General features: G+C 42.3%; 2 protein-coding genes across 3 annotated transcripts; both read right to left on the bottom strand.

Annotated features, from left to right (window-relative positions):
• Positions 1-51,228: 51,228 nt before the first annotated feature.
• Positions 51,229-52,440, bottom strand: ZCCHC12 (zinc finger CCHC-type containing 12; the record flags this gene model as incomplete). Its single annotated transcript, XM_079728200.1, has 1 exon — positions 51,229-52,440. The coding sequence occupies one exon, from the start codon at positions 52,438-52,440 to the stop codon at positions 51,229-51,231; it is 1,212 nt and encodes a 403-aa protein (XP_079584326.1).
• A 24,823-nt stretch (positions 52,441-77,263) lies between these two features.
• IL13RA1 (interleukin 13 receptor subunit alpha 1) lies at positions 77,264-139,292 on the bottom strand (the record flags this gene model as incomplete). Of its 2 annotated transcripts, XM_079728282.1 has the most annotated exons (11): positions 77,264-77,534; positions 88,871-88,955; positions 92,255-92,351; positions 95,889-96,021; positions 96,308-96,355; positions 102,550-102,701; positions 105,214-105,401; positions 126,925-127,045; positions 128,867-129,005; positions 134,760-134,899; positions 139,214-139,292. In XM_079728282.1, the coding sequence occupies 11 exons, from the start codon at positions 139,290-139,292 to the stop codon at positions 77,442-77,444; spliced, it is 1,275 nt and encodes a 424-aa protein (XP_079584408.1). In that variant the 3' UTR covers positions 77,264-77,441. The 2 variants fall into 2 exon arrangements, with proteins under 2 accessions (XP_079584408.1, XP_079584407.1); XM_079728281.1 differs by lacking the exon at positions 96,308-96,355 and having other exon boundaries at positions 95,889-96,087.
• Between the last annotated feature and the right edge of the window lie 4,887 nt (positions 139,293-144,179).

Genomic DNA, 144,179 nt, shown 5'->3' with positions numbered 1-144,179 from the left:
GTCTTTGTTGCTGCGTGCAGGTTTTCTCTAATTGCGTTGAGCAGGGGGCTACGCTTTGCTGCAGTGCACGGGCTTCTCACTGCGATAGCTTCTCTTGTTGCGGAACATGGGCTCCATGTGTGCAGGCTTCAGTAGCTGTGGCTCGCGGGCTCTAGAGTGCAGGCTCAGTAGTTGTGGTGCATGGGCTTAGTTGCTCTGTGGCATGTGGGATCTTCCTGGACCAGGGCTCGAACCTGTGTCCCCTGCATTGGCAGGCAGATTCTTAACCACTGTGCCACCAGGGAAGTCCCAAAATGGCTTATTTTAAACTTCTAATCTCCACAACTGTAAGATAATAAATTTGTGTTGTATTAAGCCATGAAGTTTGTGGTAATTTGTTATAGCAGCAACAGGAACTAATACACTGACAGAGGGCAAGTGACATGATCAGGGTAGGAGGTCAGGGGGTATCGCAGAGTAGTAGGAACATGGCTGCTGCACAAGGACATGCTGAAAACATGAGACTTCAATCTGGAAAGGGGAAACCTGAGAGGAGACTGATTCGAAGTCTAGACCACTGCTGAAAAATAGAACTTTCTGTGATGATGGGAATGTTGTGTATCTGCATTCTCCAGTATGGTAGCCACTAGCCACATGTGACTACTGAGAACTTGAAATGTGGCTAGTACTACTGATTTACTCAATTAATTTATATTTAAATTGTAAAAGCTTCATGTACCTAGTGGCTACTTGTATTGGACAGAGCAGATCTCTACCATTAAAAAGAGTGTGGGTAAGGTAAATACAAACTTATTCATTTAATCCTTCAATGCTAGAAAACTAGCCCAAAATAGCTATATCATATTAAAGAAGCACCAACACTTCTCTGGAGATCAGATTTCTCATAACCTCTGCCATAATATAACCACAAACCTAGAAAAGAAAAAAACATCTAAACAGCATGTCAAACTGCCACCATAAAATCCATGAACTTCACAGGAGGTGTATGGGGTCAGTCCTTGTTCAAACACCTGTACATTAGAAGAACCTAGAATATGCTGATCTCAGCCTCTGACACCAAAAAGAGTAAAGCTGGAAACTAAACGAGATAGAATTTCAAAAGCACAGAAATCCGGGACCCATTTAATAGGGAAAGACACATTCCTACATGCCTCAAAGGTCCAGGGCAAAAGCAGATGGTCATAATGGCCATTCTGAGTCACAAAGGAAGGTTATACTATGTTCTGAATTATCTGTTTAAGAAGACAAACAGTGAATGATGTAATCTTTTTTTTAACATCTTTATGGGAGTATAATTGCTTTACAATGGTGTGTTAGTTGCTGCTGTATAACAAAGTGAATCAGCTATATGTATACATATATCCCCATATCCCCTCCCTCTTGCATCTCCCTCCCACCCTCCCTATCCCACCCCTCTAGGTGGACACAAAGCACCGAGCTGATCTCCCTGTGCTAGGCAGCTGCTTCCCACTAGCTATCTATTTTACATTTGGTAGTGTATATATGTCCATGCCACTCTCTCACTTCTTCCCAGCTTACCCTTCCCTCTCTGCGTGTCCTCAAGTCCATTCCCTACGTCTGCGTCTTTACTCCTGTCCTGCCCCTAGGTTCGTCAGAACTATTTTTTTTTAGATTCCATATATATGTGTTAGCATACAGTATTTGTTTTCCTCTTTCTGACTTACTTCATTCTGTATGACAGACTCTAGGTCCATCCACCTCACTACAAATAACTCAATTTCATTTCTTTTTATGGCTGAGTAATATTCCATTGTATATATGTGCCACATCTTCTTTATCCATTCATCTGTCGATGGGCATTTAGGCTGCTTCCATGTCCTGGCTATTGTAAATAGAGCTGCAATGAACATTGTGGTACATGACTCTTTTTAAATTATGGTTTTCTCAGGGTATATGCCCAGTAGTGGGATTGCTGGGTCATGTGGTAGTTCTATTTGTAGTTTTTTAAGGAACCTCCATACTGTTATTCATAGTGGCTGTATCAATTTACATTCCCACCAACAGTGCAAAAGGGTTCCCTTTTTTCTCCACACCTTCTCCAGCATTTATTGTTTGTAGATTTTTTTAACATCTTTATTGGAGTATAATTGCTTTACAATGTTGTGTTAGTTTCTCTGTACAACAAAGTGAATCAGCTATATGTAGACATATATCCCCATATCCCCTCCTTCTTGCATCTCCCTCCCACCCTCCCTATCCCACCCCTCTAGGTGGTCACAAAGCACCGAGCTGATCTCCCTGTGCTATGTGGCTGCTTCCCCCTAGCTAGCTATTTTACATTTGGTAGTGTATATATGTCCATGCCACTCTCTCACTTCGTCCCAGCTTACCTTAGAAGAGAGAAAGAAAAACTCAACAAAGGAAATGGGTAAATGCAAAACAAAACAAAACAAAACTATCTTTCCAGTGTCATGCAAAACCCCTATTTTTAAGGTTCCAGCCACTATGCTATACCATCCACTCCAGCTCCTCGTCACTGTCACTTACATAGGAATGCTATGCACCAGGGTTGATAACTCACTTCAAGAACTCTCTCACCATTACCATCAACACCATTCTCACCTCATCCTCCTGCCTTACCTGCCACACAACTTCCAAATTTGGATCAATGCAATCATCAACCACTGCTGTTTCTATGTCCATTCTGCTGAGCCCTGGGGGGAGGAAATAACATAACAGTACAGACAGGATCATCTTGAAAAGCATGGTCTCTGTGGAATATTACATAGCAGTTATATACACAATAAACCTATATGTGCTGATGTGGAACAATATTCAAGGCACCTTAAATTAAAAAGCAAGTGATATCACACCCCTGAGTATGGCAATCACCAAAAAGATAGATTGTAACAAGTGTTGGTGAAGATGTGGAGAAACTGGAACACTTATAGGCTGCTGGTGGGAATGTAAAATGGTGCAGCCACCTTGGAAAACAGTGTGGCAGTTCCTCAAAATGTCAAACATAGAGCTACCATATGACCCAGCAATTCCACTCCTTGGTACATACTCAAGAGACATGAAACTTGTATTTGAATGTTCAGAAGAGTATTACTCATAATAGCTAAAAAGAGGAAACAGCCCAGTGTCCACTAACTGATGAACAGATAAACCAAATGTGGTCTATATGTACAATGGAATATTATTCAGCAATAAAAAGAATGAAGTTCTGATTCATGCTATAACATAGATGAACCTCAAAAACGTGTGCTAAGTGAAACAAGCCAGTCACAAAAGACCACCTATTATATACTTCCATTTATATGAAAGTCCAGAATAGGCAAATCTGTACAGACTGAAAGGAGATTAGTGGCTGCTTAGGGTTATGGGTGGGGATTGTGGATAAGGGGGTGATAGCTAAAGGGTACAGAGTTTCTTTTTGAGGTGATGAAAATGTTCCAAAAACTGACGATGGTGGTGGTTGCACATATCTGTGAATGTAACTAAAAACCACTGAACTGTACACTTTTAATGTGTGAATTGTATAGTACATGAATTATAGCTCAACAAAACTGTTTCTTTTTAAAAAAAAAACCCAAGTGCTAGAATAATGCATGTACTATGAGTTCATTTACATAAAACCCCAAACTACATATGCATGTAATATAAACATTTATGAATGTATGTAAATATATAGAAGATGATTTGGAAGGCTACCCACCCATCTGTTAGCATTGGTTACTTCTGGAGAGGGAAACAGGATTGCCTTCTGTACTATCACACTTTCCTGTTTCTCCTCCTACCACCCTAGTTGTTCCTTCAAGTTGCTTTTGTAAGCGTTCCTTCCCCTGCCCATCTCTTTTGAATCTCATTCTACTCTTCAGGCTCTTCTTGAAGTAATCCTAAGATCATACATTTCCCATGGCTTCAACAACCTCCATCCATATCCTGACTCATTCATTCAGCAAATATTCATTGAGCACCTACTAGGTACTGTGCTAGTACCTTTGATTCCTTCCTCTCCCTCATCTCTCATCCCTTATCCAGCAAATTCCACCAGTCCTCTCTCCTATAAACATACTCTGTCTCTCTACTTCTCTCCATGTCCGTGGCCTCCACTGTAATGCAAGCTACTGTCATCTCTCCCAGATCACTGCAACAGTCTCCTCCCCGGTCTCCCTGCTTGCATAGGCCATTCTGCACACAACAGCCAGAGCCCACTTTTAAATATATAAATCAGCTCATATCAGTCTCCCTGCTTCGAAGCCCTCCAAGGACTTCCGAATACACTTTGCATAACATCTAAGCTCTTTGCTTTGACCTAGTAAGATAGAGCCCTTGCCTAAATCTCTGATCTCATCCCGTCCTTGTTTGCTATGCTCCCAGCTATAATTTGCTCCCTCCTGAGGGTCTTTGAACTTGCCTAAAATGTTCTCTCATCATCCACGTCTCAGCTCCAGTGTCAGCTCCTCAGTGAGGCCTTCCCTGTTCATCCCAACTAAGTAGGGCCCGAGCCTGGTCAGTGTCTCATCGCATCTCCTGTTTTACTTTCTCCCAGCATTTACTGTCATCTGCAGTTGTTTCATTTATTGGTTTGCTTGTTCATTATGTTTCTTCCATGCCACTTGAATGTAAGCTCCATGAGAGTGGCAACTCTATTTGCCTTGTTCCTGCTGAATCTCTAGCACCTAGAAGGTACTCAATGAATATTTGCTGAATGAATGAGTTGGGAGATGGATGGAGGTTGGTGAAGCCATGGGAAATGTATGACCTTGGGATTACTTCAAGGAGAGCCTAAAGAATAGAATGAAATTCAAAAGAGATGGGCAGGGGAAGGAATTCTTACAAAGGCAACTTGAAGGAACAACCAGAGTGTCTGACCCTCAGGTTTTTGGCTGAAGCAACTAGACAGATGGTGGGTGCCATTCACTGAGACTGGAAGATAAGGGGAGGAGCAAGCGGGGTTGGGGATTGCTTCAAGAACTGAGTTCTGGACATGTTAAATTTGAGATGTGTATGAGTCACCCAACTGGAGATCCTAAGTAGATGGCTAGTTATAGAAGTCTAGACAGACTTCGGTGAGGTGGTCAGGGCTAGAGATGGAAGTTTAGAAATTGAATTCATCAATATAGATACAGTATTTAAAGCCCCGGGAATAAATAACCTAGGAAGAAAGCAGAGAATGAGAAAAAGGGGGCCTGATGCAGAGTTCTAATGTCTCCCACATTTGTATCTCCAGTCCTCACCTCCTTCTCCCAGGAGTTCCAGAACTACTATCAAATGCCTTACATAAACCCCGTGTGTCCCAAAATGACTCCATCGACTTCCTCTTCAAAACTGGTCCTCCTTCTGTATTCACCAGTCAGTTGGACCTCTTCGTAACATCTCCAGTACAGTTCCCCACCTTTCCATCCCCGTGACAGTTACCTTACTTAGGTCATCAATCTCATCATCTCATGCCTGGATGACTACAATAGTTTCTTAGCTGGTATCTCTGCCTCCAGTATTGACCCCCGACTGCTGCCAGTAGGGTCCTTCTAAAATCCCTTGATCATGGTACTTCCTTACTTAAAACCTTTCAGTGGTTTCCCATTGTTCAAGATAAAGTACAGGACTTCCCTGGTGGCGCAGTGGTTAAGAATCCGCCTGCCGATGCAGGGGACATGGGTTCGAGTCCTGGTCCGGGAAGATCCCACATGTGGCGCACAGAGTAACTAAGCCTGTGCGCCACAACTATTGAGCCCGTGTGCCACAACTACTGAAGCCCAGGCGCCTAGAGCCCATGTTCCGCAACGAGAAGCCACCGCAATGAGAAGCCCACACACCGCAATGAAGAGCAGCCCCCCTTCACCGCAACTAGAGAAAGCCCACGTGCAGCAACGAAGACCCAATGCAGCCAAAAATAAATAAATAAATTTATTTAAAAAAAAAGATAAAATACAAATTCTTAAACCTAATGTATAAGGTCTTTCAGGACCTGCTTCCTGCTGACCTTTTCAATCCTGTCTTCCGCTTACTCCCTCTCCCTTACATCCTAGGCATACCAATTTATCAATTGCCTTTAGTTCTCTGGATGCATCATCCTTGTTTATTTCTACAAACATGTACCTGCGATGCACCCCACCACTACCTGTTCTCCAGCTCTATGAAAAGTTTTGCCCTCCAACCAAGCCAACTTGCTCTCTTCTTTCTTGATGTCCCCTCAGCATCCTGAGCATCTTCCATCTTTATTTTCTGTAGTATCTTATTGTACTTCTATGTTCATGTAGCTCTCTCCCTCTACTAGCCTATAAGCTTAATGAGGGCAGGGATGGTACTTCCTTAGCTTTGTTTTACCAGCACCTAATATAGTGCCTAGCATATAGTAATCACATCAGCCAATATTTATCAAGTGCTTATCAGTGCCAAGTAATTCTATAAGTGCTTTACATGTATTGATTCATTTACAACAACCCTATGAGGCAGGTAGTATTATGCCCAACTGACAAATAGGAAATAAAGACAAATAGGAAATTAAGTAACTTTGCTCAAGTTACACAGCTAGTAATGGATACAAGCCCAGTCTAGCTCCAGAGTCTGTGCTTGTAATCACTAGTCTCTCAGCAAATGCCTGTTCAATGAATGTGAAATTGGAAATGTGGGACATGTGACTTTTTTTCATGTTATTATTCTGACCTTGACTATTTCATCTTTTCTTTCATTAAAAAATCTCATTTCATTCCGAGCTCAGACACAATACAGTTACAAAATCAAATAACAGATCCTGTGCTATGGAGCTCACGGGAGTCAATAAGGGCAAATGTCATTATCCTCACACCTCCAGGCACTTAGCAAGTCAGGTTGATTTACTGATGTTCAGCGACTAGGGCCAAAGCACAGAAAAGTAAGATAGGACAAAACATCATAACATCTTAACATCAAAACATCCTGACAGCAACCACTCACTGAGAGCCCCATAGATGCCAGGCACTTTGTTGAGAGTTTTACATGGATTACCTCATTCAGTCTTTCCAACAGCCCTCTGTGATACCTGTACTGTTAGGCTCCCCATCTTACAGATGAGAAAATAGGCTCAAAGAGGTTGGATAACTTGTGCAAGGTTGCAGAGTTAGTAAATGGCAAACCAGGATTTATGCCAGGGCTGCCGGCTGCAGTCCGTGCTTTATTTTTTTTTTAACATCTTTATTAGAGTATAATTGCTTTACAATGGTGTGTTAGTTTCTGCTTTGTAACAAAGTGAATCAGCTACACATATACATATATCCCCATATCTCCTCCCTCCTGCGTTTCCCTCTCACCCTCCCTATCCCACCCCTCTAGGTGGTCACAAAGCACCGAGCTTAGCTGATCTCCCTGTGCTATGTGGACCGCCCCACTCACCCTTGTCAACCGTGACTCTAGGGCTGCACTGCCCCCATTGGACAAACACTAGCCATACACGGCTAGGTCAATTTATTTATTTACTTTTTAAATTTTATTGAAGTATAGCTGATTTACAATGTTGTGCTAATTTCTGCTGTATAGCAAAAGTGACCCAGTTATAGATATATATATTCTTTTTCATATTCTCTTCCATTATGGTTTATCACAGGATACTGAATATAGTTCCCTGTGCTATATAGGACCTTGTTTATCCATCCTATATATACTAGTTTGCATCTGCTAATCCCAAACTCCCCATCCATCCCTCCTCCACCCCCTCTCCCCTCTGGTAACCACAAGTCTGTTCTCTATGTCTGTGAGTCTGTTTCTGTTTTGTAAATAAGCTCATTCATGTCATATTTTAGGTTCCACATATAAGTGATATCATACATATGGTATTTGTCTTTCTCATTCTGAGTTAGTTCACTTAGAATGATAATCTCTAGGTCCATCCATGTTGCTGTAAATGCCATTATTTTATTCTTTTTTATGGCTGAGTAATATTCCACTGTATACATGTACCATACCTTCTTTATCGACTCCTCTGTTGATGGACACCTAGGTTGTTTCCATGTCTTGGCTATTGTAAATAGTGCTGCTGTGAACATTGGGGTGCTCGTATCTTTTCGAATTACGGTTTTCTACAGATGTATGCCCAGGAGTGGGACTGCTGGATCATATGGTAGCTCTATTTTTAGTTTTTTGAGGAACCACCATACTGTTTTCCATAATGGCTACACCAATTTACATTCCCACCAACAGTGTAGGAGGGTTCCCTTTTCTCCAGACCCTCTCCAGCATTCATTGTTTGTAGATTTTTTTGATCATGGCCATTATGACCAGTGTGGGGTGATATCTCATTGTAGTATTGATTTGCATTTCTCTAATAATTAGCAATGATGAGCATCTTTTCATGTAGGTCAATTTAAATTAATTAAAATTAACTACAACTAAAAATTCAGTTCCTCAGTCACATCAGCCACATTTTAAGTGCTCAAAAGCCACATGTGGCTAATGACTGCCATATTGGAGAGTGCACACAAAGCACATTGCCCTCATCACAGAAGGCTGCATAGGTCAGCGTGGCACCAGAGGGTAGGTTCGGTGAGCTTCTTGTAACTGCTGCCCCCCTTCTCTCCACCCTGCCAGTCTGGCTCTTCTCACTTCAACGTCTTGGGGAAACTTTGAGGCATACGTTAAGGTAATAACTTTCATTATCGTCCCCTCCATCATTCACCTCCTCAGTAATATCACCCTTTCTATCCACTGCTTGCAGCTCACCCTCGTGCCCCATCCCAGTCGCACCCTCCCCTCTCCAGTTCTGGGGAGACAGAGGTCCTGTTGTTATTCATTCTCATTGTGCCTCCAACCAACCCAGATGATCCAGTGCAGGACAGGCACTTTACAGCCACAAGAAGCAGAGATCCCTGACTGTCATCCGCAGCCACACCCTGTCTCCCCACCTGCTGCTGGCTCAGCTCTCCAGAGGGAGGGCTCACCCTAACCCTGGCCCAGCCGGCTGCTGAGATGCAGCCTCCTGTGGCCACCACGACTCCAATATGATTTTGGAGCTGGTGAAAAGGACCTGGAACCTTTCTAAAATCACATGTTACCTGATGTCAATGGCATCTAATAGGATGCTAGAAGGCAGGCTGGTTATATATGATCTGCTCTGCACACAGGGATGAGTTGGGAAGAAAGGAGACAAAGCAGCCAGGGATAGGGGAGCTAAATAAGATACACTCAATTACCCATGGTCATGGAGAACAGACATGGCAGCTTATTAAAGCCAGTCAACAATCCCAAAGGCACTCTGGAATTCATCATACGAGGCAGCCATAACCTACCTCTGAACCCCAGCGGATTTATCCATCTAATTAATTTTTCTCAGACTGATATTAAAATGAGTGTATATTTTCCAAGCTGATTCTAACTGATGTCTAGAGAAGTGGGCAATGGCATGCATACTGGGAAGGGTAAAGACAGCCTAAAATGATTAATTTGCCACCGAAAATCTCAATGTATGTATTTGAGAGTCACCTGTACACACTGTCCAAAGAAGAATTCTGCCTGTCAAAGCAACTAAAGAGTTGAGCCACCTAAGACTCTTCTCGGAGGCCCACATCGAAGATGTAGGAAACGGTCAAGTCAAGCTGGATGTCTCTCAGTCCATAATGCCCCCAGTCACAAAATCAGAGACACCCTGCTGATTCCCAAAAGGTTCTCATGCAGAAGCAACTTCACTCCAGCGCATGTCACTTAACAGCAGGGGCTATAGTAGGGAAAGGAGGGGTGGGCAGGCTCTGTCCCCATCCCCGTGACGTGTGGGCCACACCACCTCTGAAAACACAGCTGTAAAACAGGGACCGTAAGTAACACTCAGGGTTCTGCTTCAGTCATGCTTCAAGTGAGTAGAGCAGAGGGATAATGGAGCATGGAAAGGACAAGGGGCCAGAAGAAAGAATCAACATTGCTGAAAGCAAGAGTACTCACGAGACATGTATTGGTTTCTGCTTTCCCTCTGAAGGGGAGAAAGTAGGTCAACACACTCAAAGAACTGTGACCAGGAACAGTGGGTCTGAGAGGGAGGCACTGGCTGAGCCCTGCCAAGGTGAAGCAGTGAGACACATGCCTTTCACTTTCAGGCATTTGTCTGAGGTCACTTGGCCTTGGGAAAAACTCGGGCTGTGAATCCCTCGGTGTGTATTCTCTGCAGGCCCTCGGAGTTGGGTGCAAGGGGAGCCTCGCATTTTAAGACAGACATCTAAATGATTGGCTGGCGTGAGCTGGCAGGCACAGGAATGTTTATGAGCAAACTGCCTGCTTTGGCTTTCAGACAAGGTGGACAAGGCTCGGGGCAGCGTGGCTAAATATAGACAGCACAGGGGGCCCAGAACAGGAGAGCTCAGTTTCATTCCCAGGTCTCTCGGTTAACCTGAGGCAAACTCCCTGAGTGTCTTTCTTTCATGGACTGATTTGTTCTTGGTAAGGCAGGAGCACTGAGGAAGATTTCCCAGGCCTAGAGCAGGGGGTCACACTGAGTCTGCTGCATTTCCTTGCCTCATCTTCCCTCAGCGACCCAAGTCTGGGGAAAACACCGGTTGTGATCAGGTGGGAGGTGGAGTCACCGATTCACGTATGGAAACAGGACAAGCTGTGATGACCCACTGGCGGCCACACGAGGTCCCCTCAACAAGGTTGCTGCCCAGTCAGAGCCAGAAGGAGGCTGACTGACCCCTGGTCTAAAGGTAGAGGTGTTAGAGAAGCATACCAGAGGTGCCAAATCAGAACTCTTGCTGCATAGCACACAGCTACGAGGCAAGCAGTGTGAAACCCAGGAATTTAGGTGGGCAATTTTAGGAGGAAGTTCAAAACCCAGGCAGTTCCTGCCCTCTGTCACTGCTCATGTGCCATTCCTTTCCTCAGCAAGATGCTACTTGTACAGAAGCAAAGAACCCAGACCAAGGCGGCTGCTTGTCCAGTCCAGTTAGGGGGCAGTGTTCTTAGGAAAAACCGGGACTAGCCATGGAGCAGGGGAGGCCGAGCCCAAGGAAACTCTTCAGTATTTCCCGCCCCAAGGCCCTCGGCCCTACCCTCATTCCTGGACACTTCCGCCAGAAGTCACTATATATCCCTGGGTGGCAGGAATACCTGGGAGGAGCTACTATTTTTTTTTCCTATTATAAAACTGATAAGTGATTATTGTATGAAATTGAGAGCATAAAGGAAAATAGAAACTAGAAAATTTTAAAAATCACTATAATCCCATCACCTAAAGATTACTACTGTTAACAGCCTTTATGTAAATTTGGAGTAGTCAGGCCTGGATTCAAGCCCTGGCTCTATTGCTCACTTACAGTGTGACTTTGGGCAAGTTACATAAGCTCTCTGAACCTCAGTTTTCTTATCTGCAAAATGGGAATAATCATAGCACTCACCTTAAAGTGTTGTTTCAAGGATCCGAGAATTCCCGTGAAGAGGTGTAGTTGTCCCTGGCAAATAGTAAGTGATCAATAAGTGCTGGCCATCATCACCACCATCATCATCATTCTACGTGCCTGTATTCAAAACCCTCCATAATGATGGCTGCATAATATTTCACCTTGTGATGGTACTATTTCCTGAGTGTTAAACACCTATGCTGCTTCCAAGATTTCGGTATTACAAAACTGCTGCAAGGAACATTCTTGCACGTAATCTCTGATCATTTCCTTAACATAAATCTCCTAGAATTGAGTTTACTGGGAAAAAGAATATGAACATTTTTTAGGCCCTTGTTCCAGACTGTAAAATGGCTTTCTAGAAAGGTTGTACTCACTTACATGTCTACCAGCAGGGCATATAAGTACCTATCTCTTCATACTTTCACCAACACTGAGTAATAACATTTTTAAAAAGTCTTTGCCGATTTGATAAAGGAAATGGTGCTTTGTTTTCACCTGTAGGACTTTGACCATAAGGGTGGATACACATTTTTTTTTTTTTTGCGGTACGCAGGCCTCTCACTGTTGTGGCCTCTCCCGTTGCGGAGCACGGGCTCTGGACGCGCAGGCCCAGCGGCCACGGCTCACGGGCCCAGCCGCTCCGCGGCATGTGGGATCTTCCCGGACCGGGGCATGAACCCGCATCCCCTGCATCGGCAGGCGGACTCTCAACCACTGCGCCACCAGGGAAGCCCGAGGATACACATTTTAAGCTAACTCTCTGGGAACACGTGAGTTCCTGTATGCGAGGAGTCCCTATACTTTAGTTTTGCTTTCTTAAAATATTTTAAGTCTCTTTCCCTTAGTAACTGACATACTTGTAACAAAAGCTATGCTGGTTTATAATAGCATATAACTGAAAGAAGCAAATGTTTGTTTTTTTTTAATGGACCTGTACATACACATAAAAACATACACAGGGCTTCTCTGGTGGCGCAGTGGTTGAGAATCTGCCTGTTAATGCAGGGGACACGGGTTCGAGCCCTGGTCTGGGAGGATCCCACATGCCGCAGAGCAGCTAGGCCCGTGAGCCACAACTACTGAGCCTGCGAGTCTGGAGCCTGTGCTCCGCAACAAGAGAGGCCACAACAGTGAGAGGCCCGTGCACCGCGATGAAGAGTGGCCCCCGCTTGCCACAACTAGAGAAAGCCCTCTCACAGAAACAAAGACCCAACACAGCAAAAATAAATAAATTAATTAATAAACTCCTACCCCCAACATCTAAAAAAAAATACACAATTTTCCCCAGGCATGTGAGTAAATAAAGTACTCTGCCTCAAACTTAGCATATCACTTGGATATAGCTACATGTGTTAGTTCAATTTCGAAGTCATGCCCCCAACGTCAGTATAATTTTAACATTTTCCATTCAAGCTTAAGTGTCAGTTATAAGTCAGGATTCTGATTTTCCATCTTTTTTTCCCCCCTCAACCTGTTAGATAGGTCAGAGTTCTTAGTTACAAACTACAGAATCCACTCTGACTAGTTTAAGCAGAAAGGAAATTTATTGAAGAATATTAGACAGTTCCAGGATCTATTGAGACCCATAAAGCCAGGCTCTGAAGAAGCCAGAAGCATGGTGCAAGTACACTGGGAGCACTGCTCTGGCAAAAACACCACTGCCCCTACCCTGCAGAAGACAGCAATGCCCCCTGATCCTTGTCTTCCATTTGGAATTTCCAGGCTGCTGGTATCTCCCTTCCAACAGCCCCTAGAAGCCCATCAAAGAGAACAATGGGCTGGAGGGACTCGAGCCGCTCGATGGGGCCCCTCTGCAGTCTGCTGGTTTCTGCTGTCCAGGACAGCAGGACTGACATGCCCTATGTTGGATACCAGAAAGCACAGCGAAGTTTTCTGCATGTTTTGCTGGTTCTCACTCAACTTTCCAGTAGAATGTAAACTTTTAAGGGCAGAGACTGGCTCATCACTTTTAAGTAGTCACATACTGATTATTTATTAATTATCTGCTACATGCACCAACAGATATTTCTGAATGCCTACTCTGAATTTGCCATAGTGCTGGGTGCTGAGGATATAAACTGTGGACTAGATAGAAAAGCGTCTTCTCTCACAAGCTTACATTCCAGCCAGCGCTGAGTGACAGCAAATATATAAACAATCATGATTTCAGGTGAGGCAAGGGGCAAGGCTACCTTCAATAGGGTGGTCAGAGAAGGTCTCCATGAGGGGCTGATGGTGGGAATAAAATGCTAAGGATGAGAAGGATCCAAGCATTTGAAGAGTTAGGGGAAGAACAGTCCTGGAAGAAGGAATATCACACAAGGAGGAAACAGACTGACTCACTGGCTCTGGGGCTGGAGCATGATGAGCGAGCAGGGGAGTGAAATGCTTGCATTTTAATCCGAGCACATTGAGAAGCCACTGGAGGCTGTGAATGGCAGGGAGTGACAACATCTGGTACACATTTTGAAGGATCACTCTGGGTGGTGAGGGGAGAACACACCATAAGGGAGACAAACAAAAACATTAAGAAGGTGAGTAACCCAGATGAAAGATGATGGTGGATTGGAGCAGGGTGGCCGAAAGAATGGGAGGTGGTCACATTTGGGATACGCCTCAGAGTTAGAATCAACAGGAATTACAGATTGGCTGTGGGAGGTGAGAGGAAGAGGAGGATCAAGGATGATGCCCAGATTTGGGGGCTTGAGCAATAGAGCAAATGATGCTGACAGTTACTGAGATGGGGAAGAGTGGTTGGGGGCGGGGTGGTTCGAGTTCACATTTTGACAGGTTCACGTGTCAGTGTCTACGGGACTGGATGTGGTGAGTAGATAGTGACGTGCATCTGAGTGGAGCTCAGAGGAGAGGCCAGGTCTTGTGTTGCCCCACACTGAGCACTCTGAGAGGGGACATGAACTGTACCAGACACAGCTTGGAAGAAGGAGTTAACACAGAAGGTCTTATCGATCAGTCCTTGCGTGTCTCCAGGGGAGCCTGGCATCATAATTGACCCTTGACCTACCCTGGGGACTATGGCCCTCAGAAGGCTTTTTTATGTCTCTGATTGACCTTGTTGTTTTACGTATCTGTCCAGAGAAATGGGGCATGTTTGTACCAGTTCAGGGAGACCTCTCAGGAGTGTTTGAGAAGAGTCATGATGTACTGCTTTCAATGCTGGAGTCCTGAGTTTTGTTTCATAAACACCTCAGACCCTGAGATTTGGTGGACTTTCCTGGGCACAGACATGTCACAGGTGTCCCTGTAGCTTGCTGTGAGCTGCTCCTGTGTGGTCCTGGGTAGGGAAGAACTTGGAAGCCTGTGCCTGAGTGACGCGTATATTTTTCCCACTGCCTTTTTCTGTATCCTTTGCTGTAAGAAACCTTAGCTGTGACTAAAACCCACTGTTGAATCTTATGAGCCCTTCTAGTGAATCACCCAAGTTGAAGTGGTTGTGAGCCCCCCGAAACACAGCCTTTGCCCTCAAGGGGCTTAATCTTTAGCTGAAGAGGAGAAAGGAAGAAACAAGAAGCAACAGTGACCCAAGCAGGACAATATATTTATATAGCATGGTCCGCCCGAGGACAGGGACTAAGTCTTTATTCATCTTTATATCCCCCAAAGAGGGCTGGGGAACTGCAAGGGCCTCAGTAAAAGTTTGCTGAACTTCACGCAAGAGGTGGAACTTCCTGGATGGTGAGGATTTTCAATAAGCTAAGAAGAGAGGGAAGGCCTGCCAATTGGAGAAAACAACTTGATGGAGGCCCAAAAGCAAGAACAGGCAGGGTTTGTTTGTAGAAAGCTGTCCTCTCAGTCTCCCTGCTCCACAATGTCTGGCTCAGTCACCAAACAGTGGGCATTTAATAAAGTCGGCCACTTGTTAGGTATCCGGGCCCAAGTTTGCTGCCACACCTTCTCCAGCCTCCACCCCTGCTTTTCTGGGCAGCGCTAAGGATGAGAGGTGAGGGCACAGCTTATTCCTCCTGCACCCGCTCAAGTCACTTGCAAGAGAGTAAACTGCGGCTGAGATGTCTAGTTCCAAATCTTATTGCAGCACAGTTAGCTGGGCTGATCTCCCTGTGATTCTGAGATAAAATTCCAGATGGGACTACAATACCTCTATTAATCCTGAATTCCATGTCAGTTTCAAAATCAAAACTCCCAGAACTTAGGCATCTCTAATACAATCTTGCCCAATTCCCTGGGCAGCTTTCAAAAGAAATAGATTCATAACTTCTTCACTACAAGAGAGGCTCAGGTGAAGGGAGATATGGAGACCAAGGAAAAGAGAAGGCACTCTCAAAAATGGACCAAAACATTTCTGTCTGCATGAACAGGAAAGAGAATGGAAGGATGAGCACTTGGACTTTATAGAGATCATCGAATGCAACCGTTGCCCCTCCCCTCTAACAGATGAAGAAGAGATTTGTCTAGCATGGAAGCAACCTAAGTGTCCACCGACAGATGAATGGATAAAGAAGATGTGGTACATATATACAATGGAATATTACTCAGCCATAAAAAGAAACGAAATTGAGTTATTTGTAGTGAGTTGGATGGACCTAGAGCCTTTCATACAGAGTGAAGTAAGTCAGAAAGAGAAAAACAAACCCCATATGCTAACACATATATATGGAATCTAAAAAAAAAAAAGGTTCTGAAGAACTTAGGGGCAGGACAGGAATAAAGATGCAGACATGGAGAATGGACTTGAGGACACGGGGAGGGGGAAGGGTAAGCTGGGACGAAGTGAGAGAGTGGCATGGACATATATACACTACCAAACGTAAAATAGATAGCTAGTGGGAAGCAGCCACATAGCACAGGGAGATCAACTCGGTGGTTTGTGACCACCTAGAGGGGTGGGATAGGGAGGGTGGGAGGGAGGGAGACGCAAGAGGGAGGAGATATGGGAACATATGTATATGTATAACTGATTCACTTTGTTATAAAGCAGAAACTAACACACCATTGTAAAGCAATTATACTCCAATAAAGATGTTTAAAAAAGAGAGAGAGAGAGAGAGAGAGAGAGAGAGATTTGTCTAGGACCACACAGCTGATCCAGGACCAGAACCCAGTTTTCCTATTTCCAGTCCAGTGCTTTACCACATTTTAGTGGTATTCAGCCCTATTTGGTAGTTCTACTGCCATAAGAATCATCCCCAAAGAAGGTGGATGCATTAAATTTCCAAATTAGCAACCATCCCTTGGTGAAGCACGTTAAGGGCCAGCACAGGGGAGGGAGGCAAGAGGCTCAGCCAAGGCAGCACAATTGCAAGGGCTAAGTGAGACATGTTTCTGACTGCTTTACAGGCTCTGCAGCCTCACTGCTTCTTTGCTTTGAGCCAAGTCAATCACGCTCTGTGTCATGGGGTGGGGGGTCAGGCAGGGAGAGGAGTGAACAAAACAGACTTTCCTGCCGGCAGAGGTGCGTGGCCAGACTATTAATCGACCAGCAAAGGGAAGGAGGTAATTGCAGATGCATATGATGGCAGCAGAAAGCCCTGACCCGACCAGCATCCCTCCCACCCAAGGCCTGCCAGTTCACAGCAGCCGGTCATAAAGCTCATGGCCATGAGAACAGGATAGGTTGCCAGAGTGGAATCTGCACATCAGCCTCTGCGCCCTGACCAGACTTCTGACTCAGAGGTGGTGACGAAGAGGCTGGGTTGGTCCAGCAGCACAGTGAACCCAGACGACAGGCTGGCAGTGACTTCTTTGAGGACCGAAGTCACTTCCTGTTTGGGACCCCCAAACCCTGAGCTGCACTCCAACACAGCTCGGGCCTCCACGGAGGATCACAGGTGGCTTCTAGGCCAATCGCAAAAATGTCAGAAAAAGCCTAGAGGTAGTTAAGGGAGCCTTAGATAAAGTCTGAAATGTGACGCCTCTACTGAGTACCAAATCTGAGAATGAATGAATTCAGGATTCAAATCACATGCTTACTCAATGCCTGAATCACTCTCACAAAACAAGACTTAGATTCAGCTCCTCTCAGGGCTTCAAATCCTCACTATAAAAAAGCATTATATTGTCATCACAGGAAATATCCCATAATTCTAGCTTAGGTGAGGTATGGCAGAGTTAGAAATAACTGGATTTGTACAGATAAGGGAATTGTATCCTTTAAACACTAAAACATTTAAACAGTATCTTTGATGACATGAAATATACGTGTATATATTACACGCTTCCCAGATTTCTTAATTCACTTGATGTTTTTCCAGCTAACTCAGAGTAATCAGAATCAACATGCTTTATTATGTTATGCCATTTTGTTTTTCTGTCTCTTTTCAGGATATCAGGCCTTCAGCCAGCACTTGCTCTGTCAGTATCTCTGAGCTTCTTCCCCCCATCCCCCACTCCAACATCTCTTCCTGTTGCTTCTAACCTGTACAGCTAGGAACCAGATTACAAAACTCTTTATAGCTATGTTACAAGCAAGGCACTAGAAAATAAAGTGCCTTGGGGAATAAAGTTTGTGGCTTTAGTGCTATCTCTGTGTCTTTGAGGGAGTTTGTGGCTATTTCTTCTTTCCAGGTTTGGGGAAAATTTCCAGAGAGCAGAAGTTGCCAGAAACCTGGCCTGGGGTTAAGTGCTGTGCTACTGAATATTTGCCTGGGATCAGGCCAGGCCTCAAAATCCCCTGCGCCCACACCAACTCCCTGGCTCAGACAGCTCTGAGTGACAGAAAATTGGGAAGAATAACCAAGAATAAACATGAGGCCGTGCCAGATTCTTCTTTCAGAAAGTGAAGTGCTGACAAAGTAAGGGCAACATGGGCTTGGGGAATCTGCTCTAACCTCCAACAGAGGAGCATCCCTGCACTATCCCCAAAACTGTGAAGCACTGAGGAAATTAAAAAGGTGAATTCTCAGAACTAGAACAAAAAAATCTTAAAATTTGTATGGAGACAAAAAAGACCCCAAATAGCCAAAGCAATCTTGAGAAAGAAAAACGGAGCTGGAGGAATCAGGCTCCTGGACTTCAGACTATACTACAAAGCTACAGTAATCAAGACAGTATGGTACTGGCACAAAAACAGAAATATAGATCAATGGAACAGGATAGAAAGCCCAGAGGTAAACCCACGCACCTATGGTCAAGTAATCTATGACAAAGGAGGCAAGGATATACAATGGAGAAAAGACAGTCTCTTCAATATGTGGTGCTGGGAAAACTGGACAGCTACATGTAAAAGAATGAAATTAGAACACTCCCTAACACCATACACAAAAATAAACTCAAAATGGATTAAAGACCTAAATGTAAGACCGGACACTGTAAAACTCTTAGAGGAAAACATAGGAAGAACACTCTTTGACATAAATCACAGCAAGATCTTTATTGACCCACCTCCTAGAGTTACGAAAATAAAAACAAAAATAAACAAATGGGACCTAATGAAACTTAAAAGCTTTTGCAGAGCAAAGGAAACCATAAACAAGACCAAAAGACAACCCTCAGAATGGGAGAAACTATTTGAAAATGAAGCAATGGACAAGGGATTAATCTCCAAAATATACAGACAGCTCATGCAGCTCAATATCAAAAAAACAAACAACCCAATCCAAAAATGGGCAGAAGACCTAAATAGACATTTCTCCAAAGAAGATATATAGATTGTCAACAAACACATGAAAGAATGCTCAACATCACTAATCATTAGAGAAATGCAAATCAAAACCACAGTGAAGTATCACCTCACACTGGTCAGAATGGCCATCATCAAAAAGTCTACAAACAATAAGTGCTGGAGAGCGTGTGGAGAAAAGGGAACCCTCTTGCACTGTTGGTGGGAATGTAAATTGATACAGCCACTATGGAGAACAGTATGCAGTATGGAGGCTCCTTAATAAACTAAAAATAGAACTACCATACGACCCAGCAATATACCCTGAGAAAACCATAATTCAAAAAGACACATGGGGCTTCCCTGGTGGCGCAGTGGTTGAGAGTCTGCCTGCCGATGCAGGGGACACGGGTTCGTACCCCGGTCCGGGAAGATCCCACATGCCGCGGAGCGGCTGGGCCCGTGAGCCATGGCTGCTGGGCCTGCGCATCCAGAGTCTGTGCTCCGCAATGGGAGAGGCCACAACAATGAGAGGCCCACGTACCACCAAAAAAAAAAAAAAAGACACATGCACCCCAGTGTTCATTGCAGCACTCTTTACCATAGCCAGGTCACAGAAGCAACCTAAATGTCCATCGACAGATAAATGGATAAAGAAGACATGGCACATATATACAATGGACTATTACTCAACCATAAAAAGGAATAAAATTGGGTCATTTGTAGAGACGTGGATGGATCTAGGGCCTGTCATACAGAGTGAAGTAAGTCAGAAAGAGAAAAGTAAATATCGTATATTAACGTATATACATGGAATCTAGAAAAATGGTACAGATGAACCTGTATGCAAGGCAGAAATAGAGGCACAGGCATGAAGAACAAACGTATGGACACCAAGCGGGGAGGGTGGGGTGGGATGAATTGGGAGATTGGGATTGACATATATGCACTATTATGTATAAAACAGATAACTAATGAGAACCTGCTGTATAGCACAGGCAACTCCACTTAATGCTCTGTGGTGACCTAAATGGAAAGGAAATCCAAAAAAGAGGGGATATATGTGTACATACAGCTGATTCACTTCTCTGTATGGCAGAAACTTGCAAAGCATTGTAAAGCAACTATACTCCAATAAATAAATAAGTAAATAAAACATGTGCGTACACAGATTTTACCAGAAAAATAGAAATAAAAATAAATAAACATAAAAAGGTGAATTTTCATGCTTAGGCAGATCCAGAGAGAAACCCAATGACATAAAAAAAATGCACTAATCAATTTTTAAGCACGTGATACCTTATTGTTAACTATAGGCACTACATTGTACTGCAGATCTCTGGAACTTTCTCATCTTGTACTATATATCTGTAACTTTATACCTATTGAACACCAACCCCCTCCCCATATCCCCATCCCCCCATCCCCTGGCAACCACCATCCTTACTTCTGACTATTTTAGATGCCTCATATAAGAGGAATCATGCAGTACCTGTCCTTCTGTGACTGACTTAGTTCACTTAGCATAATGTCTTCTAGGTCCATTCACGTATCCAAACTCACCAAATTATATATATTAATTATTTGCAGTTTTTTTTTCTTTTTTCATTACGCGGGCCTCTCACCACTGCGGCCTCTCCCATTGCAGAGCACAGGCTCCGGACGTGCAGGCTCAGCGGCCATGGCTCATGGGCCCAGCCGCTCCACGGCATGTGGGATCCTCCTGGACCGGGGCACGAACCCATGTCCCCTGCATCGGCAGGCAGACTCTCAACCACTGCGCCACCAGGGAAGCCCTATTTGCAGTTTTTTACATACCAATTACACCTCAGTGAAGCTGGAGAAAAAATAACTAAGCCATGGGCTCTACGTTCCAGCCAAACAAAAATGCACTAATCAGAAGTAAGGTAAATAAAGTGAATTTTGAAGTTTCTTAACTATGGTAATACTTGAGATCTTTGAGGTCTTTCTTTAAAATCCTGGGAGAAAAACAACACATGCAATTTATAATGTAGTACCAATAGCCGTCATGTGTTCCATGTTTTTACAATTTAGAAACCATTTTCATAGTCAATATTTCATTTGATAAACTGCAGAGAAGGCCATTCTCTCTCGCATCCTCAGTCATCACTTGTTACTTTAAGAAGCAACATTTGAAATTTTCTACTGTCTATAATATTATTGACAGCTAAATCCCTACTGTGTCCACATACTCTGTAGACGAGGATTACCACAGGTTCCTGCTGGGAGAGCTGGGTCAGGCCCCAAAGGCCCAGCTACGCACAAGATATAAAAGGAGGATTGCCTAGATGCTGGGGTCCCTGCCTTCTGGGGACCTATAACCCCAGAGTCCTGCCTCTACCAGACCATTAACACCCACACAATGCAGAGCAGTCTCCTTCAGCCTGTCCCAGTGTCCTTTTTAGCCCAGGATGGAGGTAATAATGCAGAATCCACAGGTCAGCATTTGATTACTTTGGCCTGGACATCAAACAACCAGCAGGATGATGACAAGGTTCATCTCTGAAACTTGATTTGACCATTCTTAAGACAGAAGGGATAAAACTTGCCTCTATCTAGTTCCCAGATATTTGGAGATGATAAATGAAGTACTACAATGACATATTTTAGTTTTTAAGGTGAATTACTTTGAAGTCCTTGGAAAGGTCACAGAAGTCTGAGAGAGTCTAACTGGCTCAAAGTTAAATATCTTCGATCACTTAGCAGTTTTACTAGAAATCACACACAACATCTCAAACTAAAGATATGGAAAAGAGACAAAAGCTTAGGTTTTGATATTGGGAAGTAGGAGGAAACTTAGTGAGGAAAGTGTCAATCAACAGCAGGAGTATGAAACAGGAAGAGGAAGACATGAAGAAGTCAAAGTGAAGAATTAAAATTTTGTTTCTGGGAAAGAAAGGGGGGAATGTAAACAGCAACCATCGAATGATGTTTTCCCATAAAGAAAACACAAAGAAATTTTTAAAAGTGGTTCAATCTGGAATAACTGATAAACAATTTAAAACACATCATAAAGGACATAATGCTTATATGCGTGAAATAAATTTAAATGGAAAACTCCAACCAAAGTGAATGCTGTACCTGAGTCTTAGAAATCTTTTAACCATAATGAGTTTGGCAGTGATTCTAGAAGGTAAGGGGATGTGATTTGTATCTCAGAACTGTCTATTTGGGTGAGTCTCATCCAGATTCAAGCTAACAAGACCCACACAGAGTATCACAATGAAGCCAAAGGAGAGAAAGGAAAAACTAATCATCCTGCCCCTCTTTCAGATACAGCCCTGCCTAACCCCTAGCTCCTTATGTTGCTGCCCCTTCACACCCTTCTAAGCCAACCAGCTAACCAGCCAAGCAGTCACCCTGAGGCTAACTTACTTACTTTCTGCAGGGCCTACCCTGCAGAAAGGTACACATGCCAGAGGCAAGGAAGCTGAGCTGCAATTCTGGCAGATGTGCACTCCTTGGATTGGTCTACACTGATTCCAGCCACCCCCTTCCTCTGGAAGACACTAAAAGCAGTAAGAGTAAATTATTATTTCCTTAGTTTGCTCACACCTGTGATTCCAAGGGAAAATAACAACAACAGAAGAAAATTGTTGCAAGGGCTGGGCAACCAAAGTCACCAAGTACCACAGGATCGATTTTTATACACACACACACACACACACACACACACACACTCTAATATACTCTAGTGGTTATGGTTCAGCTAAACACGCTAAGTCAGGACAGGAGAAGGCAACCACCTTTTTACTCTCAGGTCCCTTCTGGGAATTTGGTCCTCACTTCTAGTGAGAGATCTGGAAATGGCTCCACTGGTCATCCTCCTCCTGGGAGAAGGACCACCTTAACTGTGGAAAACTTGGCTTTGGGAGGGGAGTGAGTTCCCTATCTCAGTGATACTCCTGGACACTTGGAGAATTCTGCTCCCTCAATCTTGTCAGAGGGCTTGCCGTAAATTAATTTATGGTGACTCAACCCTGGGGCAGTAGGACCACTAGAGACATGGACAGCCTGCCCCAACCTTGTGAGAACTTCATAAACACAACTCTTGCACTTTCTCATCAAACACTCCCACAGCTCCAGTCAGACCTGGAACCTGGGACTAGAGTGACAAAGGTGTCTGACCTGGGGGCAACTCTTCTGTTCATATGAGTGTGACTCTCAGGACAGAGCAGAAGTGAGAATGTGTGCTTCATGGTGAGCGACGAGGGAGGACAAGGAAAAGGACTGTACCTGTCAAACAGGTGAGCGCTGCCTGTCCTGTCCCCTTTCTTTAGATAAAACAAGCATTGTCTGTCAGGTTGGAGAGCTGGTTTGGTGTTCACAGTCCAGTCTGTTACAGAATTAGAAAATCAGCATCACTCATACATTCCCTGAGAGTGGGGTGGGAAGTTAAGGGTCAGTTGGTACCCAGGGGATGTAGCAGAGACTGTTAACAGCCACCAAATACACCAAGTATGCTTCTAAGTACCCCTTGCAATTAGACTGGGGCGAAGTGATTGGTTCCTGCCACTGAAATATGTGAAGTGATGTGTGTCAGGGCTGGGATGAGGCAACTAAGGCATATGGGCTTCCAGCTGTCTTTTCCTCTGCCATGATGCCCTTGGAGATCACGTGTGCCAGATGGCATTGCAACAAGATTAAAGAGAGCCAACCAGTCTGCATCAAACCTTATTTACGTGAGCAACAAATAATTCCGTGTTGTTTATTTGTTACCGTGTCAGAGTCTACCCTATCCTGACTAATACAGGAGCCAAAGTAGCGGCCCATCCCCAATGCCAGAGACTTTAGTGCACTAAGTTTAACCTAGTCACACTCACAAACACTGTGAGGATGATTGGATCTCACATGTTTTCCAAGACTTTCTTCAACAAAACATTGTCTCTGAGGGAGGATGGTTCAGCCTAAAACAGTAACTTCAAGTGTAAAGGCCACCTTTCCCAAGGCATGTATCTTCAAAATATCATAAAGCATCCAAAACTCATTCAGTGGCTCATGAAATCTCTTCCCAGGCACCTATAACCTCCTGCTGTTTCCCATTTTACTAACATCACTGGACACAAATGCTGGCTTATAGCCTCTATAAACAGAAGTTCCTCATAAATTCAGGTTCCCATAAAAATCAAACAAGAGAAAAGTGAAAAAAGAGCCACCAGTAAGTTTCTCTCTGTCGAGACCATCTCAGTTTCGTGAGGGCCCTGGCTCAATTCACTTTTAAAGTTTGGAATAGGAAAGAAGAGGAGCTTCCCTCACTCACTGTCTCTAAAATGTCTGGATCTCTCTTGGAGAGCCAGTAAGGCCAGCATGAGGTAGGAGGCACATCGCTTTAAAGCTTGAACTGAAAGGGCTGGGGATGCTTCTGGCTGGGCACTCTTCACAAGCTGCTGAAAGCCCTACCTTTCAGAGCACCTACCTACTCAGATGACAAGGACCCCGTATATGACTACTTGTTGTACATGACCAAAACGTGTCTTTAAAAACACGTCTTTCAGGTCTTCCCTGGTGGCGCAGTGGTTGAGAGTCCGCCTGCCGATGCAGGGGACACAGGTTCGTGCCCCGGTCCGGGAAGCTCCCACATGCCGCAGAGCGGTCCGTGAGCCATGGCCGCTGACCCTGTGCGTCTGGAGTCTGTGCTCCGCAACAGGAGAGGCCGCAGCAGTGAGAGGCCCGCGTACCGCAAAAAAAAAAAAAAAAACAAAACATGTCTTTCAAAGGCAGGTCACATTATCAGTGTAAGTTTGAGAAATTACACACATATATTTTTCTCAGGCTGGGACTGGATGGAAATGTTCATGCATTCAACCCCTAAGAGAAGGCCTGTCTGGTGGTTAAGGGCTGCACAAAAGCCATGGCCTGGGCCCGTGCTCCCCACCCGGAATCTTTTGGTGGGAGGGGATGGTCAGAGAAGTCCTTACTCTCTGACCCAGAAGGCCTCTTCTGAGCATTGCCCAATGCTCCTGTTATACAACATGCAAAATAAATAACCAGCCTTAAAAGTCAGGCAGCCAAAACTCTACTCAATAATAAGCCCTTTTACAAGCTGCTTATCACTTGCCAAAATCAGCTCCAGAGGAACACCAGGAACTCTGAATTCTATTGTTCTTATGAACTACTTGAGGAATATAGACAAGCTTCACTGGCTTTATTGGTTTTCTAAGAGACAAAAGACAAAGGTTTTCATCTACCCATACTCTGACCTTGACCTCAAGAATGTAAATATAGCCCCATCCCACCATCTCAGAGAGGTCCCTATTACAAGTGTGAGTTAGAAAGGGGTCCTGATCTTTTCTTAGAAAACACGCCGCTCTCTGCTTTCCCTCTCACCTGATTGTTGGGGTGAGGAAGGGAAGATAAATGCCAACCTTTTCAGAAAATTCACTGGGAGGGAGGGAGAGTGCAGGACAGAGGCATATGGAATGCAGTCTTCTGCCTGCGAGGGCTCTCTGGCTTAACTACAAAAGGAAAGAGGAGTTTTGCTCAAGGAAAACTGTTCAAAACCATTTTTGGTACACTTAGGTTGGCCTGATGATACGTTGTTATTGGCCCAGAATGGTTTCTCTGGGTTTCCAAATACACTGTGGAGCCTCTCGTTAAGGGGTCTTGTTAAAGAAATTGAAGGGAGAAATCTGTTAAAAAACTCATTTCTGATGAACCACAAAAGGGATTTTGATACCCATTTGGCATTTTTTTTTTTTTTTTTTTTTTTTTTTGCGGTACGTGGGCCTCTCACCGTTGTGACCTCTCCTGTTGTGGAGCACAGGCTCTGGATGCACAGGCTCAGCGGCCATGGCTCACGGGCCTAGCCACTCCACAGCATGTGGGATCTTCCCGGACTGGGGCTCGAACCCGCGTCCCCTGCATCGGCAGGAGGACTCTCAACCACTGCGCCACCAGGGAAGCCCCATTTGGCATTCTTATTCCAGGATCCTCAACCCACAGATGCAAAGCTCAGGATGTATCTGCTCTAGAAAACCTTACTGCCCTCCCATCTCCCCTCATTGCCCCCTTCCTCCGCCAGGCTCTATACATACTGACTTGTTGCCTTCACTAGCTGAGAGGTTTTCTTAGAGCAGGAACCAAGCCGTACTCCCCTCTGCATCTCTATTGTCTAGCACAGTCCACGGAACATGGTACGTGTTTATTAAATCATTTAATTAATGATAAGATTAATAATAAATATAGTTAATATCCGAATGTTCAGTAACCGTGTTTAACTTCCTATATTTTTTCTCATTTTCCAGATGAGGAAGCTGAGGCAATGAGGGCTTAAGAAGCTAATAAGTGGCTAAGCAATGACACAAACTAGGCCACCAGGCTCTAGAACCTTCATTCTTAACCGCTACGCGGAGCAGTACACAGCAACAAATAAGTGAGCTGATGAAGGGGCTATACACATATGAAACCGTTAAACATGAACCTGGTTTAGTCACACAAAAATGTATTAGGCACCTAGCACTCTGTGCCAAGCCCAGTGCTAACATAAGGGCATCATCTTATTCCTCAAGGAGAAGAGAGACTAATAACAAAAGCTTATTGAGCACTTACTACATGCTGGGCACTGTTCTAAGTACTTCACACATATTCTTTCCTCTTTATAAAATCCCTATGAGGGCACTACTACTACTATTATTTTACATTGAGATAAGACAGGTGAGAAACTGAGGCACAAGAAGATTAAGCAATTTGCAAGAAGCACTATTTAAACCCAAGCAGCCTAGCTCCAGAGCCCGTGCTCTTATCCACTACACTCTGCCACCTTTTCTGTTTACAACCACACACAACTCAGTGTAACATGTGTGAGAAGAGAGAAAGAGAAAACGTGGTATAGAAACTCAGGGAAGGAAATGGCTCATTTTGCCTGAGACGGGGCTCACAGAAGGCTCTGCAGAACAAGTGACACTTGAGCTGGGCCTTGAAGACATGAGAATCGGAAACAAGTTCAAATAAAAACAGGATATGGAGACCAGTAAAACTTGTATGTGTTTTCAAGGCCATCACTACTAAAACACAGAGCTAAGAAGCAAGCCTGGCCTGACAAAGGCTTCTGCTGCTGATGCGACTTCTTGCCAAGGAACAGGGATGTCATTCGTGGAACTGTGACCTGAATTTTTATGTCACTTTTCCCACTTGGTTCAAACTCTACCTAGGGTTTTGTCATGCTCACAGTATATAGAAATTTCTTTTCCTCTCCCTTCTCTAGATAATAAGAGATAATAATGTTTCTGGAAGCGGATCTACAGGCTGTCTTCAGTGTAACTGAGGCCAGATCCTTCGAGGTTGGCAAAGGAGGCTGGAATCACCCAGTGGACAAGGGGGATGGCTAGAGCTCATGGTCCCAACCATTTCCACACGTGGCGATACTCTCCCTTTCCCTAACTGCAGAGGGTCTGAGTCCAGTTTTATTAAAGGCTGCCCATGGGTTTCCTTAGAGTTTGTTCCAGTCAAACCTACTGGCAACTTCCCCTCCCTCAACATCTAGCTTCTCTGAGGATTACTGGCTACTATGCCCAGAAACGCATGTGACTACGGACTAGTGAACGCCAACGACCAGTGAGTACTCCTGGGGCAATTGTTCCATTATTTCTCCCATTCTGAGTTTATTTTTGCGGGTGGTGTGAGGGAGTGTTCTAACTTGACTGGTTTACATGTGGTTGTCCAGCTTTCCCAGAACCACTTGCTGAAGAGACTGTCTTTTCCCCATCGTATATTCTTGCCCCCTTTGTCGTAGATTAATTGACCGTAGGTGCGTGGGTTTACCTCTGGGCTCTATTTCTCCCATTCCGATACCTTCTTTTGACACCCTCTCCCACACACCATTCCAGTTACTGCCTCATCTCCCTCCTCTTCTTGACAGCAAAACTCTTCAAAAGATTTGTCTATGTTCCCCGTGTACAATTTTCCTCTTCCCCTTCTCCCTTGAACCCACTCCAATCAAGCTTTCGTCCACTGAAAAGGCTTTTATCCGGGCCACTACTGGCCTCTATGTTGCTAGAGTCCACTGAATATTCTCAGTCCTCATCTTGCTTGGCCAACCAGAAGCACTTCTCACAGCTGATCATCCCCCCCTTCCTGGAAGCACCTTCTTCACGTGGCTTCCGGGGCACCATTCTCTTCTGGTTTTCCTTCCATCTTCCTGGCCACTCCTTGTCAGTCTCCTTTTCGGGTCCCTCATTGTCTTCCAAACCTCTGGCTGTGGGAGTGCCCCAGGGTGGGGTCCATGGTCCCCTTCTCTTAACTATCCTTACTCCCAGTGATTTCATCCATCTCACAGCTTTAGATACTATCTAGATGCCTATGACTCAAGAATGTTTATCTCCAGCCCTAACCACGCCTGTGAGTGCCAGGCTCATACATCCCACAGCTCACTCCTCATCTCCACTTAGATGTCTTAACTGGCATCTGAAATTCAACATATCCCAAAGTCAACTTCCAATATACCCCCAACCTTGTCTACCCACAGTCTTTATCACTGCAGTTAGTGGCAACTCCATCGTTCCAGCTGCTCAGGATGAAAACCTTGGCATCATCTCGAACAGAAACACTGTGTTATACAACTCCAGAGGGCACGAGCCACATTTTATGCAATGCTATTGGTGTTATGTAACATGGTGACCCTGTTTTCCTTGATTCCTCATTCACATCCCACATCTGATCTGTTACCAAATCCAATTGGCTCTACCTTCAAGATATACCCCAAAATCCAACAACTTCTCCCAAATTCCACTGTTACCAGCCTGGCCCAAGCTTATCCCCTTAAACATAAGGTATTATCCAAAAAACAAGAGTGATCCTTTTAAAACATGTCAGATCACATCATTCTTACTCAAAAACCCCCACTGCTTCCCATCTCACTCATAGTAAAAATCAAAGTTCTTACAATGGCCTTCAAGACCTTGCATTATTTGTTCTCTTTAGCACTTATCCCTATCTAATATACTACATATTATTATCTATCTAACTTATTTATTATCTGTTGCCCACATATGAAATAAGCTCCATGAGGTCAGAGACTTGGTCGGTCTTGCTCACAGATGAAGCCTCAGCATCTATAACAATATCTGACACAAAGCATATGCTCAGTATATATCTGTAGAAGAAATAAAAGATTGGCAAGAGGGAGATCTTTACACATGGGCCAGAATCATACCAAAACCCAATATAACAAGTGAAATGGCATTTGGGCCAACTGGTGCTGAGACTAAGTCAAGTCCCAAGAGATGGTATGTGTAGTTCCTACTTCCTATTACTTGTTTTCCCATTGCTTTGATATTTTGCCTGGTGAAGTCTCCTTTCTTTTGCCTCTAAAGAAAAAAAAATTGACCTAGCTATAGTAAGGAGCTCCCCCTGGTGGAAGCAGCTCCATCAAAGCAATGGCAAAGAAAATCATAGAAAACAGGCTTTAAGTTACAAAGGAGATCGCTGGAGACAAAGGAGTGACTCCAGCATTTCACAGGAAAAGTCCTTACTAGAAACAAGAGAAACTAAAGATTAGATTCAAGGTACATGGGGGAACTTATCAACTTATTTTACTGTTGAACCTCTTTTGCAGCTGATGATGAGAAAGAAAATAATTCATTTAAAGTTGAACAACCTAAGTACCTTCCCTCAAGGAATTTAAAATCTGGTAGAGGAGGTAAGTCATGAATACAAATAAGTACAGGGGCTTCCCTGGTGGTCCAGTGGTTAAGACTCCACGATTCCACTACAGGAGGCACAGGTTCAATCCCTGGTCAGGGAACTAAGATCCCACATGCCACTCAGCCAAAATAAACAAATAAGTACAAAGCAATGAGTATAACTGTGAAAGAGTGAATGGGGGCTAAATAAAAGGAATAAACTAAGAGCTATGACTTACCTAGGAAAAAGAAGGATTACTTTAGGCTGAGTAAATCCAGGAAGACAACTTGGAGGAGGTGGTTCTTGAGCTGAGCCTTGAAAAACAGACAAATTTTTATTGAGCATAAATGTAGGGAAGGGCACATCAACCCAAGCTGACCAACGGGACCCTGTAAAGGTCACAATTTGAGTGACAACACAGAATTCAAACTCTCTTCAAAAGAGCAGAGAGGGATTCTCAAGAGAAAACTCCTTGGCAGAGGCAGACACAGGAGGGAACCAAAGAAAGCTCCTTTCCTTGTTTTCCCTTGGGTGAGAGGAACACTATTAAAAACTATAGAGGAAAAAAAAGATAAAATACAATCTCCACGATAAATGGTCCAGCTTCCATACTAGAGGATTTAGAATCCACAAAACTAATGAAAAAGCCCATATAGACATGCAGGGTCTATTCTGTTCTATATTTTATCTGAAGGTAATGTGCAGAGAACATCCTTTCAAATGAGGCTCGTCTCCCTTCTATTCCCTCCTGTGCAATGTCCTTCCTGTGGAGATGTCAAAATGCATGCTGAATCCATCCACCTCTCTCAATTTCCACTGCCATCCCCCTAGTCTGAGCCACCATCATCTCTCCCCTGGTCTAGTGCCACAGTCTCCTGACTGGTCCCCCCACTTATAGTCCGGCCCCTTTGTAAGCCACGCTGCACACGGCAGTCAGATCACCTAGGGATATTTGGGGGTGAGGTAAATAACTCATGTTTCATTTTCTTTTTTTAAATTTATTTTTATTTATTATTTATTTATTTATTTGGCTGTGCCAGGTCTTAGTTGTGGCACGTGGCATCTTCATTGCTGCGTGTGGGATCTGTAGTTGAGGCATGCGAACTCTTAGTTATGGCCTCTGGGATCTAGTTCCCTGACCAGGGATCAAACCCGGGCCCCCTGCATTGGGAGCGCGGAGTCTTAGCCACTGGACCACCAGGGAAGTCCCTCATGCTTCATTTTCAACTTTTCATTTTGGAAGTACAGACAATGAAAAAAGTGGCAAAATAGCACAAAGAATTCTCGTATACCTTTCACTCAGATTCTCCAAATGTTAACATCTTCCATAACCACAGTACAGTATTATAAATCAGGAAATTAATGTTCATACAACACTATAACCTAATCAACAGACTATCTGCTTTTCTCCAATTGCCCCAACAATGTCCTTTTTCTAGTCTAGGATCACACCTGTCTCCTTCAGCTCCTTTAATCTGGCATAGTTCACTAGTCTTTTTTTTTTTTTTTTTTTTTGGTCTTTCATTACCATGACACTTTTGAAAAATACTGACTGGTTTCAATTTTGGGTTTGTCTGATGGTTCCTCGTGACTCAATTTAGATTATTTGTTTTGGCAAGAATACTACAGATGTGATGCTGTGTCCTTCTCAGTGCATCCTACCAAGAGGCACATGGTATCAGTTTGTTCCACAACTATTGATCTTAACTCTGATCATTTCGTTAATGTGGTGTCTGCCAGGTTTCTCCCCAGTGAAGTTACTATCTTGCCCTTTGTAACGAATAAGCATTTTGTGGGGAGATACTTTGAGACTATAAACACGTATACTGTTTTTCATCATACTTTTGTCCATTTTGTGGAGAAAAGGGAACCCTCTTGTGCTGTTGAGTGGGATTGTAAACTGGTGCAGCCACTATGGAAACAGTATGGAGGTGCCTAAAAAATTAAAAATAGAACTGCCATATGATCCAGCAATTTCACTTCTGGGTATTTATGTGAAGAAAACAAAAACTATAATTTGAAAAGATATATGCACGCCCATGTTCATTGCAGCATTTACAATAGCCAAGATATGGAAGCAGGGCTTCCCTGGTGGCATAGTGGTTGAGAGTCCGCCTGCCAATGCAGGGGACACGGGTTCGTGCCCCGGTCCGGGAGGATCCCACATGCCGCGAAGCGGCTGGGCCCGTGAGCCATGGCCACTGAGCCTGTGCATCTGGAGCCTTTGCGTCTGGAGCCTGTGCTCCGCAATGGGAGAGGCCACAACAGTGAGAGGCCCGCATACTGCAAAAAAAAAAAAAAAAAAAGATATGGAAGCAATCTAAGTGTCCATCGACAGATGAATGGATAAAGAAGATGTGGTGTATACACACACACACACACACACACACACACACACACACACACACACACACACACTGGAGTATTACTCAGCCATAAAAAAGAGTGAAGTTCTGCCATTTGCAGCAACGTGGATGGACCTAGAGAATATTATGCTAAGTGAAATAAGTCTGACAGAGAAAGACAAATACTGTATGATCTCACTTACATGTAGAATCTAACAAACAAAATGAAAACAGACTCACAGATACAGAAAACAAACATGTAGTTACCAAAGGGGAGGAGGGTGGTGAGAGCAAAATAAGAGAAGGGAATAAAGAGGAAAAAGCCTCCGGTTATAAAATAAATAAGTCACAGGGATGTAATATACAGCATAAGGAATATGGCCCATAATATGTAATAACTTTGTATGGGGACAGATAGTTACTAGACTGATCATGGTGATCATTTCATAATGTATGCAAATGTCAAATCACTCTACGGTACAACTGAAACTAACATAATATTGCATGTCAACTATATTTCAATTAAAAAAAAGAATTCCAATCTTGTAAGTAACTTAGAGTCATCTGAAATTGGGAATACTGACACATGCTAATAAAGCTCAGAAGAGAATGAAGTTTATAAATTACAACATCAATTTATTAATTTAACTGTAAAGTGGGCATCCTCTCCCCACAGGCTTGCCTACTAAGACAGTTTTCTGGTGAGCCTAGAACAGGGATCCACAAAATTTTCCTTTTAAAGGGCCAGATAGTAAATTTTCTTGATTTTGTGTGTCATATACTCACATCTGTCACAATTACTCAACTCTGCCACTGTGGGGCAAAAGCAATGATAGACAATAAGTAAACAAAGAAGTATGGCTGTGTCCCAATAAGATTTTATTTACAACAATAGACGTCAGGGTTTATAGACCCCTGGCCTAAAATAAGAATAAGAGGAGTAGTAGTTACATGATTCAAATGCTTGATCACATCAGGCTTTTGTAGCCTGATGTGTCCATCAATGGAGGAGATAAACCTGTCTCCGCTATCAGATTAGACACGCTGCTTAGCTGGACACTGCCAACGTTTGCCTCTCTAGTCCTCCTTTTTTAATGCCAGCCACCCTACAAAAATCCCACCCCATCCTAAAGCCTTGAGTATAAGAAAGCTCTACTTACCAGTAAAACTCTAAGGGAAATGCCAGCAGCCTCAGTTTACATTCTGCAGCTATTTCACGGAGAAAACCTTGATCCTTTGTTACCTTCGGGGTGGGGCGGGGGAAAGAGCACCCTCCATTCTTACTTGTGTCCCCCTGGAAAAAAAGTGACAGATTTGGCAATATTAATACTTATAAGAGGCACTAGCGTGTAAGCTCCATGAAGAGATTACTTTTTAAATTAGAAAGAATCTCTTATTTTTACAAAAGCAGTGTATGTTTGTCCATTGTGGAAAATTAGAAAACAAAAATTAATAGAAACATTACATTTCTACCACCCAGAAACTATCACGGTTAACAGCTTAGTATACATCCTTCCAGATCTTTTTCTAAGTATATATAATATGTATATGTACTTTCTACCAAAATGAGGTAACGCATGTGCATAATGCTTTTTCTTAATTAACGGCCTCCACCATTCCACGTTAAGAAGTTTTCATCTCATCTAAGACCCATCCATATTCATATCTGCTTACTTTTCCCCAAAATGTCCTATAAAGCTAGTCTGTTCAAATTAAGGTCCAATCTCAGACCACACATTGCAAGCTAAGTCTCTTTTCATTTAGAACAGTGTCCTTTTTTCAGGACAGGAACTTTGTTTCCCAATGTATCCTCAATGCCTTTAACAGTTCTCGGTAGGCAGGAGTAGATCAAATATTTGCGTAATTAAGTAATTAATAAAAAACTTAGGAGATGGGGGGCTTTCGCCCTCCAGCTTATCTCATCCACCCATCACCCTTTATCTTCACTTTATAGATAATAAAAATCAAGGCCAGAGAAGTAAAATGACTTCCCAAGGTCACCCAGCAAGTACGTGGCAATTTCTCGGTTTCTTCTGTTAAACCAGGAGTTGGCAAACTTTTTCTGTGAAGGTCAGATAGTAAATATTTTAGGCTATATGGGCCAAGAAGCAAAATCGAGGATATTATGTAGGTACTTATATAATGACAGAAAAAAATTTTCCATAAATTCTTTACTGATGAAACCCAAAATATAATAATAATTGATTATACGGTTTTGTAATAGAGGTCTACTAATGAAAAAATGGAATTGAAGAATAATATTTTGTTTTATTGTGGTTGAAGCTTAGTGTTCCCTATAATCAAACTGATGGTAAATGTTCATCTGAAAAAACATTCTTAGCTGCCAGGTCATAGTGTGCCAACCTCTGTCCTACACTATGCTGCTTGTCTGTGATTTGGCTTTTTCTTTGAAAGTTTGAATGAGAATAACATTCTTCCTAATTGACAGTTGTAATTGGGTTCTGGCTTATTGAAGTTATACGGTACGAAAATACCAATGAGGAAAACAACTCCTTGGCTGCTCCTTTAAAATGTATATCTTGTCTTACTTCTGTTACTCTGGTACCTAACTGTTGGTAATGCCTGTCTTCTTTCATTTAAATGGTAAGGTAGGTTGCACTGTGACTGTGGCTTTCACGATTAACCGTGTTAATATTAAATGGGGCTGGGACTTCCCTGGTGGTGCAGTGGTTAAGAATCCGCCTGCCGGGCTTCCCCTGGTGGCGCAGTGGTTGAGAGTCCGCCTGCCGATGCAGCGGACACGGGTTCGTGCCCCGGTCCGGGAAGATCCCACATGCCACGGAGCAGCTAAGCCCCTGCGCCGCAACTACTGAGCCTGCGCTCTAGAGCCCACGAGCCACAACTGCTGAGCCTGCGTGCCACAACTATGGAAGCCTGCGCGCCTAGAGCCCATGCTCCGCAACAAGAGAAGCCACTGCAGTGAGAAGCCTGTGCACTGCAACGAAGAGCAGCCCCCGCTCGCTGCAACTGGAGAAAGCCCGCACGCAGCAACGAAGACCCAACGCACCCCAAAATAAATAAATAAATAAAAACATTAAATGGGGCTGACTAATTGAGAAATCACTGCAAGTGAGGATGGTGATTGTTTGGCCTATGTCAAGGCTGATAATTTTTCTTCTAAAATAAAAATATGCTATGCTATTTAAAGATATAGAGGTAAATATCCAAAGAGTTAAAAGAACAGAAACTATTGGTTTGGGGGAAGCAGGGAATGGGGAGGAAAGCTGGGGACTCCTCTTTTTAAAAACAGCCAACCTTGTAGAATCATTTGACTTTTTAAAACTATGTACATGTGTAATTTTGATAAAAATACACAAAAGAAAACCAAGGCACATTAAAGTGCCTTCTAGAAAAGGCTTTTTTAATACTTGCCTATACACAAAAACAAACTCAAAATGGCTTAAAGGCTTAAGATATGACACCATAAACTCCTAGAAGAGAACATAGGCAAAACATTTTCTGACATAAATCATAGCAATATTTTCATAATTCAGTCTCCCAAGGCAAAAGAAATAAAAGCAAAAATAAACAAATGGGATCTAATCAAACTTACAAGCTTTTGCACAGCAAAGGAAACCATAACAAAACAAAAAAGACAATCTACAGACTGGGAGAAAATATTTGCAAACAAAGGCTTAATTTCCAAAATACACAAACAGCTCATACAACTCAGTATCAAAAAAACAAACAACCCAATCAAAAAATGGGCAGAAGACCTAAATAGACTTTTCTCCAAAGAAGACATACAGATGGCCAACAGGCACATGAAAAGATGCTCCACATCGCTAATTATCAGAGAAACACAAATCAAAACTACGAAGAGCTATCACCTCACACTGGTCAGAATGGCCATCATCAAAAAATCTACAAATAATAAATGCTGGAGAGGGTGTGAAGAAAAGGGAACCCTCTTGCACTGTTGGTGGGAATGTAAATTGGTGCAGCCACTATGGAAAACAGTCTGGAGGTTCCTTTAACAACTAAAACTAGATTTACCATATGATCCAGCAATCCCACTCCTGGGCATATATCTGGAAAAAAACATAATTCGAAAAGATATATGCACGTCAATGTTTATAGTAGCACTATTTACAATAGACAATAGCCAAGAAATGGAAGCAACCTAAATGTCCACCGACAGATGAATGGATAAAGAAGATGTGGTACATATATACAATGGAATATTACTCAGCCATAAGAAAGAATGAAACATTGCCATTTGCAGCAACATGGATGGACCTAGAGAATACCATACTAAGTGAAGTAAGTCAAACAGAGAAAGACAAGTATTACATGATATCACATGTATGAAATCTAAAAAAAATGATACAAATGATACAAAACAGAAACAGACTCAGAGACATAGAAAACAAGCTTATGGTTACCAAAGGGGAAAGTGGGGGGAGGGATAAATTAGGAGTTTGGGATTAACAGATACATACTACTACCTATAAAATAGATAAACAACAGGACTTACTGTATAGAGCAGGGAACTATATTCAGTATCTTGTAATAACCTATATTGGAAAAGAATTTGAAAAATATATAACTGAATCACCTTGCTGTACACCTGAAACTAACATAATATTGTAAATCAACTATACTTCAATTTAGAAAAGAATACTTTCCTCCATCCTCCCCCCCAGACTAGGTTAGGTGTCCCTCTTCTCTGCTCCCCATAGCATCCCTTGCTCAGCTCCATCAGAACACTTAACACACTGTACTGTAATTATCTGTTTCTCTACCTGCCTCCCTGAAGGAACTATATATGAGCTCCTTGCAAGGAAGGACCATGTATTATTCATTTCAGCTCCTAGATTAAAATATTAAAATAGGTATTCATTAAAGTGAAGTAAAACTAGCTAAATACCACTCAGTCTAGGCAAATTAACATCACAATGAGATACCAAACAAAAAGACAAAACAAGTGTTGGTCAGTATGTGGAGAAATTGGAAACTTCATACATTTACCGACAGGAATATTAAATGGTGCAGCCACTTTAGAAAACAGTCTGGAAATTCCTAAAGAAGTTAAACATGCAGTCACCTTATGACCCAGAAATCCCACTCCTAGACCAGGGAACAAGTGAACATGGTCCTTGCCCTTTCCAGTGTAGAGACAGAGAACAAACCCAAGCTTATAGGGCAGTGTGTTAAGTGTTATGACAGAGGTCTGCTAAGGGCACTATGGCAGCACCTGTGCAGGGCAGTGAAATCAAGAGAATTGACAACATATGTCCTCACAAATGTTCACAATAGGATTACCCATGATAACCAAAAAGTGGAAATAAATGTCCATCAACCGATAGATGGATAAACAAATGCGGTATGCCCATTCCATGGAATGTTATTCTGCCATAAAAAACAATGAGGTACTGATACATGCTACAGCATGATGAAGCTGGAAAACATCACGCTAAGTGAAAGAAGCCATTCACAAAAGACCACATATTGTATGATTCCATGCACATGAACTGTTCAGAAAAAGCAACTATAGAGACAGACGGCGGTTACATGGTTGCTTAGGACTAGAGGTAGGAGGAGAGATTAACTACAAAGTCTTTTGGGAATTTGGGGAGGGGTGATAAAATGCTCTAAAACTGGATTCTGGTGATAGTTACACAACTCCATAAGTTTAGTAAAAACAAGTGTACATGTAAAATGATTGAATTTAATGGTATGCAAAGTATAAGGCTCTTTTTTTAAAAAAAAAAAATCCCTCAATCTATTACATTATTTAGTTTCTCTCTAAATTAACTTTCTCCTGTATGACAAGACCTGGTAAGAATTGTGGTAAATGAAGTTTCTGAAGCATTTTTGTCGGTTGGGGTTTGGGGTTGTGCTGACAGAAACATCAAAGTCAACCTCTCTGAATATTGCGTGAGGAGGTGTACAATGCGTTTCCGGTTGGGTGATCCCAGTGTGTAATCTGGACAATCCGTGGTCGGCCAGTTTAAGTGTGAGTGCGCCAGGCCCCTACTCCAAGCAATAAACTGTAGTCAGGTAACAAATTCACTTCTTGCAACTCTCAAGCCTTGTTCACAACCAGGTGAATTGTTCTATTACAGCATATCTGTGAAAATGTTTAGTGGTTTTTGTTTGTATGTTTGGGGTTTTTTTGGCAATTTGGTCAGTGCTTACTAGGCAAGGATGTCCTGCCAGAACAGCTGATAGATACTAACTCCACCCTTCCAGACCCGCCCCCTTGGATACTCCAGAGGAAAGCACACCTATCTAAGGGCGATGGGGGAGGTGCCAGGGGATGGAACAGCACCTCTCCGAGCTAGGGGAAAGGCTGGGACCGAGTCCCTCCTTCTCTGCGTTGCGGAATGGGCAAAAACTGCCACAAAGTCAGGGTGAGGTGTCTCCTCCCAGGGCCTCCTGGTGCCCGGGAAACTCACGCGTCTTCTTGTCAGGGTCGCCAGGAGGTTACAGGTAACTGCGCCCAGACCTCAGTCGCTTTCGCCGCTACAGTCCCACCGTGTGGTCCGCGCACAGCGAAAGAAGGCGATGGAGGAAGGCAAGCAGCCTGAGCAGGCCTGCAGCCGTGCCGAGTTCCAAGCCGCGGTCCCCTACGCCCCAGCGCTCGGCTCCCTGACCACGTGGCCGCCACCCCTCCCCGCACGCGCGATTATGTCGTGGCGCCCCCTGGTAGCCGGAAGCGGGCAAAACCGGCGCTGTTGTCACCGGCTGGTCGGAGCATGCGTGGACTGCCGAGTGGCTTCCGGTCCGCGGGGCAGCCCAAGCAGAGGCGGAGGCATCTGCGGCGGAAGTGGCCGCGCCGCTGGCCCTGGGCGAAGTGGCGATGCCGAGGGGAGCTGACCCAGATCCCAAGTGGAGTAGGTGGAGGCGGTCTCCACCCCTTCCTCCTTTCTCCCCAAAGGGAGAAGGACCCCAAAGAGGACAGAATGGTCAAATAATTATCTCGAACCTGGATGCCAGCTCTCTTCTGCAAAACCGGAACAGAATAAGGCAGCTTTGTTGAAGATGGTTTTTGTTGACGTTCCGCAAAAATGCATTTGTAGCCGCATCGATGTGAGCTAATTATTACCTCCCTGAGTCTCAGTTTCCTCCTCTTATAAAATAGGGATAATAATAGTACCAACTTCACAAGGTGTTTGTGAGGATTAAATAAAATAATCCACCCAAAGGGTTTACCAGACAGTTAAAGCTAGCTATTTAGTTGTTTCTCAGGATAAGAGTAGGTATTATCTTTCCTCAGGATTCAGAGAAACGAAAGGATTTTGACGCTACCAAATAAACGCATACCTAAGGTGAATTATTCATAAAAATGTTTTGTATATGAGGAAACAGTCCATCCGCACACTCAGCCTGGACACTGAGAAACAAAACCACGCCATACTATGTACATAAATGTGTCATGCTAGTCCGCTGTCTTCGTTGGCATTACTTTTCCAGGACTCCTCTGTCCAGGCAAATAGTTTCTTCACTACAGCAACGTCCCAAAAGATCCATCAACTCTTCATTGGAAAGCAGCAACAGTTTGCTCTCTGAAATTCTTTAAGTGCCTCTCCTCAAAATCCTCCCCTTGCAGCTTCCACCAGTCCCAGACTGTTGGTATCATGATCCTTACCCAATCCTAATCAAGCCCCAGAGTTGAAAGACCCTCTGCCTAAAACCATGCTTTCATTTCTCAATAAATTCTACCCTTTCCTTCCTCCCTGAAACACTAGCAAAGCTTTGTGAGGTGAGGGTTCTCCCTTACAGAGGTAAGCGATAAATTCAGCATTGTCATATCAACAGGTGCATTGGTGATATTTGGGGAGCCAGCACTGGACGGTTTTGAAGTCCCCACTGACATCCAGTGCCCCTGAGACCTCAGCACCACAGCTCAAGACCTTCAGCTTGGAAACAGTGTGCTCCTCCCTCCTCTTGGACCTCCAGCTTGGGGCTCTCTGACCACAATGGTAAGGTACGTAGGTTTCACAATGGTTAGAGCTCTGATCCCTTTGAGCTCCCCGTTGCTGAGGATACTAGTCCTACAGCCTGCACATGACCCCCTGTGAGAAGCCTGACCCCGCGGACTATAGGGCCCTCCTCTGTGTTCTGACTGTCCCCTGGCTCACCCCTGCCGTGGCTCTCACCCCTCTTGTTTTATTCCGATGAGCTACTGCACTTAATAGTAAGCCAAGTGGGGCAGAGGACCCCTGCATTGTAATTGTGAGGTCAGCCTGTGATGTGGCTGGGGCCTGGGTGCTTTTATAATAATGTCTTCCTCTACATCCACCACGCTCACCCACCATCCTCTAGCTGAGCTTCAGTTCTCTCCTTTGATTCATACCTTCTAATGGTAAAAAGAGTTTTATCATTTTCTTTTCCTAAGGCTTTCAGATTTTACATTAACGTCCCTCATTTTATTTTCAGAAATGTTTCCACCAATTCTTTTGCTTTGTCTATGAAAATAATCATACTTACTACAATTAATGATCATTATTTGTCAGCCAGTAACAGCACAGTGTTTATTTCTTGTATTTTGGGGGGGTATGTTTTTATATTTGCTCAGGCTTTACCACCCCCTTACTTCTCTTTTTGCCAATCTTTATTTTCTACTTTTGAAATTATTGCACTTATTAACAGAAAAAGAACAAAATTTACTCAATAAATTGTACATATATCTACACTCACAAAGTTAGAAAAAGGATTTAAAAGAAATATGCCACAATGTTCAGTATTCACCTATGGTTTATTTTTTCTTCCTGTATACTTTTATGGCTATTTAAATATTAACCATGTAAAATATTTTGTATAGTTTTGTGACATTCTAAATACTCTACTTTTGTAACAACTCTAAAATTATTTAGTGAATAAAATAGTTTTACCAAGCATTCTGGCAGACAGAGAAGGAAAAGTTTATGTGTCATTTCTTGAGTTTCAGAGATCAGTGATACTAAAGACATTCTATTTTCAATTATGTTTCCCTGAGCTAAATTAGATCTTGGTCCATTCAGGATATTTAAAATCAACCTCCATCATGTTCCCTCTAGTAAAATTTAAGTTCTTTTACTTACAGATTTTCAAACAGCTTTAACCTGTGCTTGATGAACAGGAAATTGATCAGATGTTCATATCTGCCTGGTACCCCTGCCCCAATAACTGATCTTCCACTGTGATACAGTTTTTCTCATTAATATCAACACTTCTACTTCAGATATATGATGGAAAGTTCATAGGCTTTGGTGCCAGACTTACCATCTGTTTACTGGCATATAACACCTTAATCCTGTTGCTGTCTCTTACTGAGACCCATTTATTGCCTCTAAAATGGGGTTAATAATTCTTACTATATTATTGACATGTTCAACACATAGCAAATGAAAATAATATTCATTATTTTACTCTTTTTTTACATCTTAGGTTATTTATTTATTATGCATGCAAGTCTTACATATTTTTATTGAAGTATAGTTGATTTACAATATTGTGTTAGTTTCAAGTGTACAGCAAAGTGACTCAGTTATATATATATTTTTTCAGATTCTTTTCCATTATAGGTTATCACAAGATATTGAATATAGTTCCCTGTGTTACACAGTAAATCCTTGTTGCTTGTCTATTTTATGTATAGCAGTTTGTATCTGTTGATCCCAACCTCCTAATTTATTCCTCCCCCCTCCCTTTCCCCTTTGGTAACCATAAGTTTGTTTTTATGTCAGTGAGTCTGTTTCCATTTTGTAAATAAGTACTATTTGTACTGTTTTTTAGGTTCCACATATAAGTGATATCGTGTAGTATTTGTCTTTGTCTGACTTCACTTCGTATGATATTCTCTAGGTCCATCCATGTTGCTGCAAATGGCAATATTTCATCCGTTTTTATGGCTGAGTAATATCCCATTGTATGTGTATATATATATATACGACATCTTCTTAAATCAGTCATCTGTTGATGGGCACTTGGGTTGTTTCCATGTCTTGACTATTGTGCTACTATAAACATTGGGGTGCATGTATCTTTTTGAATTAGAGTTTTCCTCTTTTCTGGATACATGCCCAGGAGTGGGATTGCTGGATCATATGGTAGCTCTATTTTTAGTTTTTTAAGGAACCTCCATACTGTTTTCCATAGTGGCTGCACCACATAGTTATTATTCTTAATTATCCTTTAATAAAAGGGAAAGAGCAAACACTACCCAAAACATTCATATTTTACAGGGCAGTTATCTTTAATATTTACAAATGCACATGGAGTGATTGGGACTTTGAAACACCTAAACCTAAGGTCTGATGATGTGACATGTATGTAGCCACAAAGAAACCCACCTCTCACTTTCTGCCTTGCTAGGAGTGAATGGTCCAACTAATAAGTGATGACCTGGGAGAGTGAGAAGCAAGCAATTGATCTAGAAAGTCTCCCAGGTTTCTGATCTCAACTAGATGGATGGTGGTTCAGCAGTGTACACTGTTCTCTCCTTGACTGACTCCCCTCCAGTAAAATTTGTTCCAGGAAAAGAGCAATAATAAAGGCTGCCATTCGCTGAGTGCCTACTGTGTGACAGGCACTTCATTCATTCCAGCCACAAACATTTATTGAGATCCAGCTTATGTTCCAGGCAGTGTTCTAGGAGCTGAGGATACACCAGTGAACTAAGCAGACTAAAATGTTTATAGTCTAGTGGGGAGAGGCGGGAATAAACAATTAACATAATAAATCAGTAAATTATGTAGTATGCTAGAAGAGAGGCATGTGATGGGCAAACAGCAGGGAAAGGGAAATGAGAATGCTGGTCCAGGTGCGCAGTTCTATTTATTTTTTTATTTTTTTAAAATATATTTATTTATTTATTTATTTTTGCTGTGTTGGGTCTTCATTTCTGTGCAAGGGCTTTCTCTAGTTGAGGCAAGCAGGGGCCACTCTTCATCGCGGTGTGCGGGCCTCTCACTATCGCGGCCTCTCTTGTTGCGGAGCACAGGCTCCAGACGCACAAGCTCAGTAGTTGTGGCTCACGGGCCTAGTTGCTCCGCGGCATGTGGGATCTTCCCAGACCAGGGCTCGAACCCGTGTCCCCCGCATTGGCAGGCAGACTCTCAACCACTGCGCCACCAGGGAAGCCCTATTTATTTTTTTTTTAATTGAAGTATAGTTGATTTACAGTGTTGTGTTAATTTCTGCTGCACAGCAAAGTGATTCAGTTATATACAATTCTTTTTTTTTTTTTTTTTTTTTTTTTTGCAGTACGCGGGCCTCTCACTGTTGCGGCCTCTCCTGTTGCGGAGCACAGGCTCCGGACGCTCAGGCTCAGCGGCCATGGCTCACGGGCCCAGCCGCTTCACGGCATGTGGGATCCTCCCGGACCGGGGCACGAACCCGTGTCCCCTGCATTGGCAGGCGGACTCTCAACCACTGCACCAACCAGGGAAGCCCCTACAATTCTTTTTTATATATTCTTTTCCATTATGGTTTATCATAGGATACTAAATATAGTTCCCTGGGCTATACAGTAGGACCTTGTTGTTGATCCATTCCATATATAATAGCTTACATCTGCTAACCCCAACCTCCCACTCCATCCCTCCCCAAACACCTCCCCCTTGGCAACCACCAGTCTGTTCTCTATGTCCATGCGTCTCTTTCTGTTTCGTAGATAGGTTCATTTGTGTCATACTTAGATTCCACATATAAGTGATATCATATGGTATTTGTCTTTCTCTTTCTGACTTACTTCACTTAGTATGATAATCTCTAGTTGCATCCATGTTGCTTCAAATGGCAATATTTAATTCTTTTTTATGACTGAGTAATATTTCACTGTATATATATACCACATCTTCTTTATCCATTCATCATCATGTCGATGGACATTTAGGTTGTTTCCATGTCTTGGCTATTGGATTAGAGTTTTGTCTGTATATATGCCCAGGAGTGGGATTGCTGGATCATATGATAATTCTATTTTTCGTTTTCTGAGGAAGCTTCATACTGTTTTCCATAGTGGTTGTACCAACTTACATTCCCACCAGCAATGTAGGAGGGCTCCCTTTTTGCCACACTCTCTCCAGCATTTGTTATTTGTAGAGTTTTTAATGATGACCATTCTGAGTGGTGTGAGGTGGTACCTCATTGTAGTTTTGATTTGCATTTCTCTAATGATTAGTGATGTTGAGCAGCTTTTCATGTGCCTATTGGCCATTTGTATTTTTTCTTTGGAGAAATGTCTATTTAGGTCTTCTGCCCATTTTTTGTTTGTTTTTTTGTTTTTGTTGAGTTGTATGAGCTGTTTGTATACTTTGGAAATTAAGCCCTTATCGGTCGCATCATTTGCAAATATTTTTTCCCATTCTGTAGGTTGTCTTTTTGTTTTGCTTATGGTTTCCTTTGCTGTGCAGAGCTTGTAAGTTTGATTAGGTCCCATTTGTTTATTTTTGTTTTTATTTCTATTGCCTTGGGAGACTGACCTGAGAAAACATTGGTACGATTTATGTCAGAGAATGTTTTGCCTATGATCTCTTCTAGGAGTTTTATTTTTATTTTTTATTTTTGATTTTTTTTAACATCTTTATTGAAGTATAATTGCTTTACAATGGTGTGTTAGTTTCTGCTTTATAACAGAGTGAATCAGTTATACATATACATATGTTCCCATATCTCTTCCCTCTTGCGTCTCCCTCCCTCCCACCCTCCCTATCCCACCCCTCTAGGTGGCCACAAAGCACAGAGCTGATCTCCCTGTGCTATGCGGCTGCTTCCCACTAGCTATCTATTTTACATTTGGTAGTGTATATATGTCCATGCCTCTCTCTCGCTTTGTCACAGCTTACCCTTCCCCCTCCCCATATCCTCAAGTCCATTCTCAAGTAGGTCTGTATCTTTATTCCTGTTTTACCCCTAGGTTCTTCATGACATTTTTTTTCTTAAATTCCATATATATGTGTTAGCATACGGTATTTGTCTTTCTCTTTCTGACTTACTAGAGTCTGTCATACAGAGTGAAGTAAGTTAGCTATTTGTTTTACGTTTGGTAGTGTATATATGTCCATGCCGCTCTTTCACTTTGTCACAGCTTACCCTTCCCCCTCCCCATATCCTCAAGTCCATTCTCTAGTAGATCTGTGTCTTTATTCCCGTCTTACCCCTAGGTTCTTCATGACCTTTTTTTTTTTCTTAGATTCCATATATATGTGTTAGCATACGGTATTTGTTTTTCCCTTTCTGACTTACTTCACTCTGTATGACAGACTCTAGGTCCATCCACCTCACTACAAATAACTCAATTTCGTTTCTTTTTATGGCTGAGTAATAGTCCATTGTATATATGTGCCACATCTTCTTTATCCATTCATCTGTTGATGGACACTTAGGTCATACCTTATGTTGTCTTTAAGCCATTTTGAGTGTATTTTTGTGTATGATGAGAGGGTGTGTTCTAACTTCATTGATTTACATGTGGCTGTCCAACTTTCCCAACACCACTTGCTGAAGAGACTGTCTTTTTCCCATTGTATATTCTTGCCTCCTTTGTCAGAAGGTTAATTGACTGTAGGTGTGTGGGTTTATTTCTGAGCTTTCTATTCTGTTCCATTGATCCATATGTCTGTTTTTGTGCCAATACCACAGTGTTTTGATTACTGTAACTTTGTAGTATTGTCTGAAGTCTGGGAGGGTTATGCCTCCTGCTTTGTTCTTTTCCTTCAGGATTGCTTTGGCAATTCTGGGTCTTTTGTGGTTCCATATAAATTTTAGGATTATTTGTCCTACTTCTGTGAAGAATGTCATGGGTAATTTTATAGGGATTGCATTAAATCTGTAGATTGCTTTGGGTAGTATGGCCATTTTAACAATATTCATTCTTCCAGTCCAAGAGCATGGGATATCTTTCCATTTCTTTGAATCATCTTCAGTTTCCTTTATTAATGTTTTATAGTTCTCAACGTATGTCTTTCACCTCCTTGGTCAGGTTTATTCCTAAGTATTTTATTTTGGGGGGGGTGCAGGTGCACAGTTTTAAATGGGCTGTTTAGGAGGAGGTGCCATTTGAGCAAATACTTGAACATGGTGGGGAGTCAAGGCACAGGGATATCTAGAGGAAGAGTTACAATAGCCAGGGCAAACACGTGAGGTGAGAGTGTGCCTGGATTCTGTACCAAGGTATTGAAAACTCCCTGTGCTCTGCCCAGGGGTTATAAGCCTCCTGGGGAGGACAGATAATTAGACAAGCAGTTACAATGAAAAGTACTACCTAAGCTGTAAGGAATGACCTTTAGTGGAGTCAGAGAAAGCTGTCCCGAGGGAGTGCCAGGGGAGATGATACTAGAAATTTGACAAGAGTTTTGCCAGATGAAGGGGAGGACCAGGCTGATAGACACAGAACATTGGGAGTCACAGATAACTCAGAAGCCCTGGTGGACTGGTGGTCTTCTAAGCCCTTTTCTAGAGGGGCCACTCTTCATTTGTCTGGTTAGGCCCAATGATCTGAAAGCACTCCCAGAGTTTTAAAAGCATAGCATTCCATTCCAAGTGTGGAGCCTAATTTATTCAGCCAAACTTTACTCGTGGTCTTTCAAGTTGTTTCCAGTTTTCCACTATTACAAATAGATTAAAAAGCTAGAATAAACATCTTTGTCCATAAGAATTTTTACACTTGTTCAGTTACTTTCTTAGCCTCAATTTCGGAAGTTAAACTGCTGGATTCAAGGTTTTCACATTCAACCTTTGATACATTTTCCCTTTGGCCTTGTAGAAAGAATGTGTCAATTCTCAGTCCTGCCAGCAGTGTGGGAGAGAGACTCTTGCCCATGTCCTTACCAACAATTTGTTATTTTTAGTATCTTATCCCAGAAATTGGATATAAAAATAAATATGAGGAGAAGATGGTTTCAGGCTCTGAGATGGAAGTTTCCTAAAATGATAATTTTTTCTGCCTTGTTCATAAAAGAAATGAGACTAAGGCCATCCTACTATGCTTAGGTTGTGAGTATGACAATTCAGAAATCCATACCCAGGATGCAGCCAATAGAATGATCAGATGTCTTGTACCTGTTACCTTAGGAATGACTTTACCACACAATGGTAAAGACTACAGTCTCTGGGGAGGGACAAATCTGATGTTCAGTTCCAGCTCCAACTTTTACTAGCTGTCTGATCTTAGGCAAGGTCCTATAACCATGTGTGCGTCAACGTCCTGGTCTGTGAAGTGGGGATGGTGAGTGTGGTACATATCTGAGGGAGCAGTTGTGAGAGGCCATGATAAACTGTGACCTCTGATCTGAGATGAGATGCTGCAGCTGGAGATCCATACACCCTGTCAGGATGTGGTGAGAAACCCAGCCCCATTCCCTCTGCCCCCTTTTTTCCTGTCCCTGAGATCCCTTGTAGTGACAGGATTGGGGGGTTACCCGGATCATAAAGAACTCCTCAGACCTCAGTCATGTCTCCTTCCAGCCACGCACTGGGGAGCCTGTGTGACCCTCTGGGATCAGCTCCCCTGACCCCTAGCTCCCATCTGCTGCTCAGGGGAGTTGTTTGAGTGGGGGAAGACTTGGCTGGCCTTGACCTATCTGAAAGGATAGGAGTGCCTCTGACGTGGGGGAAGGAGACCTCCTCTGGGGACACACAAAACTAGGACAAATCCACCTCGGCATTCAGTAAGTGTTCCCTTATCATCCCATCATCAATCATCATCATCATCATCATCATCACCACCATCATCACCATCACTAAACACTCAGGGATTTCTGAATCCACTCTTGTGCCTGTCAGGGGCCAGGTTCGTCGTAGCTCCTGGAGCCCAACTGTCATGGTGTCAGATTAACACTGAATAAGCACTGCCTGCGTAGCATGGACTGCATTTAATTTTCCCCGTCATTCCTTCTGTAGCAGAATAATGCATTCTAGCCGAGTAATAATAGCTACCATTTCTTGAGAGCCTACAGTGGCCCAGCCCTATGCCAATCACTCATACACTGGGCACCTGGGGAAGACAGGTCTTATTATCCTGAATTTACAAACCTCAGTTTCCTCATACTTCATATGCAGATAATAACACCTACATTGTAGGGTGCTTTGAGCACAGGAGAGCTAAGACGTGTAAGAAGCGTAGCCTTCTCACCTGGGAGAGTGACCTCTGGCTCCACCACTAACTAGCTGCATGCCCCTAGGCAAGTTTCTTAACTTTGCAGTGTTTCCTCATCTGAAACATGTGCTAATGGTAATACCTATTTTATGGAGTTGATATGAGGCTTAAAGGAGCTAATGCGTTTAAAGGACTTGGCACAGGGTGCCTGGCACTCAATAAGCTCTTAATAAATCACATTTTGATTTTGATTACTATTATGGAAGGATCAGGAAGAAGAAGAAGATTCAGCAAAGGAGACTGAGAACTGGCCACCAAGAAGGTCAGGGAGGGGGGAACCATGAGAGAGGGGTATCATGGAAACCAAGGGAAAAGAGTGCCAGGAAGGAGAGAGACATAATGCAGAAGGGTACTCGGAGGCCAGTTTCTTATGACAAGACAAAAGGGTGATTTTCATCTCTTAGCGACCAATGAGAAATGAGGGCAGAAAGGAAGAAAAGAAGCCTATAGTTTGAAATGAAGCCTTTTTTAGGCTAACCCCATTAGTCTGATCTGAATGCCCAGGTCTTGGTTCCATGTCTCCTAATTAGTGAGAATACATATTTCTTGAGTAAAGGAAAAGCCAGTGTCACACAAAGTGAAAAAAGAAATGTCAGATTACATCAGGTTGGCGAAATAAAAATTTAGACAATCTCAAATTCATACAATAGAGAGGAGGATGGAGGAGGGAAGAAAAGGGGGGTGAATCACAGAACAAACTTTCAAAGCAGTGGTCTATACTGACCTCCCAAGCTAACTGCAGTGAAAAGCAATGGTCTATACTGAACTCCCAAGCTAACTCCAGTGAAAAGGAGGGTAGTGAAATGGGCAGAATTTATTTATCTATCATTTCACGTTTCTCTTCTACCTGGTGCCAGAAAGAAATTATGGCAACATAAAGTGGGTCTTTGGGCGAATATTCAACAAGTGTTTATAAAGTAAAATTAAGACGAGCAGAAAGGGAGAGGTATGAGGAATTAAGGGTTAAAAATCTATGTGAGCTGGGAAATGGTGGTGGTCCCTGTGGCTTTGGGGGCCTGAGTGGAGCTGCCTCTTGCCTGAAGGTGATGGGGGGTTCCTCTTTGGCTCTGGAGAGATGGAGGTGGCTACCAAGGTCCCAGAGGTGCCATGCATGGATGCAAGGAGAGGGCCTCTGGAGTCTGCACTCCTGGCCGGTTCTCAGCTAAAGGGTCTGAGGCAGAGAGGCCCTCCCAGTCTCCCTCTGGCCAGGAGGGTTAAGGAGGCTGAGGATTAAGGCAAACCTGGGATGCTAGGGATGGGGGAGGAGTAATGGCAGAGCTAGGGAAGGTGAGCCTCCACCCCCCTGCACCGAGAGAGAGTGTGTGGTGGTGTGGGGGGGGCGGGGGCTGTCTTTCAAGGCAGGTTCAAGGCGTGGCAGCCCAGGGAAGGCTGCACTGGCTTCTTACAGCGCCTGGCATCTCCCCCTCCCTCCCCCCTCAACTACTACCATAATTAGAAGCCCACTGTCTCTCCCTGGGTGCCTCAACCTGTGCCATTCCTGGTACACACAGCCCAGAGTTCTGTATGAAACCCTGGAGTCTGTGATTCCCACCGGACTTCCTGTCCCTGTCAGGCTCCATGTGAGTGTCCCTGGTCATCGGGCCCTCAGCCGCTCTCCTCTCACTCTGTGTTTAGCCCCTGACGCAGCATCTCCCGCTGCTGCGTGCACTGTCCTCTCGGCTCTGTGGAGCACCGATTTCCTGCAGGACAGCTGCTTCAGGTCCCGAGGTGTGCGCATTCGTTTCGCTCCACCCCCTGGCTTAAATGCAGTCGTCCCCCTCCACCACCCACCCCCAGCCCCGTCCTGCTCACAGAGGTAGGAACTTATACACCTACAAGAAACAAGGGGATCCTCAGGGTCTGAGGTCAGATACGTCCTCTTGTACCACCCTCCGATATGAGATCAGGAGAGGGGACAGGGCAGGTTCCTGGGAAGGTTCTCCGCCGCCCCAACCCCGTCCCGCCTCTCCAGGCCATGAATGTCCACCACTCCACTAAAATAACGTGGAGGGCTTCCAGGCTTTCTGATCCCCGTGTTCCTTCATGCGTCTTGGCAACTATATTGCTTTTCGCTCCTCCCCAGCTATTCTCAGTTCCTGGGTTGAGTGGGGTTGGGCTTGGAGTCCTCGGGCTGTGCGTGTCCTCTAACATGCAGCTTCAGGGCTTCCAGGCTGAGGCTCAGGGCGCTGTGAGGAGCTGAGCCTCCTGGTGCTGGGCTCCCTTTCCTTAACTGGGGAGTGGGAAGAGGGCCATGTCAGCCCCCAGGAGAGATTCCCGGTTGTGACCAGGATGCGGTGAAGCAGCGGCAGCAGCGATCTCAGAAGTCCACCCCGAGGAGGGAGAGCTGCCCCTCCCCAAAGTGGTCAGGAACGGAGCCACTGGGATCCTCATTTTGGGCTATTCAGCACCAGACTCTCCTGCTGTCAGAATCTTCTGGATACATTAGAGAAGAAAGCATTAGCGTGTCGTCAGCTAGTGGGTGCCATAGTTTGGCTCTGTGACCTAAGGAACAGGTCAGTTGTGGTAAAGGGGCTCTGTCCATTTACCTTTGGGGACTATGTCAGCCCATTTCTTCTTCCTTTTTCCTCATCTGCAAAGGGAAGTTAATAAAAACCCCACCTCAGGGTATAACCCCACCGTTTACAGCTTTTTACTGTATTTTCCTTATTCCTTTCTCCTTTACTTCTTCCTAAAATAATATCAGAGACATTAAGATAGATGCTGATATATATTTATTGACATAGAAAGAAGCCCACAACATATATTATTTGGTGAAAAAATACACTTTAGAACAGCACTTATATTTGATCACTTTTTTCTATACATATATCTATCTGGGTACATAGGTATAGGGAACTATCTAGAAGGACATTCATCACAGGGTTGACAATGGTTATGTAAGGCTTGGAGGGTTTGGGGTTACTTGTACTTTTTGTACTTCCCTTTATTGTTTTAATATTTAACAATGAATTATACCAGTTTCACAAAGAGAATAAAGCCATCAAGGAAAGGGGCACACACAGAAGGTAGACCCTTGGGCAGCAGGGGATTGGACGCAAGGACGGAGGTCAGGCCATCTCCCTCCACTGTGCTAATATTCAAGACCCTTTGTCTTCCACCCCGAAAGAAAGCCACCTTGTGGATTCATTCATGGAATTAGAACCACCACCCGCCATTTTTCCCATTGCTAGACTCTGTATACAGGTTAGGGTTCATTTAAAGCTGGGGGCTAGCACCTCACTGTGGCTCAGAAGGGTCACTGGGTTGGCCAGGGGCCTCTCTTGACCCCTCCTCCTCGGTATGTGTCAGCTCCTGCAGGGTGATAATCAGGTTCTCAAACATCTGGGCCTTGTTGCTCTCATTGTCACAGGTTTCCTTTGAGTGGCCCTCCTCTCCACAGTACAAACAGCGGATTGTGTATTTTCGCTTCCTGGTTCTACGCATATCCCCAGGACCATCATTCTTATACCCAGAACCCCCGCTGGTACAAGGAGATTGAGCCCTGGAATTGTTGGGGGAATCAATGACTAGCACTTGATTCCGAGGTCTGGCCCTGCGTCTGGGGAGAGGAGAACTCGAGAATGAAAGTGGAGGGTCCTGAGACTCCACCAGGATCACATCCTCATCTGAGTCATCATCAGGGGTGTCATCTATCTCTATCACATTGCAGTCGGCATTACCAATCACTATGGGTCGGGAGCCCCCAAATGCCACTGGGCTAGTTGCCCTCTCCACCATTGACTCAGATCTCTTGGCCCGCTTCCGTTTAATAAAAGTGTCATCCCAATCCTCTTCCTCCCTTATCATTCTGATTAACTCCAGGAAACTGGGGAGACGCTCCTGCTCATTTGCATACATCCTGAGAAGATTCTTCAGCCTGAAGCGCAGGTCCCCATTCAGCTCAGCCCCTAAAAGGAGCTGGTGCAGGCGACTCTGGTTTGCATCTTTCTGAGCTATGATCCCTGCCTGAATAGCATTCTGGAGCTGCACCTCTAAACGGATCACGTAAAGGGAGGCTTTCTCCCCTTGTGCCTGCAGGGTGTTAAAAAATCTACCATGAGCGGTCACACTGCTTTCAGACTCCCCAAACACCAATTTCATGGCGTGCAAGAAATCTGCCACACTTAGATTGGGGTTGGCCGCCTGCAGCAAACGCATGACCTCCCGCGCGGGGCCCCTCAGGGTTTTCATCAAGCGCTTGAGCTTTTCCTCCTCAGACATATTCCAATCTGGTAGGACCCCACTGACTTGGGTCAGCCAGTTTTCAAAGGTTTCTTCCCCCTGGGCTGGCACCACCCTCCCCGAGAACAACTTCATGTTTCTCTCTGCCATGTTGGCCATTAAAGGACCAAGACTTCTCTCCAGGGACCTTAGCATAGAATGGGCCCAAGGCGGCAAGGGTGCGTTCTGTCGCCGGCTGTTACCCACGCGCGCAATGATGCTAGCCATGACGGACGATGGTGGGTTTCTGAATGTAACAAGATGCTCAGGCTTTTTAGAGCAGCCTAATATGCAGGCGTGCTGGGGGGGCTCTGCCTTCCTCTTACCTCAGTAGGAACTGTAAAAAAAAGAAAACAAAACAAAAAGCAGGAGGAGTTAATAAGGGACGTGCTGCAGCTGTATTCTCTCCCTTCCTGAATATCCTGCAGTACATTTTATATCTGCCCACTGCCCTAAAAATATCCTCCAGAAGACTGGCAATTACAACCTCACAGAGCCAGCCGGTGTCTCCGTGTTAGCAGGGTGCTTTTTACAGCCTCATCCATCCCCTCCCGCCAGTCCTTCAAGAGGGACGGCAACTGTTGCTTCTAATTCTAAGTGTAATAGTGTATGGAGCTGATATTGGGCTCTCAAAATAGAGCACAGCGGTCACAGATTTGTGGGAATAAATAAGATCTCATTAACCTCTTGGTCTCCGGTCTCAACCACACCCCTTTCTTAAAGTCCCCTCTCCCCCGCCCCATTATTTTTCAGATTCTTACAGGAGCTCAGGAGCAAGCGCGCGCCTTTATTTCACTTCCAGCTTCTGCAACCGGTGGCCTCCGTGAGAAAGCTCGCCTCTGGGGTACGGTCGATCGCTGTCCACCGGGGCTCGCCGATCCGGGACCTTAGGGCGTCGAGACTGCGCCGCCACAGAGGGCAGGGCAGGGAGGGAAGGGTCAGAAGCAGCCTCGTCCCTCATCCCGCTCCCACCCCGCGCCCGCCACCGCCCCCTCCCCTCCCCTCCCCTCCCCCCTCCTCCGGCGGCCTCCGTAGTACCCAGACGGAAAATTCCTTCTCCCACCTCTGAATACAAGCCAAAGCAAGCCCCCCCCCCATTACATTTCCCCCGGGAAATCGTCGCCCTACCAGCTCTGCAATCAGTCGCACAGAATTCAAGTTCGGATTCGGCTTTGGTCGCCTGCCAAGGAGAAAGGGAATAGGAGTTGGACGCTCACAACCACGTATTCCTCCCGCAGGAAGGGATGAGGAGATGCAAAGGGGTTCAAGGCAGACACTTTGCGATTCTACCCCTAACACCAACGCGCCCCTTGCCACTTCCCCCCGAAAACGCCCGCCCTCTCAATCCAGGCAAATCCTATACCCTTTTGGCAGCAGCCAGTGGAACCCCACCTCCTCCCTCAGCGCAGCCGGGCCGCGGGAGTGCTCCTCCCCCCTGCCGCACAGTCCTCGATTTCCCAAACGGGGAGCCGCCCAGTCCTGGTAGGGCTTCCCCCTCCTCTCTCCTCGCGGGGCAATCGCGCCCCCTTTCTTTACCTGTGTTCGGCTGGTGGGCAGCGGACGCTCCGGCGTTGACAGCTGTGATTCCACCTTCAGTCTCCGTGGCCCTGCAGGGGGAAAGGACGGGCGCCTCCTCGGCCGCTGAGTGACCCGGGACCGCCCGACGGAGCTGCTTCGCACGGCCACCCAGCGAGTAGTAGCCGAGTCGAGGCAGCACGGTTCCCACGGCATCCGCGGCTGCTTTTATCCTCTGCACCGCCCGCCCCCCACCAGACAAAAGAGCATGACGAGCTGGCAGGCGGGGCCAATCAACGGAGCGCGGAGGTGGATTCCCCGCGCCGCCTCGGGCAGGATGCAAATGTGCGCCGGCGGCCGAGGGGCTGGGGCGGTGACCCGCAGGTCCCTGGGACGTCAAGTGCAGCTTGGTTGCGGGGACTGGAGGAGTTTTCGAGTCTTCCCCTCTCCCTCTCTTCCTCGCCTCAACCCTGGGCCTTGAAGCCAGGTGCATTAAACATGAGGCGGAATGGAAATCAAATAAGCAATAAAAGTTCTTCACCTTCGTAGAGGCGGAGTGGAGAAAAGAAAAGAGGGTTAGCGCTTTCTTCGTGCAAACAGCTCGCACAGACTTTTTTTTTTTTTTTTTTTTTTTTACTGTGAAGGAGATAGCAGTACCACGTCCATTTAACAGTGAGGGGACTTGGGCACTCAGGCTCTTAACCAATACTCACTAAAGTATGCGTGCAAGGCTGGCTGCCTCAATCATTTGGGGGAGCTTGTTGGAAATGCAGATTCCTGGGCCCGGCCTCTGGGAGATTCTGACTGACGAGGGCTAGAGCTGGGGGGTGGGATTTTGTATTTTTAACCAGCGCTGTAGTTGATTCTGAGGTGTCAAGAGGATGATGGATAATAGACCCGCCTCCAGCGTATCTGTTCACAGCGTACCTAAGGTGAAATGCAATGCCAGGGCAGATGTTCCTCCTGGAGTCCATGATCTTCCTGAAATTGTATGCAAAGATTTTGGACTTTGGAATAATGTCCACCCCAACATATCAAGTCCTAATCCCTGGAACCTGTAAATGTTACCTTATCAAGTAAAAGTTTTTGCAGGTGCAGTTAAAGTAAGAATCTTGATGTGGCGGAGATCATCCGAGATCATCTGAGCGGGCCCCACAACTGACCACAAGCGTTCTTATAAGACAGAGAGGAAGAGAGAGGGCTGATGCACACAGAGTAGGAGAATGTGACGTGAAGACTGCGGCGGACATTGGGGTGGCGTGGTCACAAGCAAAGGAATGCTGGTAGCCACCAGAAACTGGAAGAGGCAAGGAAGAGAGTACAGCTCTGCCCAGAGACACTGATGTTGAACTTCTGGCCTCCAGAACCAGGAAAGAATAAATTTCTCTTTTTTTAAACCACCAAGTTTGTGGTGATTAACTACAGCAGCCATAGGCAACTAATACAGACTCCTGTATTTTGCCGAGTCCATAGCTTTGTAGATGTTTTTTAAAAATATTTATTTATTTATTTTGGTTGTGCCAGGTCTCAGTTGCAGCAGGCGGACTCTTAGTTGCGGCATGCGGGCTCCAGTTCCCCGACCAGTGATCGAACCCAGATCCCCTGCATTGGGAGCACAGAGTCTTACCCACTGGACCACCAGGGAAGTCCTGGAGATATTTAAATAGTGGTTAAAAACCATTCCCCTACAGTCTTTCTGCATTCATATCTTCCTCCTTCCATTTGTACTTGAGGACGAAGTGCAAGAAATGAAACACAATTTGCTTACACACAGCTCTCTGCTACTGATACAACTCTTCCATTTCTCAACTTGAAGACAGGTTGCTAGGCTGCTCTTCTGTGAGCTAAGGACAGGTTGAGGGGACCTGTCCTTCGCTGGATTTGGCATCACTGGCCTCAGAGGAGTTAACTCCATGGAAATGGCATGCAGGGCAGCCCAGAGTGAATCGGCGGTGAAGCCAGTGGCTCCATGTATTAGGGTGCTGGGGCTACCATAACAAAGTATCACAGACTTGGTGGCTTAGACATAAGAAATTTATTTATTTTCTCACAGTTCTGGAGGCTGGAAGACCGAGATCAAAGTGCCCACAGGGATTGGTTTCTCCTGCTGCTTCTCTCCTTGGCTTGCAGATGGCCGCTCTCTTTTTGCCTCTTCACAGGGTCATCCCTCTGTGTGCTCTAGTCCCTGATGTTCAAATTTCCTCTTCTTATAAGGACCCCAGTCAGTTTGGATTAAGACCCACTCTATCAGCCTCATTTTAACTTAATCACCTTTCTAAAGTCCCTATCTCCAAATACAGGAGAGGTATTGGGGGCTAGGGCTTCCACATATGAATTTTAGGGGGATGCATTTCAGCTCACAGCACTCTATTTTCCCTTACTTCTGGTTCTGGGAAAACATGTCTCCTTTCCTTCATGTAGAGTGTGACTAGGAGGTCCCTGTGGGGCTTTTGGGGGTCAGGGTGGTGGCAGCATGCACTGCACAAGTGCAAAGTTGTTGCTGCTGCTTGTTCTTGACCGCTGACATTTGGTGCTTTTTTTCTTTATTATTATTTTATTTTTGGCTGCGTAAGGTCTTAGTTGCTGCATGCGGGATCTTTCACTGTGGCCCGCGGGCTTCTCTCTAGTTGTGGCATGCGGGCTCCAGGGCACGTGGGCTCTGTAGTCGTGGCGCGTGGGCTTTGCTGCCCCGCGGCATGTGAGATCTTAGTTCCCCGACCAGGGATCGAACCCGAGACCCCTGCATTGGAAGGCGGATTCTTTACCACTGGACCGCCAGGGAAGTCCCTTGACTGCTGACATTTGGAAGCATGTGAACAATCTGGTGTCCTTCTGCTGCTGTTGGGTTCCTCTTTAGACTGCTAACGTACGTCACCTGCTCCTTTCTGCTTTCTTATTTCCAACCCCAATACTTAGAATGCCTTGGAGTAGACAATCCGAATTTGGAGATGAAGCTCCCTGCATCTCAGGAGTGTGGCCTTTCTCTCGTGGACAGAACAGTGGGCGGGGGGTGGCAGAGGGTGGAGGGTGGTGGAGGTAGAAAGAAGGCAGGTTGGTCACCCGGCAGAGTCAAGGGTGATGCTGGTGGTAGCTAGCTCATGGGTTACCCTCAGACTCCTCCTTCGGCTCACCAGTGCTGTGAAATCTGACCCTAGCCTCTCAGCACACTCTTGTTCTGAATTTAAATAGCTTCATCACCAAATCAGGTGATCTGCAGTTGGACATGGTGGCATCATAAAAGACAAAGACTAGATCTCAGAGCTCTGACAAAATGTTGCAAGGAAATGGATTGTGTATCAGGTGCCTGGGTGGGGTCATTAGAACGAAGACAGGGTCACTCCATGTAGGGCTAGGGGAAGAATGTTGGATAGTGAGCATCCCTTATCTCTGGTCTCATGTTGCCGGGTGTTGGGGGACACTTCCAGTTGCAAAGATTCAGCTCTGGTGGCTCTAAGGAGGCCACATTTTATTTTCCAATTGCAAAAACATAAAGCTTAAAAACCTGTAGGTTAGGAGCTAAAGCTTTCGGTTGAAACAGTATTAGCTACCTTCCGCTGCCTTCCTCCTCTGTGCCAGGAATTTTCCCTCATTCAAGCATCTCCGGCAACTTTGTTGAGATAGACATCGTTCTTTCATCAGAGGAGCTGAGGGCATGCAGGCACTTCACACTAGGGCTTTGGCTCATCAGAAGTCAAAGCTGGGATGAGGATACTTACAGGAGACCCTGACCATAATAAACTGGGACCCTGAGGGCAGCATCTTTCATGAACATCTTCAACAAGAGGGTGAAATAAGGATATCTTTAAACAAACAAAAACTAGGAGAGTTTGTCGCCAGCAGATTGCACTAATGGAAATTCTAAAGGATGTACTTCAGGAAGAAAATGATTTTAGAAGAGCTAAATGCAGGAAAGAATGAAGAGCAAGGAAAGTGATAGTATTTGGACAATGTAAGTGAACATTGACGACAGAAGGAATCATAAAAACGTCTATTCTGCTTTTAAAAAATAAAGTACCGTACAATAAGGAAAGACGTCAGAGGGGCATAAATGGAGTTCAACTTTTCTAAGGGCCTTGTATCATATCGAAAGTGATTTAGGTATTTATTAAATATATACTTTGATAAGGTAATTACATATGTAGGAATTAATAGGATGTAACTATTAAAATAATAGCAACAGAATATAAATTTCCAAACTAGTAGAGAGGAAAAATAATTGAATAAAAAAATTCTGAGTCAATACTTTAAGTCAAGAAAGAAGAGGTTAAAAAAACATAGGTGGAAAAAAAAACATAGGTGGAAATAATACAAGCACAAAATAAAACAATAGCTTGAAACCTAAATATACTAATAATTTTATTAAATGTTTGTGGGCTAAATGCTCATGTTAAAAAATATTGTCAAATGGGATTAATAAATACACCCATATGCTGTTTAAGAGAGACTAATCCAAAATATAAGGATACAGATAGGTTGACAATAAAAAGATGGAGAGAGATAAATCATGCAAATAACATTTAAGTGATAGAAAACTTGTATACCTGTGTTTGTATCAGACAAAATACACTTAAAAGCAAAAAGCATTATTAGAGCTATAGAGGGTTATTTTATAATGATAAAAGGTTCAATTCACCAGGAATGATTATGCATGTATAACAAAACCTCAAACTACATAAAGGCAAAGTTAACTTACTAAAAAGACAAATAGACAAATATACAGAATGGGAGGTCTTACACCTCTCTCAGTAGTTGATCAAGGAGAGAAAAAAATGTCTCTGAGGATATAGAATATTTGAACAATACAATTAATAATTTGAGCTAATAGCCAATGTATAGAACACTGCCCACCAACAACTATAGAATACACACACAGAACATTTATAAAATTTGACCATGTACTAGGCCAGAAGGCAAGTCTCAATAATTTCAAAAAATTGAAGTCTGATCATAATGCAAATAAGTTATAAATCGATAAATATAAAAGATAACTGGCAAATCTCTGTATGTTTGGAAATTAAGGTACACACTCTGAAATAACTGATGGGTCAAAGAAAAATGATAGTAGAATTTAAAACATTTGTAGTTGAACGATAATGAAAATATATCAAAACTTGTGGGATGTAGCTAAAGCAGTGCTTAGAAGGAAAACTATCTTTCAGCAATGATGAAAGGCCAAAAAAGTTCATGAGTTAAGTATCCATTTCAAGATTTAAGAAAGCAAAAAAGATATGCCCAGCAAAATTAGGAAAACATGAAATGATAAAGATAAGAATATAAATTAATGACATAGCAATAAAGACAAGTCAAGAATGTCCTCTCTTGACACTTCTATTCAGCATTGTATTGGAGTTCTAGCCAGGGAAATTAGGCAAGAAAAAAGAAATAAACAGCACTGGATTGGGAAAAAAAGAAGTAAAACAATCTCTATTTGTAGAGGGCATGATTTTGCATATAGAAAATCCTACAGAAACCACGAAAAAATTTCTAGGATGAATAAATTAGTTCAGCATGATTGTAAGATACAAGATCAAGATACAAAAATCAATTGTAGTTCTATACACTAGCAACGAACAATCCAAAAATGAAATTAAGAATGCAATTTAATTTACGATAGCATCAAACAATAAAATATTTATGAATAAATTTTAGAAGTGCAAGACTCCTACAAGGAAAACCACAAAACATTGTTGAAAGAAATTAAAGATCGAAAGAAATGGAAAGATATTTCATCTTCATGAACTGGAAGACATAATATTGCTAAAGTGGCGATATACAGATTGATCCATGAATTCAGTGTAATTCCTATCATAGTCCCAGTTGGCGTCTTGGTAGAAGTTGACAAACTGATCGTAAAATTCATGTGGAAATGCAGGGGACCCAGAATAGCCAAAACAATCTTGAAAAAAAAGAATAAAGTTTGAAGATTCACACTTCCCAATTTCAAAAGTTATAAAAAGCTACAGAGTCAAGACTGCCTGGTATTGGCATGAGAATAGATATACAGATCAGAATAGAACAGAATTGAGAGGCCAGAAATAAACCCATACATTTATGGTCAATTGATTTTTGACAAGGATAGCAAGACCATTCAGTGGGGGAGAAGAATAGTTTATGCAACAAATGACACAGGGACAACTGTATATCCACATACAAAATAATGAAGGTGGACCTCCTATCTCATACCATGCACAAGAATTAACACAAAATCGACCATAGACCTAAATATAAGAGCTAAAATAATACAACTCTTAGAAGAAATCACAGAAGTAAACATTTGTGACCTTGAGTTAGGCAAAGACTTCTGTGACACCAAAGCACAAGCAACACAGGTAAATTAGAAAACATAGATAAGTTAGACTTCATCGAAGTTTAAATATTTTGTGCATCAATGGACACTGTCAGGAAAGGGAAAAGACAATCCATAGGATGAGAGAAAATATGTGCAAATCATATATCTGTATCTAGAATACATAAAGTACTTTTATAGCTCAATAATAAAAAGACAAATAACCCTATTAAAAATTGGGCAAAAGATCCGAATAGAGCTTTCTCCAGGGAAGACATAGAAATGGGCAATAAACACATGAAAAGATGTTCAACATCACTAACCATCAGGAAAATGCAAATCAAAACCACAGTGAGGTACCACTTTATACCTACTAAGATGTCTGTAATAAAAAAGACGGACAATAACCAGTGTTGGGAAGGATATGGAGAAATTCGAATTTTCAAATATTGCTGGTGGGAATATAAAATAATACAGCCACTTTGGAAAACAGTCTGGAATTTCCTCAAAACGTTAAATGCAGAATTACCATACCATGCAAAAATTCCGCTCCTAGGTGAATACCCGAGAGAAATGAAACCATATATCAACATACAAACTTGTACACGAATGTTCATAACAGCATTATTAGCAATAGCCAAAAAGTGGAAACAACCCAAATGTCCATCAACTGATGGATAGTTAAAAGGAATGAAGTTCTGATACACGCCCTAACATGGATGAAACTTGGGAACATTATGCCACATGAAAGAAGCCAGTCCCAAAAGGCCACATATTGTATGATTTCATTTATAGGAAATGTTCAGAATAGGCAAATCCAGAGAGATCGAAAGTAGAGTAATGGTTGCTGGGAGTTGGGGAAGGAGGAAAAAGGGGGCGACTGCTAATGGGTACAGGGTTTCTTTCATTGTTTTTTTTTTTTTTTTTTTTTTGGCTGCATGATGCGGCATGCAGGATCTTAGTTCCCAGACCAGGAATCGAACCCGTGCCCCCTGCAGTGGAAGCACGGAGTTTTAACCATTGGACCGCCAGGGAAGCCCCCAGGGTTTCTTTTTGAGGAGATTAAAATGTTCTAAAATGATTGTGATGATGATTGTACAACTCTGAATGTATTTTTTTTTAAAAAAACACGGAATTGTACACCTTAAAAGGATGAATTTTATGGATGCGCACTGTATCACAATAAAGCTGTTTAAAAAAAAAGAATACTTACGGTATGGATCCATTTATGTAAAGCTCAAACACAGGTGAGACTATATTGTTCAGACATGCATTCAGAGATGATAAAACTAAAAGAAAGCAAGGAAATAGTAAATATATAAATATTAAATCAAGTCAAGAGAGTGGTTACCCTGCGGGTGAGGGAGAAGTTTTGATTGAAAAGAGACCTCCAGAGGGCTTCCGCAATGTTCTACTCCTGACCTTGATTTGTGGTTACATGGGTGTTTTTTTTCCTATTTTTAAAAATGTATATACGTGCTTTATGCACATTTCTGTATAAATGCCCTATTTTGAATAAAACAATAAAATTAAACTCATTCGCATGAGTTTATGTGGACTACACTAAACTGTTAAAATGTTGGACTGAGCCAGGTTATTTATTCCAGATATTTAAAGAAAAGAGTTGCTGTATTAAGTGTCCGTGAGATTCAGAGAGGGTGTAGAGGTGGAGAGGGAGTAGGGTAGAGGAAGAAAGAAGAGGATTTGACTCTCCTAAGAAGTACTACCCCTTGGGATCCTGAGCAAAGCACTAAAGATGGGGTAATAGTGGTGAAGTATCCAGGCTCTGCAGCCAAAGCAACTAGGTTCAAATTCTGCATCTGCCACTTAGTTCTTAGTTTCTGACTCCTCCTGTGCCTCAGTTTCCACATCTGTAAAGGCGGTTTATAATCGCATCTAGCTTAAATGTTACCGTGAGGATTAAAGAGTTAACCCTTGTAAGGTCTTGAGAATGGTTTTTGACACACAAGTGCTCAGCAACTATCATTTGTTATTATTTCTTCCTAAAGCTCTTAATAAGGTGAAGAAATTAATTCTGAATCCCTGTTGTATGTCTGCTATTGTCCTACTTTCCATTTTTCGTAGATACATGAAAGTATTAAAATTTCATTTTAAAAATCTACATTGCTGACGTTTCACTCTTTCAGACTGGTTCTGCTTCCTCAGCCCAAAGGAGTAGTCAGGTGTTAGACGTATGCCAACTCCCTTAATCCTCAAACCTATGCTGTGAATTGCTACATTCAATAGAAACTGACACTCAGGGAGGTTAAGTAAGAAGCCTAAAGTGGTACAGCTTGGAAGAGATAAGGTCACGTTTTGAAAACAGGTCCATCTAAGTCCAAAGTCCTTGCACTTCCCACTGCATCATGTTGCCGTGGGGTTGAACATAACCATTAATCCATCGGATTAATATACTGGGCTTGATTGTTTTTTTCCCTTACCATTGCTAGTGTCAGAGTTGGCCCTTTGTGTAGCTGGAGTAGCCAGCCTCTTCCGTGGCCTGGTGTTGAAGCAGCTTCAGCGTTCCGTTAGCCTGGAACTATTTCCCCTGACATGCTCTATAAACAGGTCAGCCCTGAAATAATAATACTAACATGTATTATGTGTTTACTGGGCCAGGTACTGGGTTAAGTGCTTTGCACGTATTAACTCATTATGTCTCCAATCCCCCCCCCGCCCCCGCAGGATGCCGCTCTTATTATTCCTATTTTAACAATGAGGCATCTGAAGTTCAGGTAGATTTTGATATCTTAATTTGGTTCAGGTCCAATATGTTAGAACATTTAAGACATTATGTTCTAGTTCAAATGAGTGTATATGGAGATTTTAAAAGTTGGTTTAATTCTTAAAAAAGTAAAAGTGAAAGAAATCAAAATCTAGTATTTCAAGAGTTCAGGAAAATTAATATTTCTTTATCTACTTATATCTATTCTTTTCCGAAAGGGGCAGTCTAATTTGTAGTTATTTTTTAAAATTAATTTATTTAGTTAGTTTATTTTTGGCTGCATTGGGTCTTCATTGCTGTGCGCAGGCTTTCTCTCTAGTTGCGGCGAGCGGGGGCTACTCTTCATTGCGGTGCGCGGGCTTCTCATTGCAGTGGCTTCTCCTGTTGCGGAGCACGGGCTCTAGGCGCGTGGGCTTCAGTAGTTGTGGCAGGAGGGCTCAGTAGTTGTGGCTCGCGGGCTCTAGAGCACAGTCTCGGTAGTTGTGGCGCACAGGCTTAGTTGCTCCGCGGCATGTGGCATCTTCCCGGACCAGGGCTCAAACCTGTGTCCCCTGCATTGGCAGGTGGATTCTTAACCACTGCACCACCAGGGAAGTCCTTGTAGTTATTTTTTATCTCTATTTCTATGTTTCCTGATTTTCTGATTGTTGTTGTTGTAATTATTATTTCGATTTTAGACACACACTTTTCACTTTAACTGCCATGCCAACTCAGGATTCAAGATTCTCCTAGGGATTGTCTGTAAAGCTTGGAGTCTCCCTACTGCACTATCATTCTAGAAGACAGAGGAACCAGGAGGATGGCTCCTTCTTTGCCCGGCCTTGTGGGTTTCATATTTTTTAGAACAGTTAACTCCTAGCTAATTCTGACTAATCCTTCAAATTTCAGCTTAAATGTCACATCCTTAGAAAAGTTTTCACTCCCCTTCAAGACTCGGTTGGGTTTCCTTGTTACCTGCTCTCACTGTACCATGAACCTTTCCTTCATGGCAATGATCACATTTAGTATGATTGTTTTTCTGTCTTTACAGTTAGACTGCAATACAACGTTTTGAGGGGTCCCATCTGCTTTTGCTCCTCAAAGTATCCTCAGTACCTGGCACACTATAGCCACTCAATAAATGTTTGTTGAACGAATGAATGAAAAGATGAAGGTCCAGTTCCATTACAGAAAAGGAGGTTAGCAAAAGAAAACATCAACGAGTAAGTGGTGCCCCTGCAGGCAAAAAGTAAGATATTCTACAGGAGTATCAAAAGTCAGAGCCAGCCAGTGACTCAATCAAAGCCAGGGATTTGGTGGGTCCAGCAAGGAGTTGCGGTCCGGGCCGGAACTTTGGTCAGTAGCTACAGGATAGCAGGAGCAGCAGGAAAGATCTCAATTCAGTGCTGGGATGCCGGACTGGAAGCAGTCTGTGGTCAAGGTCAAACCCTTCCGGAAAGAAAGGATGCTACAGAACACGTGCCCCCATGGTTTCTTCATTGGCGACCGATAAATCAAGCTGGCTAAAAAGAATTTGAGGGTGAATTCCCTGGTGGTCCAGTGCTTAGGACTCGGTGCTTTCACTGCCATGGCCCCAGGTTCAATCCCTGGTCGGGAAGCTAAGATCCCGCAAGTCGCAGGGCGTGGCCAAAAAAAAAAAATTCCAGGAAGAACTGTAAAAGACTTTTGAGAGGCGAGGTCTTTCTTGCTGGCTCCAAAATATGTCCCCTGTCACTAAGCGGCTTTCGCAAGCTGCCATTACAGATTCTACATGCTGCCCCTAGATGGCAGCAGTGCGTTAGTCTTGAGCTGGAAGGTACTGGTGAGCGCTCTGTCTCGCTGGCAGTCCCGTGACTGCCCCATAGTAAGCTTAGATTTGGGGTTTCCTCACCCTGTGCCGTGAAGGCTTGCAATGTGTCTTCTTCTGCGAGTGCCCGCCCCTCACCCATTTGTCCTTCCCCGGCGCCTGGCTTCCGCGACCCCAACTCTTGAAGTCCTTCTCCTCTCACTGCCATCCCTGAGTGCCCTCCACCCTGATGGAAATCATGACCCGATGGTTCCCTCCAACCATCCACGTCAACATGTCCAGAACAGAATTCTTCTCATCGCCCCCATCCCCGACCCCCCACTCAAGCCTCCACTTCTCTCTCTCATCTTAAACATCTTCCATCCATTCCTGGTGAGCCCACCTCTAAAAGATTTCGGATCTGCACTCTCCTCTCCAATTTGCCTGGCACAGGAGATCCTCAGCACCTCTCGACTGATCTCCTAACACATCTGCTTGTCTCCATTATCTTCCCCCACAACCCAGCCTGGCACCATGATCTGTGCCTTCACTCAAACTCCTCCAAGGATAAGAATGTCCCCTTTTGTTAATCTCATTAGATTCTACTCACACTTCAAGATGCAGATCAACTAGCACCTTCTTTAAGAAATTTCTCTATCACTCTTTACTCTGCCTGTCTACAGCACTTTATTTGGACCTCTTTTTATAGCTCTAATTTCTAACATTCTGCCTTGCAGACTATTCATTATTTATATAGATGAAGATCTCCCTCCATCCCTTAGCCCAGGGTGGCAACTGTGTGGCACAAATGCTTCAACTCATCTCCCACCGGCACACAGTAAGAGACATCACTATTCAATCCTAGCTGTCTTGCTACTGGGCCCAAATTCAATCTCAAAATCCTTCTCGAAACAGTACTCTAGGCCGAACTGGTCCACAAGATTAAACAAATTTTCCATCCCTGCCCCAGACTATAAGAAACATTAAGACAGAAAGCATGTGCTATTCTTTGAATCCACCACTGCATCTTGCACATAATCTATACTCATTTCAAGGCTTCTTGAATGAATGAATTTAAAAAGTGGAATGGAGCAGACCCTGGCAGCAGGAATGCTGCTCCCAGATTCCACAGTTCAATTTAATCAGCTTCTTTTTTCACTCCAATATATCTACTATATCGTGCTGGTGATAGACATGGTGTGTATCAATATTTCCCAATGGTATTCAAAGCAGCAACTTACTGAAAGCTGAATGACTAAGTGTACACTCAGCAGGTTTAAGAAGCACATACTTAACCATGCATAACTTTTCTCGGCCTAATATTCAGACCCATAAGCCTGTTTTTCTACCCTGCTTTCAGATTTTCAGTGCACTTAAAAATATCATGAAGGGGTTGCACCATTTTGGTCTTAATCCATGCTGAAATGCTCTTTCAATATCACATTTCCAATGTGCTTAAATTGGTCCTTATCCTGAGGGAAAAAATGATACAACACACATATGCTTTGTACTGCCATATGCAAAACCATTTCCTAGACATATTACAAGTTGGCATTTGGTTGCATGTGCGTGTGTGTGTGTGTGTGCTCATGCAAGCGTGCAGGGTTTTATTTTCCAAGGAAACCTATGTTCTGGAAGAGCTTTCTAATTTCAAGGCCAAACTTGAGTTTTCACTTCTTTCACAGATGTCATACTGTTCTTATAAAGAATTTCCGGAGTCCAATTGGACACTAAACTTATGTTTAGTCACAGCAATCTGGAAAGGAAAAAAAAGCTACTTTGTGGTGACAGGACCATATGCATTACTAGATGCCAACATGGTATGGTTTTGAGGGCCAACAATTGTTTGTTGCCAAATCCTTGCCCCTACATATCACGAAGCATCAATATTCAAAAATCCACCATGAGCCTGGTTGGATCCTGATTTGAACAAATTATAGAAAAAAAATTATGAGACAATTGGGAAAATGTGAACACTGACTGGATATTTGGTAATATTAAGCAATTATTGTTAACTTTTAAGTGTAATAATGGTATTGCAGTTATTTTTAAAATAAAAAGCATCCTTAGTTTTTAGAGATGTATACTGATATGCTTACAGATGAAATGATATAATGTTTGGGTTTTACTTTAAAATAATTCATTTTGTTGGGGGTAGAGAATGGGTGGAGGTATAGATGAAACAAGATTTTCCATGTTGATAATTGTGGAAGCCGGATGATGGGTACATGGTAGGTCATTTATTGTAACAATCTCTCTACTTTTATGTTTGAACTTTTCTATAATAAAAGATTTTCAAAAATCTACCATGGAAGTGGTAGCATGGTTTTGGGGAGGCTCCTTGTAATATGAATCTTATCCAGGAATAATTATCCACAAACATCTTGGACTTCCTTGACCACATTAGCAAAGACGAACTGATCAAATGTCTTAAAATGAGGCAGAGGCCAAAAGGAAGAGGAAATGAGGCAGGGCGAGTCTGGAAAGAGAGGAAGTTGGGAAAGGCCTGGAACGTGGACTCTTGCCAGAGTGGACAAGGCACTGCCAGCCACTGAAAGAGAGCATTTGGGGGCGGTAGTAGCTGGAGAGAGAATGCTGGAAGAAAGTAGTAGACTCAAAAGAGGGAAGGTATCTTGCATATGCATGCTGGTGAGGGCTAGTGGGATGCAGCTGGAATGTCAAAGCTGTAAAACAAACTCACCTTTTGGGTAGAGCTAGCTTTGTCTCCCCTCTAGCACCTTTGGAAACATCATGGAGATAAGACATTTAGAATTCATTCCTAGTCCAATTCTCAAGTCAAACAATAACTCATAGAATCATTTTCTGTTTTTGTCTACATTTTCAAATCTACAAGTCTTGGGTCAGCTGCTGTTTTTCTATATCTGCTTCCACTGTTGTTCCAAAAACAATCAAACATTATCATTTTATTGATTGTGGAGGTTAGACCTGAAGGGGCTCCTGTAGATCACTTACTCCTTTTCACAGGAGAGAAAACCAAAACTAAGAGAAAGGAACTGACTTGCCCAGCATTGTGCAGTGCGGGGGCGTGGTAGGTTCTCAAAAAATATCTGTTGAGGGTGGAATTGTTAAACTTGAATCTTGGAGAGTAAGCTGACTGTTCACTGAGTGGAGGGGGTAGGGGCCAGGGAAGGAAGTGCAGAGAGAAGGGTTCTGCGCCCATGAGTCTTTAGACAAGTTCAGATTGTCTAACCATTGTTCTATTTGTCCATTTTAGTTAATGTTGCTGTGTATTAAAGAATAAGCAAGTCCTGGGCTTCTCTGGTGGCACAGTGGTTGAGAGTCCGCCTGCCGATGCAGGGGACACAGGATCGTGCCCCGGTCTGGGAAGATCCCACGTGCCGCAGGGCGGCTGGGCCCGTGAGCCATGGCCGCTGAGCCTGCGCGTCCGGAGCCTGTGCTCCGTAATGGGAGAGGCCACAACAGTGAGAGGCCCGCGTACCGCAAAAAAAAATTAAAAAAATAAAAAAAAAATAGAGGTAGTAAAATAATCCCTTAATAAATGCCCTTTTGTTGGTTTTTAGGAGTGTCTTCTGGGAGTGTCTATGTTAATCCACCTCTCGGAGCTAGATGTAGTCCTGTACTTAGCTGAAATGCTGGAGGAGGGGTAGGAGGAAGGGTGAAGGGGAGGGCTCTTGGCTAATATCTCCATATCTAAAAGCCAGTTTTAGGTTATAACCACAGGTCTATATGTGCATTTTTTGTAAAGTACCTATGTTTATTATGGACAAGGTTCATTCATTATTTTGCAACATCTAGGCTTGTTAGATGTCCTGAGGTGACAATGTATGATAAAAAGTAGAGCTAGTGAATTAACCGATTTATAAATATCTTTGTTACAGTCGATAAAAAAGCAGCACCTTGGACATGGAATTGTTAAACCATCTCTGAGAAATGTACGTCAGGACTTGTTCATTAGGTTGGCAGCAGAGGGGCAGAAGGAAGTATAAAGGGAGGGATGTATGTGGAGGTGTTCATATTTATATTTTGATGATAACCATTAATGTGTATGCGTCTCTTGGCTGTACTATAGGAATACATTTTTAAGTAATTCAATGGAAACATGCCTCCTTGCTAATACTTTAATAGTTTAGATAGGATAATGAATCCTCTTAGAAGCATTATACTTTGCGTACTCTGTTGCTTCATGTCTCATTTTTAATGGAATATTAAAGGAATGTAGTATCTTAATCATAACTCTGACAATAATTTTATCTAGAAGCCTGTTGCCATTTTTGTCTTCTGTGAAATTTTTGTCACCAAGAAAGACAGGATTGCATTTTTTTCTTCCAGATTGAGTTGGTATAGTGTATTCTTGGTTATCAAAATACTCATAGCTTTGGGACTTTGAAATGGTAAATATTCATGATGTGTGAAAAAGCATGATACATAACTATATGATCTTAATTACATAAAAATGGATGCTTAGTTGTATAAATACACAAATGAGACCTAGAAGCACACATCAAATGGCAAACTGCTTGTGAAGATGGATGACTTTGTTTTTTGCTTCTTGTGTTTTTTGGTTTCCTATTATGCACATGTTAACTTTTAAGAAATAAATGTTATTTTAAAAACCTTAAAAAAAATCTGTTGAATCCAGGGTACATACTAGTATGACCCTACCAAGAAATTACAGCTGGCATCAGATCTGCTTGGTTGGCGCCCATGTCACATAGTATTAATACCACTCCTGGTTGAAAAAAATGAATAAATAAATAGAGAAAGCAAAGTTAGATTGTCCCTGACTTACAGGCTTTCTTCCTCTGTAATTCTAGTTCTGGTCTCCTCGGGGCCCCTATGTGCAGGCAGAGCAGCTCTTGGCTGTGAAGGTCACAGCTAATCCAAATCTCCTCTTGGGGCTGAGTTTTGTCAATTATCTGCTAGCCTCCTTAGTGCACTGCACTCCTATCCTGAGAAAATGGTTAGTTGGCCTCCAGACTACCTACTTTACTGTCAAGGAGCAGCTCTCCAGCATTATTTTTCCAGTTTTTAATCTAACCCAGGGGTGAGGGGAGAAAGTGGATCTGTGCAGTTTTTTTCTGACAACTTGAAAAGTAAAAATAGAAAAAAGAAAAACAGAAAAGGAAAGAAAGAAAAAAACTACTTTTGATTTTAAACATTTTTAGAAACAAATAAAAGAGTTAAGATTTGAATTCTAACATTCTAAGATTCTAATATTGCTAAATAGATTTATACCATATTTTTTCCTAAAACAGTGCAATTAGAAAATGTCATACCATTACAAACTCAGTACAATGAAGGTTAATAGTATAATAAGATATTGTAAAAGCAAGATATATTGCTGCCACTAGTATTGTCATTTTCACATAAGAAGGAAAAAGGAACTGGTGCCAGAATAACAGTACATACAATCACAGCCATCATTTATTGAAGTTCACTTCACATGGTTTATTTCATCAACATCTCAAAATAATCCTATGAGGTAGGTCCTTTTATCACCATTTTACAGATGAGAACTGAGGCTCAGACAGATCAAGTTAAGGAAACCTCCAAAAAAGTAGAACCAAAAGACAATTAATTGAAACATGAGAGAAAGACATGAAAATTAAAGAATCAGTCCAGGACATCCAATATACAACTAATAGGAGTTCTAGAAATAGAGAAAACAAAAAAGAGATAGTATGTGAGAAATGTCTCAAAAATGAAAGATGAGTTTTTTGATTGAAAGGACTCACAAAAGCCCAGCCCAGTAAATGGAAGAAGATGCAGAAGAAGGCATATCACTGTTAAATTTTAAAACAATAGAGATCAAAGGAGAACTTTTAAAGCTTGCAGAAAAAAAAGTTACATACAAAAAAAAAAGAAATCAATACAGGATTAGACTTTTCAAAAGCAACACTAGCAGCAAGAACATATTGGAATAATGTTTTCAAAATTCTAAAAGGAAATTGTTTCTAATTAGGAATTCTTCACCTGGTGAAAATGTTAATGATGTATGAAGATATATTCAGACACAGAAGGGTTTTATTAAAATTACCTCCCATGCAATCTTTCTAAGGAAGTTAGTGCAGGATGTGGTCCAGCAAAACTAGGGCATAAAGCAAGAAAGTGGACAAGCTGAGAGCTAGGAAACAGAATCTAACACAGAAGAGAAGCAAAGGGAATTCCCAGGATGACAGCTGGGTAGCAGGCCTAGAGGGCATCCATTCCAGAATGGATCAGGAGGGCAGCAAGCTCCACTAGGGCTGTCTCCAAGAAAAAGAAATGGAACTCGTAGAATCGAGTATGACTAGATTACCTAATATGCTTGACCATACTGAGTGGAGTTTAATGGTTCTGATAGAAAGTTTGAGACTGAAGTCATGGCAGGTGCATAGCAAAACAAATCGAACCAAATGTACAGTGTGGGGAATATAGTCACTAGCTATGTGATATCTTTGTATGGTCACATATTGTAATTAGACTTATCGTGGTGATCAGTTTGAAATGTATAGAAATACCGAAGCACTATGTTGTGTAACAGGAACTAACATAGGTCAATTATACTTCAAAAACAAATAAACTGGGCTTCCCTGGTGGCGCAGTCGTTGAGAGTCCGCCTGCCAATGCAGGGGACACGGGTTCATGCCCCGGTCCGGGAAGATCCCACATGCCACGGAGCAGCTGGGCCCGTGAGCCATGGCCGCTGGGCCTGTGCGTCTGGAGCTTGTGCTCCACAATGGGAGAGGCCATGGCGGTGAGAGGCCTGCATACCGCAAAAAAAATAAATAAATAAAAACAAAAAAAATAAACTCATGGAAAAAGAGATCATATTTGTGGTTACCAGAGGCAGGGGGTGGGGGGAGTGGGAATTGGATGAAGGCAGTCAAAAAGTACAAACTGGCAGTTATAAGATAAAACAAGTACTAGGGATGTAATGTACAACGTGATAAATATAATTAACATGGTTGTATGTTATATGTGAAAATTGTTAAGAGAGTAGATCCTAAGAGTTCTTACCCTAAGAAAAAAATTGTGTTTTTTCCTATTTCTTTAATTTTGTATGTATGTGAGATGATGGATGTTCGATAAACTTACTGTGGTCATCATTTCATGATGTATGGACATCAAATCATTATGTTGTACACCTTAAACCTATACGTGCTGTCTGTCAATTATATGTCAATAAAACTGGCAGAAAAAATTCAAATCAAACCAAAATAGACTATTTGGGAAAAACAAAATAAAGGAAGTACAGTTAATGGCACTCTACACGGATCAACTGTAAGCAATAATTATATGGTATAATGCAAATATTGAATATTTAAACCAAAATTTGTTGCATTTGTGGAAGAGAATTATGAGTGCACGTGGTGTGTGTTTATGTGTTGGGACGCATATATGAAAGCTAGTTCCTCGTCTTCCATAGCAGAAATTTAGGAATAGATAATTTCTAAACCTAAATAAAAATAAGAAATAGCATTAAGTATTAGGGTATTATTCCAAAGTAAAGAGTTATATGTCAAAAGAAACAGCTAAAAATGTTAAAAGCAGTTTTAAACAACACAAATTTATTAGCTCATACTTCTGCAGGTCAGAAGTGCAGCCCAGCGTGACTGAATTCTCTGCTCAGGGTCCCACAAGGCTGAAGTCATGACAGGTCGGCCAGCCTGGGCTCCTATCTGGAGGCACTGGGAGAGAGTCTGTTTTCAGGCTTATTCAGGATACAGGCAGGACGCGGTTCCCTCTGACACTTTCTACATGGCCTCTTCCATCCTCAAGCCGGAAACAGCACTTTGGGTCCTTTCTGTGTTTTGAATCTCTCCTCCTCTTCTGTTTCCAGCCAGAGAAATTTCTCTGCTTTTAGGGGCTCAAATGATTAGATCTGACCCACCCACATAATCCAGGATAATCTCCCCATTTTAAATTCTGTCATCTTAATCACATTTGCAAAGTCCTTTTTGCCATGTAAAGTAACATTTTCACAGGTTCCAGGGATTAGGGTGTGAGGATCTCTTCTGGGAGGAGGAATCCGGGGTAAGGAGGGGTGGGGCAGGGGACTGTTTTTTATAAGCCCTGTGGTACTCTTTGACTTTTAAAATTATGTACATGTTTAATTTTGATAAAATGAAACCCCAAAAGTTAAATTCAATGACCAAATTTGCAAGTATTGAATTCAAATGGATTTTAGAGAATGCATCAGATGTAGTCATTATACAAGCAATCTGTATTATACAAAGTCCATTTTTGCATTTCTGGGCAAAATGACCTAAGATCTGCAAAGCATGTCAAGAAATATTTGTTAGGCACAGCCATGGCTGGGCCCTTGTGAAAATTCTGATTTGGGTGAACCACAAGGCTCTTCCAATGTATCAATTCTTTTGTTTTTACTGTTGTATTAAAGGGCCGACTTTGGTTATTTTTGGCAGCTACTGCTAATAGCTAACTACCTCCTATAGCAAGAATAAGAGGTGACCATAAACATATTTTCTTGATATGTAAAACAAAAGTCATCATCTTAATTTTTGCAGGATGTCAGAAGAGAGCTAATCTAGTCCAGTCTCATTTTACGGATGAGAACCCTGATGCCCAGAGAGAGGAGGGGACCTGCCCGTGGCATTGCTAGTGCACGTAGCAAAGATCCTCACTTCTAAATGAGCTCTACGACTTATGGCCACTGTTATGAGCCTTGGATGGGATGATATATCACTGTCTAACATCTTCATTTTATAGATGGGGAAGCAGATGCAGATAGGAAGAGATACCTGCCCAAGGTCATTTGGAACTCCTACATTCTAATCCAGGTTTCTTTCCCTGTACAAAGTAGCCTCCCCCTGACTAAACACCTGATACCAAGACAAATCTTATTCACTTCTAAATTCCTAGTGCCTAGCACATTGCCTGGCTCATAGAGGAATGGACACATGAATGAATCTTGACACTGCATAAAGCTCACTTTGCAGTTAAATATTTTAAATTCTCAGTCTGTCGGTTGATAAGAAATTTGGCAATAATTTGAAATAAGATGTTTCTTCTTTAGCCTCCTTAGGACAAATAAGTACATCACTGGCTATATTATACAGGCTCTAAAGCCAGGCTGACTTGTTTTCCAGTTCTCTCAGTCACGATCTGTGTGATCTTGCACACATACACTCAATCATTTTATGTCTTGGTTTCTTCATCTGTAACATGAAGATAATAATCAACCTATCTCATGGGACTCATATGGGGATTTAGTGAAATAACACATGTAACTTGGCACACAGTAGCTACTCAATAACTATTAATTTTCTCTTTTTTATATAATGGTCTACCTAATAAATGTTGAAAACTAGCAGTGAAGTATTTTCCTGTTGCTAATGGTAAACTAAAACTGTGACCATTAGAAAACATGGCTAAAGGCCAAAGAAACTTCAGGAAGAAATCATCTTGGGAATTGATGTCAAAAATATCTAGCACATCCAAATGTCAGTAAAACTGCTCCTTCTCTTAAAGTAAAAGCATGCCAAGATTTCGCTACGGTATTTACAAAGAACTTTATTGCTTGATCTAATCATTAGGGTTTAAAAGAAAATAGAGTCTCTGAAATAAGTGTTCTTGTCCCCTTACTTTCTTCTAAAACTACTAATATTCTAGTAGCATGATATGCTACTCACATGAGCACAAAGCTGTGCTTGTAAAAGAGCAGGACTTCTTGGAAATGACAAAATGGTAAATTACCCTGGAAAGCAAATGGTCTCAGGTCATTCTGGCTCCTCTGCCCTGAGATAAGGTGAACATGTTTGTGGCTACAGGAATTTGTTTTCCATAGATCTCATACAGATGTACAATCTCAAGGGTCCTCAGTTAAATGTTTTCTGTCATAATACTCAGCGTGTTGATGTGTTGAGGACCAAAAGGTGATTTCTTATTCAAAACAAAACAAAAGTATACTTACCTGGAGATGGATTTCCAGAATCTTCTTGGATCATTTTAGATAGTTACAGATGTAACCTGACCAAGATCAGCACCCCCTACCCATACCCTAGGGCTTGGATCCTGGAAACATGCAGGGTAATTAACAAATGTTGGGGCTAAAGACGCACTCCTAGAACTTAATACAAATGAGAAGAACCCTCCGTGACATTCAAACCGTTTTGCTGTAGTTACAGAAAACATGAAACTACATTACCATCTCTTAAGAGGGAAGTATTGAAAACTGATTTCCTTAGTCTCAAATCTAACCTGTTTATGTGATTAATTCATAACTAGAGGTCCCTCATCGTGTATATACCATGACAGTCTCCTTAAGTACATTGCACTCTATTTGAAGCTTAAAATTAGAAAGGACCAGTTCTCCACTTCCCTTAATTGTCAGAACCACGATTTAGCAAATACTTATGTCCCTTTAGGTACTGTCTGCAAAGGCTGTACTAATACTAAAACAAATGCAGGCCTTTATCAGAAAACACAGGCATGCCGAGAATAGCAGGGAAGCTTATGATACATGGTTGTAAGATAAAATAGCTGTCTTGGAATTTTTTCCCAACTTAGATTCTTTTAACTCCAATTTCTTCTGCCACCCACTCCTCACAACACTTTCCCCAAAATAAGACAAAGGAAAACATTTGGGTGACATACAAAAAGACAATTAATATTTATTTTACTCAAGCTTTTCTGTAAGAAGTTAAACAAAATGATCCCCATTTGAAGGCATTACCAAAAATGTTAACAGTTTCACGTATCCCTTCAGTGTGGGATGAAGAAAACACTTATCTGAATGAAAGAATAAGGACCATCCTTACAGTGGCTTTACTTAGATATGTGGAGAAAACAAATCCATAAAGGTTAGACATAAAATAGCACATAAACCTATTAGTTTCCTACAGGTAGTGGGAATTCCACTGATGTGTTAAAGTCTCCAAGAGCTCTCAAGACCTGGGGATCAGTTTTCAGCAGTTATAAAACAGCCATAGGTACTCCCATAATTCACTGCGCACTTTTCCCTCAACTACTTTACCACTAAAAGAGCAAGATGGGAACACCCCCGCTCCCAGCCCACTCCCAGGCTGCAGGACTGGCATCAGTAGTTCTTTGGGTAATCAGAATATCAAAGCATCCCCTCCCCGCACTGCCATCTAAATAGGATAACAGGAAAAATGACTTTGGGTGAGGCATTTAGGTGTTTTGTTTCGCAGAAGTATAAGACCTGGCTAGGAAATAATCTCATCCCTATACAGGAAAACCAAATATTCTTTCTAGAGAAGAGTAGGACAGAAGAGCACATCCATGCCCATCTCCCAGCCTCAATCTGACCTCAAATATAAAAGCAGGGGGAGGAAACACCTTGACATCTGCCATTGCCACGAACTCCAATTTCCTCAGGAAAGCCAGGGCACAGTGCTCCTCCACTGTGCCCAAACCTGAAAGAGCAGGGATGTCTGATCTCCCTTCCCCTAAGAGCAGGAATTGGAAGTAGCATTATCTTATTAATACAAATGGATGAATGTTTGGAGAACTTGTGATATAGAGTTCTCAAATTTCTACCAGTAATCTGAGTCTATGTGTGTGCGGAGAGAAACATTGGAGGGGACTTCTCATTTCCACACTTTAAATATGGAGGAAGTAGAAGTAGAGGGAATATATATATATGGATACGTTGTGGGGGTGGGTGAGAATGGAGCCTTAACGTATGCAAAAAAAAATACAAACGTTGGAGCCTTGGATGGCTGGTTATCAATATAAGAAACAAAACCTACTAATTACCATTTGTGGGAGTAAGGGAAAAGAGAAAGACACAACTATTCTTTTTTTCTCAAGCAAATAGCAAAGTTCTAGGTGAAGATAATACCTGTTTTCTGTTTATAAAATGCATACAGAAACAGTAAATGCTGAAAAGCTTCAAATAAATGCAGAGTCACACAGAAGTTACAGAATATGTGAGAATTAGTCATTGTTTCTCAGTCTACTCACACTTTTCCTGAGATGCAAATTACTCCCTGCTCCTCTAGGTGCTGTGAGCAGATTTATATTCTAACTGCTCGTGAGAGGTGAAAGACTACACAGAAGAATGAGGGAGATGCAAAAGGGGAAATCGACGTGGGAAGTGGGGTGTTGAAAGGTCTGGAAAATGACTGGTGGAGAAAGAACTGAGGAGCCCCAACTAGACTGTGAATTCTTAGAGGGAGATGGTGCCTCACACGTGGGGGCCTAACACAATCTGGACGCAGAGTAAATACTTGATTTGAGTAGCGGAGGTGAAGAATAAACAATGCATCATTAGAGACTGTGTCGCTCAAACTCTAATACCCAATAAGTCATTCTGCCTCTACTGCCCTTGAAAGCCTGAAATGGCTTTGAAAGATCTCAGTAAAGAAGCTGCTTCTGCTTTTTCTGTAGTCACGGCCAACAAGGATGCCTGGGCCTTTCAAAGCACAGGAAAATGCTGCTGAAGGGGATGAAGATTCCGGACTATTAAAGAGTTTTAATAGCCATAGCCCTTACTCAGTGGGATCCCAAACAACAGATAACAGATTTTATCAATTTTGTTTGCTAGATGTTCTCTATGACTCAAGTTTGACTTTTAGCATTTGCACCCAAAATGAGTTCTCCTACAAATACAATTTGTTGGTATTATTTGAGATGAAGAACACAAAGCAGGCACAGGTCCCTCAGGAAGTTGTCACAACTCTTGATAAGATTAACTCGACTGCCATCATCACTTTTTGCTTTTGTCCTCTAGCTTGAAGCCTTAGCAAAAAGACGTCTGCTTTTTATAATTCAACAAAAATGACTCCACTCTTTTCTCCAAAGGGCCCATTATTATTTTTAGTTTTTCGGTGCACGACTCAACATAAAGACCTGTGGCTCTTATGAGCTGCCTGTTTTTTAAATGGTCCAGTAGTTTCGGTTTCCATTTAACAAGTTCCCAGATAACAAATGGAAAATGGAATGAATCTTCACAAGGTCACATTGAAGGTTAAAATAAATTATCCCCATCACTGAGAGACTCTCTTCAGGCTTTCTATCAGCACTACAGAGTCAGTTTCTTCTTTGGTTTGCTTCTCATAGATGTCGTACTTCTTCCAGTGCTGGAAGGGAAGAAAAAACACATACACGATGACTTTTCGAAACAGTGTTCTTTCCCTGAGTACTCGCAGCCAATGCTTATTTTTAGGTTTGTGTGCATGGAACCCTGAGTATATGTTTTCCTGTTTTGTTTGGGGTCTTTTTTTTTGACCTAAGAATCTTCATCTATTTAAACAATCAATTAAACAAAACGATCAGGAATTAACGTTAAAGGTGAAAAACACCATGGAACTGTTATATGATATTTAATAGCTGTCTCAAAAGATAAACAAATGTGGACACCTCCAAAATTGGAAACGAAGTCTTTTGAAGAAGAATAAAAGAGCAGCATGCTTTCCTTACTTCAGCTGTTTCTATCTTTACTTTTTTACCACTCAAATTTGACCATTGCTCCAGAGATGTAATAGGCTCAAAAAGGCATCAAGGTGAATGGCAATATATAAAATGTCCCAAAAGTCTTCGTGCAGGTAAAAGCTTTGAAAGACCCTGCATTAACAGCTTCATGTAACATCATTTGCTAGACAGGGAATTATGCATATAAGGTAAACTCATCTTGAACTCAATTTAAGTGTATCTTATGGTGAAAGCCAATATCCTGGTCCTTGCCTTCCTTCCTTACAAGTCAAAGGAAAGGGTGAAATGGGAGCTCAGTCCCCTCATCTGTAAAATAAAGTTGTTAGACTAAACCAGGGGACTGCAAACCATGGTCTAAGGGCCAAATCCAGCAGGATGCCTGTTTTTTTAAATAAAGTTTTATGGGAACAGAGCCACCCCCATTTGTTTCTGTACTGTCTACGGCTGTTTTCATGCTACAAACAGCAGAGTTGAGTTGCTGTAACAGACCAAAAGGCTTGTGAAACCAAAAATATTTACTACCTGGCTCTTTAAAGAAAAAGTTTGCCAATCCCTGCACTAGATTATTTCTAGGCTCCATTTCTGCTCTGTTGTTTTCTGGTTCTATAAGCCTAGAAAAGGAAATGGAAAGAAGGAAAAATAGAAACAAACAACAATGATGATTCAGCTGCCTCAGGTTGTGCAAATGGAGATGGACTCAGCAGGTCAGGAGCATCCAGTCTTAGAGAACGTATGGAGAGATAAGTTGGAAAACACTGCTTAAAATATCCAAATTCTACTCAGCCTGTGCTCTATAGAGCCCATGAGCCACAACCACTGAAGCCTGCACACCTAGAGCCCGTGCTCTGCAACAAGAGAAGCCACCGCAATGAGAAGCCCATGCGCTGCAACGAAGAGTAGCCCCCGCTTGCCGCAATTAAAGAAAGCCCGTGCACAGCAACGAAGACCCAACACAGCCAAAAATAAATAAATAAATATTTTTTTTTAAAAAAGAAGAAGTATATTATAGGACCAGGGTTGGCAAACTTTTTCTGTAGATGGCCAGATAATAAACATTTTCAGCTTTGAGGGCCATATAGTCTCTGCTGTTGTAGCATGAAAGCAGCCATAGACAATATATAAATGAATAGGCATGGCTGTGCTCCAACAAAACTTTATTTATGGACACCGAAATTTGAATTTCATATTATTTTCTTCTTTATATTTTTTCAACTACTTAAAAGTGTAAACACCATTTGCAGCTTGCAGCCTGTACACAAACAACTGGCAGGCAGGAGTTGGCCCATGGTCTGTAGTTTACAGAGAAATCCTATGAGGAAGGTAGTGGATGGCAGCATAGTTTTTGCATTTCCCGAAATGCCACTATAAAAACCACAAGTAGGAAAGGTAAGTAGGAAAGCAAAGCCAAAATCCACGGACACAATCTGCAACAAGACCAGATGAAAGTGATGCCCCCCTGAACCCTGAAATATGAGTGGGTAGGGACAAATTAGAGATGCTACAAGAGCAAAATGCTTTAGCTATGGGAGAGTATGGAGAGGGAATCAGCAGGGCATCTGATAGATCTGAGAATCCTAAAACAACTCACTCAAGCTTCCGCAAGCTAATTTATGAACAATAAGTGAGTCTGGCAGGGGTTTGCACTGCCAAAAGAGTGACCAAATGCAAGGAGTCCACAGAACACCCTGAGAGCCACCTGAGCCCTATGAACTCTCAAAACCATCCAAAGCTGCCTTCCTGGGCAAAGTCCCACTCTGAAGAGAAACTGATAGGAACAGACTCCACACTGGCTAGGACACAGACAAGAGACGCAAACTATAAAGTCCAGATAAAAGTAGACGAGGTGAACAGGCAGAGCCAAATTTCAGAAAGGAATTCACTATAGTTTTGAAAAATTGTCAAAAATAATAGAAGATGGAACTCTACAGCCATGAAATTAGGAAAAAAAAAACTATCCTAAATCAAGTCTCCTTCTAAAACTTTAGGGAAACTAATTTCATGTAAAAATAAGCAACAGAATAATATTCTTATGGAATTAAAAGATGCCAGAAAGATGTCCACAAAATATACACAGATGAAAATTATAATCTAATATTTCAAAACTAGCAAAAGTATATTAGGAAAAAGTTATGTGATATGAAAAACTGTGCATGATGTCAAAGAATATAAAAATTCAGAATAAGAACAATTCAGAAATGACATGGTAACACCCAAGAAACAATTAGAAGTAAAAGAAAATAATCATTTCAGAAATGAAGACTAGCTAGAGGAAACACAGGGGCAAATAAACACAACAGATAATACCTTAAGAGAAACAAAAGATGAAAAGAAGGATTTTTTAAATCAAAAAGAAATAAAGATAGATGAAAATTATTTGAAAGGATGTGACAAATATAGAAGACAGGCAAGGAAAATAAGGGAACAGAATAACAAAGTCTATAAGTGAAGACATTTTCACTGAAAAATTTTAAAAAGATTTGAAACTACATACTGAAAAGGCACACTATATACCTTGGAAAATCAACCCAGAATGACTAATACCAAGACATATTCTAGTAAAATTATTGGACTTCTAAGGAAAAAATCTTTTGACAAGCAGGCAAAAAAGACCAAGTGTTTTAATACAGAAAGAATATTATATTGTCAGCAGACCTTGACAACACTTTATGCCAGAAGAAAATGGACGACATATTTAAGATACCCAAGGTAAGAACACGTAAGCCATGGATTTTATATCTAGCTAAAATGAATTTCAATTATTAATGCAGGAAACTCCATCAATATGTAAATAATCCAGGAAATGTTGGTCACATGAATCCTTCCTGAGAAAACTTTTGGAGTTTCAAAAAACCAAAATGACTGGAGAGACATCAACATAAAGATCGGGGGTTAGCATCAAATACATACCATACAGAATTAAGACTAAAGAGGGCTATAGGGAGACGATATAGTATATAATGGTCTTATGCACTGGAAATGTGGATCCTGGACAACTTTAAGAATGGGGAGAGAATGGGAAGAACATATGGAAAAATTGCTGTCTTTAATAATTGTTAAAAATTATTTTATAGTTTGTCAAAAGTTCAGAAATTCCTTCAGTTCCACCTGTTTCCTTTTCATCTGTTAAATTCAAATAAAGATAAATATGAGCATTTTATTAAAACATGTTACATAATTTGTTAAAAGTGTGTACTGGAGGATCAGGAAGCCTGGGTTCAGATCCCAGCTCTAACTCTTGTTAGTTAGATTTAGATACTAGCTCTGCTAGGTAGCAGCAGTGTAACCTCAAACAAGTTACATGTAACCCCTCTGGTGCTTCATTGTCTTCATCTGTAGAGTGGAGATAATCCCTGTTGCAGGATGGGGACAAATTAATGAAGGAAGTGCTTAGAAAAGTGTCTAACACATAGCAAAAGTTCAATAAGTATGAACTGCTATTATTATTGTTGTTACTATTATTCCATTTACCAGTAAAAGTGCAGTCAGCCCTCCAGAGGATGTGCATAGGTTATGTGCACATACTACACCATTTTATATAAGGGACTTGAACATCCGTGAATTTGGGTATCCGAGGGGGTCCTGAAGCCAATCCCCCACAGATACCAAGGGACGACTGTATTTCCATCCCTCTATGCTGTTCTCATAACCTTAAAGATGATTATAGCTGGATGACAAGATTAATTTTTCTCTTTTGGCCATCTGTATTTCTCATTTCTTTATAATAAACATATTTCTTTTAAAAGAAAAATTATTTTAATTTAAAAAATGCACCCTGCCCCCTCCCCATATCCAGCCGCATAGCACAGGGAGATCAGCTCGGTGCTTTGTGACCGCCTGGAGGGGTGGGATAGGGAGGGTGGGAGGGAGGGAGATGCAAGAGTGAAGAGATATGGGAACAGATGTATATGTATAACTGATTCACTTTGTTATAAAGCAGAAACTAACACACCATTGTGAAGCAATTATACTCCAATAAAGTTGTAAAAAAAAAATGCACCTTGGGGCTTCCCTGGTGACGCAGTGGTTGAGAGTCCGCCTGCCAGTGCAGGGGACACGGGTTCGTGCCCCGGTCCGGAGGGATCCCACGTGCCGCGGAGCGGCTGGGCCCGTGAGCCATGGCCGCTGGGCCTGCGCATCCGGAGCCTGTGCTCCATAATGGGGAGAGGCCACGGCAGTGAGAGGCCCGCGTACCACAAAAAACAACAACAACAACAAAAAATGCACCTTGAATGTTACATTTTCATTGGTTTCTGCTCATTAGACCCAATGCTTAACTGTGTTGGACAGGAAAAAAGCAATCAGAACAATGCAGCAGAAGTGGCTTCTAAGAAAACATTAATTTTTTAATTGCCTTTTTTCATTCCTGAAACTTTGATTACTCTCATTTTCACCCATCATCAGCATCAGGGCCTTTACCTGAGCACTGCTTCTATGAATATGTCTATGTAAGGTAAAAGGGACAAAAGCAAAGGCTCTGACCTGTTATTCAATTTTGTGAATTATAAGTTAGTCTAATTTTAAAATTACTTGTAGAAAAAAAAATCCACAAAATTACAGTCCATAATTCAATTCTTACCCTGCTGATTTTTTAAACAAGGTAATCAACAATAGAATAATGGCCAAAGATGAAAAACATCCTAGATAAAAAAAAATCAGTGTTTGGGTGGTGAACACAACTGGCTTTTAGTTGTTAGTCATCCTAGAAAAATACATGTATGTATATATAATTTTTTTAAAAGAAAGAAACAAAAGTCATAGAATAATGGAACATCAAGTTTCAATCTAAGAGTACCTTCAAGATTTGGTTATTTCCCACAGCGAATTGCCAACAGAGGTGAAGTGGGTTTCATGCACCTAAGCACCACGCAAAACACTGGCCTTGTGTGTACAAGTCAGCTGATTATGTGCCCCCGTCTTCTTCAGAGCAACAGACACAATAGAAAGTTGTACAATATGAATTGTAGATCCCCATGCCTTAAAAATCACTGCAGCTTAAAAAGAACTTGTTGACTGTGGTGTGGAGGGGACTAATTTGGTACCATTTGAGGTGGCTATCAATTCAAACCCTCACTTTAAAAACTGATAATTAAAGGGAAAGAGTTAAACATGTTTCCTACCTTTCTAGCAGAAACTGAATTTCAGAACAACTAAGAAGCCTAGTTGAGGACTGAAAGCAGTGCTTTGTAGGAAAATGTTAGCTTATAAATGTAGATTAAATGATAGATGAGAAAAATCATCATTGTTTCACAACCCCTAATGAGATTATTGATTCAAGCAAGGATACAAATTGGCCAATAAAAAGCATCAGCTGGGGCTTCCCTGGTGGCGCAGTGGTTGAGAGTCCACCTGCCGATGCAGGGGACACAGGTTCGTGCCCCGGTCCGGGAAGATCCCACATGCCGTGGAGTGGCTAGGCCCATGAGCCATGGCCACTGAGCCTGTGCGTCCGGAGCCTGTGCTCCGCAACGGGAGAGGCCACAACAGTGAGAGGCCCATATGCCGGAAAAAAAAAATAAATAAATAAAAGCATCAGCTGAAGAGTTGACAGGGTGCTAACATTAACACCACACAGATTATCTTCAGGTGGCAAGGGGAGGAAATGTGTAGATGGCAGGAGGGGACATGCTATTATCACCTTAAATACAGTGGTCCATCTCACTAATGGTGGGACAACTGGATATTATCTGTCTCCTGACAACTGGGACAGCTGGAAATATTTAAATATGGACTGAGTATTAGATGATATTAAGGGATTAATAATTTTTAAAGTGCGGCCATGCTATTTTGGCTATGTAGGAAAGCGAGCTTAGCTTTTAAAGATACACACTGAAGTTTAAAAAAAAAATTCAGCAGTATTTGGAAGTCAACTCCAAGTTAAATAGCTGCTTTCCAATCAGGAATTCAAAAATGGCACAGTACTGAAAATGTAATTGGTTTCCAAGAAGCGGAGGAAGAATAGATAATATTTTATGGACGAGAAAGAAATGCAGATGCAGAAGAGAAGCAATTCCCTCCACAAAGCCCCCCTACCCCCCAAATATGGCCAGCAGCCCGATTAGTCACACAGAAAAGGCAAACAGCAAAGCAACAGGAAAAAATGCTGCTGGCCAAAATGTTACTACAGTGATGAACAAAACATTGTCAAAACAGTAGAAACCTTAAGGAAAATGACACAGAAGATTTAATTTACTGGTGGCCACACCTAAATAAGTTTTTTTTTAACAACCACTACTGATGGTGCAGCGTGGAAGAAGAAATTGTTTAGAAAGGGCATGGATTATTTCTTGGGATTAGAAGTTGGTAAATTTGGGCTACAATGGCTTCTACTTCAGGTTCTGCAATTCTCTCTCTATGTGATAGTCCTTGAGAAGTTTCTCCATGGTCCCCAATGTCCCCGTCTTTAAAGTGAGGAGTTGGACTAGAATCTAGAGTTTTGAAAATGTATAGTTAAAGACAACTAAACATGTAAACATACACCTCATTAGATGACCTCTAGGGCAATGTTCACTCCATAATTATTCATTCCCTAATTCGATGATTCTAGAAGTAAAAGGACAGTCTTTCTGCTGCATATGCAGTTCAATTTTTCGAGAACTGCTGCCATGTAGAGAAAGTAGATTATTCATTTGGTTAAAAAGCAAACATGGAAATTTGTTCTATTACCCTTTCCCCTGTCTGGCATTTTTATTATACTTTTAGTTTTAAACACTGGTTTTATTTAATGGTCTGCAACCACCGCAAACAAAAACATCTTATGCTTTTAGTGGTTCATCTTGTCAGTATATCCACCTCACTAAATTATAGAATTATCTGACTCATCAGGACAACATATTATCCTCTAGACAGCGAATTGAAAAAAAGCAATTTTCCCATCTCTGAGAAAGATAATTGATCTGATTTCACTGTCAATGTTACCATCATTCACTCTATCACCCAGGCTTGAAACCTTGAAATTATTTTTTACTCTCGCCACCTTTCATCACCCACACAGAGTCACCAAGTCGTAATGAGTTTCCTTTAATAATGTGTCTTGCATCAATCTCCTCTGCTACCACCTAAGTTCAAACCCCTATTATCTCACAGACCTGGATGACCACAATATTCTCTTTTCCCTTAATGACTTGTACAGCGTTTCTTTTTATTATAAAAGTAATACATGCTCATTACAGGCAATTTGGAAACTTCAGAAAGGTAGAGAGAGAATAATATCAATTATCCACAATCTTCCTGTCCAGAGATGATTATTTTGACCCATTTCCTTCCACTCATTGTTCTATGTATATATTGATGCGTTTTTTATAAAAATTAGGATTGTAATACACTACACATTTATGATATGCTTCTTACGCTTACACCGTGAGTATTTTGCTAGGACATTAAATGCTTTGAAAATGTAACTTTTCAAAAACCTTATTCTTGATTGTTGATGTTTCCTTAGTTTCTAATTTTTCGTTTTAGAAACAAATGCTGCACTGACCATCCTTGTACCATTGTTGGACTAGTTCCCTAAAATAAATTCCTAAAGAAATAATTATAAGATCAAAGATTCCTGTTACATTTTACCAAGTTGCCCTCCAGAAAGAACACATACCATTTTACAGGCCCACCAGCGTTGCATGAAAAGTGCCAGTTCCCCCATCCACTTGTTAACACTGGATATTATCACTTTTTAGAAATTTATTAAGCTGGAAATTTATATCTCATCAATGCTTTGGTTGTATGTCTTGTATATATCAGTGACTCCAAACATGTTTTCACAGATACTGGACATTTGTGTCATGGCACTTTGACTGTCTTCATTCTGCTAAAAGGGGTAGCAAACTCAAATGCTTTTCAGGGGTCTGGCATGTTAGGTCAACATGTGAAACCACAGTGGGAATTAGGAATGGTAGGGCCTGAGATGAACTGGTAAGAGTGCATGCCCTGCTTAAGATCCCAAATTGAAAAATTTTAAATACACCATGCTGGCCAAACAAAACATCTGTGGGGCAACTTCAGGACTAGGTTCCCAGTTTGCTACTGTGCTAGCGCCTCCCCTCTCTAATCCATTCCCTTCAGGTTGTTGTCAGAATGATAGGTGTGGAGATAAGGGAACCCTCCTACACTGTTGGTGGGAATGTAAATTGGTGCAGCCACTATGGAGAACAGTACGGAGGTTCCCTAAAAAAACTAAAAATAGAGCTACCATATGATCCTGCAATCCCACTCCTGGGCATATATCTGGAGAAAAACATGGTCTGAAAGGGTACCCCAATGTTCATTGCAGCACTGTATACAATAGCCAAGACATGGAAGCAACCTAAATGTCCATTGCAGAGGAATGGATAAAGAAGATGTGGTACATATATACAATGGAATATTACTCAGCCATTAAAAAGAAGGAAAGAATGCCATTTGCAGCAATGTGGATGGACCTAGAGATCGTCATACTGAGTGAAGTAAGTCAAAGACAAATATCGTATGATATCGCTTACATGTGGAATCTAAAAAAATTGATACAAATGAACTTATTTACAAAACAGAAACAGACTCACAGACTTAGAGGAGAAACTTACGGTTACCAGGGGGAAGGGTGGGGGGAGGGATAGTTAGGGAGTTTGGGATTGACATGTATACACTGCTATATTTAAAATGGATAACCAACAAGGACCTACTGTATAGCACAGGGAACTCTGCTCAATATTATGTAACAACATAAATGGGAAAAGAATTTGAAAAAGAATAGATACATGTATATGTACAACTGAATCACTTTGTTGTACAACTGAAACTAACAAAACATTGTTAATCAACTATACGCCAGTATAAAATAAAAAGTTATAAAAACAAAGAATGATATTCCTAATACCTTCTCATATAAGGTCAGCCATAACACGACTCCAAATCTGTTTCTCGGAACTCCCCTATCCCAACCTGGTACTTCTATCATACAGAACTCTAAGGAGGCAGTGAGGTTCTTGAGGACAAACATTCTATCTTACAAAAGGCAATGCAGCATAGTGGAAAGTAAGAGAAAAGTCTAGAATCAGACAGTTCTGGGTCAAATCTCACCTTATTATCTACTAGCTGTGTAGCTGCAGTAAAGTTATTTAACCTCACTGAGGCTCCATTTCCTCATCTGTGAAATGGTACTAACAGCACCTACACCACAGGGTGGTTATGAAGATGGAGCATTTAATACACTGTGTACACATGGTAGACTTCCAATCACTGGTTAGAGGAGCTGTTAGAATACTTGCACAATTCTCAACCTCCAGCATCTGTCTCAGTAGCTGGCAAAACGAAGACACACGGGTGATCCTAAGGAAAATATCTATAACAGTGATTTTCAAAGTGCGCTCCGTGAATGATCTTGCCAGGAGAGGAATCATCTTTGGGCTCCTTTGAAATATGCAGATTCCTGGGACCCATCCCAGAGACGGTGAATCCGAACTTCTGAAGGTAGGGCCCAGGATTCTATATTCCTACAAGCATTGCAGTTGACTGTGACTCAAAGCTGAAGAAACACCGTCACCTTGGTTACAGTATACCAGCCCTTCATCAGGTACCTGACTTCTGGAACTCCCTGGCTAGTGGTGCCATATCTGGCACAGTTACCCACTGCCCATGCCCATGACTTGGTGAAAAAGTTATCCAGATGGCTCTTCCTCTGACAGCATGGGAGCCTCCCTGCCTTCCTTCCCTAGCCACTGTGTATCACCCGTTATTACAAGAATCGTTTGGGCGTTAAAGATAAATGGAAAGTATTATCAATAGTAATACTAAGCACTAACATTTACTAAGCACCTATAATGTGCCAGACACACTAAGTGGTTTCTATGTATTAAATTAATTGAATCCACATAACAACACTATGAGGCGGGTGCTATCATTACCTCCACTTTTTACAAGTGGGAAAACTGAGGCACAGGAAGGTTAACGAAGTTACCTAAGGTCAAATAGACGGTAAATGACACAGCAGAGATTTGAATCCAGACAATCTGACTCCAGAGCGCAGGCTATTATCTACTATGCTGTACTATTTCCCTGAATTAACTGCCCTATGCCTGAAATTACTAATTTAAGATATATACAATAATATTGATATTCATTTCATTTAGTGCCTTCATTATTTTATTTGGGTGAATGTATTTATCAGAGAAGCCTCAAACTCTTTTGTTCCCATAAGGTCTTAGCTTTTCCAGCCACAAATTCTAGCGTGAGAGTCTGCAGCCAACTAACTCTAACAGTTCGGGTGGGTTTGCTCTAGCTCCATGTCTTCGGAGGCCAGCTGTCCAGGCAATAGCATGAACACAATCTATTTCAGTTGTTTACCTTATCTTTATATTTCCCTAAATCAAGTTTCAAAAATTACTCCAGTCAGAAGACCTGCCTATTGGCTTAGTTTCATAAAGGAGGCTCCTCCCCCTGCAGGTTTAGATCAAATATGTTCCCTACCCCAGAGAGAGAATGAAGCCCCGTGATACAAGACAGGCGAAGTATTCTGGGAACTTCTTAAATGGTATGCTTGGCCTGAGATACAACATTTTAAATCAGCTCTTCTTTAATCTTTTAGGTAAAATGTAGTTTAAAATAACCAATTTTGAAATGAAATTCTGACACATGCTACAACATGGATGAACCTTGAAAATGTTATTCTAAGTGAAAGAAGCCAGCCACAAAAGGACAAATATTGTAGGATTCCACTTATATGAGGTACCCAGGTTAGGCAAATTCAGAGAGACAGAAAGCAGAACAGAGGTTACCAGGGGTTGAGGGGAATGGAGAGTTATTGCTTAATGGGTACAGTTTCTGTTTGGGATGATGAAAAAGTTCTGGAAATAGTGAAGATGGTTGCACAACACTGTAAGTGTACTTAATGCCATTGAACTGTATACTTAAAACTGGTTAAAATGGTAAATTTTATGTTTTACCAAATTTTTTTTAAATCCCATAGCCTCCCCCCCAAGAAATCAATTTCAAACTTCACAGAGTCAGTGCTTACCAGGGTATCATCATTCTGGTCTCCAAACATTTCTTTAAAAATCTTGCCAGGATCAGGAATTGGAGGGAATATAATAATCTTGAGCCTTTAAGAAAACAGAGACATTTTTGATCAAACCTTCCATTCCATAGAAATGTCCCACTTAAATACAGCCATATTAAAAGAAGGCTTGGACAAAAGACATGGTACACAGGTCATCTTTAGTGATAATGTAGTTGTGAAAAAATTTCTAAAACAAGCTGAGAAATCGATCTCCTAAAAGTATCAAGTGTGGATAAAGCAGAGGGCCCATCAGTAGCAGACTACTTATACCCTTTCAATGAAAAAAAATGTTTCCAGCTTTACTGCGATATACTTGACAAACAAAAATTGTATAAATTTGAGGTGTACAAAGTGACATTTTAATATATGTGTACATTGTGAAATGATCATCACAATCAAGCTAATTAACACATCTATCACCTCACATAGTTATAACTGTGTGTGTGGCGCTGTGTGTGTTATCCTCTATCATTTAAATAATAATGGTGCTTTACTTATCACAGATCAGATGGGAGCTTGCTGTTTATAATTTTGAAAAAAATAATCTTCCGAGAACAGGGGGCATTCTCTTTAATTTTTCTTCCTTTTTCTTACTTGTCTCCTCTGTTTTTTTTTTAATTAAAAAAATTTTTTAATTGAAGTATAGTTGATTTACAATGTTGTGTTAATTACTTCTGTACAGCAAAGTGACTCAGTTGTACATATATATACATTCTTTTTCACATTCTTTTCCATTATGGTTTATCACAGGATATTGAATATAGTTCCCTGTGCTACACAGTAAGACCTTGTTGTTTATCCATTCTATACATAATAGTTTGCATCTTGGGCTTCCCTGGTGGCGCAGTGGTTGAGAATCCGCCTGCCGATGCAGGGGACATGGGTTCGTGCCCCGGTCCGGGAAGAACCCACATACCGTGGAAGCGGCTGGGCCCGTGAGCCATGGCCGCTGAGCCTGCGCGTCCGGAGCCTGTGCTCCGCACGGGAGAGGTCACAACAGTGAGAGGCCCGCGTACAGCAAAAAAAAAAAAAAAAAAAAAAAAAAATAGTTTGCATCTTATAATCCTAAACTCCCACTCCATCCCTCCCCCACCTCCCTCCCCCTTGGCAACCACCCCAGTCTATTCTCTATGTCTGTGATTCTGTTTCTGTTTCATAGATATGTTCATTTGGGTCACGTTTTCGATTCCACTTATAAGTGATATCTTATGGTATTTGTCTTTCTCTCTCTGACTTACTTCACTTAGTATGATAATCTCTAGTTGCATCCATGTTGCTGCAAATGGCATTATTTCATTCTTTTTTATGGTTGAGTAGTATGCCATTGTATATATGTACCACATCTTCTTTATCCATTCATCTGTCAATGGACATTTAGGTTGTTTCCATGTCTTGGCTATTGTGAATAGTGCTGCTATGAACGTAGGGGTGCACGTATATTTTAGAATGAAAGTTTTGTCTGGACTCTCTATTTTTGCATCTGATAGTAGTACCCTTTGGTGGACCTACCTCATCTCCTAGGTCTCTAAATGTTGATGTGTCCCAGCATTCTCTTTTGTCCTCTTTATCTCCCTCACTTTATTAGTGCTCTCTTCCAGTCTTAGGGATTTAAATCCATTTACATGCCAAGGACTCCCAAAATTCTATCTCCAGCCCAAGCCTCTCCTTTAAACTCCAGATTCATGTATACAAGTACCTATTTAGCATCTCTACTTAGATATCTAATAGGTATCTCAAATTTCTCATGTTCAAAACTGAAGTCCTCACCTTTTCCCTAAAGCCAGCTCTCCTCCCAATCTTCTCCATCTTAGTAAATGGCTCTAGCATTCACTCAGTTGCTGAAGCCAAAAATCTAAGAGTTACCCTTGAATCCTCAATTTCCCTCGCACCTTCAAAGACAAGCAGCCATCAGCAAGCACTATTAATTCCACCTTCAAAATATATTCCACATCAGACTATCTCTTACTACCTCCTAACTAGTCTACCAGCCTCCACTCTTGTCCAAGTCAAGTCTTCACTCAGCAATACAATGATCTTTTACGACAGCAAATCCAATCACATCCCTCCACTGATTAAAACTCTCTCATGTTTCCCCATCATGCTTAGGATAACATTTCAATTTCTTGCCACAGCCTACATGATCTGGCCCCGCCAGCCTCTTCAGCCTCATCTCCTGTTGTTCTCCCCCCTTGCATGCGCTCCTCTAACAAGACACACGGAGTTCATTCCAGCCTCAGGACCTTTGCACTTGCTGTTCCTTTGGCCTAGAATACTCTTTCTTTGAATATCTGACTGGTTTGCTCCTTTAATTCTGTCCTCAAATGTCACTTTCTCAGAGAGGCCTTCCCTGGCATCCTATGTAAGATGAGCCTCATATCACTTCCTAGCCTTTCTCCCCAGCCCGACTCCACAACTTTACTACTCACTACGTGAAACCATAGATAGGGACTTTGTTCTGTTCATTGCCACAACCCCAGCAATAACAACAGTGCCTGGCACATAATTAGGCACTCAACAAATGTATGTTTAAAGAATACTGAAATAGGGGCTTCCCTGGTGGCGCAGTGGTTGAGAGTCCGCCTGCCGATGCAGGGGACACGGGTTCGTGCCCCGGTCTGGGAAGATCCCACATGCCGCGGAGCGGCTAGGCCCGTGAGCCATGGCTGCTGGGCCTGCGCGTCCAGAGCCTGTGCTCCGCAACGGGAGAGGCCACAGTAGTGAGAAGCCCACGTAATGCAAAAAAAAAAAAAAAAAAAAAAAAAAAAAAAAAAAAAAGAATACTGAAATAATGATAAAATGTTGATTCTAGAACCAGCTTAATAACCTTATTCCAACTTTAGGTATTTACCAAAAGAGCAAATAATAGCACCAGACTAGTCCTTATGATGAAATCGAGAAAGTAAAACATTCTCAAGGAATGAGTGCTGTAACTTAGAGACAACTTGAAGTTCTCTTTCCTGTAGCATTAAGTAGCAACCTGTTTTGCATTCACACTAGACAAGTCATTTAACTGGTAATGGTCTCCATTTCTAAAACTTATGAGCTACCAACCAACTGTTGACAAATTAGGCATTTGAAAGAGTAGAGTGAACATAGGTCTTATCAACAATTCTAAAAATATACAAAGAGAGCCCTGCCTGAGCAGAGCCCTGGGATCCAACACTTTTCTCACCAGAAAATGGGCACAATAATATTTCTTTGCCATGCCATACTACCAAAAAGCCAGGTAGAGCCAAAATGCTTCCAACACACTGGGGAAACATCAAACACACCCACAAAGAAGAATAACCATAGCAACCAGGGTAGCAGAAACTGTCAAGCCTTCCTGGGCAGCTGCCTTACCTTTTCAGGTACAGCAGAAGGACTATGATTGCAGCTGCAACAATGATCGGAATGATGAGTAACGTGGTTATGTAAAATGTTGGATTGGCCTTCTGACCTGGAAAATGAAAAACAAAGAGAAAGACATGAGAAATAAAACCCTTTTAGAAATAAACCAAGCAACAGTTGTATTAGACTAATGAGATTACAGATATTTCTGCCCTCTACACCAACATATTTCCCAAAACTCTTCAATTCTCTTATCTTTTGTTATCTTTTTTTACATCTTTATTGGAGTATAATTGCTTTACAATGGTGTGTTAGTTTCTGCTTTATAACAAAGTGAATCTTTTGTTATCTTAATAGTGAAAAACAAAGTCCTGCTCTGGTGCCTAAAATTCCATGGATGAAAAATCACCTTAAGGATTATCTGAAACCAGGATATCTTAACTGGTTTCAGACACTATTAACAAAGATGTTGTATTTGTTAAATACGTCATCTCATTAACAGTGTCTATCTTTTCTTATTGGTTACTTAGCACTATTAGAAGACCTAAAATAATCCTAACAACAACTAACACTACTATTCTTAATTGAGGAACTACTGTATGTCTGATATCATACTAGGTAATTTTGCATGCTTATATCTATGCTAAAGAGATAGATAATATTATTTCCCACTTATACACATGAGAAGTGTAAGGCTCAGAGAGGTTCAGTGGCTTGTTCAGAGGGTTTAGTAAGTGATGGAGTCAAGCCTCAAACCCAGCACTGTCCAATTCCAAAGACTTTCATTAACTGCCTTGCTACACCTTACACCTAGAATGGCATGTCTATTTATTGGGCTGGCCAAAAAGTTTGTTCAGGTTTTTCCATAACATCTTACAGAAAACCAAAACAAACTTTTTGGCCAACCCAATATATGCTCATCTTTTCCACCAGGGCATGAAAATCTGGAAAGCATCTCAGGGCCTAACATTGTGTTAGGCAGCCTCTAAGATGACTCTAAATGATCCCTGCCTCCTGATATTCACACCCTTGTATAATTTTCTCCCCTTAAGGGTGGGGTGGACTAAATGGGTGAATAGCAACAGTGATGGGATGTCACTTCTGAGATAAGGTTATAAAGGGCTGCAGTTCTCATATTGGGTGTTTTCTCATATGCTCTTTCTTGTTTGGACTACGCACTGGGGGAAGCCAACTGCCATGTCATGAGATAGCCCTGTGCAGAGATCCAAATGGTAAGGAACTGAGAGAGGCCTCTGTATTAGTTTCCTAGAGCTGCTGTAACAAATCACCACACACTGGTTGGCTTAAAACAGGAGAAATATATTCTCTCATAGCTCTGGAGACTAGAAATCCCAAATCAAGGTATCAGCAGGGACATGCTCCCTCTGAAGGCTCTAGAGTAGACTCTCTCCTTGCATCTTCCTAGCTTCTGGTGGCTCCCAGGAATCCTTGGCGTTCCTTGGATTGTAGCTGCATCACTCCAATCTCTGCCTTCATCTTCACATGGCCTTCTTCTCTGTGTTTCTGTGTATCCTCTCTTCTTCTGATAAGGATACTAGTCATTGGATTTAGGGCCTGCTCTAAGCTGGTATGACCTCATCTTAACTTGATTACATCTGCAAAAACTCTATTTCCAAATAAGGTCACATTCACAGGTACCAGGAGTTGGAACTTGAACACATCTTTTTGGGGCACATGATGCAACCTGCTACAGCCTCCATCCAGCATCCAGAGTGGAAATGAGGCTTTCCAATGACCATATGAGTGATTTTGCAAGTGGATTCTCCAGCCCCAGTCAAGCCTTCAGATGAGACTGAAGTCCCAGTCAACAGCTTGACTGGAACCTTATGAGAGAACTTGAGCCAGGGGTACCTAGCTAAGCTATGCCCAGATTTTTGAGCCATGGAAACTGTGAGATAGTAAATATGTGTTTTTTATTTTTAAATTTTTTTATTATTTTTTTAAATTTTTTGGCTGCACTGCACAGCACATGGGATCTTAGTTCCCCAACCAGGGATCGAACCCACGCTCCCTGCATTGGAAGCATGGAGTCTTAACCACTGGACTTCCAAGGAAGTCCCAAATATGTGTTTTTTGTTTGTTTCCTTTTTTAAATTAATTTTTATTGGAGTATGGTTGCTTTACAATGTTGTGTTTTCTTGTTTTTTGTTTGTTTTTTTAATTAATTTTTATTGGAGTATAGTTGCTTTTCAGTGTTGTGTCCAAATATGTGTTTTGTAAGCCACTAATTTTGGAGGTAATTTGTTATGCAATAATAGATAACTAATACAACCTTGCCTGGCACATAGTTTGTTCAGTCTTTCAATTAATAGGGAATTGACTACTTCAATAACCTGTCTCTGACTGTTAGATAGCTGTTAGAAAGTTCTTAAGTTGGTCCTGTTTTGGCCCATGGAGCCACAAAAAAGATAGCCTATTCCCTCTTCTACCTGACAATACCTCAAATATTAGAATTCAGCAATTATGACTCCCTAAGCTTACTTCGTTAACTGTTCTTCCCCAAATTTTGAGATTCTTCAACGTGATTACCCTTTCAAGGAAAGATTCCAGTCTGCCAATGCACCTCTTACAATGTGGTGCCCAAGATGGAATACTGTATACTTTTGATGTGGCCAGGACACTGTGCCCCACCCTGCAGCATTCCCTTGTTCTGGATGCTGCACTATCACTGCTGCCTATGACTGCAATATGCCTTTGGGGGATATTTAAGGGACCGATGTTGAGTCACTTTGAGCTTACAGTCAAATAAAACCCTATCCCTCACCCCACAGCACACACATCCATAAGGGACATGTCTTTCCAATCCTGTACTTGACCCTGGCAGATAGCTTGCTCAGCCTCTCAATTAATAAATGAAACTGATTTTCTTCAAACCTAGATATGTGTTTATCTCTATAAAATGCCATCAAGGTCATTGCCCTACTCTTGATTCTGTTACCAGCACATAGGATAGTACTCTAGCACTGCACAATCTGCAGATTTAATCATGCCTGCCTTCTATATTTTTGTTCAGGTTGTTAACAAAGATACAGACAGGACAGAAGAGAGGATAACACCATTTGGACTGCAAATTTTCAAAGAGTTGCATATTGTAAATTAACCCTGAGTGATCTGACAATAATTAAACAGAAAATACATTTCAATTGTAAGTATCCTCTGGCTGACGTCAAGAATGAAGAACAGGGACTTCCCTGGTGGCGCAGTGGTTAAGAATCTGCCTGCCAATGCAGGGGACACGGGTTCGAGCCCTGGTCTGGGAAGATCCCACATGCTGCGGAGCAACTAAGCCTGTGCGCCACAACTACTGAGCCTGCACTCTAGAACCCGCGAGCCACAACTACTGAGCCCGTGTGCCACAACTACTGAAGCCTGCACACCTAGAGCCCGTGCTTTGCAACAAAAGAAGCCACCACAACGAGAAGCCCGCACACCACAACGAAGAGTAGCCCCCACTTGTCACAACTAGAGAAAGCCCGCATGCAGCAATGAAGACCCAACGCAGCCAAACATAAATACAATTTTAAAAAAAGAATGAAGAACAGTCCTTTCCCACAATCAATTTTCTGCTTCAACTTAGTTTCCATGCATCAATGGTTTAACTTTTAATAAAATCCCATTCTCTTACCTATACTCATTGCTTGACTCCAATTACTCCAGAGTTTGTCATCCTCATAGCATAACTTATTTGTTTTGACTCTTATTCTGACTGTGTTCAAAGTATCAGGAAGAACACCAGGGACCATGAAACAAATTGTACCCTTAGATATAAAATAAAAGCACACAAGAAATATTACCAGCTTATTCTCTTTCTCTGCTTCTGAGTCCTAAATATAATTATCTGCCAAATTTTGTATATGATTAAGACCTTGTATTGCAATACAAATTATCTGACTTTAACTCCTGAAAAAGAAAATTGGCAATAATCCACAGAACAAAGTAGTTTGTTTTTCTCAAAGCAGTTCAAATTTAGCATATGCTCACCCTGCCCCACCCCCAATTACTCTACGAGTTTAAGCCCAAATAGCTAAAATTGAATTTACTGACCTCTAGGTTTCCTTCAGATTCTGAATTCTGACATTTGGCCTCTTCAACCTTGAAAATATAAAAAATTAATACATTCAAAAAGTTTTAAAGACCACACTTTATATCATTTAACCATTTTAACAAGTTTTCTTTTATGCCATTATCAGAGGACCAGGTGCAGTGAAAAAAAGGTAGGTTTTTAAAAATAAGTGGTCAATTACATATCCATATGTGAAAAAAAAGAATCTTGACCCCTACCTCACACTATTTACAAAGTCAATTCCATATGGATTGCAGATCTAAATGTGAAAGTTAAAATAAATTAATAAGTACATAAATACAGCAAGCTTTTAGATGAAAACATACAACAACCTCATGACCTTAAAGTAGGAAGATATCTTAAATAGGACCAAAAAATATTAACCATAAAGGAAAAATTTTTATAAAATAATCTATATTAAAATTAAAAGCTTCTGTTTACCAAAAGATATCCTATTAAGGAAATTCAAAGGTAATGCATAGAGTGAGAAAAGATATTTGTAGTTTCTGACAAAGGACTTCCATATATATATAAAATATATATTTATATATAATATACACACATACATATACCTCATAAATTAATAAGAAAAAGACAGACAACCCAATAGAAAAGTGGCAAAAGACTTGAACAGACATTTCACAAGAGGATATTCAAATTGCCAATAAACATAGGAAAAAGTGCTCAACTTCATTAGTTATCAGGAAAATGCATATTAAATCCACAAGATAACGATATACACACCTACTGGACAATACCAAGTGTTGGTGATGATGTAAAGCATCTAGCACTCTCAATTTCTGCTTTTAGTAGTGTAAATCGGCACAACCATTTGGGAAAACTTATTATCTACTAGAGACAATCATATGTAGCCCTATGGCCCATATATGCGCAACAGAAATGTACACACATGTGCACCAAGAAATAAGTGTGCAAATGTTCATAAAAACTCTATTCATAAAATTCCAAACTGGAAACTATTCAAATGTCTATCAGTGGGAGAATGGATAAATCAAATGTGGTATACTGACATGATGGAATGAATGCAATGAGATGCATCTTCAACCACAGGCAACAATATCAGTGAATATCATAAATATAACATTGAACAAGAGAAGACAGACACACAAAAATGTTCTGTATAGTTCGTTTATATAAAGTTTAAAAAGAGGCAACAAAATTAATCTACGGGATTAGAAGTCAGGATAATAATTGTTCTTTGGGAAAGTAGTGACCAAAAGGAGTCATGATTGAGCTTCTAGGGTACTGGTTATGTAAGTGAAAAATCATTTGTGAAAAATCATTGAGCTGTACATAATGACTTCTGCAATTTTTCTATAGTATACTATATATAATAAAAAGTTTAAAAAAAGAAAACTATTACGCTCCATTGTTGAGAGTATAATATACCAAAAATGACTGGGTTAGAGAAAAGAAAGTAAAATGCAATTTTCTCCTCTACACAATTTAAGTCACGTGCTGTCTGAAGTAAAGAGAATAACCAGTTCCTAAAATGTAAATATTTCCAAATCAACACAAGAAAATCTGTTGGTTAGTTAAATAGTCTTCTTCTGGCCAACAGGTCCATGAAAAGATGTTCAACATCACTAATCATTAGCGAAATGCAAATCAAAACCACAATGAGATATTATCTCATACTTGTTAAGTGGCTATCATCAAAAAGATAAGAGATAACAAGTGCTGGAGAGGGTGTAGATAAAAGGAAACCCTTGTGCACTGTTGGTGGGAATGTAAACTGGTGCAGTGACTTTGGAAAGCAGTATGGAGGTTCCTCAAAAAATTAAAAATAGAACTACCATACGATCTAGCAGCCCCAAGGAAATCCTGCCATTTGTGACAACATGGGTGAAACTTGAGGGCATTATGCTAAGCAAAATAAGTCAGAGAAAGACAAATCCTGTATGATCTCACTTGTATGTAGAATCCAAAAAAGTCGAATTCACTGAACTGGAGAGTAGAATGGTAATTGCCAGAGGCTGGGGAGTGAGGAAAATGGGAAGATGTTGGTCAAGGGTGCAAATTTTCAGTTATATATTCTGGGGATCTAATGTACAGCATGATGATTACAGTTAATAATACCGTATTGTACAGAAACTAACACAACATTGTAAATCTACTATACTCCAATAAAAATTAATAAAAAATACTGTATTGTATACCTGAAGTTTGCTAAGAGGGATCTTAAGTGTTCTCATCACACACACAAAAAAGGTAAGTTTGTGAGGTGATGAATGTGTTAACTTGTTTGTGATAATCATCTCACAATGTATATGTATATTAAATCATGTTGTACACCTTAAAAGAATCACATTGTACAACCTAAATATATACAATTTTTACTTGTAAATCATACCTCAATAAAGATAGAAAAAATAGTCTACTTCTATCAAAGAGATGTTTAAACATGGGACAAAGACCGGAACACACGCTATGATCTTTGGCATTCAAGGTCATTCACTAAATGGTTCCTACCAGCATTTGTGAAGAGTGAAAGGCCAACTGAATGATGAAGAGCCATCCTATCAATATTTCATATAGGGGCATAGAAAAGGCCACTCGGGGGCTACTGTACACCAGTGCTGGCCATTCAGAATCAGAGGCCTGCTGGGGAATCACAAGTGCCAACTACCACTTGAGGGACGAGGTTGCAGGCTGATGTCCCGCCTCCCCTGGACCATCTCCCAGATATATATATTCCAAAGTCAGCAAATCATTGTGTAAATTGATAGTTCTGGGCTCTTGTTCAAATGTAAATCTCCTTGTGTAGTTTACCAACTGCTCAGATATTTCCATGGGAAAAGGAAAACAAGGACACAGATCACCAAGTAGATAGCTGGCAGGGATGGAGGTAGTCAAAGACAAGTCACTTCTTACTTTATGATTCTGTCATGAGCTACCTCTGACCCAGCACCATGTGATGGCACCAGTTCATGTTCCAGCCTACTTCCCCCTCTTAACTAGAACACCAGGCAAAAGAATTCCTCAAAGAAGTCTTGCAAAAAGAAACAAAAAGGGTCTAACCAGCAGAGCTCAAAATCAGCAAGCACACAAAAAGCTGATGACATTCTAGGGGAAGAAACAGCTGGTGAACATCTGCTAAGAGAGAGAACATTAAACTCAAGTGTATAAACAGAGTTAACTCCAAATCAACTATAGTTCTGGTTTTGATGGATAAATTTCACAGTATAGTGTGCTCTCTGTAAGGCCAACTGGCCGGAGGCAGGGGAACGCAATCAGATTCACAGGTTGCACCAGACTGAAACTCTCCGGACCACCCAGTTCCAGAAACTGACCTGGGGACCTTCCACCCGGCCCAGCTTTCCCACCTTTCGAGGGGCAGGACTAGCGGTCCCAAGACTGATGTAACCAGCACCAGATAGTGCCACGATACCCAAAGAGACCACTAAATAAGGAATACCCTGCGCTCTCCCAGATTCACCACACCCCTTTCCCTTCTTCCCCTATAAAATCTTGCCCAACCCTCTCCCGGGTGTGACTTCTCTGGCCCCTTTCTCTCGGACCAGTGAACCTCTCCCAGGAGCGCCCCCTAATAAAGCTCACTTGAAGCTTTCCTCTGTTTCGCGATGCCATTTGTTAAGATCCGACCTTACACTCTCTTCAGTTCAGAAGTTTGCAAAAAAAAAAAAAAAAAGAAGGTAACTCAATTCAACAAGAATTTATCAAGTGGTGACTATGCACGTGGTCTTATACCAAGTGTTCTTGGTCAAAGCTTAATACATGGAGACCAACCTCTGAAGTCATACTTATAAGCTATGTGGCCTGTAGCAAGTTACTTGACCTCTCTGAGCCTTAGCTGCTCAATAAAATGTAGGTTAAAAGAGAACCTATTTCATCAATCGTTATGAGCTACCGTATAAGAAGTACATAGAAGAGTATATTTGTAATACATCATAAACAATAAGTGATGGCTGTTACTATTAACAGGAAGTATTGAGGTGTTCCCGGGGGTCAGACTTTTACAGAAATCTTGACTCTATCATTTATAAGAAATGTGACCTTACGAGTAACCTCTGAGACTGAGTTTTCTCATCTGTAAAATGGGGACAAAACAACAGGACCTTGGGACTTCCCTGGTGGTGCAGTGGTTAAGAATCCGCCTGCCAATGCAGGGGACACGGGTTCGAGGCCTGGTCTGGGAAGATCCCACATGCCGCAGAGCAACTAAGCCCGTGTGCCACAACTACTGAGCATGTGCTCTAGAACCCACAAGCCACAACTACTGAGCCCGTGTGCCACAACTACCGAAACCCGCACGCCTAGAGCCTGTGCTCTGCAACAAGAGAAGCCACCACAATGAGAAGCCCATGCACCGCAATGAAGAGTAGCGCCCGCTCACTTTTGAGGAACCTCCATACTGTTTTCCAGCTAGGGAAAGCCCGTGCACAGCAACGAAGACCCAACACAGCCAAAAATAAATAAGTTAATAAATAAATTTATTAAAAAAAAACAGGACCTAGATCCTTGGAGTTATTGTGAGGACCAAATGAGACAATTCAAATAAAGTGCTTATTAAAATAGCTAATACATAGTAATTGCTTAATATGTTAGCTGGTATTAGTAGCAGGAATGGCACAAAGTAAACACCACCAACTCCTCCCTACAGGAGCTTATATTTTTTGGTAGAGATCATGGGTAACTACCAGGACATAATTCAGTACCAAGGGAGTAATGCAAGCAGCACGTGTCTCAGGATTTCAGACAGAAGAGAACAGTAAAGGCTGGAATAGTCAAGCATATTCAGCTTTCTGATAACTCACTTGGTTGTAAATTCAAGCCTCATTCCCTCCCGACTTGGAAGCCCTTTGCCTTTTCCTTTGTGGCATTATCTGGGGACTCTGGTTTCTGGTACGAATAATGATTATTCTATTTCAGCAAATGCCTTCATTTGCAAATGTCCAGAAGAGGTCTGCTCAGCTGTGGACCTGGTCACTTCCTCTTGGAGTTACAGCCTGTTAATACCAGCTTATTTTAGTAAATAAAATAATTTAGTTTTTGAAACTCCCATGATGAACTAAAGCAAGTGGACCAAGGAATCTGCCCACATGTGAGATTCAGGACTCCTTTAAAAACCAATATAATACACTTGGTTTCTAACCTCTAAAACTCAAATGCACACAGGGCCCAGGCAGGTGGCACACAAATGAGTGGGGCAGTCCACGTGGTCCTAAGGCGCCACCTTATGGCAACTATACTGTCAGGTACCACAGTTTTAAATCTGGGTAAAAAATTCAAATTTAATATACAAGCAAACAAAACCCCACTTTGTTTGTGGTCCAAACAAAAATGTTTGAGGCCCGAGTTCATGTCCTCTGCTGTAAAGCGTAACAATGCGACTGAGGCCCTGAGGTTATGCCACATCCTGTTACGCCCAGTGCCCCACAGTGACCTCTAATTAGCATGTTTTGTATTAGAGTACAAATAGTGTAAATGTACATAATCCAAAAAATACTGACTACTCAGTACTGACTACTTTAGTTGCCACAAACTCCAAGAAAACTGAATGGCTGTACTGGAGCCTCCAAGTATCTACATAATCTGACCCCAGCCTCATGCTCAGACATCTCTTCCTACTGTATTTTGGTCACACCAGTCTCCTTTTTCTCACACATGCCAAGTTCATTCCTGCCTCAGAGCCTTTGTACATGCTGTCCCCTCCGCCCCCAGATCACCAAATGGCTAGCTCCTGTGCATCGTTCTGGTCTTATCTCAAGTGTCATCACTTCGGATGACTACCCTACCTAATATTCCCTCAGGACTTCCCATCACCGCCATTTAATTTTCTGCATAACGTTCATTCTCTAAAATTAGTTTGCTCATTTACACACTTGTTTTCTAGTAGGTAAGCTTCGTGGGAAAAAATTCTTTTCGTCAGGTGTCATGTGCACATGAAATAGTGCCTGGCACATGGTAGGCACATAATAAAAAATTTTTGAACAAATGAATTAATGAATGGCTGGAATCTTGCAGCCAATGCTACCATAAACTGTCAAACCTTTCACCATACTCTATTTCAGAGAACTTTCATCATCATCATCATCATCATCATCATCATCATCACCATCATCATCAGATGACAAATCTAAGAGCTACATTTCACTGATATTTCAATTTATTACATTGTAAGAAATTCAAGTGAAAGAAAAGTATCCAAATAACAACAACTATCAAAACAAAAACTTACGTAGAAAATATCATGTGTCTCAGCTTGGCTGTTATTGACTTCTACTTCATAAGATAAGCATCTGCTATAAAATTTCTGTGGATTCTTCCATTGCACGTATAAGTCACCATTTCGGAAGGAGAGATTTTTAATATGTGGAGGATCAGGTTTCACTGATAGAAATAGAAGAATACAAATTAGCTTCCAGAGTTTATTTTGATGAGATACACGTATGGGTAGAGACAATGAAGGTCACAGAGTAAATCAAAATAGGGCTGATGCTTTTAATGGCCTTACATGATCAGACATACAGTTCTAGAATTTCTGATTAGCCACGATTAATATAGGGAGCTTATTTTAAACTGCCTAGTAAATGTATCTAAGGAGCATCATCGGGGTGTCTGCCAGATGACACGAACCCTGATCTGCATCTGGTTAGGACATGGCTGGGGTATAATCAGGACATCTAGCTGCAACAAGGAGGGTAAAGAAAAGAAGTGCTTAGGTCCAGATATGCCTCTATGTGATGGGTACCGAGGAGCATCAGGTACAAGCGGTTTCCCCAGGCGACACTCACTTATGCCAATCAAAGACCACAATTAAAACATTAGCATAGTTTTCCGTGGGACAACTAAGCCTGTGCGCTGCAACTACAGAGCCCACGCGCTCTGGAGCCCGAGTGTCACAGCAAATGAGCCCGCGTGCCGCAACTAAGACCCAATGCAGCCAATAAATAAATAAATATTAAAAATAAAAAAACAGCATAATTTTGTCACATGCTACAACATGGATGAAACTTGAGGACATTATGCTAAATGAAATAAGTCCATCACAAGAGGACCAACACTGTATCATTCCAGTCATTTGAGGTACCTAAAGTAGTCAGTCATAGAAACAGAAAGTAGGAAGGTGATTACCAGGGGCTGGGGTCGGGAGGAGGGGAAATTAGTGTTTCATGGGCATGGAGTTTCAGTATTACAAGATGAGAAAGTTCTAGAGATCTGTTGCACAACAGTGTGAATATACTTAACCCTACTGAACTGTACACTTGAAAATGGTTAAGATGGTATATTTAATGTTATATAATTATAACCACAATTTAAAAGAAAGTAAAAAACAAAAAATTAGCCTAGTCAATTCAGTTTTTCAGGAGTCAACTATGCTTAAGACCGAGCAACAAAAGAGAATGGATAATTAACAGAAAACAACTTGACAATGTCATCTTCTAGCTGAGAAGGATCTCCCTTTATTTTTTTAATTAATTTATTTATTTATTTTTGGCTGCCTTGGGTCTTCATTGCTGCATGTGGGCTTTCTCTAGTTGTGGCGAGTGGGGGCTACTCTTCGTTGCGGTACGCGGGCTTCTCATTGCGGTGGCTTCTCTTGTTGCAGAGCATGGGCTCTAGGAGCACGGGCTTCAGTAGTTGTGACACGTGGGCTCAGTAGTTGTGACTCGTGGGCTCTAGAGCGCAGTCTCGGTAGTTGTGGCGCACGGGCTTAGTTGCCCCGTGGCATGTGGGATCTTCCCAGACCAGGGCTCGAACCCGTGTCCCCTGCATTGGCAGGCGGCTTCTTAACCACTGCACCACCAGGGAAGCCCAGGATCTCCCTTTATATCACCAGTAATCTCTAGGAAGAAGAGCAGCAAAATGAGCTTAAAAGGTCCAACAAGGACAATCTGCCAAGCCGGGGGGCAGCGGGGGGTGGGCAGAGAAGGGCTTTGCTTCAGATGATCCTACTTGGCAAGTTTCCGCACACCCCCCGCACCCCAACCCCCGCCCCGGCCTACAAATTTGCTGCCCTGCCTGCACTACTAGAATTCATTTCCATGTATGTCTGAAGCAGCGGTAAACAGTGTTCTACTCAGACTTGGAAACCTCTGTCAATTCATGATTATTTGCCTATAAATTTTCTGTGTACCACTTAGCCAGAATCTGAGCTCGTTGAGATATCACAACAAATAAATAAACACGATGCTTATACTACTCTGCTATATAGAGACTTACAAAACGCTTTTATACAGTTCACATCATTTGGACCTTACAACAATCCTTTGAGGTCAAGAGGAACTGTGTACCCCCTTTTACAGATGAGGAAGCACTTAGAGTATATATGCCTTGTCCAAAGTGAAGAAGCTAGGACCTTAAGCAGGTCTCTTAAGTTTTTAAGTTGAGGACTCTTTCTAGTGGGCTGAAACTCAGCTGCACTGGTTGTTCTGATTGATCAGTGCCTGGGTCACCCAGAATGTTAGACAGTTTGAATATCACCCCTGATCACTCCACCTCCAGTCTAAGCTTTTTTTTAACTAAGAGGCAGATTATCCAGGAACTATATTAAGTCACATTTATTCTGCAGCATCATCCTCTGGAGTGTAAGTAAAAGAGAACAGATCTTGAGTCACAGAGCCCAGGTTCTAATCTCGGTTCTGCAACTGACTACTTGCTCTAAGGCTCAGTGTACTCATAAGTAAACAAGGATAAAGCACGTGGCATGTGTGCTGAATAAATATGAGAATTTCCAAGCTTGCTTCTTTAAAAAGGGGCAAAGAAATATATACATAAATATAGTCCCTTTTTTTCTGAGAAGATCTTCAAACCAAAAATCATCATTTTTAATTATTTCTATTGATGTTCAAAAAAAATAACACTTTTATCCACACTGTCTTAGAGGACTTCTAAAACGTACCATGAGAAGTTAAAGGCACTATATTAAAGGATGGTCTGATTTTTCCCGCATTGTCCTTGACCATTACTTGGACACTGTGTTGTTCAAAACTGGAATCCTTCACCTTAGTCAGAGCAAAGGAACAACCAATGTGTTGATCTTCTCTGTAGATGTCTTCACACTGAAGAATTTTTCCTAGGCTGCTGTGCCTGCAAGATAAAATAAGACAACCTTCTGCATTATTTTTAACCAGATATTCAAGAAACAAAGGTAGAAGTTTATTTGTTCGGTTGTTTTTAAGTGACTGAAGATGTCCATGAAAAGCCATATTTGCAAACTGGCAGGGTAGCATTTTTTAAAGCCCTGTGTTATAATGTGGCTCCATGTCATACTCTAGGAAGAAGTGAATGATCCTTTTTCATGAATATTGGTACTTTCAATAGTTATAGAAACTAGAAGAGTCCTGACTCTTTTTCCTCTTCTGTATGGGAGATGGCATGAGGCCAGGATGAGAAATGTTATGCTTCCTGAAAATGCCTCATCTGCTCAATTCCATGGTTCTCCTCTGGTCCCTCTGCCAGTTCCTTCCTTGTTTTCTTGGCTTGCTCCTCTCCTTTCTCCTATTCTCAGAGGATTCACATCCGGTCCTCAGCCCGCTGCATATCCCTGTCTATTTCTTACTCCCTCATCCATTCACCCATTTATCACTTCCACCCCTTGACTAGAATTTCTGCACTGAGGATTCCTAATCCTGACCTCTCGCCTTGGAGCTAGTCCCAGATTTCTAACTGCTCCAACCTCAAATTCAACAGCCAAAACAGATGCCCCCTCTTCCCTGCCAAACTGCCTTTTCTTCTAACCATCCCAGTTTCCATCAGTCAGAGCTCAGTTTCTCTGGGCTCCTCAATTAGCACCTTTGAAATCACCTCTCTTCACTTTCCCTATATTCTATCACCAAATTTTGTTACTTCTTCCTTTGCAAACCTTCTGGGATTCTCTCCTATGATATTCCCCTCACCCTGTTTCATGTCCTGATCACTTGAGGCTTCATGGCTTCTCCAGACTGACCTCTCTGACTTTATTAGTGTCCTCCAACCAGTGCCAGATCAATGTTCCAGAACACAATAGCTTTCTAAGTGTCTTACTCTACTGTGTGGCTCTAAATGCTGGTATCTTCTTTCCCATTTCAAAAAACCTCTACATATACCTTTCCCCAATGATCATCTAGCACAGCGCAGGCAGACAATGTGCTCATTACACTTTTTTGTCTAGACTATCAAAGGACTCTGTTTTATAGTAATTGGCAGAAGACACAGAGTCAAGCCTTACATTATCAGTCACAAGGGGAGTTGTGCAAAGGTTCTGCAGAAAAGGAAGACAATTTAGAAAATGAACTAAGAGTAAAGAGTCCCAAACCCTTCACCTGTTTACTTCAGAATCATCTGTGCTCATTTTAAAAATTCAGATTCCTCAAACCTTCTCCCAGAGAACCCTACTTAGAAGGGTTTGTCCAGGGCCTAGGAATAAGCATTTTGACAGCAATTCTCCAGGGGATTGTGCTGCAAAATCCAGTCTTATAAAACTCAGATCTTTCCCATAAATACAGTCAATTGATCTTTGACAAAAGAGCAAAGGCAAGACAATGGAACAAAGACAGTCTCTTCAACAAATGGTGCTGGAACAACTGGACATCCACATGCAAAAAAAATGAATCTAATCACAGACCTTACACTGTTCACAAAACTAAACTTAAACTCACAATGGATCACAGACCTAAATGTAAAGTGCAAAACTATAAATCTCCTAGGAGATAACACAGGAGAAAAGCTAGACAACCTTGGGTATGACGATGACTTTTTAGATATAACATCAAAGGCATGATCTTTAAAAAAATAATTGATAAGCTGAATTCCATTAAAATTAAAAACTTCTGCAAAAGATAATAACAAGAGAATAAGAAAACAAGCCACATACTGTGAGAAGATATTTGCAAAAGACACATCTGATAAAGGACTGTTATCCAAAATATACAAAGAACTCTTAAAACTCAACAATAAAACAAACAACCCAACTAAAAAATGGGCCAAAGATCTTCACAGACACTCCACCAAAGTAGATATATGGATGGCAAATAAGCATATGAAAAGATGTTCCACATCATATGTTATCAGAGAAATGCAAATTAAAGCAACAAGATACCACTACACACCAATTAGAATGTCCATAATCCAGAACACCAACAACACCAAATGCTGTCGAGGATGTGGAGCAACAGGAACTCTCATTCACTGCTGGTGGGAATACAAAATGGTACAGCCAGGGCTTCCCTGGTGACGCAGTGGTTGAGAGTCCGCCTGCCGATGCAGGGGACACGGGTTCGTGCCCCGGTCCGGGAGGATCCCACATGCCACGGAGCGGCTGGGCCCGTGAGCCATGGCTGCGGAGCCTGCGCGTACGGAGCCTGTGCTCCACAACGGGAGAGGCCACAACAGTGAGAGGCCCACGTACCGCAAAAAAAAAAAAAAAATGGTACGGCCACTTTGGAAGACAGTTTGGCAGTTTCTTACAAAACTAAACATATTCTTACCATATGATCAGCAATCGTGCTCTTTGGTATTTACCTAAAGGAGTTGAAAACTTACATGCACAAGAAAACCTGCATACAAATGTTTAAAGCAGCTTTATTCATCATTGCCAAAGCTTGGAAGCAACCAAGATGTCCTTCAGTAGGCAAATGGATAAATAAACTGTGGTACATCCAGACAACAAAATATTATTTAGCCTTAAAAAGAAATAAGCTATCAAGCTCTGAAATACATAGAGGAACCTTAAATGCATATTACTAAGTGAAAGAAGCCAATCTGAAAATGCTACATACTGTATGATTCCAACTATACAACATCCTGGAAAAAGTGAAACCATGGAGAATAAAAAAATCACTGGTTGCCAGGGGTTGGGGTAGGGGAGAGATGAATTGGTGGAACACAGAAGAGTTTTAGGGCAATGAAAATACTCTGTATGATATTATAATGCTGGATATATGTCATACATTTGTCCAAACCCATGAATGTAGAACACCAAGAGTAAGCCCTAATGTAAACTATGGACTTTGGGTGATTATGATGTATTAATGTAGCTTCATCAATTGTAACAAATGTACTACTGGTGGGAATGTTGATAATGGGGGAGGCTATTAATTGTGGGGGCAGTGGGTATATGGAAAATCTCTGTACCTTCCTCCCACTTTTGTTGTAAACGTAGAACTGTTCTAAATAATGTCATTTTTGAAAAAGAAATCAAAAATTCAGATCTAATGTATTTAGTTCTTCAAAAGCTGTGCAAAGAAATGCTTCAATATAGAAAGTGACCTTGTCCCTTAAGAGATAGTACATAAGATTTTTCTTGTGGTTGTAGGCCCCTGTGGTTCATGAATGAAACAGTTTTTTAAAAGCTTAGTTACAGCCATGACTAGTTTTTAGATCAGACAGGCCTGAAATGTTCTCCACCCACAGCCAAAAATAAAAAACTGAAGAAACGTATGACATTATTTTTACATAACTAAAGAAAACTATGTAGAAATTAAAATTTTTTTCAATAATGCAAGGAACTCCTCTAATGGGTAACCTTTGAGATTCCTTTTTCATTTTTGTACCCTGAGTATTTCATATATGCTCATGGACCCCAGATATGAAATTAAAAAAATTTTTTTGTTGTTCTTTAGAAAAAAAATAGCGAAAGGAAAAATATCGGTTTTGAATAGACAACTTTCAAAATTTTGTGAAAGATTAGATGATAACCTAAGATAGGACGCATTCAAGTGCTTCCTGTTAAAAATCAAACACTGGAATCCACAGAATCATACTGTAGACATAAGGAGGAAATGGACAAATTACAGACTATTTCCCCACTCTGAAGATGATTAATATGGTAAGAAATTCCCGAAAATTCATTGGCATGGCTAGTCTGTAGCTATTAAGGTCAGGCTCCCTTCAATGCCAGACTATCCCTGCAGGACTTCAAGTCATTGCCCCGGGGCTTCAAAATGACTCCGCATTTTCTGACTGGTGATCAGGGAAACAGTCTCCGGCAGTTTGTTTGACAAGATTTAAACTGGTACCTAAACCAATTCTGAGTGCTTGATTATGAAGGAGCCACGTGTCTTTCTTTTGTGGTTTTGATTGGAAAGGACCTCTCTAGGGGAGAGCAGGGAGGAAGAGGTATGGGCTAGGCGCTAATTATGCGAGTTTGGGCAAGAGGCCAGCTATGTGTACTGGCTACATCTGCAAGGGAGTGGGGATGAATAATAAAAAACAATATAGCCACCATGTATTTCGTGCTTACTCAATAAATGTTAGCAGTTAGGCACAACTCCCAACACTCTTCATATAACAGCCCTCGCAACATCCTTAAGAAGTAGCACTATTATTACTACCCCCATTTTACAGATTACAAAACTGAGGCTCAGACAGAAGTGACTTGCCCCAAATCACACTGCTAGTAAGAAAGAGAGCCAGGATTTGAACCCAGGCAGTGTGGCTCCAGAAACAAATAAGCTGCGGGGTAGTAAGGGCAAAAGATACAGAATTTATACCAGTACTGTCCAACAACGTTTTCTGGGATTATGGAAACATCTGAGATCTGTGCTGTCTGATTCAGCAGCCACTAGCCATATGTGAAACTGGCTACTAAGACTGAGCAACTGAAGTTTTAATTCGATTTAATTTTAATTAATTTAAATTAAAACATAAACAGTCATGTGTGAGTAGTGGCCCTTGTATTGGCCAACACAGGTCTACGTTCCAGAAAGAGTCCATCCACGCTGATGACCAACTCTGGGAACATGTATGACAAGAAGTGGTATTACTCATGCCTAGCCCTCCCACCCCGGGTGCAGGCAAACCCCCACTCTCAGAGGATGGCTTCTTGTGCCACCTCTCATGGTTGTAGATTATCCCCTGCACCAAGGCATGAACTAAGGGCTGAAAGCCAGCCCGAGCACCATCTGCTGTCAGCTTTGGAAAGACACTGCATCAGCCCAGAACGCTTCAGCCCAGAGGAAGAACAATGCCTTTCTACTTGGTTGGGCCAGTTTTTTGTAATTTATTCATCAAGAGGGGATACTGGAGAGAAAGCTTCAAGAAGGCGGAGGAGTAAGCCGTGGAGATCACCTTCCTCCCCACAAATACATCAGAAGTACATCTACACGTGGAACAACTCCTACAGAACACCTACTGAACACTGGCAGAAGACCTCAGACCTCCCAAAAGGCAAGAAAATCCCCACGTACGGGGGTAGGGCTAAAGAAAAAAGAATAAACAGAGACAAAAGGATAGGGACGGGACCTGCACCTCTGGGAGGGAGCTGTGAAGGAGGAAAGGTTTCCACACACTAGGAAGCCCCTTCACTGGCAGAGACTGCAGGTGGTGGAGGGGGGAAGCTTCGGAGCCGCGGAGGAGAGCGCAGCAACAGGGGTGCGGAGGGCAAAGCGGAGAGACTGCCGCACAGAGGATCGGTGCCGACCGGCACTCACCAGCCCGAGAGGCTTGTCTGCTCACCCGTTGGGATGGGTGGGGGCTGGGAGCTGAAGCTCAGGCTTCGGAGGTCAGATACCAGGGAGAGGACCGGGGTTGGCTAGGTGAACACAGCCTGAAGGGGGCTAGTGCACCACAGCTAGCCGGGAGGGACTCTGGGAAAAAGTCTGGAACTGCCTAAGAGGCAAGAGAACATTGTTTTGGGGTGTGCAAGGAGAGGGGATTCAGAGCACCACCTAAACGAGCTCCAGAGACAGAGCGAGCCACGGGTATCAGCACGGACCCCAGAGACGGGCATGAGACACTAAGGATGCTGCTGCAGCCACCAAGAAGCCTGTGTGCGAGCACAGGTCACTATCCCCACCTCCCCTCCCGGGAGCCTGTGCAGCCCGCCACTGCCAGGGTCCCGTGATCCAGTGACAACTTCCCTGGGAGAACGCACGGCGCCTCAGGCTGGTGCAACGTCACGCCGGCCTCTGCCGCCACAGGCTCGCCCGCCATCCATACCCCTCCCTCCCCCCGGCCTGAGTGAGCCAGAGCCCCCGAATCAGCTGCTCCTTTAACCCCGTCCTGTCTGAGCGAAGAACAGACGCCCTCAGGCGACCTACACACAGAGGCGGTTCCAAATCCAAAGCTGAACCCCGGGAGCTGTGCGAACAAAGAAGACAAAGGGAAATCTCTCCCAGCAGCCTCAGGAGCAGTGGATTAAATCTCCACAATCAACGTGATGCACCCTGCATCTGTGGAGTACCTGAATAGACAATGAATCATCCCAAAATTGAGGCGTGGACTCTGGGAGCAACTGTAGACTTGGGGTTTGCTATCTGCATCTAATTTGTTTCAGGTTTTATGTTTATCTTACTTTAGTATTTAGAGCTTATTATTATTGGTAGATTTGTTTATTGATTTTGTTGCTCTCTTCCTTTTATATATTTTTTTTTCCTTTTTCTCCTTTTGAGGGTGTGTGTGTGTATGCTTCTTTGTGTGATTTTGTCTGTATAGCTTTGCTTTTACCATTTGTCCTAGGGTTCTCTCTGTACATTTTTTTTGTATAGTTTTTCACACTTGTTATCATTGGTGGATTTGTTTCTCGGTTTGGTTGCTCTCTTCTCTCTTTCTTTCTTATTAATTTTATATTTTTAATAATATATTAAATTTTTTATTTCAATAACTTTATTTTATTTATTTTTCTTTCTTTCTTTCTTTCTTTTTCTCCCTTTTCTTCTGAGCCGTGTGGCTGACAGGGTCTTGGTGCTCCGGCCGGGTATCAGGCCTGTGCCTCTGAGGTGGAGAGCCAACTTCAGGACATTGGTCCACCAGAGACCTCCCAGCCCCACGTTATATCAAATGGCGAAAGCTCTCCCAGAGATCTCCATCTCAATGCTAACACCCAGCTCCACTCAACGACCAGCAAGCTACAGTGCTGGACACCCTATGCCAAACAACTAGCAAGACAGGAACACAACCACACCCATTAGCACAGAGGCTGCCTAAAATCATAATAAGGTCACAGACACCCCAAAACACACCACCAGATGTGGTCCTGCTCACCAGAAAGACAAGATCCAGCCTCATCCACCAGAATCTAGGCACCAGTCCCCTCCACCAGGAAGCCTACACAACCCACTGAACCAACCTCACCCGCTGGGGGCAGACACCAAAAACAACGGGAACTATGAACCTGCAGCCTGTGAAAAGGAGACCCCAAACACAGTAAGTCAAGCAAAATGAGAAGACAGAGAAATACACAGCAGATGAAGGAGCAAGGTAAAAATCCACCAGACCAAACAAATGAAGAGGAAATAGGCAGTCTACCTGAAAAAGAATTCAGAATAATGACAGTAAAGATGATCCAAAATCTTGAAAATAGAATGGAGAAAATACAGGAAACATTTAACAAGGACTTGAAGAACTAAAGAGCAAACAAACAATGATAAACAACACAATAAATGAAATTAAAAATTCTCTAGAAGGAATCGATAGCAGAATAACTGAGGCAGAAGAACAGATAAGTGACCTGGAAGATAAAACAGTGGAAATAACTACTGCAGAGCAGAATAAAGAAAAAAGAATGAAAAGAATTGAGGACACTCTCAAAGACTTCTAGGACAACATTAAACAGACCAACATTCGAATTATAGGGGTACCAGAAGAACAAGAGAAAAAAGAACGGGACTGAGACAATATTTGAAGAGATTATAGTTGAAAACTTCCCTAATACGGGAAAGGAAATACTCATTAAGGTCCAGGAAAAATAGAGAGCCCCATACAGGATAAATCCAAGGAGAAGCACGCCAAGACACATATTCATCAAACTATCAAAAATTAAATACAAAGAAAAAATAGTAAAAGCAGCAAGGGAAAAACAACGAATAACATACAAGGGAATCCCCATAAGGTTAACAGCTGATCTTTCAGGAGAAACCCTGCAAGCCAGAAAGGAGTGGCAGGACATATTTAAAGTGATGAAAGAGAAAAACCTACAACCAAGATTACTCTACCCAGCAAGGATCTCATTCAGATTTGATGGAGAAATTAAAACCTTTACAGACAAGCAAAAGCTAAGAGAATTCAGCACCACAAACCAGCGTTACAACAAATGCTAAAGGAACTTCTCTAGGCAGGAAACACAAGAGAAGGAAAAGACCTACAATAACAAACCCAAAACAAGTAAGAAAATGGTAATAGGAACACATATATCGATAACCACCTTAAATTTAAATGGATTAAATGCTCCAACCAAATGACACAGACTGCCTGAATGGATACAAAAACAAGACCCATACATATGCTGTCTACAGGAGACCCACTTCAGACCTAGGGACACATACAGACTGAAAGTGAGGGGATGGAAAAAGATATTCCATGCAAATGGAAATCAAAAGAAAGCTGGAGTAGCAATTCTTATATCAGAGAAAATAGACTTTAAAACAAATACAACTACAAGAGACAAAGAAAGACATTACATAATGATCAAGAGATCAATCCGGGCTTCCCTGGTGGTGCAGTGGTTGAAAGTCTGCCTGCTGATTCAGGGGACATGGGTTTGTGCCCCGGTCTGGGAAGATCCCACATGCTGCGGAGCGGCTGGGCCCATGAGCCATGGCAGCTGAGCCTGCGCGTCCGGAGCCTGTGCTCCGCAACGGGAGAGGCCACAACAGTGAGAGGCCCGTCCACCGCAAAAAAAAAAAAAAAAAAAAAAGAGAGATAAATCCAAGAAGAACATATAACAATTGAAAATATTTATGCACCCAACATAGGAGCACCTCAATACATAAGGCAAATGCTAACAGACATAAAAGGGGAAATCGACAGTAACACAATCATAGTAGGGGACTTTAACACCCCACTTTCACCAATGGACAGATCACCCAAGATGAAAATAAATAAGGAAACACAAGCTTTAAATGATACATTAAACAAGATGGACTTAATTGACATTTACAGGACATTCCATCCAAAAATAACAGAATACACTTTCTTCTCAAGTGCTCAAGGAACATTCTCGAGGATAGATCATGTCTTGGGTGACAAATCAAGTCTTGGTAAATTTAAGACAATTGAAATCATATCAAGAATCTTTTCTAACCACAATGCTACGAGACTAGATATCAGTTACAGGGAAAAAAATCTATGAAAAATACAAACACATGAATTCTAAACAATACACTACTAAATAACCAAGAGATCACTGAAAAAATCAAAGAGGAAATCAAAAAATACCTAGAAACAAATGACAATGAAAACACGACGACCCCAAACCTATGGGATACAGCAAAAGCAGTTCTAAGAGGGACGTTTATAACAATACAATCCTACCTCAAGAAACAAGAAATATCTCAAATAAACAACCTAACGTTAGACCTAAAACAGTGAGAGAAAGAAGAACAAAAAAAGCCCAAAGTTAGCAGAAGGAAAGAAACCATAAAGATCAGATCAGAAATAAATGAAAAGGAAATGAAGGAAACAATAGCTAAGATCAATAAAACTAAAAGCTGGTTCTTTGACAAGATAAACAAAATTGATAAACCACTAGCCAGACTCATCAAGAAAAAAAGGGGGAAGACTCAAATCAATAGAATTAGAAATGAAAAAGGAGAAGTAACAACTGACACTGCAGGAATACAAAGGTTCATGAGAGATTACTGCAAGCAACTCTATGCCAATAAAATGGACAACCTGGAAGAAATGGACAAATTCTTAGAAAAGCACAACCTCCCGAGACTGAACCAGGAAGAAATAGAAAATATAAACAGACCAATAAGAAGCACTGAAATTGAACCTGTGATTTAAAATCTTCCAAGAAGGGATATGGGAACAGATGTATATGTATAACTGATTCACTTTTTTATAAAGCAGAAACTAATACACCATTGTGAAGCAATTATACTCCAATAAAGTTGTAAGAAAAAAAAAAACTTCCAAGAAACAAAAGCCCAGGACCAGATGACTTCACAGGCAAATTCTAACAAACATTTAGAGAACAGCTAACACCTATCCTTTTCAAACTCTTCCAAAATATAGCAGAGGGAGGAACACTCCCAAACTCATTCTACAAGGCCACCATCACCCTGATACCAAAACCAGAAAAAGATGTCACAAAGAAAGAAAACTACAGGCCAATATCACTGATGAACATAGATGCAAAAATCCTCAACAAAATACTAGCAAGCAGAATCCAACAGCACATTAAAAGGATTATACACCATAATCAAGTGGGGTTTATCCCAGGAATGCAAGGATTCTTCAATATATGCACAACAATCAATGTGATACACCATATTAACAAACTGAAGAAGAAAAACCATATGATCATCTCAATAGATGCAGAAGAAGCTTTTGACAAAATTCATCACCCATTTTATGATAAAAACTCTCCAGAAAGTAGGCACAGAGGGAACTTACCTCAACATAATAAAGGCCATATATGACAAACCTACAGGCAACATCGTACTCAGTGGTGAAAAACTGAAACCATTTCCACTAAGATCAGGAACAAGACAAGGTTGCAAACTCTCACCACTATTATTCAACATAGTTTTGGAAGTTTTAGCCACAGCAAAGAGCAAGGAAAAAAATATAAAAGGAATCCAAATCAGAAAAGAAGTAAAACTGTCACTGTTTGCAGATGACAGATACTATACATAGAGAATCCCAAAGATGCTACCAGAAAACTACTAGAGCTAATCAATGAATTTGGTAAAGTAGCAGGATATAAAATTAATGCATAGAAATCTCTTGCATTCCTATACACTAATGATGAAAAATCTGAAAGAGAAATTATGGAAACACTCCCATTTACCACGGCAACGAAAATAATAAAATACCTAGGAATAAACCTACCTAAGGAGACAAAAGACCTGTATGCAGAAAACTATAAGACACTGATGAAAGACATTAAAGGTGATACAAACAGATTCAGAGATATACCATGTTCTTGGATTAGAAGAATCAACATTGTGAAAATGACTATACTGCCCAAAGCAACCTACAGATTCAATGTAATCCCTATCAAACTACCAATGGCATTTTTCACACAAGTAGAACAAAAAAATTTCACAATTTGTATCAAAACACAAAGGACCCTGAATAGCCAAAGCAATCTTGAGAGAGAAAGACGGAGCTGGAGGAATCAGGCTCCTTGACTTCAGACTATACTACAAAGCTACAATCATCAAGACAGTATGGTACTGGCACAAAAAGAGAAATAATAGATCAATGGAACAAGATAGAAAGCCCAGAGTTAAATGCACACATATAGGGTCACCTTACCTTGGATAAAGGAGGCAAAAATATATAATGGAGAAAAGACAGCCTCTTCAATAAGTGATGCTTGGAAAACTGGACAGCTACATGTAAAAGAATGAAATTAGAACACTCCCTAACACCATACACAAAAATAAACTCAAAATGGATTAAAGACCTAAATGTAAGGCCAGACACTATCAAACTCTTAGAGGAAAACATAGGCAGAACACCCTATGACATAAATCACAGCAAGATCCTTTTTGACCCACCTCCTAAAGAAATGGAAATAAAAACAAAAATAAACAAATGGGACCTAATGAAGCTTCAAAGCTTTTGCACAGCAAAAGAAACCATAAACAAGACAAAAAGACAACCCTCAGAATGGGAGAAAATATTTGCAAATGAAGTAACTGACAAAGGATTAATCTCCAAAACTTCCAAGCAACTCATGCAGCTCCATATCAAAAAAACAAATAACCCAATTCAAAAATGGGCAGAAGACCTAAATAGACATTTCTCCAAAGAAGACATACAGATTGCCAACAAACACATGAACGAATGCTCAACACCACTAATCATTAGAGAAATGCAAATCAAAACCACAATGAGGTATCACCTCACACCAGTCAGAATGGCCATCATCAAAAAGTCTACAAACAATAAGTGCTGGAGAGCGTGTGGAGAAAAGGGAACCCTCTTGCACTGTTGGTGGGAATGTAAATTGATACAGCCACTAGGGAGAACACTATGGAGGTTCCTCAAAAAACTAAAAATAGAACTACCATATGACCCAGCAATCCCACTACTGGGATTACATATACCATGAGAAAACCATAATTCAAAAAGAGTCATGCACCACAATGTTCATTTCAGCTCTATTTACAATAGCCAGGACATGGAAGCAACCTAAGTGCCCATCGACAGATGAATGGGTAAAGGAGATGTGGCACATATATACAATGGAATATTACTCAGTCATAAAAAGAAACAAAATTGAGTTATTTGTAGTGAGGTGGATGGACCTAGAGACTGTCATACAGAGTGAAGTAAGTCAGAAAGAGAAAAACAAATACTGTATGCTAACACATATATATGAAATCTTTAAAAAAAAAGAGTTCTGAAGAACCTAGAGGCAGGACAGGAATAAAGACACAGATGTAGAGAATGGACTTGAGGACCCGGGGAGGGGGAAGGGTAAGCTGGGACAAAGTGAGAGAGTGGCATGGACATATATACACTACCAAATGTAAAACAGATAGCTAGTGGGAAGCAGCCGCATAGCACAGGGAGATCAGCTTGGTGCTCTGTGACCACCTAGAGGGGTGGGATAGGGAGGGTGGGAGGGAGATGCAAGAGGGAGGGGATATGGGGATATATGTATACGTTAGCTGATTCACTTTGTTATAAAGCAGAAACGAACACACCATTGTAAAGCAATTATACTCCAATAAAGATGTAAAAAAAAAAAGCCTATAGTAACAGCTTTCTCCAGACTTCACCACAACATTATCAGGGCCAGGCTACTCCTTTTTAAGGCTTAGTTCTTGGTCCCTTTCACTAGCAGTTCTTTCGGGAGGCAGATGCACTCAATCCTCCTCTGTTTTTATTCATCAACTATAATGCTCTTGAGTTGTTTATCCCTCCCTTCTAAGTCCTCACCCCAGTCCTGAATGTTTTCTAACTTTGGATCCTACCAAACATTCAAAACCTATTTATGGAGCACCTACCATGTATCAGGCACAGGGGGAAACAAGACAGAGCCCCTTCTCTCAAGGGAGATGGCAGTCTGGGGAGGGTGACCACTAAGTAAACGGGAAATACAACACAATGTGCTGAGTATTATGACACAGGAAGTTGCAGGGTACCGTGGTACATGATGACTGGGGACATATCTAGGCTTGAGAGGTCAAGGAAGGCTTTCTGGAAGGGAAGTGATGTCTGAGCTAAGAAGGACAAATAAGCAGCATCCAGGTGAAAGGGCAAGGCTTGGGCTGTGAGGGAACGCAGAATGCTTCCGCTATTCTGGCTGAATGTTCGGTTTGGCTGCCCCTCTTCTGTTTGAGTGTTTGAAGAGCGAGTTTGAGGAACTGGAAGAAGTTCAGTGTGGGCTGGGAGGTAGGTGCAAGAGGGGTGGGGGTACATGGGGGAGACGAGACTGACGCTACAGAGATGGGCAGGAGCTGGAGCACAAAAGGCTTTGTCGGTCACGCTGGTGAGTTTGGACTTTATCCTGCAGCCACCAGGGAGCCACTGAAGGGCTTTAAGTAAAGGAGAAACAACAGGTACCACAAGCGGGCAAGTGAAACTGCAAAACCTCAAGTGAGAATGATCTGTCCTGAGGGGTGGGGGGGACTGAACTGCACGATCTCAGTCTGGCTTCGCCTGCAGTGCTTCTCAACTTGGCCGGGAGCACCTCTGGGGACAGGGGAGGAGAGTGAATGCTAACCCCCCCACCGGCAACTTGGGAGGTTTTTGTTAAAAAATTCATGGGATATTTTTATACTATAAGCATACTTTTTTTTGTACAGAGTGTTCATTCTTGAATAAAGTAAGTTCAGTGTTGGCTTGTAGATAATAAAAAGAAAGTATTTGATTTTGATTCAATAAATGTTTCTCAATCCTGAAAAAAAATTCAGGTGGTTGTTTGCGTTCTATTGCATGACACAGCCGTGAGTGTTTTCATATACCAAAAAATACTTTACAGCAAGTCATCAGGCAAAATGGACATTCCAGGATAAAGGCCATGCTTATACTATAGCTTCAGAAGTCCTGGACGTGGCCTTCCACAGCCCACTCTCTCAGAAACAGTCTGAAGGAGAGATAGACAGGGGGACAGGGGCACGTGCAGGGCAGACTGCCAACACTAGATCTCCTGCTTCCCCTCCTGGAATCACACAGACTCAATGCCCCCAGTCCTCAGACCACTCTTGCCCAGTGCCACCTACAGCCTCGGAGACTCCTCCCCATCCAGGCAGTCCACCCCCTTCACCAAAGCCTCTCAGCCTTGCTCTGTGACCACCCTCTACTCCACCGTCACTTCCCACAGAATCTGCCTACACTTCTGGAAGCCTCCATCATGCACTCTTATTTCTATATAGGCAATTGTGCCCAGTGCTGTCCCCTCCACATTTGAAGCTTTAGGAGTGAAGAGACATGTTTCTTATCTCTGCTGCCCATTCAGTGCTTTACCCACAATGCGTGCTAAAGTTTTACTGAATTGAATTGATTATCCTGGTCCTTTCTTCCTTGTCCTGTTGTTAATAATTCTAGGCTCTAGAGAGGGCAGAGAGCAGAAGCAAGAAGAACTACAATCCTGTGGCCTGTGGAACAAAAACCACATTCACAGAAAGATAGACAAGATGAAAAGGCAGAGGGCTATATACCAGATGAAGGAAAAAGATAAAACCCCAGAAAAACAACTAAATGAAGTGGAGATAGGCAACCTTCCAGAAAAAGAATTCAGAATTATGATAGTGAAGATGATCCAGGACCTCAGAAAAAGAATGGAGGCAAAGATCGAGAAGATGCAAGAAATGTTTAACAAAGATCTAGAAGAATTAAAGAACAAACAAACAGAGATGAACAATAAAATAACTGAAATGAAAACTGCACTAGAAGGAATCAATAGCAGAATAACTGAGGCAGAAGAACGGAAAAGTGACCTGGAAGACAGAATGGTGGAATTCATTGCTGTGGAACACAATGAACAAAAAAGAATAAAAAGAAATGAAGACAGTCTAGGAGACCCCTGGGACAACATTAAACACAACAACATTTGCATTATAGGGGTCCCAGAAGGAGAAGAGAGAGAGAAAGGACCCGAGAAAAGTGAAGAGATTATAGTCGAAAACTTCCCTAACATGGGAAAGGAAATAGCCACCCAAGTCCAGGAAGCGCAGAGAGTCCCATACAGGATAAACCCAAGGAGAAACACGCTGAGAAACATAGTAATCAACTTGGCAAAAATTAAAGACAAAGAAAAATTATTGAAAGCAGCAAGGGAAAAACGACAAATAACATACAAGGGAATCCCCATAAGGTTAACAGCTGATTTCTCAGCGGAAACTCTACAAGCCAGAAGGGAGTGGGATGATATACTTAAAGTGATGAAAGGGAAGAACCTACAACCAAGATTACTCTACCCGGCAAGGATCTCATTCAGATTCGATGGAGAAATCCAAAGCTTTACAGACAAGCAAAAGCTAAGAGAATTCAGCACCAACAAACCAGCTCTACAACAAATGCTAAAGGAACTCCTCTAGGCAGGAAACACAAGACAAGAAAAGGACCTACAATAACAAACCCAAAACAATTAAGAAAATGGTCATAGGAACATACATATCGATAATTACCATAAATGTGAACGGATTAAATGCTCCAACCAAAAGACACAGGCTTGCTGAATGGATACAAAAACAAGACTCATATGTATGCTGTCTACAGGAGACCCACTTCAAACCTAGGGAATGAAAGCGAGGGAATGGAAAAAGATAATCCAAGCAAATGGAAATCAAAAGAAAGCTAGAGTAGCAATTCTCATATCCGAGAAAATAGACTTTAAAACAAATACAACTACAAGAGACAAAGAAGGACATTACATAATGATCAAGAGATCAATCCAAGAAGAACATGTAACAATTGTAAATATTTATACACCCAACATAGGAGCACCTCAATACATAAGGCAAATGCTAAGACATAAAAGGGGAAATTGACAGTAACACAAACAGTGTAGGGGACTTTAACACCCAACTTTCACCAATAGACAGATCATCCAAAATGAAAATAAAAAAGGCAACAGAAGCTTTAAATGACACAATAGACCAGATAGATTTACTTGAAATTAATAGGACATTCCATCCAAAAACAGCAGATTACACTTTCTTCTTAAGTGCGCATGGAACATTCTCCAGGATAGATCACATCTTGGGTCACAAATCAAGCCTCAGTAAATTTAAGAAAATTGAAATCATATCAAGCATCTTTTCTTACCACCACGATATGAGATTAGAAATGAATTACAGGGAAAAACATGTAAAAAAAACAAACACATGGAGGCTAAACAATACATTACTAAATAACCAAGAGATCACTGAAGAAATCAAAGAGGAAATCAAAAAATACCTAGAGACAAATGACAATGAAAACACGATGATCCAAAACCTATGGGATGCAGCAAAAGCAGTTCTAAGAGGGAAGTTTATAGCTATACAAGCTTACCTCAAGAAACAAGAAAAATCTCAAATAAACAATCTAACGTTACACCTAAAGGAACTAGAGAAAGAAGAACAAACAAAACCCGAAGTTAGCAGAAGGAAAGAAATCATCAAGATCAGAGCAGAAATAAATGAAATAGAAACAAAGAAAACAATAGCAAAGATCAATAAAACTAAAAGCTGGTGCTTTGAGAGGATAAACAAAATTGATAACCCATTAGCCAGACTCATCAAGAAAAAGAGGGAGAGGACTCAAATCAGTAAAATTAGAAATGAAAAAGAAGTTACGACACCGCAGAAATACAAAGCATCCTAAGAGACTACTACAAGCAACTCTATGCCAATAAAATGGAAGAAATGGACAAATTCTTAGAAAGGTATAACCTTCCAAGACTGAACCAGGAAGAAATAGAAAATATGAACAGACCAATCACAAGTAATGAAATTGAAACTGTGATTAAAAATCTTCCAACAAACAAAAGTCCAGGACCTGATGGCTTCACAGGTGAATTCTATCAAACATTTAGAGAAGAGCTAACACCCATCCTTCTGAAACTCTTCCAAAAAACTGTGGAGGAAGGAACACTCCCAAACTCATTCTATGAGGCCACCATCACCCTGATACCAAAACCAGAAAAAGATACTACAAAAAAAGAAAATTACAGACCAATATCACTGATGAATATAGATGCAAAAATCCTCAACAAAATACTAGCAAACAGAATCCAACAACACATTAAAAGGATCATACACCATGATCAAGTGGGATTTATCCCAGGGATGCAAGGATTCTTCAATATATGCAAATCAATCAATGTGATACACCATATTAACAAATTGAAGAATAAAAACCATATGATCATCTCAATAGATGTAGAAAAAGCTTTTGACAAAATTCAACACCCATTTATGATAAAAATTCTCCAGAAAGTAGGCATAGAGGGAACCTTCCTCAACATAATAAAGCCCATATACGACAAACCCACAGCAAACATCGTTCTCAATGGTGAAAAACTGAAAGCATTTCCTCTAAGATCAGGAAGAGGACAAGGTTGTCCCCTCTCACCACTCTTATTCAACATAGTTTTGGAATCTTTAACCACAGCAATCAGAGGAGAAAAAGAAATAAAATGAAGCCAAATGAGAAAAGAAGAATTAAAACTGTCACTGTTTGCAGATGACATGATACTATATGTAGAGAATCCTAAAGAGGCTACCAGAAAACTACTAGAGCTAATCAATGAATTTGGTAAAGTCGCAGGATACAAAATTAATGCACAGAAATCTCTTGCATTCCTATACACTAATGATGAAAAATCTGAAAGAGAAATAAAGGAAACACTCCCATTTACCATTGCAACAAAAAGAATAAAATACCTAGGAATAAACCTACCTAGGGAGACAAAAGACCTGTATGCAGAAAACTATAAGACACTGATGAAAGAAATTAAAGATGATACAAATAGATGGAGAGATATACCATGTTCTTGGATTGGAAGAATCAATATTGTGAAAATGACTATACTACCCAAAGCAGTCTACAGATTCAATGCAATCCCTATCAAACTACCAATGGCATTCTTTACAGAATTAGAACAAATAATCTTAAAATATGTATGGAGACAAAAAAGACCCCGAATAGCCAAAGCAGTCTTGAGGGAAAAGAACGGAGCTGGAGGAATCAGACTCCCTGACTTCAGACTATACTATAAAGCTACAGTAATCAAGACAATATGGTACTGGCACAAAAACAGAAATGTAGATCAATGGAACAGGACAGAAAGCCCAGAGATAAACCCACGCACCAATGGTGAACTAATCTATGACAAAGGAGGCAAGGATATACAATGGAGAAAAACAGCCTCTTCAATAAGCGGTGCTGGGAAATCTGGACAGCTACATGTAAAAGAATGAAATTAGAACACTCCCACTCCCTCACACCATACACAAAAATAAACTCAAAATGCATTAGAGGGGCTTCCCTGGTGGCGCACTGGTTGAGAGTCCACCTGCCGATGCAGGGGACACGGGTTCGTGCCCCGGTCTGGGAAGATCCCACGTGCCGCGGAGCGGCTTGGCCCGTGAGCCATGGCCGCTGAGCCTGCGCATCCGGAGCCTGTGCTCCACAACGGGAGAGGTCACAACAGTGAGAGGCCCACGTAACACACACACACACACACACAAAATGGATTAGAGACCTAAATGTAAGACCAGACACTATAAAACTTTTAGAGGAAAACATAGGAAGAACACTGTTTGACATAAATCACGGAAAGATCTTGTTTGATCCACCGCCTAGAGTAATGGAAATAAAAACAAATATAAACAAATGGGACCTAATGAAACGTCAAAGCTTTTGCACAGCAAAGGAAACCATAAACAAGACGAAAAGACCACCCTCAGAATGGGAGAAAATATTTGCAAACGAATCAATGGACAAAGGATTAATCTCCAAAATATATAAATAGTTCATGCAGCTCAAAATTAAAAAAACAAACAACCCAATCCAAAAATGGGCAGAAGACCTAAATAGACATTTCTCCAAAGAAGACATGCAGATGGCCAAGAAGCACATGAAAAGCTGCTCAACATCACTAATTATTAGAGAAATGCAAATCAAAACTACCATTACGTATCACCTCACACCAGTAAGAATGCGCATCATCAGAAAATCTACAAACAACAAATGCTGGAGAGGGTGTGGAGAAAAGGGAACCCTCTTGCACTGTTGGTGGGAATGTAAATTGATACAGCCACTATGGAGAACAGTATAGAGGTTCCTTAAAACACTAAAAATAGAATTACCATATGATCCAGCAATCCCAGTACTGGGCATATACCCGGAGAAAACCATAATTCAAAAAGACACATGCACCTCAATGTTCATTGCAGCACTATTTACAATAGCCAGGTCATGGAAGCAACCTAAATGCCCATCGACAGATGAATGGATAAAGAAGATGTGACACATATATACAATGGAATATTACTCAGCCCTAAAAAGGAATGAAATTGGGTCATTTGTTGAGACGTGGATGGATCTAGAGACTGTCATACAGAGTGAAGTAAGTCAGAAAGAGAAAAACAAATATCGTATATTAACGCATATACGTGGAATCTAGAAAAATGGTACAGATGAACCGGTTTGCAGGACAGAAATAGAGACACAGATGTAGGGAGCAAACGTATGGACACCAAGGGGGGAAAGTGGCGGGGGGTGGTGGTGGTGGTGGTGGGATGAATTGGGTGATTGGGATTGACATGTATACACTAATATGTATAAAATCGATGACTAATAAGAACCTGCTGTATAAAAAATATATATAATTAAATTAAAAAATAAAAAAATCCTAGGCTCTAAAGAAAGGAAATGATGAAAGATTAATTTAGAAAAGAAAGAAAATTTTAACAAATTTTGTAGATATAGTCACAAACATGAAATGTAAGTTGTTTTGTGGGGAACTAAACTACTTTTTTTTTTTTTTTTTTTGCAGTACACAGCCCTCTCACTGTTGTGGCCTCTCCCGTTGTGGAGCACAGGCTCCGGACACGCAGGCTCAGCGGCCCTGGCTCATGGGCACAGCCGCTCTGCGGCATGTGGGATCTTCCTGGACCGGGGCACGAACCCGTGTCCCCTGCATCGGCAGGCGGAGTCTCAACCACTTTGCCACCAGGGAAGCCCTAAACTAGTTTTTAACCCTGGGAATGATTTAAGTTTCCTTTTGAGAGGTAGATACCAATCACTCAGACATTGTTGATGGGAATGTAAAATGGTACAGCCACTCTAGAAAATAGTTTGGCAGGTTTTTTTATGAAACTAGATATGCAATTCCCATATGATCCAGCAATTACACGCTAAGGCATTTATTCCAGGGAACTGAAATGTGATGTTCACATAAAAACCTGAATATGAATATTTATAGTAGTTTTATTCATACTCGCAAAAAATTGGAAACACTTGAGATATCCTTCAATTAAACAAACCAATACATCCGTATCATGGAACACTACTCAGCAAGAAAAGGGAATGAACTATTGATACACACAACAGCTTGGATGGATCTCCAGGGTATTAGGCAGAGGCTAAAAAAGATAAAGTCAGCCTCAGACAGTTATATGCTGTATGATTCCATTCCAGTTACATTCTCGAAATGACAGAGGTTAGAGACTTGGGGGAGAGGAGTGTGGGGAGAGGGTGTGCAGCAGGGAGGTGGGTGTAGCTATAAAAGGGCAACTCAAGGGATCCTTGTGGTAATGGAGCTATTCTGTATCCACGCATATGATAAAACTGCATAGACCTACACACACACACACACACACACCCCAAATAACTGGATGAAACACCAGTGAAATTTGAATAAGGTCAGTGGACTGTACCAATGTCAATTTTCTGGTTTTAATATTGCACTCTGGTTATACGAGATGTCACCATTGGAAGAAACTGGGTGAAGGGTAGATGAGATCTCTTTGTATATATTTTTGCAATCTAATTTTGCGGATCTATAATTTTTTTAACATTTTTGTTGGAGTATAATTGCTTTACAATGGTGTGTTAGTTTCTGCTTTACAACAAAGTGAGTCAGCTATATGTATACATATGTCCCCATATCCGCTCCCTCTTGCGTCTCCCTCCCACCCTCCCTATCCCACCCCTCTAGGTGGTCACAAAGCACCGAGCTGATCTCCCTGTGCTATGTGACTGCTTCCCACTAGCTAGCTATTTTACATTTGGTAGTGTATATATGTCCATATACACACTACCACTCTCTCACTTTGTCCCAGCTTACCCTTCCCCCTCCCTGTGTCCTCAAGTCCATTCTCTAGTAGGTCTACATCTTTATTCCCGTCTTGCCCCTAGGTTCTTCATGACCATTTTTTTTTAGGTTCCATATATATGTGTTAGCATACAATGGAATATTACTGAGCCATAAAAAGAAACGAAACTGAGTTATTTGTAGTGAGGTGGATGGACCTAGAGTCTGTCATACAGAGTGAAGTAAGTCAGAAAGAGAAAAACAAATACCGTATGCTAACACATATATATGGAATCTATAATTATTTTTTAAGAGTTTGTTTTTTTTTTTAAATGAGACACCAAAAGCAGATACATTTTCCAATGAAGCAATGTGTAGAAAAGAATAGGCTGGTCCGTTTTTGGGTTTAACTAGGTTAGGTGCAAAGGCTCCCAACGCAATCACAGTCAGTCCCTCTCCAGTAAGTCTCCTGTGCATACTCACCAATAGTAGAGAGTATAGTTAGTGTCAGGATTTGTATTCCTTCCAGGGAGCCAAGCGCACTTCATGTAGCTCAGGTTATACCAAATGCATCGTAGCTCAGTAACAGCGGACTCAGGATCGCCTGGAATATGCAGCCATGAGTTTAGGACCCTTGTCTCCTTGCCCTGCGAGCTGGCCAGTCACTAGGGGCTAGGGGATGGCAAGCGTGCTTCCAGCTGCTTCTCCGGAAAGCTAATCCCTAACTTCTCACCCCATTTGACCCAGAAGGCACCCAGGCGGAAGAAAACCCAAATCTAACTTGTTCACAACTTTCTCTCTTTACTATCACTGAGGGACCCTAACTCCTGTATTCCTAACTGGAGAGAGAGTCTGAAGGTCAAATAATATTTCAGTCATAGGAAATGACTATGGAATTTCCCAAATGAACGTGAAAATATAAACAACCATTATATCTACCTGTCTTTAAAAAAAAAACAAGTGTTCTGAGTTATAATTTACCTTGTCTTTTGAGCAATACTGACACACCTCGTTTTAAAAATTAAACAAACCTTCCTCCTGAGGCAATTTGGGGAAAGGTAAGTAAAACGTAACTCTTCGTAGTTGTCTATTGGGGCTATGGCCTTAGGAGCCCTAAAATCTTGATGATCTGAAATCTCCACCTTTATAAAGCCTTTTAAGTTAAGACATCACATCTCTAAATTAAATGCCTATGTTTAAAATTCAAACCTGTTATCCCTCGTGTTCCTTAAAGGCGTACTGTGCTGAGCCATCACCACCCACCTTTTCGTCATAATACAATTTAGTTTCTTTCAGATTATTAAACTCCTCAAGAAACGAGCATGGGGGGGGTAACTTGCTGTAAACCATGCTCCCAGCCTCCTAGCAGTACTGAATTTTATAACTTTACAAATATTACTTCATATACTTTTGATCTGTGCATACAGAGAGAATGGTCTAGAAAACAAGTCATGTAGTGTTAAGGTTTGGAGGTAGGAGATGGGACCTTGCCCAACCTAAGGGCAACATGATATGAATAGATAATATGTATCTAGCATTTACTGTCTGCCAGGCACTATTCTCAGCACCTCATATGTACTGATTGATGTAATCCTTTCAACATTCCTGGGAGGTAAGTACTATCATCATCCCTTTTTACAGGCGAGGAAACTGAAGAGAGAAGGGGCTAAGTGATCTGCCTAAGGTCACACAACTAGAAGCTGGCAGAGCTGAGATTTAAACTTAGACATCTGGGCTCTGGTAGCCCTGCTCTTCCTGAGTATATGCTACTCCCTGCATGTAACATAAGAGCCAGAAGGACACTGGCTGATGGGTGGGAAGGGAGCTGGGGGACAATGATCAACCTGACTACTTGACAGCTTTTTCTAGGCCTAGTCTTGAGTCAGAGCTGGGCCAACATGCCCACTTTCCTCTTTTAACATCTTTCCCCAAATATATCCTGTATATCAATCTAATCTCTCTATATAATGAGTAAGACACTATCAATATTTTCATTTGTTTAAGGCACTGGACCTGGGACCTGAAGATCTACAGCAACTCACTCAGTTCCCTTCTTCCTCACAAAATAGATCAGGGTAATAATACATGCCTTGCTCATTTCACCGAATAAGCTTGAGAAGCTCAATTTAGGGGAGAGGCGTATGTGTGCGCACGCGCGTGTGTGTGTGTGTGTGTGTGTACTTTCCAAATTATTAAGTACTCTATAACTATCAGGCATTGTTATTCAAGTTGTCTGTGAGCTCCTCGAAGGCAGAGATGTTCTGACAGTTATTGGTGTGTTGTCAGCATCTAATACTGGTGCCTGAAAATTATTAGACTCAACAAGTATTTGAAAATTAAATGAATTAATGAACACTGAACATAAGCATATGGATAATTTGGATTTATTCTCTAAATGCCAAGAGACAGTGCTTTTAGCTGTTACCTTCAGGGGGCGAGATGCACTTTTCCACCAAAATGCTAGGCTTTTCACTTTCGTTGGTGCTACACTGGGACCCCACTTGCAGACAAATCCTCTCATTCAGGGGCACTTCTTTTGAACGATAAGTTTCTGGAGCAATTTTCTAAGATAAGGAAATTTAAAAAGGCATTGCAGTAGCAAACACACAGAAATACATTTGTGTAAAGAAAATGGAAAGTTATCAAATGGTATACAGTTCAGTGATTCTCAGCTTCGGGTGATTCTCTTCTCCCATTCCCGGGGGACATTTGTTAATGTCTAAGAACATTTTTAGTTGTCATAATTTGGGAGGGGGCTGCTACTGGCATCTACTGGGTAGAGGCCAAGGATGCTGCCAAACATCCTATAATGCACAAGACAGCCTTCCCTACCCCAACAACAAAAAATTATCCCGCATCAAGTGTCCATAGTGCCACCATTGAGAAACCGTGGTATAGATAAAAGACAGTTTCCCACATTTTCAATGTATAAACATCATGACATTTACTACAAACCTACCATGCTAACACATATGTGTAAGAGCAACTTCAAAGGAAACACAATAAGCTTATCAAAATTCAATTCCAAGTAGATGCAGTATAACATCAAGATCAAGGTAAAAAGGACTGCTTTAAGAATCTGGCAATCCTGGTCACCTCTGAGGAGAGGAAGTAAAGAAGGGGAGCCTGAGGGCTGAGGAGAGACTTTTCAGGAAACACCTTTCTGCACTGTTTGACCATTTTCACTATCTCACATACACATATGAATTATAAGGGTTGATATTATATGCACTGAGTATAGCACGCTCTTATTCTGAAAGGTAGATAAGCTTTGTGGAACCACAGAAAGCCAACTTATACACAGCTTACAGATAACAATCACAAGCCTGGTTATTATGATTTAGAATAATGAGATTAAAGGCTCTTGAGGAAATTAACAATTTCCAAGGTGACAGAGTTGGGATAATTAAGAACAGAGGTGCTTTTAAGCAGAGCTCCAAGGAGCTTCCTGTTTTGCAATAGTTTCTGACTCAAGTTAAAGACAGCCATTTCCTTTTATATACGTGCTGATAGCCATGAAGGGAAGTTTTGTCAGAGTTACCTTTATCTACCACCCTAAGGGGTACTCTGCCATTTCACATGCCTGCTGCCAACTGAGCATGAGGGCAACTGTGAGAGACTCTCAAAACCAGGACACAAGGATGTCCTCTGAGAGGTAGCCAGCAAATCATCAATTAACGAACCACAGCAAAGACATGGGGAAGAAAACAACACTTTGTACAGACTGAACAGCTCTTAGGCCCAGGCAAGACAGCACTCTAAAAAAGGAGTTAGCTGGTCAGCCCTGGAAGAAGAGAAAAAGAAATGTCTGCAAACAAAATTCTGACAGGGAGAAAAGAGAGGGTGATTCAGCTCCATGGACATTGATTATTTTTGTCCCAGCAGCAAAGCCCTGCCCACCCTCAGTGGGGCCTCCAGTTATTCTGAGTCAAGTACATATTCACAACAAATTCCTGATTCCTTGCCAAGAAACCTACTTATCATTTGGCTCTCCATATAGCTGCTGCCTACAGGAATGGAACATACCAATTGTGCCAAGAGAAGGCTCTCGAGAATGCTTCACCATTATAGCTCTCATGGCAAAGTAAGGAAACTGGCCCTTAATTGATGAATGTGTGCTGAGGAAACAAGGATTGTTGGTAATGGTGGCAGGAAAGCTCCGAATGCAAATTTCACCAACCACACAATTTTACTAAGCAAAAGTCCCATATACCCCTGAAGGAGCCACCCTGACCCAAGAATCCTTGATAATTCTTGTGTGGAAGCTGCATTTGCCCTCTGAGGACACCCAGGGGTAAATGTACGGTCAAATGCCATAAATTAGAATCATTATGGAAAAATCCCAGTTCTCTTATTATATTAGATATTGTTCCAGTGAGAGGGCTGAGGAGTTTTATTACACAAGTATTTTTAATAAATGGAATTTCTTAAAGTAAAAACATACTTTAGCACCTAAATCTGAACCTTTTTTAAAAAAAAACTTCATTTTCAAAGTTAATCGGTTATTGATTCAGACACTTTATTAGTTTATTTATTTTGGGCTGCGTTGGGTCTTCATTGCTGCGCGGGTTTTCTCTAGTTGTGGCGAGCGGGGGCTACTCTTTGTTGCGGTGCGCAGGCTTCTCATTGCGGTGGCTTCTCTTGTTGCAGAGCACGGGCTCTAGGCACGCGAGCTTCAGTAGTTGTGGCACGTGGGCTCAGTAGTTGTGGCTCACGGGCTTAGTTGCTCCGCCCCATGTAGGATCTTTCTGGACCAGGGCTTGAACCCGTGGCCCCTGCATTGGCAGGCGGACTCTTAACCACTGTGCCATCAGGGAAGCCCTAAACCTGAACCTTTTGTTTTGGGCATATGAATAAAAAATAACTTAGAAAAGACATGGTAGGGGGAAAGATAAAATACTTTTTAAAAATCTCCTTCAAAGCTCAAGGCAAATAATATTAAATTGGCATGAATAAAGTAGGAACCCCAATTGTCAATGATCGCCAAGTGAAGTGCACCTCTCTGTATCAGACAGGGAACTAAATCCCTCCCAGAAGACCTTGATGAAGTATGTATGATAGCTCCCACGTGACTTTCGGCTGTGGTGACTCATTCCACTGGTAGCTGCTGTATGACATTATGCTCCACCTGTCAGAGAATCTGGGCTACTTTGAAAATTTATCAAAAATCAAGGCCAGAGTCCTGAACCGATCCCTCCCCCTCAAGACCAAAGTTCATTTGGCTAGATTGCAGCTTTCCCAATTGCTAATCCTTTCTCAGAAGGAAAGGGGAGTCAGCTTCAGCTTCAGTCTCTTTGGATGCCTAGACAGAACAACATCCTTTTAATTTATTCACCTAGTAAGACTTGCCTATCTCTTGGTGATGAAAGAGATCTAAAATCTGATGCCAGATCCTTCTTCTAATTGCCAGATTACACATTGCTAAAACAATGGTGAAGGGCAGCCACTTAAGCTAGTCTTGTATTGAATTTTTTTTTTAATCATCTATGGGGCTTCCCTGGTGGCGCAGTGGTTGAGAGTCTGCCTGCCGATGCAGGGGACGCGGGTTCGTGCCCCGGTCCGGGAAGATCCCACATGCCGTGGAGCGGCTGGGGCCATGAGCCATGGCCGCTGAGCCTGCGCGTCTGGAGCCTGTGCTCCGCAACGGGAGAGGCCACAACAGTGAGAGGCCCGCATACCGCAAAAAAAAAAAAAAAAAAAAAACCATCTATGATTCCATATCTCTCATCTTAATGGTCCTCCAATCTGAAGATTGAAAATGACCTCAAGGATTTACCTCATTTAGCAATTTGGGACTGTCAGACAGTCATAAAAGCCCCGTAACATGTACAAACTATCATAATGCCACTGCTTCAACATGCTTCAAAGCATATATACACCCCGGTGTGGTCTGATGACATTAATGCTGTGTCCAAAGGACAGAAAGAGGGAAGGAAAACCACTCCTCCCACTGATTCTCAGTCTCAGGATTGTAAACTTCAAAAAGGTCCAGATAGGAAATCCCCCATCACTGACTGGAAAGAATAATCTGTGTTTATCACAACTGCCACATTGGCAGCCTTCAAAGCTGTCAAATGGCTGGAATAAATGAGCAGGCCTTAGGCAGAGGCCACCCTTTATGGTCTCCATCTGGTCTCTTCAGGGGCAAAACAGAGGGACCAAGATTAAACGATAATATTAGGTTGAACCATATAATATGACCTATAAAGGCAACAATTTCATATGGTTGAATCTAACAACAGTAATAATAATAAAAGCTAACAATTATTGAACACTAACTCTGTGCCAGGTGTATCACAAACATTATCTCCTTTAACAAACACACACCATTCATATGAAGTAGGTACTTTTACTAGCCTTTCCCCCCAGCATTCTACAAACAAGGAAATGGAGGCTCAGGCTCAGATAGGTTAAATGACTTGCCTAAGGCCACAAAACTTGAAAGGGAAAGAGACAAAATTTCAAACCCAATTCTATCTGATTCCACTGCCTCCTAAAGTTACTTTCAAGTCTAAATTTCTGTAACTATACTGAGGAGTTAGCCCCATTTCTAGACTAGCATATCAGCATGTCTACCTGACTGATCCTTGAGCGTGTTTGATGGGCTAATGAATAAGGACATGTTAGAAAGATGGTGACCTCTCCTGCGGGTTTCAGTTAGATACTTAGGTGAGGCACTAAAGGGTCTTTCCTGGAATTTCTCAAGGCTGAACTACCAAAAGTTGCCACTAAGACTCCAACTGTCTAAGGCCCCTCCTTAGGAACAAGAGGAAGCCAACAGTGTGAAAAGGGGAACTGGCCTACCAGAGTTTCACAGGCTTCTGCATTTGGAGGACCTCTTTTAAAACACAAATATTTCTGACCAGCCTCAATTCCTTATCAATCAACACCTAAACTATAATTAACACCTCTGCAGGAAAGCAGGAAGGCAGATTAGCAAGTTTCCCTCTAGAGGAAGAGCCCATTCCACCCTCACTTCATTAAGTTTCCCATACATTATTTTTGGTGGACCAGCAAGCCAGAGATGTGAGTAGAGCCACACTTTACACACGAGGAAATGAAGGCTCAGAGAGGTTAAGGAATTTATCCCAGGCCACCGAGCTAGCTGAATGGTGCACTAACTAGTTCTCCAGACTCTTCCTGCCACCAAACTGCTTGAACATGGTGATTCCACAGTTCACTGAGCCAAAGTACTGTCATTAATAACAACTTCTCATTGGCCTTCTCAAAATCCAGGACAAATTCAACCCCAAACATCCTCCACCTCCCCCACCCACACGCTGAAAGAAGATACAGTCAGTCATCCCTCTTACACCCGAGGGGCATTGGTTCCAGGACCCACCACGGACACCAAAATGAATGGATGCTCAAGTCTTTATTTAAAATGGTGTAGTGTTTGCATATGACCTAGGCACATCCTCTCCTATATTTTACATCACTCTAAATTACTTATAATACCTAGTGCAACGTAAATGATATGTAAATAGTTGCCAGTACGAGGCATTCAAGTTTTGCTTTTTGGAATTTTCTGGAATTTTTTTTCCCTAATATTTTCCATCTGCAGTTGGCTGAATCCACAGGTGCAGAACCCAAGGACTGTATAAAGATATAAAACAGTTCTGAACAGACGATATGATGCTTTGAGGAACCTGTCAATTAGCAGGGGCTACAAACCAATAAGGCTCAAAGGGAACTTCCATTGAATAAGACTATCATAAAGAATCCAAAATTATCCAATCTTGTTAACAAAAATTCACTGAAATTGGTCACACATCCGACTGGAAAGGCTGAAAGTTTCTCTCATTTTTCCCCAAGCATCAGGGAACTGTCTGGTCAACCCCACCTGCCACTGACATCTTATTTTTTCATTTTCCATATGGCCATTTACTTCTGCATCACATAGTTCTTGCATATCTATCTGTGCATGTGATTAGTGAGATGGTAAATGTGAAAATTCCCTGAGAAATGGAAAGTGTTATATAAATACAAGGCTTCAGGCAGCAACACAGAAACCAATGTTAACATAATGAATTATTCACTGGGTGCCTACAGGAACCAACTTTAACATAATTCATTATTTACTGAGTGCCTAGTATCTCCTAAAAGAGTAATAATCTCAACTGTATTTGATTGGCAAATATTTTCTAATGTTCAATTTTGTCAACAGTTGTTTCCATAATTTTCCCAGTTAAAAACTTCGGACACAAGTCAAAAATAAAAATCCCACTTTGAAGTAAGATTAGAATTTGGCTTATTCTTAGCTCCAACTCACAGTGTTCACTTTACCTTATCAATGCAGTATGTTCCAGAAAACTTACCTTATCTTGTTTGTTGCCAAAATGACTAAAATACTTTAGACTACAATTCGGGCTGGCTCCCTCAGGAGGATTCCATGTCCATGTGACTGTGCAGAGGTTTTCAACAGACACACTCAAATTCGTCACAGGTGGCTGAGTTTCTGTTCAAATCAAGCACAAGAAATAAATTTATCCAGAGCAGCCAGTGTTTTCAGTGGTTAATTTAATCCATTCCTCCAAGTCCTGGAGACCAAGAATCATAAACCTGAGTTATCAAGAGCTAACATTTATTGAGCCAGGCAGCATTCTAAGTGCTCTCCACATGTTAATCTCAATCCTCACAACCTTATGAGACAGGGACTCTCAGCCTCATGTAAAGATGAGGCGACTGAGGCACAGGGACATTGAGTCACTGGCCCCATATCCCACGGCCAGTCAATGGCAGAGCTGAGGTGCAAACCCAGAAAGTGTGGCTCACACGCCGCATTCTTTTTTTTTTTTTTTTTCGTGGTATGCGGGCCTCTCACTGTTGTGGCCTCTCCCGTTGCGGAGCACAGGCCCAGGACGCACAGGCTCAGCGGCCATGGCTCACGGGCCCAGCCGCTCCGCGGCATGTGGGATCCTCCCGGACCGGGGCATGTGGGATCCCCCCGGACCGGGGCACGAACCCATGTCCCCTGCATCGGCAGGTGGACTCTCAACCACTGCACCACCAGGGAAGCCCCCCAGGCTGCATGCTTAACCACTTGCTATAGTGTGAACACAGAGGAGAGTATATTCTTAAATGTCCAAGTTTTCCTCCGGTGGGTATTTGGGGTCCCCTACACTGCGTGCCCAGGCCCACTCAATACAGACAGGTCAATCCCAGCAGTTCTGCGGGTGAGTTTAAGCGGCTCATCTTTAATCGTGCTTGCTAACGTGACCTGGCAATTGTTCTTATAACTTTTCCAAAGTAGTACTGAGAAAGAGATCTAACAACCCTGTTGCTCCCCTGAGGTCTGACACTAAACAACTGGAACTGTAGCTTTGACAAATCTGAAGAGGGATGAAAAGAGGAGAAACTGTGAACCAGTGTCTTAAAAAATGTGTTTCATTTTGAGAAAACCCACCACTGTCTCCACCAAATATTTACTGGCTCTATTATCTTGGACCCAGCTTTAGGATCAGGGATAGGAGTTTTCATGCTTCTGCCAAATGCAGGGAAGCACATATAGAGGAGGGAAAGGAAACATCATTTCAAACTTTCCCGAGAACTTCTCCTGAGGCCAGGACTACCAAAATCGTCCCCCGGAAACTGGATGAGGGCTCCTCTGTCCTACCTTTGCAACTTTTCTGTAAGTCGAAATTTATTCCAAAATAAAGCTTATTAAACTAATTTTAAAAACAATCCCCCCAAATTGTCTAAAGTGGCAAACTTAATCATTATTAATTACTTAAGGACTACAGGCTCTAGGCGCACGGGCTTCAGTAGTTGTGGCGCACGGGCTTCAGTAGTTGTGGCACACGGGCTCAGTAGTTGTGGCTCGTGGGCTCTAGAGCGCAGGCTCAGTAGTTGTGGCACACGGGCTTAGTTGCTCCATGGCATGTGGGATCTTCCCGGACCAGGGCTCGAACCCATGTCCCCTGCATTGGCAGGTGGATTCTTAACTACTGCGCCACCAGGGAAGTCCTGTAACACCTCTCTTAATCATCCCGATCACACTAATGTGCTCTGCTGGGCCCCGTGAGCCAGGCAGACCTACAGCAGTAAGGCACGGGCCTGGACAGAAGGCGTGCACAGCACATCTTTCTAGTGACCACCTCCAACCCTCGATCCCTGCGTTGCTTCGCACTCCAGTGATTCCCCACACTCAGTCAAGTCTCCCTGCTGGCTTCTCCTCCAGGGTCACTTCCCTCACGCTGCGCCCCACTCAGCTTCAAGGGCAAATGAAGCCCTTCCGCCTGGACTGATTTTGCCAATGCACCCTCCTGCCAAGCTGGGTTCCTCGCTGAGCACAAAAGGGTACCCTCACCCTTACCTCTGGGCCTCTGTAGCTGCTATTCCCCCCAACTGGGAATAACTTCTCCTCCACCTACTCAAATGTCACCCACCCTAAAAGTCTAGCTCAAACTTTAGCTCTTCCACGACACTCCCAGCCCTCAGTTTCCCCTCTTCTGAACGCCTACAGTACTTATTGTTTGGACTACACAGTCTGGCAATTATAAAGCAAGTCTCCAATACATGATCATTCACTTCATACCAATGGCCTGTACATACCTGCATGGGTACCCACCAGTCCTGCCCTGCTACTCTGGGAGGGGCCCAGCTCCTCTCCCAGCCAAGGACTCCCTTCACTTCTGCAGAGAGAGGCACTGAATACAGTGGTTAGGAGCACGGCCTCTGGAACCAGGCTGCCAGGGTCGGAAGCCTAGCTCCTCCACTCTATCACCTACGAGAGCTCTGGGCCTTGCTGTGCCTCAGCTTCCTCACATACAAAACAGGACTAATAACAGCACCTACAGGAGGGTTTTGTGTAAAAATTAAATGAAATAGTTCAAGTGGAAAACTTAGAACGCTGCCCAGCAGAGTAAACACTATATAAATGCTAGTTGTTATTAAGACATGCCACAATGTGGGCTACCAATCTAAACAGACTAAACTGGTAACCTAATCTTTTATAAACACTCAAAAGATTAGCGCTGGAAGAGCCCTTAAAACTTATGGAGTTCAACCTCCTGTCACAGATGAGAAAGCTGCTGTACAAGGGAGGGGAAATGACAAGCCCTGAAGTCCCACACCTGGGAAATGTCAGACCACTAACACTCAAGTCCCCTGACTGTTTTTTCTCTTTTTTTTTTTTTTTTTACCATGCAATTCTATCAATATTTCCAATGGGAAAAAAAGTTTTTCTATTTCTAAGTAACCAAGCTACTAATGAACTTCTGTGACAAAACTGATTAAGTTGGGGGTTGCCAGTATTACTAGAGGGCCAGCTGTTTGTTGTTCCAGGTGCGTGGGGGGAGGAAGTCTGTAGGAGGGAGGGCGTTAGAGTAGCGCTGTGAAAATCAGGAGACTAATGAGATGGGTGACCCCCTCCCTTCTCTGGACTGCAGCTGCCCCATATGATTACGGGAATCAGATCCCCTCAAGTGAACTGGGGGCAACCATTACGCAGTATACTCTAAGGTTCTAAGCCAACCTACAGAGCCTGGCTCAGTACTAAGCAAGGCAGGCACTTGAATCATTGACTGTCAAACTTCAAACCTCCCTCAAGTCTCTACTCAAATGCCACCTTTTCAGTGGAAGTCTTCCTACTCCACCCTATTTACAATGGCAAACCCCTTCCCTGCTTTGTTTTTCTCCATAGTACTTATCGCCATCTGACATACCTTATACTTTACTCCCCCGCCCCCCCGGCCCCTTCCTCTGACTGCCAACAGCATATAAACTCCAAAGGGCAGGGACTTAACCTGTTTTGCTCACGGCTCCACTCTCTGCCCCTAGAACACTGCCCAGCACAGAGGAGACTGTGCATACGTTTTGTTGACTGAAACGATAGAGGCCATGGAGGTTTCTAATCAACATTTCAACTTGGGTTTCAAAGCACCACACACTGGTTGAAAATGCAATAAACAAATTGTGGGTGTTTGTGTCAATGTGACAATAAAACCTATCGAATTGGGGGCTAGAATTTGGAGCTACTCTCGTCACCAAAAATGTCCAGAAGGCCGCTCATGGCAAAGCTGGCCGTGAGGAATTCATTAGCCCTCAACTTTTCACAGTAACTCTGGTTGATTAATTTAAATTGCCGCACCAGGGTGAGGGGTATACGAGAACTCTCTACACTATCTTTGCAACTTTTCTGCCAATCGAAAATTATTCCAAAATATAAAGGTTAATAAAGGAAAGGGGAAAAAAGGCATCCACGTGGATGCTGCTCCGAGATTCCCACTGGATTTCTTGGAAGCCAGAGGTGGCCGCGACCCTCGCGTCCTTTTCCTACAGGGACTAGGAGCTTTAGAGGTTCCCTTCGACTCCCACCCCCTCGCTGGACCGGCCGCGCAAGAAGCCCCGGCGCGTCCCAGCTCGTCCGGACCTCGCTCGCCGTCCCCGCGGCCTGCCGGCCCCTCATCCCCTCCCGGGGGCACCGGCGACATTCCCGCTCCCGACCCCGCGGCCCTCCGATGCCACGGACTCGTTTCGGCCCCGGGCCCCGGCGCTAGGCTCCTCGGCGCTTCCCGACGGCCTAGGGAAGTGTGGCGACACGTCGTCGTCGTCCGGCCCCGCCGCCACCCCCGCCGCCCGGGATCTGGGAAAGACCGGCCGCTCCGGCTCCCCCACCTCTAGCCGGGCGAGGGAGGCGGCGGCGGCCGCGGGCGCGGGGCGTCGTGGGGACGGCCCCCGGCGCCCACCCCCGCCGCGGCGGCCTCGGAGCGCCCCTGCTGGCCTCTCGGCCGCGACCCCCGCCGCCCCGGGCCCCGGGGGCCGCACTCACCCGCGGGCGCGGCCACCCCGCCGCCGCCGGCGCAGAGCAGCAGCGCCCACAGCGCGCAAAGCCGCGCCGGGCTCTCCATGCAGTCCCTCGCTCGGAGCCCGGCCGGGCTCCAGCCGCGGCAGTCTCCGCCTTCTTCGCTCCCTCTCCCACTTCCCGGCTCCGCCGCCCTGGAGGCCGGGGGCCGTCGCAGACTGGAAGGGCCGCCCCGCCCACAGGCCGCAGGTAACCCCAGGCGGTCAGCGAGGGCAGAGGGGCGGGGCGCCCGCGGCTCCCGCGGCGCGACGCCTGGCCCCGCGGCAGCCGAGCCGCCACCACGCCCCCGGAGTCCGATCGTGGGCCAGACAGAACTTCCCCGACCGTGTTGCTACGCGGCCCCCGCGCCGCCCGGCCCGGTGCTGGCTGTGCAACCTGGCTGAGCCTCGGACAGGCCCGGGGCTGTGCCCTGCCAGGCACCGGGGCAGGGCGGTCTCGGGGAAGGAGCCTTGGCCTGGGAGTCTGGAGACGAGGCTTCCAATTGTTGGCCTCTGAGCCCTTGTTTCCTAAATTCTGACTCCGGGCTTAGTAAACCCAGGCCTGACCTCACAGGGAGGACTTGGAAGACCAAGGAGGGGACTTGGCGGGAGTGTGCTTTGTCAACGGGACAAAAGGTATATTTGAAAGCAGGTGAGACATAATGTTGAGTCGAAGAAAAAAAAGAAAAAAAGAAAAATTCTAAATATGAGGGACAGTGCCATACTATGTACTTCGATTTTTCAAAGCTCACAAAGAACTTTCTTCATCTTTCTTTTTGATAGATATATATTGAGAGACGGAAAGTGAGCGGGAAGGATACACATTGAATACGTTGAAAGTGGGTGACTATGAAGATTAATGACGCTGAGGGTGGAGGAAAACGGGAACCCTTTAGTGTCCTGTGCCTGCTGTAACAAATTACCACAAATTTAGTGACTTAAAACAACCCAGCTCCATTATATTAGAGTTCTGGAAGTCAGAAGTCTCACTGGGCTAAAATCTAGGTGTAGGCAGAGCTGCATTCCTTCTGGAGGTTCTAAGGGAGAATCTATTTCCTTGCCTTTTCCAGCTTCTAGAGACTGCCTACATTCCTTGGCTCGTTCCTGTACCACTCAGACCCCTGAGGCTTCCCTTGTCACATACTCTGACCTTCCTGCCTTCCTTTTACATTTATAAAAACCCTTGTGATTTGATTGGACCTACCAGATACAGAGAAGGAACTAGTGGTTGGGGGAGCCATAAAGGGGTGGGGGAGTGGGAGGTACAAACTACTGGGTGTAGATAGGCTGTAAGGATGTATTCTACAACACGGGGAGTATGGCCAATATTCTGTAATAGATGTAAACGGAGTGTAACCTTTTTAAATTGTGTACAAATTTGAAAAAATTGGGGGGTGGGGGGTTTCCCTGGTGGTCCGGTGGTAAAGAGTCCGCCTTCCAGTGCAGGGGACGCAAGTTCGATCCCTGGTCGGGGAACTAAGATCCCACATGCCTGCGGGGAAACTAAGGCTGCGCGCCACAACTACTGGGTTCAAGCACCTCAACTAGAGAGAAGCCCACGTGCGCAGCGAAGATCCCGCATGCCGCAACTAAGACCTGATGCAGCCAAAAATAAATTTTTAAAAAAATTTTTAAGGAAAAAAATAGATTTGGACCTACCAGATAATCCATGATAATCTCCCTATCTCAAAATCCTTGATTAATAACTAATAAGAACCTACTGTATAGCACAGGGAACTCTACTCAATATTCTGTAATGACCTATATGGGAAAAGAATCTGAAAAAGAGTGGATATATGTATACGTATAACTGATTCACTTTGCTGTACACCTGAAACTAACACAACATTGTAAATCAACTATACTCCAATAAAAATGAATTTTGAAAAATCCTTGATTTAATCACACCTGCAGCGTCACTTGTGCCATATAAGGTAACAAACATATTCACAGTTGTCTGGGATTAGGTCATGTACACCATTGGGGGGGCGATTATTCTGGCACTATCCTCCCCAGAAAAGTGTCATATCTGGATGGATGATGAGACCCACTAACTAGGGTGTATTTTGGTTGAATTAAGCCAATGGACACACATGAAATCTTTTGCAAAAATATAACAATAAAATTGCAGATAATACACCTAGTCTAGACCCTACTCAAAGAGCCTGGGGATGTTTAACCTATCCGAAACAAAGGCCTCACTCTTGGAATTAAGGCCCTCAGGTTCAATAAATATTATTGTCCTTCTAGAAACTGCAGTAGACACTCATTAAAAGCAGGCCCTGCCAACAAAGAGCTGCAGCCAGTGTGAGGGGCGATCATAAGGGCAAGAACAGGGAACTGTGGGACACAAAGAAGGGACAACCTATGGGAGGGCAGAGTCAGGAGAGGCTTCTAGAAGGCAGGCCTGCCCGCGCTGAGTTTTGAGATACTGAGTCTTGCACTCCAAAGTTCAGAATGAATCCTTGCCTGTGTATATTACCAAACAAAATAATGTTTATGAAAACACTGTGTACACTATTGAATCCAGCAGAACTGAGAGAGATTACTATTATTTCTAAGTCGCCCCACAAATAGGCTAGCCACTCTCTAACCTAAGACCTCCCCTTCCCCATCACCACACACATACACTTGTTGACATTTGCTATAAACATTATACAATAAGTTTATAATAATGTTTCCAAAATGATTATGTCATCTGCCTTTTAAGAAGTCTCCAGTTGGAACAGGAGCCCCTGGGGACTGGCTGAGTGCCATCGTGGGCACTGCCTGGCATAGACTGAGCAAGTCCTTAATGAAATGAACAGTAATGGCTGCAAACGATTAGAAAAATAAGGGTCACAACTTGTCATTAGCCTTCAGAAAAGGCCCTGAAAATGTGCACATTGTGAGGAAAAACAACCAAGCATGGTGGCATGACCTCGACAGTCCTGGCCTGCTGTCATGGGTAAGACTCTCACAGTCAGTTCCATTTCCTCTAGACCCTAAATGTCATACAACATTTGAAAAAAAGAATTTTTTTTGTAGGGCTAGGTGAGGGTTAGGAATGCTGTTTCTTCAACATCAAACTTTTATTTGTGATCTCTGTGTACTTTTACTCAAAGAACATCTTGACTGAGTTAGGCCACTGCCCCCGCGTGCAAGAAGATGAAGACAGATGCAAGGCTTTCCAGGAACTGTAATAAACAAAGAGCTCTCATTTTGGCTTTGTGTAATCAAAGTCCTGGTGAGTCAACATCAAGTTTAGCTTTAACCTTTAATCCATTGAGCCCTGATGACTTGGGTGTGAGATTCCCAGTTGCAGTTCTTTTCGCTTTGGCTGGTCGTGGCTTGAGTTCTGGGCTGACTGGTCCATCCATTTGGCTTTCTTGATCTTTACCCTTCTCACCAAGGCTTTCTTCTTTTCTGTAAATGGAGTTAGAAAGGGGCACAAACAAGAAAGTATCTGGGGGGAGTGAATGATGTCCCCCTTTCCAAAGTCAGATCTCCTTCCAGCCAGCTAGAGGCCCCCTGCTGAGTTCATAAAGGACACAGGCCCGGGCTTCCCTGGTGGCGCAGTGGTTAAGAATCCACCTGCCAATGCAGGGGACACCGGTTCGAGCCCTGGTCTGGGAAGATCCCACATGCTGCGGAGCAACTAAGCCCATGCGCCACAACTACTGAGCCTGCACTCTAGAGCTCGCGAGCCACAACTACTGAGCCCACGTGCTACAACTACTGAAGCCCGCACGCCTAGAGCCCGTGCTCCGCAACAAGAGAAGCCACCACAGTGAGAAGCCCGCGCACTGCAATGAAGAGTAGCCCCCGCTCGCCACAACTAGAGAAAGCCCGTGCACAGCAACGAAGTCCCAATGCAGCCAAAAATCAATAAATTTTTTTAAAAAAAGGACACAGACCAAGGGCTTAGTCAAGAATTCTGGCTCCTTAGGCAAAAATCTCACAAAAGGTCTTCTACCTTTTACTAAGCGAAACCAGAACAGACCCTCAGCGCCACTGCAATGCAAAGAAAAAAGGGAAGTAGCAAACAGGGAATTTCCCTCCTGACACTAGAGATGGTTCCCAAACAGGGGAGATTTTGCCTCTGCGGGGGAAGCAAAATCTGGAGACATTTTTGGCAGTCACAACTTGAGGGATCTAGTGGGCAGAGGCCAAGGATGCTGTGAAGCATCCAACAATGCACAGGATGGTCCCCCAGAACAGACTTCCCCAGCACAAACTGACAATAATTGAGAAATTCTGAGCTAGCGTACTTTGTTATCTTTTGTACTTTATCCCTACCCAGCCACTGTCCTCATGCCCACCAAAAATCAGTAAGAGATTAATGCTAAAACTTATCCTTGACACCTCCCTTCCCTGTATCTAGTGTACATAGTCTGCCCACCCCACCAATTAGCCATGAGGTCACTTAGATGGGAAAACATCTCTCAGATCTACTCTTTCCCCCTCCTCACCTCCACTGTTCTGTTCAGGTCCTTATCGTCTTGCCCTTATAGATCACAATGGTCTTCAAATCCACCCTCCAGGAGACAGACCTTCCCAACGTGAAAATCTGACCATTTCACTCCCAGCTTAAGCTTCTTCAGTGACACCCCCTCCCCTCAAATGCCACAAAAGTCAGTCCCAACTCCTTTGCCTGCAGGCTTGTTTCTTTGTGACTGATTCCCCAAACTCTCCCCAGCTTTATGTCCAGCCAGACTCCCCAAGTCACTGGGAGCTCTAGCCCTCCTAGCTGCTGGCCACCTTCAGGCTGAATGTCCCTTGCAGGCAGTTTTGTTTGGTTCACATCATGTTTGTATTTATTTAGATGTAGATGTCAGAAATGAAGAAAAAAAATAAACAGGCGATTTTGCATAACCCCCCAGATCTTTAGCTTCTCTTAAGAAACCAGAAGTTCTGATAACACTGGGCCTGCGTTTAACTGTACCAGCTGTCAGAGGGCGCTAAACAGGGCTGCC

This window comes from Hyperoodon ampullatus (genome assembly GCF_949752795.1).
Source record: "Hyperoodon ampullatus genome assembly, chromosome: X".
Taxonomy (NCBI): Eukaryota; Metazoa; Chordata; class Mammalia; order Artiodactyla; family Ziphiidae; genus Hyperoodon; species Hyperoodon ampullatus.
Note: the sequence above shows the minus strand (reverse complement) of the source record. Positions and strands in the feature narration are given on the sequence as shown.